The sequence below is a fragment of the Ammospiza nelsoni genome, chromosome 2 (assembly GCF_027579445.1).
Source record: "Ammospiza nelsoni isolate bAmmNel1 chromosome 2, bAmmNel1.pri, whole genome shotgun sequence".
Lineage (NCBI taxonomy): Eukaryota > Metazoa > Chordata > Aves > Passeriformes > Passerellidae > Ammospiza > Ammospiza nelsoni.
Window position 1 is genome coordinate 49,590,095 of NC_080634.1, and position 144,179 is coordinate 49,734,273.

A 144,179-nucleotide genomic window follows, 5' to 3' on the forward strand; every position below is an offset into this window, starting at 1 on the left:
TGAGGACAGCACCACTGGAGATCTCAATGTGGAAATACAAGTGCCCAGGAGGTCTAGACAAGAGCAGAACAGCCTAGGATAGTCTCAGAGAGCTCAGGTCAGACTAGCTCTTCTGCAACATGTGCAGAAATGGCAGCAGAGGAGGTTAGAAAAATTCTGATCCAAATGCTGCCTGTAAAAATTCATTGGCCCTCCAGCACTGGCTGAAGACAGACATTATGTAGGTGAAAAAAGGCTTCTGGGAACCTCCAGAAGAGCTCAGAGTACGATCTTTTATTCAAGTTACTTGCATAAACCTGTCTCAGTAAAACCCAGCACTTGGAGGGCTGGCTGAAGCACACACATTTCCTCTTCTCAGCTGGTTGTGTAATTCTTGGTGACAGAATAGGTTAAGCTTTGCAAATGTTGTGTTGGCCAAGCAGAAATTGCCAAATGCTGTGTGATCACTCCGGGTTTTAGGAGTTGGCAGTCAGCTGTGCTGTGCCTCAGAACTGGGCTTTGTCCTTCATACTTCATGCAGGGAATGTTGGAAATATTTTTGGGCACAGCTGGGTAAGTGCACCTCGTGCTTCTGCCCACAGCAACCTGAGGCACAGCCAGGTCACATTTATGGAGCGGAAAAGGAAGCTCTGTTCATCCCTTCCTGAAGGATACTGGCAGTGAGAGAGGACTTGGGCAGCAGGGTAGGAGACACTCGGCTAAAGACAAAAGTATGCATTGAAAGAGAAGGTAATTATGAAGCTAAACCAGTAGGAGTGATCTGGGCCTGTGTTGTGCTGTCTTGGAAAACTTTCAAAGCCTTTTAAAGCAATTGGCATAAAGCTTTCTGCTGGCTATAAAAATGCCTTTTGAGAATCATCTCCCATTTGTACTTCTGCAATTCATGCTTTTAATGTTGAAAGTGCAACTTTGCTTGACAGCCTGAGATAATGGAGTTCAGCCCAGGCAACATCAGTAGCATCTCAGCATTATTCCTGCCCTGCAAGTCTCAACCCTGCCTCAGAGAGAAGTGTCTTGGGGTGAAAAGCAGGTCTGTTGGTCAGGCTGCTCCCATCCTTTGTGTGGCTGCCGAGCAGGTATGAACTGAATCTGGGTTGTCATAGCAGCTCTGATTGTGATATCTGTTGAGATGGAGCTGCCCACAGCCAATAGGTGAATTTCACACTGACACAGTAGGGCTAGATAACTCTCCTTCTTGGCTGGGTTGGAGCCAGCAGGCACAGCCATGAGGCAGGAAGCCATGTCACTGGGAAAGCATTGGGTGTATGGTGCACTTTACACAAGTTTCTGCTCCACTGAAGCGGAAGGGAGTTCGGCGTGTAAATGAGAGCTCCTCTGAATAAAGATGGATTTTAGTGCCTAGTTCAATACTCCTGAAACTGGAAATGTAGCTATGCAAGACTACAGACTTCAACCTCTATTTCTTTCTTGATGATCTGCATCACTTAGAATTCAGAAAGTTGTCTTTATGAGTCATCACTAGAACTCTCTCTATCCTGGAGCTGAGGAAAGGAGTCAGCACCCTCCATGCTGGCACCACAGCATGAGCACAAGGCTTCCCTGTGCTACAGCAGCCCCAGGGTGTTAATTTGACTCCCAAGACAGCTGAAAATACATCAGAGTAGGCCTGAGGCTCTGCTCAACTTCAACCATCTTTTCAGGAGGTGAGGCTTCTGTACTCAGCAGAGAAAGAGCAGAACAGTAAAGTGAGCCCCTGCTCTGGCTCAGTCAGAGGAGATCCCGGTGTTTCTCCATTCGCAATAGCAGGACTCTAATCAGACATGCCAACTGATTGAGTTCCCTAAAACTGTGGTGTCAGCATCCCTCCTGTGCACCCAGATGTGCTCTTGTGCCAAGCCCAGCTTGAATAATCTGGACCTCTATATTCCATTAACAATCCTTTAAATTCGCCAATCTTCTCTTTTGAATGTAATGCATTTTTAATATTGCAAACATGAGTGTGTAATTCAGTGCATATGTTTTGGGAGTGGGGAGTCTATGAGAATGCCAAGCAAATCAATAAAGGTTTAGCACATCATTATTCATTGTTGCGATGCCATGAGGCATTTTGTACGCCCTTTAGTAGGGAGGGGGAAAAAAGAGGAAAGCTGTTACACGAGTAGTAAAATTTGATTTGAGAGGAAGAGTTTGCATCTGAATTGCATGAAGTCTATTAAAATTTTGGTCTTCTTCAGACTAATAGGATTATGCCATTCCCAAACTGATTGTTTCTAAGCAACGATGCAGATCCTAGTAGGTGTTGGCTTATCTCTTTAGTTTGCTGCTAAACCAGAGAAGCTTCCAAAGATAGCTGCAAAACTGATGATATCAGGTGTAATACATAATTTTGAAGACATTGTTTCAAAAAGATGGTCCATTTATCTTCTATTTGGAAGCTGTAAGAGTGCATTGTTACTTGTGTAAGGCAGCTGGAAAGTGATTTTTATTTCATTTTCTTTAACAAAGGAAATGACCTGCACTGTCACCAGCATGGAGTGCTCCAGTATGCCATTTCCACTTGTATACAAACACCTTACTGCATTCAGGGGGAGCTGCTCTCTCTGAGGAACAAATCCTAAATTGTAGCTATGAATACCACTGCAAGGCTTCAGAAACTGCTGTTCCACAAGGCTTTCCAAATACTCTCCAGCATGGCTGCCTAAAGGGTCAAATCTTCACTACTTTACTAATTAAAAGCTTCCTTCATGTATTATAAAGGAATGCATAGCTATATAGACTGTATACTAAATAATAAATAGCCAGTTGGAAACGAAGTTGCCATTTTATATTCAGAACTGTCCAAGTTGTGTGGAGATTTTGAAAGGTGCATTAGGAGGAGATTAGAGTATTTTCTCTCTTTTCTGGATGTTTTTGGATTTGATGACATAATGGGATAAATATCATTTAGGAATCTATGCTTACTCTTCTGGCATTTAAAAAGGCTGCTTGAAGAACTCCGTTGCTTAACATCATTCATACATTTTCTTTATAGTAAAAATTTGTGCATTTATACATAATTTAATATGAAGAAATGGCTTTTTAGAGTTCTCTGACAGCTGCATAAAGAACACACTGCAGCTTTGCAGACATCTGAATTTCCATAGGAAGCAATTGATCTTCTCATAAGAGAAATACATACGCTATTTAGTGGTATAAAGCAACAAAGAACAAAGTTTAGGATGGTAAGTGAAAAATACTACTATTGATAGAAATTTTAAAAGGAATTTATTGTGGCAGAATGTAATTACCCAACTGGATGGAGTGCTGTGATTTATGTTTATGCCCGTGTAAAGTGCTTTGAGATGATTAATAACTGGCTCAATCCTTTATATTCATAACAACACTTTTGGCACAATAGCACTGTAGTGATCTGTCACTCCAGCTATAGTGTTAGTGGATATATAAGACCCCTGCATTAGGCAAGCATGGAGTCTTGGGGCTGGTGAGCAGGCAGATGCAGTCCCTTTGCTATTTGCATTGCAGCCTTGCCAGGGATCTAATAAGGGCTCAGAGCCCTGCTGGGCCAGATGCTGAGCAGTACTTGAAATGAAAGATGGCTTTCCCTTTCAGAGTTCACAATTTAATTATGTGATGGGAATCAATAGAGAGAGCAGAAAAGGAGGGCTGTATCATCGGAGTTGTTGAACTTCATATAGTAAACACCAGCCAGAGTCCATCATCTGTTTTCATCTCTTACAAGACACACTATTTGATGAGAAATGAAATTCTCTTGTGTACAAATTGAAGGCAGATAATTTATTCTCATTTGTACTTCAGCAGTAGCCAAAGATAACTGAGATTGTACTGTTCAGAGTTTGACTGCCCCATGATTTGCAGTCAAATAAAGTAAAATATAAGAGAGAGACCCTGAAAACATCCTATATGATATGATGGTATCCCCCTTAATTTGGCTTCCTGGTTCTTTGAAGGAAGTAGAGCCCTGAGGAAAAGGCAGTGAGGCTAGAACATTTTCTCTTCCTTGGCTGGTTTAATGGTGGTTTAATGACTAAAAAGATAAACAGAGTGAGCAAGATGATGCACAGAAGTGAGAATATAGTGGAGGAGAGGCAGAAATGAGAATATAGTGGAAGAGAGGGAGAAGCGAGAATGTAGTGGAGGAGAGGGAGGCAGGGATTGTTGTAAAGAGAGTGAGGCTTTGATTGTTGTGAAGAGAGTAAGGCTGAGATGAAGATTTTGCAGGGGATTGTGAGGAACCTATGAGCAGAGATTGAGTGTCCCAAGGGAAATTAGCAGTGTAATGATACCTAGTGTCTGATAGCCTTTGAAGACTGTTTCATGCAGTTGTTTAAGCCAGCCTGGCTGCCTTGGCTCTGAAGCTGGCACTTCCCATACTGAACAACAGGACTTGACATTTGCAAGCAAAATTACCTGGTTCCTGAAAGAAGTGATAATGTGCTCAGGGTTTCCACCATGCCAGTGAAAGAAAATAATATTTGTCAGATAAAGAAACAATACAGAGGGAGAAGCAGATTTTTTATTTTTTTTTCTTTAAAATGTATATTTTTTTTAATAAAATCACCAAGGTCAAATTTGTGCTCTCTGGCACTGTAAAGAGAAAACAGTTATACTGGAAGAGTATACCTGGATTTACACTAGTGGCAATGAGGAACATTTGGTTGATGTTCTCTCCCTGAGGAAGGCCACGGTTATGAGTAGCTGTGTGGTTAGAACGGTCTAGAACTGATTTTATTTTGCACATGATTTTGGCGGATGCTTCCTCTCTTGGCTGAAGTGCACACTGCTCTATTTCTCTTCCTTATTTTTGTGCTTTGCTTGCATCAAGGTCTCCTCCCCCCCCCCCCCCTCCTCCTTTTCAAAATTAGCAAAAAAAAAAAAAAAAAAAAAAAGAGAAAAAAATAACAGTAACAGAAAGGAAACTGACAACCAATTTCACATTGCCCTTTTCAAAGGACATGACAAGTTACAGAAAATACAGCGGAGCGCTGGCAATAAAGGCATGCAGAGCAAAGAAAGCGAGCCAGCCAGCTCCCTTCCCGCGGGGATGGGGCGGCGGTCTCGGGGGTCCATGGGGTGGGCAGCCCCTCTCCCGGCCTGCCCGTCCCCTCCCTGCCATCCCTCCGTGTCCCCGTCCCGCCCGGCGCTCCCTGTCCATGGTGCTGAGCGGCGGCTCCAGCCTCGCTCCTCGCCCCCGCCGGCAGCACGGGAAGCATTTTCCCTTCAGGTTCTGTAAGCTTCTACCTTGAGCTGCTGCTGCCTCCGCAGTGCAACAGATGTTTTCCAGCGTGGATTTTCCTCTTTTAGCCACCCTAAGAAGGTAGGGAGATTAATTAAAGCCAGAGTCTGCATAGGTGAATTGGCTCCCCACACGCTCGGGGGGCTCTCTCACTTTCCCTGGCTGTATCTTCATCAGTTGCTTGCATAGGAGAGAGGATTAGATGAACACTGAAAACGCCTTCTGCCTTGATTTTTTTGTGTGTTTACTTTTAATTTTTAGGATATCTGCAGAAATAATGAGAAACAGCAGGGAACGAGAAACTGATTGAGATTGATCGTTTTGTGTATTTGGCTTGTGATGACCTTTGGGGAAAGTGGGTATTTAATTTTTACTGATGCTGTAAAGGCACAGACAAAGTCCTGACCTTTCTGATACGGGGTGACCACTATGAGCATCCCACTGAGAATTAATTACAATTGCCTGGAGCGGCTCCAAGCAGCATTTATTAGAGCACTATAAATGTGGTAAAAGCGATCAGTATGCCTGGGAGAAGCCATTCCACGTGCCTGCTGTGATACCAAAGAGAAGCTCAGACTTGTCGGTTTGTTGTATTGTTTTGCTGTTCATTAACAAGACTGAAATAGGAGAGACAGCATTAGAACTCGAGGGCAAGCATTTCCCATCATTCTGCTCTCCACACAGATACTTTTGTATTAGATTAAGGCACAATAGATAGAACTAGGCAGAACAAAAATCAAACGCCTCCCCAAGAGACAGGACATGGTGCAATTCTCTGATTGTACAAAGCACAGTGCAACAGCTTCTTCTAGCAACCTCCTAGAAATGTAAAGTGGAAGCGAACAGAATGCTCCACACAAGAACTCTGTACAAGGAAGTATTTAACACTCAAGGTATGCTATGATGCCATTATACTTTAGCATCTAGCACAAAGCTGGGACTATTAATCCCCTGGGATCTTAAGTCCTTTTCCCCAGAGACTGCCTAAAAATGGAAGATCAGTTACATGTTCGAAGTTTAGGCAGAACTATTTTCTATGATGATTTTGTCTGATACTCTGAAAAAAGAACTGGAATTGAATAAGAAAGTTTGAATACAAATTGTAAAACCATCATTTTTGAGAAATATTTAATTGGGAATGAAGATGAAAAAGCTAGAAATGTGGATTAACCTAAAATTGAAAGGACAGCCAAGTTACAGCAGATGGCTTTTTCTTGTTCTTTGAGTGCCTTATAATGAGGAAAATATGCTATATAATGACAGTTGTTTCTAAGCGGACTTTTTTTTTTTCAGCTGGGGGAGCCTGTGTGAGATGTGGTTTCCCATGCTGCACTGGTTGAAAAAGGAGAATAAAAAAGACATGGCTGCAGACAGTCTGTATTGAACTGTTTTTGTTGCAGAGTTCTGGAGCTCAGTTTGATGTATGATAGGAAAGACAGCCATCTCCCACTCCAGCTAAAACTGAACGAGAAAATAGCCTCTATTTCTCGTTCTCTATGCCTCGCCTCCCTGAGCATCTACATTGCATAAAGGCTCTGCTATTCTCTTTCTGCAACAGAGCCTCCCAATAGCCTTCTCTGTGGGTTGACCAAGGTTTCTTTATTCTGACAGGTTTTTGTTCTCTCTTGCTGTGGTTGCTGTTATTTCCTTCCAGTGTCAGTTAAGAATTCCTCCTGTAATGCTGTTATCCAAACAACATATTTCCCTACAGCTGAAAAACTGCTGTTAAGAATTACTTAAAATCTCCTCCTCATTCCATTTTTTTTATTCCTTCCTATCCAAAATGGGGTTGAGAGGGGGAGGCAGTGAAAGAAAACAGAAGAGGCAGCCTATTCTACATGACATACGCTTGATTTCCCAGCAAGGCTTAATTACCATTGGGAGTAAGGACTCCTGTTCCTTTTGACACAGCGAGCATGCAGAGAGCAGCCAGAGCCTCTTGCCTACTCCAGTCTGCATGCGCTCGGATGAGATTTGATCGTGCACTGGGGCACGTGTGAACACAATATGAATTGTATATGAGAAAGGAGAGCCTAGGCATGTCCCCTGAAGGCCCCAAGCGCCCATGCAGCTTTCAGGCAGATGTAAGAGCCACAGAAAGTGATGCTTTTCGTGCTCTTTTCATATCAGGTTTCATCTTGCAAAGAAATGAGCATACTGATGCAGAAAGTGTAGGTGGAACTTCGAAAGTCCCATGTAGCTCAGGCAGTAGGGCCTATGATAACACAAGGGCAAGGGAGCCTTGCAGGACTGAGCTCATGACTGATATCTGAAGGGACTCGTGCTTCATGCTTCATGAGTACTCAAGTCTAATTGGAGACAACAGGAGGCTTAGGACATAATGTGCAAGATGGAAACCCATCACGGTGATTGCTCTTCAACTTTGCATAAAGACATGCATTGTGCTTTGAGGAGGAGCATGATTTCCCTTGCTTTTGACTCTAAAATGTAGCCAAATTCTATTAGCTCTAGCCAAAAAGAATAAAAGCTAGAGAATTCACATGCTGAAGCTATGTTGTTAAGGACAATAAAGAATAAGCTTCAAAAAAAGGAAACTAATAAATACAAAATTCTAAAACTTCATTTAAAAGAAAACTGTCATTTTCAAGATCAATCATAGTGATGTGGATCCTCAGTTATGTGAGCAAACACTCACATACAAATTACTTACTGGTGCTCAAAATCTAAGGACTATCTTTGAGTGAAAATCCAACTTTTCCCTGCCTGGTATCCAAAATGCCCAGCTTTCACTGTCTCTTCTGAAATATGGTTTTGCCTCTCTCACAAAAATACTAAATGTTCCATAACAGAAATAAGCAATCAAATTAAATATACTCATGAATTTAAAGGAAATTCTTAACTTCAGCTCCCTTTAAAACATTGGTATAGAAGAGAGATTTTTAAAATTGCTAGATGTTCTTTTAAGAAGCTATAGAAAATTATTTGGAAAGCAGTGATCAGGTAATAGTTAGCAAAGGTTCACTACTGCAGTGGAAAACTGCTGCCTGATATTCTCCAGGGATATGTTCTGAGTTTGGTAATGTTTTGTATTTACTTCAGGGACCTGGATGATGAAGTAGGAAGTATGTTTAGCACATTTGCAGATGTCACAAAGCTGATGGAGTAGCAATCAAAGTGATCCTGACAAATGGGACAGCTGGCCAAAAAAACTAGGATGAACTTACTTCAAAGAGGAGAACGCAAGGTCTGCACTTAATCTGGAAAAATCAAGTGCATTAACACAGAATGAGAAACAGCTGACTAGGCAGCAACTTTGCTGAAAAAGATGTTGAGGTTGCAGTGACTCACAAGTGGGATATGTATCAGCAGTGTCATACTATTACAGTAAAAGGAAACATGAGGCTTTGCTGTTGAGAGCTGCATGGTTAGTTCTGGGCAGTGAACTTCACCATATGTGGAGGCAATTCAAAAGACAGAAGGGAAAGTGACCAGAGAATTAGAAAATATGTCCAATGAGGCAAGAAAGAAAGAGCTAGGGCTTTAGTTTATGGAATTAATAACTGGAGAGACTGAGAAGCTTTCAAATAATCACAGACTGTCATCTGTTCTCTGTATCCATTGTGGATATCAAGAGAAAAGAATGTGCTAAAATTACATCATGGAAGAGTTACATTAGATATTAGCAAAAAGTTTTTGACAAAAGAAACTAGGCAAGAATGCATGGGGACATGGAGAAATTCTCTGCTTTAGATTAAATACCTTAAAATAATAAAGCAGACATCAGTCCATAACCATATCTCTCTCATTTATGCAGGCTTGGCACAGGAAGGTGGTTTAAGATAACTCTTTCTGCCATTTTGGCCCCATTTTCCATGTCTCTATCACTACTCTCATGATTTAATTCTAGGGTAACTTTTCTATTTGCAGTTAATTTACATACATTTTTGAAAGGTGGTCTCAGTAAAACTCCATCTCACCTCTATGATTCATATGTTTAATTTTCTTCTGGTGGTCTCCAATTTTTACCTCTACCTTCCCACCTTAATCCTTTACATCTCAGCTTCTTCCCATCTGGGACACCAGATGCCAAGTCCACTGGGCAAACCTAACTGGTGATCCAACTCTGTCTAGAAGCTGGGGACAGGGAGTTGGAGAGTCATGTCTCAATTGGAAAATAAACTCCTTGGTCAAGCTGCTGGAAGGAGAGAGTCTCACTGGCCTTGTGTCACTCCCCTGTCACATAAGAGGATATAACAGCTCACTTGTCACAGCACTCCTAAGAGGAAGCTGTGTACAATGGGCCAAGGAAAGTTCAGAAACATTTTGTATTCCCTGTTGTGCATCCTTGTACACATGGTCATTTGATCCCTGCCACCTACATGGCTGTGCATAAATAAAAAGAAGCCGATACTTGTGAAGCAGACACTGAGATCAGTAATCAGGGTGCTTCCATGACAGCTTTATTCCCATGAGGTATGTATGGTTGAAAGGGATGGATTTTATATTTTTTCTATTTTTATCCATTTTTTTACTGTACTCCTCATGTTTGTTCGCTATGCAATATTCCTCCTAACAATTCCAGGATATGAAAGGAGCATATTTTTTGGCATAGTTATTGGCACCTACTATGATTTTTAAAATTGAATTAAAAAAAAAAGGAAAAATAATTGAACATAACCCATCCTTTCGTCACAGCCATCTCCTTCATTATTCCTCCCTCACCTTACCTCACATACTAGACTGCAGCTGATGTCTGTCTAAAGAAGTGGGATGCTGCTGGGACATTCCAAGGTTTTGAACAAGCTTGGGTTTGACTCTGCAGTTTTGGGCATCCATGTGTCATTCAAAGCACTTTCATATCTAAGGCAAATCACTCTGTCCCCTTGACTTTCCCAGAGTCAGAGATGGAAATGGAGTACAGCATTGAAGCACTCACTCTTTTCAATGGATGAGAAGAGAGATTTCTAAGGGGCCCTAAGGGACCTAGATGATAACCTCTTGCTGAAAGTCAGTGGGAAATGGATGGTTGCAAACTCTGTTGGTAAACTTTACCCTTGAGAGAGACAAGAGGCACGGACAAATCAGATGGAGTGAGGCTACCAGTAACTATTGGACATCAGGCTGGGAGCAACCCAACACAGTTATCATGAATCTTTCAATATCCATGTCTGTTTATGGGCTTAGTAGAGTGAGAAAGCAGCTAGGGACTTCCCAGAATACTGCATAAATCCTTTAACACTGAACAATATGCCTTACCCTTTTATTTTTCTCCAAGAAAGCCCCTTTTTACCTTTTTAAGAGATTTCTTCTGACATTACACCCTTGTTATGATTGGTGGCAATAACACAAGGAAACACAGAAGTTTAGGAAAGGACTGCTGGGTTTGCAAAAAGCTATAGTGAATAGGAGAAAAAAAAATGAGCTCATCTTTAACTGATGGGAAGGTGTTTGTTACAGTACTTCTTGAAACATTTCACACTGTCCTGTTTGCAGAAACCAAACTTTCCTTGTGCCCTTCCCTTCCCTTCCCTTCCCTTCCCTTCCCTTCCCTTCCCTTCCCTTCCCTTCCCTTCCCTTCCCTTCCCTTCCCTTCCCTTCCCTTCCCTTCCCTTCCCTTCCCTTCCCTTCCCTTCCCTTCCCCTTCCCCTTCCCCTTCCCCTTCCCCTTCCCCCTGGTTCCCAGTTTTTAGTTTCATCCCATTAGTCCTAGCTGTGCCACACTAAATCAACAGTGCACTACTAAATACAGCTTTCTGCAGATAATTTTTTAATCTCTCAGGGAACTTGGCATCATGTCTTTCCTGTGTTTATTTTTATAAAGGGAGCTTGTTCAACTGGCAATGCTGTAAAACCATTGAGAGAGTCTGTGCACTCCTGCTATAGATCACCAGTCCTTGCTTCATAGGATATCCTGCTACACTGCCCTCCAAAAATGTCAGGGCCAGCAAAGAAAAACGAGTGCTTTGCATAGCAAATAGTTTTTATGGCTTACAGTTAATGGGCCTTACTATTAATTGGCAGAATTACAACTCCTGTTTAGTTGATGAAAGTAGCTGTCTTGAAAAGTTATTAGGCTTCCTTTTGTTCTTGTTTCCCTGCATTTTTTTTTCTCAAGATTGATTACACAGTGACTCTTTGAACTTATGTTGAATGTTTCCTTTGAGGATCTACTTGCATCTTGGTTTCATATTCTTTGTTAGTCTTTCAGTATTCCAGCAATCCAGGGATAGTAAAAGGAAAACAATAAAGAAAAAGCAAAACAAATAATAGTGTCAAGAAAGTATTCCTGAAAAATGTGAGTCACTTGGTAGTATCAGTAACACTGAAAATAAGAATAGTATGAGAAATACATATGCAGCCTTATCAAGGCTAAAGAGTTTTGTGATAAAGGAAAATAAACTCCCTTTACAGAGATGTAGTAATTCAGAGAGCATCTTAGGTTGTGCAGTGTCTGTATCTGCTGGCTATCCTAAATCAATTACTTCAGTCAAGACATGGTTCCCCTTTCTCTGGGGTGCGGCTGTGGATGGAGGGAAAGCAATTTATTTCAAAAGCTGATTCAGCAAGAAACTGCAGGGGCCTATCAATGTACCATTAATAATCAGAGATGCTATAATGATTATCAGAGGTGTTGTAAATCATTTGCACAACACTATTTATTTTAACATTATTCAGCAATTTTGTGTTTCCTGAAAGAGAAAAAAGGTTTTCATATCATGAAATATGCTCTCCAGCAGGAAGCAACAAGCTGTATAACAGGCTGTCAAAATATTGTTTCTTCTTATGCTGTATCTTTTTTTTGTGTGTGGGAAATTAACTATTCAAGAAGATGAGGTCCTTATAAATTTGATCTACACCAGTGATATTATATGCAGACATTAAGAAAATGTCATGCTCACTTCCACTAACTCATCTTGGTTTCAGTCCCCAATAACCCTCCCTTTTCATTACCCTCTGAAGTCTGGTTCTTCCTTCAAGTGAAATTAATAGAAGATCAATCCTGGATATCTCTTGGTGTGCCAGTCCAAACCTCTATTTACTGCATTCAGAGGGCTTATCTGAAGCACAATTTAACTTAAAAATAATATTGGTTCATACAAATGCTGATTCAATTATTCCTTGCATTTCATTTAACCACCTTTCTTTTTCTCTTAATGAAAACTCAATACCAATTCAACACGACTTGTTTGGCAGATTTGCCTTATTTGCAAATTGAAAAGCAAGGTCAAAGCAGCAGTAATAAAGCTGTGCCTGAGCTCCTTTCTTACAAGGAAAGATGTTACTAGAAATGGCATTAAGAATGTCATGAGTACAGAGGAGAAAAATGAAAGCTAAGAAATAATCCAGGAGACTGGGAAGCAGCCAGAATGAAATAAATGTTAATTAATACCTTGCATCACACAGGCTACTTACTTGTATTGATGGAGCAGAAAAAAACTACTGGTAGACATAGATCATGACATTTTGAAATTAATATTTTTAAAACCTCAAGATCGCATTTTCAGCATGAAAAAAGGACCACTGAATGAATATAAGTGCAGCTGTATTTTAACAATAGCAAGTAATTTTCCTTCTGTTTTGTTTTACAGTCTTTGAAGAGTTTCCATTTGCTGCATATGTATTTCAGGAAAAATACTCTTCTTTTGGATAGAGAACATTTTTTTCTGAAAACCTTGACACTATTTTGCTCTTAGGAGTTTTGTCCCACAAAGCCCTAATACTGAGTAAAAAGCCTACTGCTTCCTTCTTTTAGGGTTATGTTACTTAAAGACTTCTTTTCTGTTTACTTTGCTAGTGATCATAAAACTGTCACCCTCAGCAGTTCAAAGCTGGTGCTTTTTGCTGTGTAATCTGGAGTGAATACAGCAGTGGTTCTCGGCTGTTGCTTCTTACCACAACCTACACAAGTACCTCAAATACAAATAATCTTTTCTGAGAATTATAGGAATCTCACATACTGAGTTTTTGTGTTTTTTTTTTTTTTTTGGTGAAAAGGAGGTACTTTTGAGCCAGCAACTTTGCTGTAAGGCAAGATGTGGTTAACTGGAGTGGTTCATCTGGGTTGAGCTCAGTAAACTTTTGGTCGCCAATTGACTGGAGATGGTGTTTAAAAAAACTCTACGTTCAGCTGTGATTATTTTTATTGACTAAATAGTATTTATTCAATACGACTCCAGAGAGAGTGGCTGCCCCTTCAGCTTTCCACAGCCTGAGACACCACTGCCTCACGGCTCCTTGGGGTCCAAGTGTCTGCCGCGGAGCAGCCCGAGCCCCCATGGATGGGGCAGGCAGCTGAGCTGGTTAGATCGCCTGCTGCCCATCAGTGCCTGCTCCCCTTCTGTAGAGCATTATTCCATGATCATGGCAGTCTTCCTGACCTCTTTGTTCCATGTAAAGAGACTCTATCGATCTGGGCAGCCTGCTGAACGGGGCAGAGCAGCTGGTCATCACCTTCATGAGCTCGCTGGTTTTGGGTGTCCTGTGTTAGTTGTCATGAGTTATTGAAGTGAAACCGCCCGGGCCATCAAAATAAATTTAGCAGTTGTTCTACACACCCTGCCCCTCCAAATCGGATTCACGTGATACACTCCCACCTACTTTTTTTCTAAAGGCTTTGCGGCGCGCAACAAAAGCCCCCGCCGCAGGGCCAGCCACAAAGGCCGGCAGCTCAGACACAGCTGGAAGGGGCACAGCGCTGGGGCTCGGCCGGCAGCTGCAGCCCCGCAATGCACCTGCCCAGCGGGGAGAGAGCCCGTCTGGATAAACAGGGATCTCTTGGGGGCCCACATGCCCAGGAGCTGGATTCAGCAGGAATTGGGTCGCCAGGGCAAGAAAAGGGCAGCGGGGGTGGGTGTGCTTGTGGCAGTCGGGAATGAGGGCAGAAGCGCCGCAGAGGCCTCTTGCGGGCAGAAAAGGGGCCGGGGCGGTGGGTGGGTGACAGCACCGACCCCGCGGGCTACGTGAGGGAGGCTCCAGATGGCCACGGGGACTGCGAGGCACTGGGTACCGCTGTCCCGCAGCCGGGGCCGGCCGGGGAAGGGGTGGCTCGGGCACTGAGGGAGAGGCGGCTGCTCCCGAGGGACGCGTCAGGGAGCCCGAGGGCAGCCGCCACACCCTGGGCGCTTGGGCGGTCTCATGGGGTCAGGCGGGACGGCGGGACCCAGGTCAGGGCGGGCAGGGGTCGAAGCGCCGGGTATGGGCCCGCCAGCTGGGAGAGAGATGAAAGGATGAAGGGAGGGAGGGAGGAGGGACGGAATCGCCATCCCTCGCTCCCAGCCGCTTGCCAGCCCCAGGTAGGGGCCGATGATTGACAGTTGACACCGCCCCCCCGGCGCTCTCATTGGCCGTTCCCCATGCCGATCAGCGCTCAGTACCGCCGGCGCCTGCTTCCCATTGGTGGGCTGTGCCCCGCCCCTCGCGCAGGAACCATAAGAGCGGTGAGGGGGCGGGGCCTGCGGCTGAGGGGGCGGGGCGGCGGCGGCTTAGCCCGCGAAGGCGGCGGCGGCTGGAGCGCTGGAACGGCGGCGGCCGGAGCGGGATGGGACGGAGCGCTGCGTCAGGTGGGTGCGGGGCTCCGCTCCAGCCCCTCGTAGCCACGGTGCAGGGAAGGCAGGAGGGCGGGCGGTCGCGCTCAAAGGGTCCTTTCCCGTCCTGCGAGGAGCGCGGAGGGCGAGCAGTCGCTTTTTAGCGGTCTCCAGCCCGCGGGGATAATCTCGGCGCTGCCCTGCGGGAGCCCCCTTTCTCCTCCCGGCCGCGGCGGGAGCTGCTGGCCGTGCTCCGCTGGCCCGGGCTGAGCTGCCCGTCCTCGGGCCCTCTCGCCTCAGCTTTGTTCTGAGTCCTCCGCCGCCCTCGGCCCCTCGCCCGTCCCCGGAGCCGCGGGGCGCGCTCCCCTTCCCCCCCCGCGCTCTCGCGGGGAGGCTCCGGAGCCCTCCGTGCTGGGGTCGGGGACGGGCCCCCGGCCTGTTCCCCGCGGCGCTCCGATGGGGCAGCGGGAGTACGGCGCCCGTGCCCGGGAGCCGCCCGGGGGGAGCTCGTTCCCCGCTCGTGTTCGCCCCCCGAGAGCGGCCCCCGGCACCGCCGAGGCTTTCTGATGTCCGGCGCTCTTCAAGTATTTAAGAAATAATCGTCTTTGGCTTTGAAGGGCGCTGGGAGTCCTTGACAGCTCGGGAACTTTTAAACCCTTCCCCGCCCCACCACTTTTTTTTTTCCCCCTTCTTTTAATTGTTTTTTTTTTCTACTTGACTCTTTAGTAAATGTGTCGCTGAGAAGAAGTCTGGAGTCTGAGTGCAGGCGTGTGAAGACAGGGATTTATCTCAACTGCTCAATGTCTAACACTGAACTAAAAGCAGTTAAAAAATGCTTTGTTGATTCTCTTTCTTTCCAATATAGTTCAGTATTCGCTGCAGATAACAGGAGAAGGGCTGATAGTTTTAGGTTGAGCAGTAATCAGTGAAGTGGGGCCAGTACTTGAGTGATTGGATACAGTTGTGAGATTCCTTGATAGAAGACACTTCAAAGCACAAATGGTGTAGTGTGTGTGATGTTTGTGCAGGAATAGGAAAAAGCTGTAGTTCTTTGTGCCTCTTTTGTAAACTGCAGCGAATGAGGGGACAGTGTTCCTATTAGAAAAAGATGGGGCAAATTATGAAAGCAGCCAGGAACTTTATGAAACTTTAAATCTGGGGATGAGGAGGTTGTTTTTTCTTGCCTATCATGCAAGACTGGCCTTCTTTTTAAAACTTGACATAGGGAATCAAAAAACATTACATTTAGAGGAGACAGACTGTTGTTTTGACTTTGGCTGATACAGTATTTTCCATAAACTAATAGCGAGTGTACTTGTGGAGAGGAATGAAGTAATGGAATAAGGCTGCAGTTCTTATCCTCCAGCAGGCTGTCCCACACTGCAGCGCTCTGTAGTTCAGATGTGAAGTTATGTGGCCTCTAATATACAGAGGCTGACATGATGCAAAATAATTATGCTGCACTAAAGTGCTCAAGCTGGAAATCTGTGCAAGTTACTGGTTACAGTGCTTGCAAACTTCATGATTGAAGATTAAACTGTATGTTTGAGCAGTGGAACTGAGCTTTGACAGTTGTTATGCTACAGCTTTTTGCCTTTTAAGTTCTCATCAGAAGAAAATATGCTAAGATGGAAGGACAGTTATCTGCCCACGGGCCCCAAGTCATTCTTAGTAAGAATTAGGATGTTTTATCTGTAGCTATTCATTTGAGACTAGGACCATACTATGTTTCCCTTAAGTGATGTGGAAACTTGATTTGTTTCCAGCTGAATTCTGGGGATGAGTTGTGCAAAGCAAACTTTTTCTGTCCCTTGCTGGAAGATTAGTTTTGTGTTTATATAGCTAGAGGCAGTATGAATGGAGTTATTAGGCAGTGAACACAGAGGTTTTGTTGTACATGAAATAATGTATAATTGAGCCAGTCCTCTTCTCGTTTTCCATGGCTGTTTTCCTCAAATAAAGAGAAAATAGAAAACATTTTTTTATCAGATACTGAAACAATAGTCTTGATTATACTCAATAGTTACAGAAATTGAATAGTCTTTGTTAATCTTCTTATTTGTCGATGGAAGTATTAAAAATTACTTTACACGCCAGAAATAGAATTGCGTGTGTTTTAAAAAGGTATTTTCATAGCAGAAATAAGTTACTGTGGCTTCATGTTTGATTTATAGGGTATAACACATGTGACATTTCATAGTTAATAACAGCATAAACCTGTTTTGTTCCTCAGTATATGCTTTATCTGTAAAACATGCCTCAAGGGATCATGATTTTACGAGAAGCAATATAAACTCCTTGTATGTCAGCTACTCTTTAGTGTGCCTACTTTAGCTCAGGTTTATTTACTTTATTCTTCAGTGAGAAGGTACATGCCATTTACTTGTCTGAAACAAGAATAGCAGTGTCTGTGGGCAGTATTGCTGTATGGAGGAAAGAGAAAGAAAAGCCATCATATGACAGATGATAGAGTGTTTTGAAGTGTCTTATACAGTGATGAGAAAGACAGGGTTTCTGGAAAGCTAACCAAACCAGAGAGGATACTTTGGTGAAGAATTCCAGAAGAATTTTCCATCACTGTATCAGTGTGACCTGGACATGAATTAGCTTTCATGCCTTTGCAAGTCTTTGTTTTTTGATTAAACTTCCTGCATGAACAGTCACATATTAGTGTACTCTTTGTTCTTTTGAGCAGTCTCAGAGCACTCTCTTCCAGAGTTCTCTTGACTGCTTTGTGTGAGGAAGAAGCAAAAAATACTGCTGCAGGTAATTTCAGTCTGCTCTTGCAGGCCTGTCTTTAGCTGATGTGTACTTCATGTTGTCTTGTAACTGCACTGCAATCTTGTATAATACAACTCTTCTTGGACTTTTCAATTCAAATGGGATGTGTTATGACTTCTGGTTCATGTGTGGCTCCAGTTAAAATTATTAGACAAGCTGTGGTCATTACTTTTGACTTGTTTTTCTTTTATTTTTTCTTGCATGGGATCCTGAGCACAGACAGTGTATCACATGAATTACACTGCTGGTGTAAGTTACTGACCAGGCTGTGTGTGCCCAGTGGGTTATGATACGAAGTTTTGTTAATTATCTCCATAGAAGTACATTAGCATACAGTGCTGATGGGGAGCAATTGGTCTTGTCTTCTCTAATCTTAATGGCATGCAGTAGATGGAGATCATTGATAGGATCAGATTACAAATGTCTTCCAGTGTAGGATGTAGCTGTACTTTGCCTTTGGAAGCTTCCCTGTACAAGGAGTATGATGAATTGCAGGCTGTCACTGCTTATTCTCTTAAAAGGAAAGGTGGAGGTAGAGGGTGACTATTAACTTTTCCATATGGAAGGCTCACATACAGAATACCTGTAATCTAAGAAAAATTAGTGTCTTGACTGAGAATTAAATCAAAGCATCTCGAGCCTTAGCTCTAGCAGAGCTGCCATAGCACTTACATTCTCTCCTGAGAACTTAGTCTGCCTTTAGAGGTAAAAATTACAATAATCTCAAGTTACACTAGAATTATTTATTACAGTTTAACCAAATGTTTTCCTTCACATTTAACTATTATTTAGATCCAAGTCAGCCTTTGATAAAAGTTGTTGAAATGTTGCATTGGGTTCTTTTCCTAACTGGTAAAGCACAGTTGTTTTTTCCCCCTCTTTTGAAAATTCAGATAACTGAAATATTTTTAGCTACTGATGGATGTAATTTCTTCTGCCACAAGAAGAATCAAAATGTTTGGGCAGAAATTAAGAAATTTGTACAAACAGCTGGAGATCAAAATGGCAGCCTTTATGCTGATTTAAGCTGCGAATTTAGAGCTTATCTTTGATTTCTTAATTTTTGGCAGGGGAGGTAGCTGGAGAATTATTTTGAAGGCTTCTAAGTATGGTAAATATTTGTTGGATTTGCTGGTTTTTATTTGTGTTAAGGATTTATAGGTGTCTGGAATTTCAACATGTTGTGAATTAGTTTTTCCTTTCACATACTAAAATATTCTGCTATGGAACTGATGGTGTTTTCTGCATCTAGCAATGACCCAGAATGTATGGGGATTTTTTTTTTTGTGGACCTCTCAATTCAGCAGAATTTTAGTTAATCGTCCTTCAAAATTCTTGGAGCCCCTTCCTATCTAAAAAACATAATCTCTTTATTCTAACAGAGATTGGGTAGCCAAATTCAATGGTAGGGGAGAGCATGTGTTTCTACTGAGTGTAAAGCATAGTATGCCTTATTTATTAAATATATTGGTTTTGAGTATTCATTGTACTTGTGCCACTTGCATGCTTGAACTGATTTACATTTTCAAGTGTATGTTTTAGAAGCAGAGAAATTGAAATTGTTATTCAGTACTTCAGCTGATGGATCCCAGATTTCTTGGGCATATTCACAGTGGCAAACTACTTTGCTCATAACAAATAATAGTTGGAGAGCTTGTGTATGTAATGGGTGATGCATAACACATCAAAACATGTTAGTAGTATCCCGTCAACGTTGGAATTGATTTCTTGATGTTGGTTTTGAAATCCTATATTTGAAAAGGTCAGTATCAAGCGATGCTGAGTGAGGAAAGCCATTCATTTACTATGGACTTGGTGGTGTTGTAACAGAGCAACAGGCAGCTGTGGAGACTAATGTGCTGGAAGACAAGGCCTGCAAAGCTTGTTTTATTTTGAGACTTCAAACAGCCTTTGGAAACACTTCTTTGCGAAGTTCTTCTGCCTCATTACATGTGAATGGATAAATGAAGTTTGAACTTGTGAATTAAAAGGCGGGCTTTAGTGGCAATGTGGCTTTTTAGTTTGTTTTTCTGCAGCAGTTAGGTCTTGCTGATCAGTTTTCTATAGAATGTTGAAATTCTCTGGAACTTATATCAGCACTGATTTACTGCAGAGTTATTTCCTGGGAAAGTAGTGTTTTTCTTTATAAAGCTTGGCTGCTGCTTTGAATGCTTAAACAGCTGCAAACATGGACAAGAATACATCACTTCAAGTGAAGCCTTTGATTTCATGCTGAATTTGAAGACGCTCTTGTATCACTGTTTTTTGCATATGGAATATTGAAGTTTCTTCTCACCTCTGCATGCCAGCTTGAGCTGGAGCAGAGCTGCAGTTAAATCTTAAGTCATATTTAAAGAAGATGTCTTGGTACAATTATACTAGTGGTTTGGTTACAGTATCAGATTATTTAACTGAATAGTAGGAGAAGAGTATTTGCATTGCTAGACAAGCAGCTGTGCAAGCCATGTGCTTTCTATCCAGTCTCCTTTTGGCAGAAGGAACCAGGAACTAGCGTTTCAGCAGCTTCTTTTTTTTCCTCCTAGATGGAGGAGATCTTGTCTCCCTCTGCTCAGCCAGCTTGCTTCTCTTGAAGCTTTTCCTTCCAATCCTACAGGTCTTGTACATGTTCACTGTAGCAGGCATCAAGCACTGCTCATGCTCTTGTAGACCATGCTGAAATTTCAGGTATCCTTTGATACAGGGTGGGTAGCTCCACACCAGCACATAGTGAACATTAGGAGCTACACATAGTTATAGCTCAAGCTATTCTTGCTGTAAAGACAGACATTCATGTCTAGTTGCTGAATTTCTGTACTGGATTTGCACTGATAATGACAAGAGAAGCTTCCATGTTGTTGGACTAATAAGTGGTAGCCTTAAGGATTTTTATTGTCCCAAAATAGCTTCATTTGAAATACTAATGTAACATCATTGGGATTCTGATTTTTTTTCTAGAATACTTTCTGCCTTATCGGAGAAGGTGTGTGCTTTGTAAAGTGTTGTTCTGGTTGCTGTACTAACAACTCTGAGGGCCTTGGATCTGCAGCTTGCTGTCATGCTTGGTCACACAGCTGGCTGAAGCACTGTCTGTCTAGTTGGCTTGATGCTGGAGCAGGCTTAGCAATCTTCTGTAATCTCTCTGTCTTGGAGGGTGATGGCAAGATTCTGTTCAATGGGATTTAGAATTCTACTTGCAAAAACTGGAGAGAGGGAGGTGATATTTCACAGCTGGGGAAGATTTCAGAACTTCTGTTGTCTTAGCTGCTTGGAATGGACTAAATATTTTACATTATTTAGTAAATTGGTCCAGTTACTATTTCTGTGCATTATTAATGAAGGACAGAGTCAAATATTGTAGCAGACTGAACCCTCATCTTAAATCTCTGACTTTCTGCAATATGCAGAAATAAATCTTATGTAGTATATAGCCCAATCTGCATTTTTCTGTTAGCTATTTTGTCTCTTAATGTGGGACTATTGAGGCAGCAGTATTTCTGAAATAATCACCTTAACTGGATATGTAGTATGTATTACTGCTGCCTGTGACAGTGACTGCTGAAACCCCAAATTCATTGCCTTCTCTCCCTGTTTCATGCTTTAAAATGAAGCTGTTAAATGCTTTGTGTGCCACTTCCTCATTTGCATTTTCTGTTCCACTTCCTCTTGCTGCAAACTCTCGCTGATGCATTTTTTCTGAAGTCTTTTACTTCCCTTCGAAAGTCACTCCTATATCCTAGTAATCCCTGTAAAAGACAGACGTTATGATGAACTTCTGCTTTGTGTCATTTCTAGTAAAACCCACTCATGCCTTCTTTTTGAGAGTGAAATACTTGGAGATGTAAAAAAACCAAACCCCAGCAAAAACCACAACAAAAACCCTTCCCAGCTGCCACGTGCATCCCTGAAAAAATTTAAAATGGAGGGAAGTAGATGCAAGACATGAAGTGTAAATCCTTGCCAAATGTAAATCCGTCTTCTCTTAGCTGAGTGAACTGCTTACTATCAAATTTCTTTAAGCCACAGAATGTTGGTTTTGGCAGGAACATCAGAAAGAGTATTCTTTCTTTTAAACAGTTGTTGTTTGGAAAACAAGCATATGTTTGGCATCATCATAGACTTCTAAAAGAGGAAAAAGTGGTTTTATTTTCAAAACATATAGTAGAACTGTATTTTCAGCAGAATCAAATGTTAAATGCTTCTGGAAGCTTAAATGTAATAGTGTGTCCATACAGTTGGTTTTCAAGGTTGAAACAACAAGCATAGTTAGCCCCGAAGCTGCTAAATGCTAATCCAAGCTTGGCAAGTATTTTTCTCAGCCAATTGAACTGAGGAAGTTAGAGAAGCACATAGACAGCCTGTAATCAAGTTTTTAAAAGCAAACTTAAATGTTGAGGTTCAGTTATAAAAAATGCAGCCTTATTTTATAACTTTGGTGATGTTGACTGTAAGACTTGTGACTCTAAATCTGTAGTTTGACTATCCCCACTCTTATTCATCCTGGTGGAATTGTTGCTGTTAATGCTTTTGAATATGAGGCATTAGAAAGTATACTGATTAGATTTTGTGAACCTAAGGGATGATAGTCTAAATAGTGACCAGCTTTGATTTGTTGGTCAAAGGTAAGATAACTTGCTTCATGCCTCATCACAGAACAATGAATGCAGCACAGAGCAGTCTGGGTTACTCAAAGAAATTTGTGTAGGTTCACTGAGTTACGGGGATAGGCTAAGAAATGAGAAGAATTGTGTGTTTTAGCACTGGGTGGGAAACATCAGGGAGATTGAACTGTGAGGGTGAGAAGTATGGATGTTGAATCTAGAGGAATAAAACTAGTGAATTTAATTGAGGGTTACTGAGAGTTGTTATAATCTCTTGAAGATGTTTAACCTGATATTTTAGAGCTAAAATAGAGAGGAAACCTTCAAACAAAAGCTTGTCTGAAATACAAAGCTTGAAGGACAAGTGTTCTTTTGTCAGAAGTGTATTTTTGAGGCTTCTAAATCCACTTTGAACAGAATACTAAAGTAAATGTAATTCTAGGAAGATAAGACTATAGGAATAATTGAATTCTGCTGTGGATTAGTTAATTTGCATTATATTAGTAGTGTTCTCTAAAATATGCCTTCCATACTTTTTTTTTGCTCATTTCTGCACGTGTATAATGAAGTGTTCATCCTCTTTTCTTGTTCAAAGCACACAGGACTTGATGATTTAAATCAGATTCTTATTGGGTGCTATAAGAAGAACAAACTTGGCTGAAGTAGGAACCTTAAGCAGTATGGTTTTTTTTTGTAGGCTTGAAACAACTTTTGGTGATTCTGCATATAAGAGAACATGACCTATGGAACAGCTGGCCCATAAGAAGTAGTTTTGTTGCAGAACAGACTTATTTACATGTTAACTTCATAATAGGCTACTCCTAAATAAATGCCTTTCTCAAGGGCAAAATACCCCTATACTGTTGTTGTACTTGAAAATGAGGTAGTTGTGAAAACATTAGGTCTTAAAAGTGTTGGGGGCACTTACCTTTTGAAAAAAAAGTGTGATTCCTATGATAATTTGCAGCATGGTTTTCTAAAATAACAAAGTCAGTATTCATCTGCACTGTGTAGAAGGAAACACTGTATTATTTGGGATCAGATGATAGTTTTAAGTGGTACTTCATAAAGGAGGCTTTGGAAAAAAAAAACAACAAACCCCAAACATCAACAAAAACCTCCAAACAAACAAGGTTCCCTGTCTTCTTGATGATCCATTTTAGTTCATTGTGCTTGGTGCAGAATTTGCCAGAGTTTTATAACCTGTAACAACATGAATGGTCTGCTCAAATGATCGTGGTGCTTACACCTCCTGGGCACTTGTTGGTCATAGAGGTGATGTCTGAAGAGCTACTTGAGCATTTAAAACTGAGGTCAGGTGTGGTAGGAGAGGAAAGGCATCAGGTTCTGCATCTGCTGTGGCTTTGCTTGCAGCCTTGCACCCATCTGCAGTGCATGTGCTGGTGCTCTTTGAACAAAGCTTTGTGCATGGCATATCATTAGTTTTAACTAAGCCTCCCTGTTTGGCTGTATTTTATTCCTCTACTGCTCTCTGGCCAGCACCAAGCAGCTGTTAAATAAAGAGGGAAAGAGGAAACCACGTGTCACAGCTGTGCAGCTGTGGTCCTGCCCTCTGGGAAGTGGAGTTGTTACTCTTCAAAGCACTGTGTGGTTTCTGCATTTTATATGGAGATGGGAAGAGGTGGATTTGAAGCTGTGCTGGGTTTCCTGCTGTCTTTTATCTCTTCCTATCCTAGAATGAAGTGGTCAATTATATCCAGAATGTCATTGCTTCCATTTCCAGATGTAAGCTGCACATTGCTCTGGAGCTGTCAACTGCTGCCTGGGCAGGCATGGCATTGCCCTGGGACATGGCATCCCTTCTTTCCTGTGACATCCTCTGCCTCCACTCCTGCCTACATAGGGTTAAACAGAATAGCTGCTCTTCAAATGAAAAAAAATTCTTGCATGTTTACTGGCAGCCCCTGTCTTTCAGAAACCAGTTGCCACATTAATTTTTTTTTTCCCCAAAGTCAAGATATTTTACATCTTACATGATGTGAATCTGTATTTAATTACTGGAAATCTAAATTATTTATGTTTTTCAAAATGTAAATAGAGGAAGGCAAAATTGAAATGGATATTTTTTGGTTGTTGGAAGACTGAGGAAGGGATGCAGACAAGAAACCAATCCAGAATAGGATAATTTACCTGCAATCACATTATTATGGAGATGTCTGAGATGTATATATTGTACGTATTAAGTAATTTAGGTTTTCTTTGTGGTCACATCATATCTTAGTTATTGTTTCTAAATCTCTTAATGGAAATTACTTTGTGAGATGCTGCATTTGTGGCAGCTGACTGCCTCTTCTTCCTCCTCCCTAGTAGAAAGTACTAAACATGGCTGCAAATGTCATAGTGAAGTAATCTGAAGGATTGAATTTATGGGAATATTTAGTGGGAACAGGTAAAATTAGTCTCTTTATTTAGTATCAACTGTGTGGTGTTGAATCTGATGGTAAGGCAGATGACCTGGATGGTTTATGTGATTAGGATAATGAAGTCGATATTTTTCATTACCTATATTAAAAAAGTATTTTGAATTCCTTTTTATGAAAAGAGGACTTAATTAAAACCATAAAAATCCCATGGTAACAGCAGGCATGATTGCTTTAAGCCACTTCAGCCTTCTTTTCAAAAGAAAAAGTGGACTTTATTTCACATACTTCTGGATTTTTGGTGATTTGTTTGATCTTCCTAAACTGCTAAGCTCTTCTACATTGAGTGAGATTTGAGGTCACAGATCCATGCAAAACTGCTTTAGTTTAACTGGCTTATAAATAAAAATGTTTATAACAAAAAAGACCCAGAAGAAACAAACAAAACTGTTGCATCTGGCCCTTTAAAAACAGGAGGAGGAAGGGAAAAAAACCCCGTAGAGAAACTGCAATAGACCTGAACCATGTAACTAATGCTAAAGTATGCCAGTCTCTTTCAAGAACAGCTTTCCAGCTGGGATGAAATAAGAAATAATTCAATACATAAGTTTCACCTGTTAAAAAGCTTTCATTTCTGTCCCTCCCTTTTCGCCCACCTTATTTCTTTACATAATAATGTCCTTGATTGAACCCCATAGGTCAGCTGTAAGGAGTCATTAACTGTTGAATTGCACTGAGCTTTAATTTTCTAAATGGTGGCTCTTTAATGATTAATCTGTATAATACCTCTTGTTTGAAAACAATTTATATGGTTTTTGAGACTTTAAAATTGGGGGAAAACGCCACACATTTCACAAATATCTTCATAGTGATAAAACATACTGGTTTTATGTATGTAGAGAGATCTGTATCTGTAGGTGCACAAGGCTTTATAAATGAAATAATTAGAGCATTAGCTACATGCACACATGAGTATGTGCATATAAGAGAGATGTTTACAGGAACAGAGTATTTCAGTATTTCAGGAAGCATTGTCCAGTCCAGCTGCCCAACTGCTTCATGCTTCAAAGTTAAAGCATGTCCTTAGGGATGTTGTTCAAATGCCTCTTAAACACTGTCAGGAGTTGAGGCATCAAGCACCTCTCTGGAAAGCCTGTTTGAGTGTGTGACCCCTCCTTTGGTGATGAAACACTTCCTGCTGTCCAGCCTGAACCTCGCCTGGAGCAGCTTTGAACCATTCCCACGTATCCTGTCACTGGGGCCCAAGGAGCAGAGCTCAATCCTTCTCTTTTCACATCCCTTCCTTGGGGAGCTGTGGAGAGCAGTAAGGTCACCACTCAGCCTCTGCTTGTCCAAACTAGACAAACCCCAAGTCCTCAGCCACTCATTACAGGACTTTTCCTCACAGGCCCTTCTTCAGCTTTGTTGAGCCTCTCTGGACACATTCAAGCACCTTCACAGCCTTCGTAAATTGTGCACCTGAGAACAGTAGACAGTCCTTGAGGTGAGGCCACATCAACACTGAATGCAGCAGGACAATCTCCTCTTTTGCCTGGCTGGTGATGCTGTTTGATTCATCCTGGGATGGGGTTTGCCCTCTTGTCTGCCAGGGCTCACTGCTGACTCAGACTGAGCTTCTGCCCACCATGTACTCCAGATCCCTCTCCTAGTTTATATTTGTGTCTGGCATTACTTTGTCCCAGGTGCACAATTTATGAAGCTTTGGACTTGTTGAATTTCATGCTATAAATCATAGCCCAGTGTTCCAATCCATGTCGATCCCCCTACACAAAGCCCCCTGTTCCTCAGGAAAGCCAAAAGCAGCTCCCAGTTTGGTATCACCAGGAAGCTCAGTACAGGTGCACTGCCCTCCTGCATCCAGATTGTTGGGAAGTACAGGAACAGGAGTGGCCCTGGAACTGATCCCTGAGGAGCACTGCTGGGGACCAGTCACCAGCTGTACCCCCTTCACTTCACAACCCTTTGAGCTCTGCCCTTCAGCCAGTCCTTCACCCAGCACACCATGAACCCACTTGTGCTGCAGCTGGACAACTTGTCCAGAAGGATGCTGTGACAGTATCAAAAGCTTTCCTAAAAAATCCAGAAAAAGACATTTACTGCCTTGCCTTCTTTAGATCTGTGACCTTATCAGAAAAGGTTACCAAATTAGCTTATTAGTTATGACTTTCCTTTTGTGAACCCATATTTACTGTGCCTGATAATTGCATTATTCTCTAAATTCCTTTCAGTATTACCCAGTATAATCTTTTCTTCTATGATTTTTCTAAGAGCTGAGACCACTTTAATAGGGCTGTCGTTTCTTGGATCTTCCTTCATACCCTCCTTGTAAATTGGAGTAAAACTAGGTCTGGATCAGCAGGGACCTCTCTCGACTCTGAAGACTTTTGGTAGATGATAGACAGGGGTGCTGCTGAAGCATCCGCTGGCTCCTTCAGAACTCTGGGATGACTCCCATTGTTCCCCATGGAATTGGAAATATTCAGCTGATCCCTTAGAATTTCATTGTCCGTAAATGGAAACTTGCTGTTCCCACACTCACTGTCTTCCATCTTGGGAGTGGGCAGCCCCAGGTCCATCAGTATTGTGACTGAAGCCACCTGGCCAGCAGCTTGGGGGAGGTGATTTTCAACTTCTGCTTCGCTCTTGTGAGATCCCACCTGCAGTGCTGCATCCAGCTCTGAGGCCCCCAAGCTAAGAAGGATGTGGACATGTTGGAGCAAGTCCAGAGGAAGGCTGTGAAAATAATCAGAGGGCTGTACCACATCTCCTGTGAACACAGGCTCAGAGAGCTGGGGCTGTTCAGCCTGGGGAAGAGAAGGCCTTTTGTAACAGGACAAGAGGCAATGGCTCTATACTGAAAGAGAGTGGATAGGAAGGAGTTCTTCACTCTGAGGGTGGTGAGGCACCAGAACAAGTTGCCTAGAGGTGTTGTGGATTCCCCATCTGTGGAAGTGTTCAAAGCCAAGTGGCTCTGAGCAGCCAGGGATAGTGGATGGTGTCTCTGCCCATGGCAGGGGGTTTGGAACAAGATGATCATTAAAGTTACTTCCAACCTAAACCATTCTGTAATGGAAAAAACCACTGAATTACATTGTTTTTAATTCACCCCCAGCAGTCACTTAATCATCTCCCACAAGTCCAATGTTTTGTTTTAGACCCCTTGCTATTTATATACTTTAAAAAGCCATTTTAAGGGATCATAAAGCAGTTCTCAATGTAAGCAAGCTTCATATCTCAGTTCTGGTTTTTTAACAAAGGATGTGGCCTTTTAGGAGGACATAAAAACAGGGAAGGTGAATTTTTTCCATATGTCTACCCACTCTAGATCACAAAGCATTATTCTGTCTGCTAAGGTGAAGGATGTGCCTTCTGTTCTCCAAACATTAAATCTGAGTGCTCTTATGTTTTTTCATTTCTCTTTCACCACCTTGCTGTAGGGAAATTAGCCATGGAGTGATGCGAGTTCCTGCTTTCAGCTAGATCTAGATGTAACAATATGTTTTGGCCCTGAATGGGGTGTGCTAGAGAGAGCAGCTGCTTGCTTGATCCAGGCTGTGACCATCTGCATAATTGTGATTCCATGGAATTGAAGTTGGCTGTCAGCTACAGCAGTGCTGAGTTGTTTAGTAGGACCTTGGTGCTGCCTCCTTCCCTGTTGCACTTCTTTATTGGTGTGGTGTTTTTTCCGCTTTTTAAAAACCACATCAGTTCTGTTTAGTTTTTCTTCTGTTCCTGGACATTCTGAAACCTACTAGATTTTATTTCTCAATCTTGAGGTGTCTCATTTGTGGTTTGTGTGTGTATATGGTATTTTTGGCTAATGCTTTTCAGCAGGGTTCTGTGGCCTGTGCTGATTCATGCTTCCCTTACTCTCCCGCTTCTCTCTAACATTATGAAACTGTAGAGTACAACCTGCATGAGCCTCTGCTATTTCTGGAGATGTATGAGTGAAGAAAATATTAAGTCTTGTTCAACACAAGGTGAAATCTGTTATTTGATTTGAATGTTGGCTGTTCATAACCTGACAATACTTTTTGATTGATTTTTGTCACCAAATGCAGGTACTTTAATGAAGCATTTAACTTGAAAGTCACATCACCTAGCCTTGAACTAATCCCCTTAATGAACCCACAGATTTTCTGTCTGGAGTACTACTTACATAAAGCACCTGTCTTAGATGTTCATGCTTTTTAGCAGTGCCTGCTAACAACAAGAAGTGAGGTTGAATGCTCCAGAAAGCACAATGTAAGGGACTTTTCGATTTCAAGAAACATATTCTTAAATATTAGTAATTGAAAAACTGTGCTATGTAATGCTGGGTGGGTAACAACTGAAATTAGAGGTGCTGTCTGCTGAGGATGACCCATTTTTAGTGTTGTTACATGACAGTGGGCATCCACTTAAATGAAGGCATCAGAATTCCTTTTGTGAAGGATTAGGGAGACATCTCTGCAGGCTAGGAGTGGAGCTAGGAGGGAGCTCTTTGCTATTCTGTAGAGAAGTGTACTCTGACCTTCTGGAGAAGAGTGCAGGGCTGTACTGGGGGGAAGAGCAGGCTGATAGTACAGAAGACTTGTACTATGATATGAGGGTTGTTATCTGTGAAGAATTTAGGGATGGTGAATTCTGCCAGCAAACCTTTTCGAGTGTTTGAAAACATTTTGATATTGATATCCCATCTGAAATCTGCTCCTTGTCAGAGGTATTGGCCTTTTGTCTTTCCTGGTGGTGGAAGAACCCTCTCTTTTTGGATCAAAGACAAGAGAGCTGTTTCCTGTCTCTTGTGGTTGCTACTAGTAATTTGTGGTACAATCTTTGGCTTCATTTGCAGTGAAGAGTCAGTGCTGACCATAAGAAGAGAGTGTAGTCCTGGGCAGTCCTCTTGTTGAGACACCAGAGAGGTGATAGATGTAGGGATGGTCCTGCTTCCTACCAGCCAAGAATGTCTGACAAGCCATTGCTGTTACTGGCTGGTTTGTAGGCTTGATGGGCTGGCTTTTGTGGATTGCAAAATCTCTGAAGATCAAGTGTTTAACCTCAGATAAATTCCACAGGATGTTTAGGATTTTGCAAGCCTGCTGTTTAGATGGGTTTCCTCTGTCCAGTACTGAAGGACTGCTATACTCAGTCAAGTAGTGAATATTTGTACCATAATCCAGCGAGTGAAATGGAATAAAAGAGACACCAGCACTCCACACAGGTTGGATTTTTTTATTTTATCTGCCTGTGCTCTGAAGAAAAATTTCCAGAACTTGAACTTGTTTTGCTTGGACAGAATTGGTGGCAAAGGGCACACTGGGTGTGGTGACTAAGTCTGACTGTCAGAGTGGTTCTCAAGAAGATGCAGAGTGGGAAAGTATCCCTTGAGGGCTTGTCAAAGGGCAGGTTGCTCTCTGCAGTCCAAGTACAGTGTCTATCCCAAGTAATTTTGCATTTCTGGATGCTGCAGAGGCTCATGGATTAGACAACAGTGAGTGAATCTTTAATTAAAGACCACCTGGAAAACATGAGTTGCCATGTGTTTATGCTGCTCCTGTTCTGTGCTCAAACTTAAGACTGGAATCTGGAGCAATCTAGTTTAAAGATAGTCTAGTTTAAAATAAGAAACTTTTGAGTTGTCTTGATCAATCTTAGAAAAGCTGCCTAAGATGTGCTCCTAAGAGGCCCCTCAGTTTTAAGTAACTGACTGTATGGCTCTTTTACAGAAAAGCCCCCATGCCACTGTAAAAGAACATAAGATCAAGGGGGACCTAACCACTGATTGATGTGTGGTTCTACTCTTTGAAGGCTTCAGAACACGTCTGGGTTTTCCAAATGTGTGTTGCAGAGTTACAGTAGTTTCTAAGATTGAATTTCATATTTTAAGATTAAATACATGCAGAAATTTAACAAGGCAACACAGTACTGAAGTTTTAAACCACTTCCTTTTTTGTCTCTATGCATTGGTAATGCAGTTACTTGAATTCAAACTATAGTGGTAAACTTTGGGTCTCCATATATGGAAATATATTTTAAAAACCATTCCCCTACCCCAGAAAGCAGACTTCAAAATAAAATCCTTTTTTCACCATTTTCATGATGACCTGCCATTTGGATACTTTTAATCCTCAATCTGTGTAAAAGTTATGTCTTGCATTAAATCCTTTATGTTTTTTTCCTGTGGATTTCTGAAGTAATCCTCTGTGTGCCATATAGCTTGTTCTTCAAATTGCTTGCCTATAATATTCTCATTTCTCGGAGTTTGTTTAGAAAGCTTTAAAACATTGATTTTAAACAAAATTCAGCTGGATGTAAATTTCTTACCGGAAGTCAGTGTTACACATTCTGCATGTCTAAATTCTTATCCTGTTGAAACTGTTTAGTACTTTCTGTAATTTAGTCAATGAATGTGTCAAATGGGGCACTTGGCAGAGGAGTCAGTGATGTTCTTGATAATGAGTAAGAATCTTTTTATAGTGCTTTTGTTTTTTTCCCTCTTGGGGATTTCATGGGAAAGAAAGAATCCATTCAAAAGGGAACGTATGTGTTTTCACAGTTGGGCAGTAGATAGGTATTGCTGAACTGTTAGCGGTGTACCAAAACATATTTTCCTTCCTGTATCTTGTGTTTTCATCATAGCTGTGTATCTTAAATGTGGAACTCGGAGAGAGTCTAACACTTTGTCTCTGGCTTATCCTGGGCCTTTTTCAATATTCTACTTTAAAAAATATAAAAAATCTGATTGCAAAAAAAAAAAAAAATCTAGAACTGCTTGACATTGACCACATCTTCATGTTTTTATTTGGCCAGGTAAGGATTTATACTGAAATACACGTCAAGATAGTTGATTTGATTTCACTGTGAAAGCTGAGATTTGTCTTCATGGCGTGGTAGTTCTCAGCTTTCTTTCCATCCCTTTATAGGTTCTGTATTGTTGATCTGAGTGAGGAGTTCTTTCATCACAAAATGGCTTCAGGAATCCTAGTTATGTAGTGCAGCACTGCAGACAGTGTGTAAATGTAAATGATGGAAGTAAACTGCAGCATGTGGACAAAAATGTGTCACTCATGTGGGGAACTGAGAACTTCCCAAAGTGCCTTTGCTGCTGAGGGTATTGGAATGTGTAAAGACATTCTCAGACACCTTGGTAGTACTGAGGGTTTAAGATCTGTATGAAGTTCCAGTCGCCTTGCACCACAAGTGCTCTATGATGTCTGTTCCATAGTGTTGTTAATGTAGTGCTGTTTGCTCTAAAGCACATTTACTGTTTCCTGAGCCACAGGCATACTTAAGTCACTGCTGGTTGAAGTCACTTAAAGGATCACAGAAAGGCTTGGGTTGAAGGGAATCAGGAAGAATATCTAGTTCCAATGCCATTGCCATGGGCAGAGCACTTTCCAGTAGGCCAGGCTGCTCAAAGCCCTATCCAAGATGCCCTTGAACACTTCCATAATTTCTCTGGGCAACCCATTCCAGTCTCACTACCCTCACAGTGAAGAACTTCTTTCCAATATATAGCCTAAACTTACCCTCTTTCAGTTTAAAGCCGTTCCCTCTTGTCTTTTCATTCCAAGTCCTTGTGAAAAGTCCATCTCTAGCTCTCTTGTTGGTCTCCTCTTGGTACTGGAAGTTGCTGTAAGATCTCCCTGGAGCCTCCTCTTGTCCAGGATCCTGTCTTCCTAGGGCAAGGTGCTCTAGCCCCTCTAATAATCATTGTGGCCCTCCTGGAATCCCCACAGCAGGTCCACATGCTTCTTATGTTAACTTAGGCAAATAGTTTTCCCCATATTGTACATCTGTCCTGGGAATGAGAACATGAATGAATTGTATGTATGGGAGCCTTTGTAATGTGTCTCTTTAATTTTTCTCTAAGCATATAAACCCTTAAGTGAGGACCAAGACCTTGGCCAACTGGTAGATTTTGTGAGCAAGTTAACTAGAGGACAATATTTTATTTGGAATAGGTGGTTACTGCACCAGTGGTTACTGGAATCAAGGTCTGCACACCTTAAAGCTGTGGTATTTGGAGGGAGAATGAAGGAATGTGAGCAAGGCAGGTAGTGACAGTGACTGAGCAGGACGCTGCTGTCTTGCCTTTGAGAAATCTGTGTGTGACTTGAACAGTGTTTTGCTCTTCTAGATGCTTTTTCTTTCTTACGCATCATGGTTTATAATTGTGTCCTTGAGATAAAGAAGATTTTTTCCTCTTGTAAATTTTAATTGTCTAAAATATTTAGGCAAAAAAATGCATAGAGGCATTCTGGTAAAATTCTGGTAATAGTATCAGCCTCCTCTAAGCAAGTGATCTGTTTTAGAGATCATTTTTATATAGTTCTTGCCGAAAGGGCATTTATATCTTAACTGCAAAGCCCCTTAATTTATAAAAATTTCGTGTATGACTAAATGCTAATCTAAAAGTCATAGTGTTCTCTTGATGCTAGGAACTGTAATATTTTCATGAAAACATCTCATTACTTCATTTTTGCAGGAGATTCTCATTGTATTTTTTTAGTCTGTTTTAGTGGGTTTCTGTTCAGTAATATTTAATTTGATGTGAAGGATCTCAGAGGGATTTAAGACTGCTGTTTTATTGTGCATTTCTGTAGGCTGTTACATCATTTTTCCATCCCCGCAGTCTTCAAGTGAGTAAATGTTACTTTCTCTGCTGATATTTATATTTAAAAATTGATTATAAAATAACACAAGCTATTTTGTTACCTTGACAAAAATTAAGCTGTATCATGAAATATTTAGCACAAAATGGTTAAAACTGTCTGGATTCTACTCATGCATATTTTACTAAGGTTTTTTTTAGCTGATTACTGAACCGAGCCCCACTTTTAATGCATATTTTTAATTATTCTCTTACTGAAAGACTAAGTTAGATTTGTCTTTGTTTGCAGAAAAAGCCACCTGAGTGTGCCAGGAAGTTAGAGAACAGCTGTCTTCTCCAAGGCATAAACAGTACGGATATTCCACGCTCCTTTTTAAATGGTAAGTTGTTCAAGAGAGCTCTTGTTGAAATTCCTTGTCACTTACTTTGCATTTGTGTGAGTCTATTACAAATAGCTTGGGCGACTGTGATAAGTCCCTCAAACTGAACACCAGTGTTGAATTTTAGAAACTTTTCCAGAAGGTTTTGAGTTAGCCTTGGGAAGGTGGTTTATATTTTTGTGATATTGAAGATGTGCTGTATTAGGCCCTGAAACAAATGTCAAAAGCATTGCTCACCCAGGAGACTGGTAGCATTTAAATACTAATTTTATTGTGTAGAAACCGAAATAAATTTACTTTATTCATGGTTGTTCATGAGCTACTGGATTTATAAATTTGCATCTGTTAATTACTTTTACCCTGTATAATCTGTACTTTGTTGATGTATTGTCTAAGAGATTTAAACTAAATCTGCTGAAGTTGAATGTTTGCTGGCATCAAAGTGCAACGGATAATAAAAGATTTGTATTTATTGATATTAAACTAGCTGTGTGGGGAAATATTTCCCTGCCTCCAGTCTGTCTCACTGCCACACTCAACACCAGGGAAATTTAGATAAGGATTATCTGTTGGCATTGCTGGAAGAGTAGCACTTCCCTCATGTGTGACATAAGAGGTGGGACACACCTGGGGGTGCTAATGGTGGACTGCTGGCAAGGTGCAGACAATTTTGTTACGATAAGTAAAGCTGATAAATGTATGCATGTGTGTATTTACAGGGAGCTGCAGCCTGTTGGCATTTGCAGTGGGAGAGAGAAAGTTTTTGAGCAGGGGAAGAAGCTGAAGAGCAGATTTGTTGTTCTTCCTTCTGAGAGGATGAGGTTAAAAGTAGTATTAGCTACCTGTAGGAGAGGCTGTTTTCTTCCAGCATTGCACAACACAGTGCTCCTTTGGCAGAAACCACGGCCAGCCTTGCTTCAGGGTCTCTGAGAAACAGTAAAGTATGCTGCAGTGATTTAGGAGACTGTTCAGGATACTCTTCTCCTGTGTCCTAGAACTGTGTCCTATAGACTCTGTCTATAACCCTGACTATGATCCTTTGCCAAACTTTCCCCCTCAGCTGAAATTCACTTATGCTTAATTTCTGTGTTCTGAGAATATGCTTGATGATACTCGAGATGCTTTTCAGCATGCATGTTCTGAAAGAGATTGTACTTTAAGTTAGGAAAAAGAATTCTGGAAAATGTGTGCATTCACAATTTCAAGTAGGAAACTGTCTTGAGGAATGAAGGAATAAGGAAGCAATAAGGAGTGGGAGGGTTATGGTAACAGCTTTTGAAGGAGAAGGGTGAAAGAAAACCCACTCTTTCCTCCTTTTCCCCTCTTGCATTGCCCATTAAATGGAAAGGTAAATCAATGGTTATATACTGAAATTGTTTGGAAAAAAGATGTCTTGCTGTAAATGTCAAAAGTGGAGGAAGTGTGTCAAGCAAAGTAAGTAGTCTGTAAGAAAAAAAAAGGGTAAACTAAATATACATATTGAAAATTTTGTCAATTCACTACTAGATTATTAGATTAGCATATTGCTTATTATTTAATGAAGCAGTGAATGTTACAGCACTGTTATATTTCAGTTGCTTTTCATGTGCATGGAAACATCATTGCTTTTATTTATGGGGAGCTATAGAAATTAGTTACTACTAAGAACCTTGGTTTTGGAATATTTTACCTCAGTTATATTTATTAATAAGGCTTCAAAAATTATTTTGAGCTATTTGCTGTTCATTCTTAATGTAGTTTTATAAAGTATTTTGTGTTTCTTTGTGCAGTTTAAGCCCAGCTTTCATGTAGAGTTTAATTGAAGTGTCAAGTGTTTAACTAGTCTGGAATTTAATGTAACTGATGCGTGTCTAAGCACAATGCTGAACATACTTGGAAATATCAACATTTAAGTTTTTTTAAAAAATATTAAAACCTAATTCTAGTGAACAAATTCTAATTTTTGGTCGAACATTGATCATTCATGTATCACAAACATTTGGATTGGACATACAATTTGGAAACTACCTGATCAATAAAATGAGAAACTTGTATTTAAAATAATGATTGATTTCTACAGAAATGTAATACACTTTCTTTTTAAATTTCTATTCAAAGAATTTCACTTTCAAGTCAATAAAAAATTTCAACAGCTTAATTCACCTGTATGTATGTGTAGTAAGGCATTTGAATTTGAAATTGTCACTTATTTTGTCACTTGGATTATAGTTGTGCCTTGTCTTGCTTCTCTGGATTTCCTACTGTGTTTTGCCAATGTAAATGCCCCCAAAAGCTGTCAGATTGATAAAAACACTAGATTAAATATTATATTAAACCTGCAACACTACAGTACAAAAGTGTCTTCCACAAAGAAAGTTAGAGAACGTGCAGTGAGGAGTGAAATACCAGATGCAGGGCTTGAAAACAGCCTCTGATGCTTACTAGCCCCAGCTGTCAATTCAGTAGACTACCAGAGGAATTCTTTTGTCATCACATAAAGCAATTCTAAGAAATAGACCTTTACACTTATTTTGGCAGATAAAAATACAGTTTATTCAGTTATATGTTTTGAAAAAAGATGTTAGATTTGTGATTGCTATGTGGATAATACTTCAGTCTTTAGAAGTACTTCTGTTGGGAAAGCAGCTTGGATATTTTCAGTCAGGGTTAAACCAAATTTATGTGCCAAGACTTTTGCCTGTACTGTCTGACTTTTCAGTCATGTGATCTGTATCCTTTCACCTTCATGGCTGCTAATTATACAGTTATTTAGTAACTTAAATGTTTTATTTAAAACAAACTGTTAAGAATATTCCCCTGAAAGAAAGAAGCTTTTCAGAATGGGGCAGACTGAATGTGAAAAGTAGGTTGGGCAGGAGAGAAATAGTCTCTGGAGAATGGTGGAGGGTTTTTGGACTACTTGACCAGCCAAAAACTGTGGATCACCAATTGTGTAGTGTTTTCCCAGTGGTCTCCCGGGGTGGAAAAAGACCTATGAGAAAGGCAGAAGTCTTGCAGAATTCTTGCATTGCAAACAGTAAAGCAAAAATGAGGTGGAACTGGTTTTGGGAGAGACTAACTTAAAACATGGTAGAGAGGTGATCACAGCTTTCCATCTTCAGGTACTCACATTTTTGATGAGCCTTTTCTTGTTTCCTATCTGATTTTGTTGTTAGGAGAGGCTGAGTATTTGGGCTTAGCTCTTGCTTGCCTGGGGTTAAACTCTTTTCAGTATGCACTTATTTATATTTTGGACTTAACTGCATGGATTAAATTGCAGCCTGGCAAAATGGGTTTGATGTTAGCAAATTTCTTCTCTTTGTGTATTCAAACTGGTGTCTGCACTGTGAGAGCCTTAGCATGCTCATCACATATAGAAATATTCTTTATCACTGTCTGAGACTGGGAAATGTTCATTTCTGCAAATAAATGTAGTCATTGGCCTCTTCTCTGAACTTTTCTGTGATTGGCATCATAATAACTTCCCTCTGAATTATGCAGCTAGTGCACAGGGATCTGCTTGAAGATGAGGTTTAAATCTTGGTTGCCTGTGCAATGATTAAATAAATCAGCTTCTAAATTTAACTGATGTAGTTAAATTACTTCTTGAACTGTGTGTAGATTAGTCCCTAATGGCTTGATTTTTTTCTGTATGTGCTTGTAGTCTATGTAGATTACACTGATTATTTTAAAGTGTAGTTAAGAGTAATGTAAGTATTGATAGGTTTGTTGCATAATTTGGTGAGGTGTATGGAAGATCCATATAATCACAGATAACTTTAAATTACAGTCTTTGAGAGCTGGAGTCAATGTGTTTGTGCCTACAGTCACCCTGTTAGTCCATAAAAACAAACTGGTCTCCAGTCACAAAGGGTTTTGCTTGGTTTGATGTGATTCTCAACCTCAGGAAGGGTGCCAGCAACCACAGCATTGCCCCTGGAGCCTCATCACAGAGATGGCAATAGCAGTCCTTTTTCTGTTTAGCAGCCAGCTGGTCACAGCTGTAGTTAAGAAATCTATTCCTCTTGGGTTGGGGATCTCATCAGCTCAATGGGTTTTAAACTAATAATTGCATTTCACAGGAGAAGATTTTATCACCAATAGAACAGCAACTGCACTGCTGTGAGGAAGGCAAGTTTAGAGTAGGTTCACTTCAGAATTCAGCATATTTCTTTGCTTCTGTTGTATATTTAAAGAAAAACAAAAGCTTCCTGAGTATTTACATGCCAGGATTTAATTCTCCCTCCCCCCCATTGTTTTCACTTCAACATGATTAGGTTCAAAATCTACTTACTAATGTTAAGAATTAATGTCTAGGAAATCTTCTTGTTCAAAGTAATTTAATGATAGGAAATATTGAAAGTGTTTTGATCCACTATGTAAAATATTTTGAGGCAAACTCATGGCAAAGTTCATACTAACCACTGTGGAACTGGAGGGATGAAAAGCATCATTTGGGTTTTTCTTTCATTGGAAATAGGTGCCCTAATTGATTTCCAACTGCTTTCTTTAAGTTTACAAGAGACTGCTGTGATCATCAGGATCTAGATGGATGCCCTTTCTTTTTTAGATTCAGGAATAAAATTAAAGCATATTTCATCAGTACTCATTGCAGTGTTATACTTGTAAATAAAACACTAACATTAAAGCTTCATTTATTATTTGGTTTGTGCATTTCATGGAATGGGTCAGGTTGGATGGGACCACAGTGGGCATCTGGTCCAACCTCCCTTGCTCAAGCATGGTCATCCCAGATCACACGGCACAGGGTTGTGTCCAGATGGTTCTTGAACATCTCCAGTGAGGGACACTCCGCACCCTCCCTGGGCAGCCTGTTCCAGTGTGCAGTCACTGCACACTACAGAAGTTCTTCCTCGTGTTCAGGTGGAACTCCCTGTGCATCACTTTCTGCCCATTGCCTCTTGCCTTGTTGTTTGGCACCACTGAGTAGAGCCTTCAAGATAAAACAAACTGCCCTGAAATTATCTGGTTGCAACTCCAACGTAGCCTCAGCTATGCAGTAAAACAGTTGAAAATGTTAAAAAGTCTCCTTATACTTAAAAAATAGAGCACTGAACCTTTGCAGGTAGCTACCTGGTCTGTAATCTGTCATCATTTAGTAAGCCAGGTGCATTTTCCTTATTGTGTGGGAAGAAGCAGCATTTACTTCTGAGGGTTTGTGGAAAGAATTGACGTGCTATGGCGTGTGTTGGAAGAGTTTTCATGTTCAAATAAGAACACAGCCTTTGAATAGAACTGACAGTGGGAGGGGAGTTTGGAATGTCTCTGGGGAGTGGATAGCAAAGGGGGAGGAGCAGCTACCCATCTCCTTATTTTAGTTACTGGACTCTTTCTTCTGAGAATAAGAAACAGTCTTTACAATCTATCTCTGAATAGTAAACAGTTTCAATATTTAAAAAAATTAAATGTTTTGTAACAAATAGGGCAAACACTGGATTGTAAACCTGCAGGGGGGAAAGGGTAGTCAAAAGGATTAGTTTATATCTCTCCTCTTAGCTACCAATGCCTCCAACTCTTGTTGGAGCAGCTGGCAACTTCCAAAGAAACAGCGAGACATGGCATTGCAGAAGAGAGGTGTGGAGAGCACAGTCCAGGTGAGGAGAGCCAAGTGGCTGTAGGGCATGTGAAGGACACAAATCTTGGTTGCTGTGTTGGCAGCTGGAGTGGTGAATATGCACTAAGCAGCAATGCTGGATGTGAAGAGGAGATAAAGCACTAGCAGTAGGACTCCTGTAAAGGAGGAGAAAGTTGGACTGTAGCTCTAAAATATGGGCTGAGCATCTTATCAGGATAAAACTGAGTAGCTTCAGGTGTTTGGCTGTGTAATGCTGGTAGATGCAATTGGGAAATATGAGTGTGATCAGTTCAACATGCAGTCTGCCTGTTTGCATTTTATGACTAGTGATTAATGGTAAACAGCTAAAGAAATATTCTGTTCTCTATGAGTTACAATATCAATTTGGATTAAATTTGGATTTTAGATTGAAAACAGGGGCAATGGTTCCTTAATTTAATGGTTTGTCCTTGATTCTACCTCAGTCTCTTGGAAAGAAAAAAGGGACCTTCACAATTTACCAGGAGCTAAGGGCAACTACTTTTCTTGACATGTGATGGTACCTTTCATCAGATGAGTGACTTCTTGTTCCTGAGAAGAGGATACTAATTTTTGTCTTGAGTTATCCACGCTTCTGGATAACAACTGTGTACTGTGTATTTATTTTAAAAAGTATGTATTTAATATTTCATTCTTTAAAAATAAATTTGGTCTTAAATATTTATAAGTATATGCTGCTTGTTTCTTTTTATAAACAAACCACAGAAATCAATGCATACCAGGTTAGCATTCACTAAAAGCATGTTTTCCAGAAAGAGGTGGAAAGGATACAGACATAAACGACTTGTGGCTAACTTGATTAGCAGAATTTGTAATACACACATGGCATATCTGTTTTTCTTCTGTTCAGTAAATTTTTTGTTGACCTACTCAGAGTTTGCTGGGATGCCTATGTGATTTTTGGGAAATGTGTCAGTGGAAAGTTCCTGAAAATTGCAAGAGTTCCGAGCTCTTTAGTGTCATTGGTTTTTGTTCCTACTAGTAAGAGGAACTGGCACTGGAGAGAATCACTTCTGAGGAGCAGCTGAGGGTACTGTGTGTAATCTTTGGGAAGAGGGTGCCTTCTGTCTACAACTTCCTTGTGAGGGGGTGGAAAGGGAGGTGCTGATCCAGCCTGTGTCAGGTGTCCAGTGACAAGATGCAAGGGAATGACGTAAAGCTGCATCAGAAAAATTTAGACTGGATATTAGGGAAAAGTTGTTCACTGGGAGCTGTGGCACTGGAACCAGCTCTGCAGGAAAGTGGTTGTGACCCCAAACCTGTCAAGAGTTCAAGAAGCATTTGGACAACTCTTCTAAGTACCTGGATTAACTTTGGGGCTGCCCTGTATGGTCAGGAGCTGGACTGGACTATCGTCACGGGTCCTTTCCAACTCACCATATTCTATGACTCAAGTCAAATACTTTTAATGTGACAATATTGTTGCCATTTCTTGTAGGAAGCAGTTGCTAGTCTTTCAGTCTTGTTGTCTAGCCACTTGTGCTTAGCTTGCTGTTCACTTACACAACTAAACACTGTAACTGGGTATGAAATGGGAGTTCAGCTTGAATTGTGGTTTCTGGGGTTTTTTTTGTTTGTTGGTTTTTTTGTTTGTTTGTTTTTTGTTTTTTGGTTTTTTTTTGTCCTGAAGCAGATTGAGTGCTTTCACTATCACTTCCATGCTCTCAGATATAAGGGTAGTAATTCCATAAACTGCTTTGACTTCTTTCCTCTGGATTAGATTTTTGCTGACTTCCAACCTGATTCCAGCATGAGAAGCAGCTCAGCCAGGAGCAGCAGTTATAATAGCACAAATGTTGAAACAGGAATGGGAAAAGGAATCCATTTAATTAAATCAAGGAGCAGTTGGCTTACAGCTGTCTTAAAAAGCACAACTTTAAATGGAGCAGATCTTAAGGCAATGACAGGGTTTTGCTTCTGAGAAGGAACCATAACTCATCTTGTGGTTGAAACATTTGTTGCTAAGTATTGATGTGGTCTAGGTCCAATTTCTGATCCTTCTACAGGCCTTGATGATGCTGACCAGCACACAAGTAGCTGTAGTGCCTCTCAGCAGTATAAATGAGATGCTGCTTCTTGCCTTTCTCATGTTTGGAGAGTAAATTTATTGTCAGGGTGTACAGATACTGTAGGAGTGCAGGTATTGGGTAACCTTACTGTAATAGGCTTGGGGATGCTTCTTGACAGTTGCAGCCTTGCTAGATTTAGGCAGTCTGCTCCTCTTTCAGTGGGTTTTAGTTGGCTCTATTGCCAGGATTTTGCTGCATGTTTGACTGACAATAAGGAAAATGAAGTCCTTCCCAAAGGATTGGGAGGCAGAGTGCATTAATAGGGAGTGAGAGGATTGACATAACTGTGACTGCTGTACATATTTTTTTCTTATTCCTCCCTTTTCCAGGGAATATTCATTTGTAAGCATTGGAGGGAAGCATAATTAAAACATACTGTGATTTATTTTCAGCCCTAAGATGATTCTTTTTCTTTCTAACCTGTGTTTGCCTCTCTTCTTACATCTTGTCTTGACAAAATTAAAACAAAATAAAACGAGTCTTTTCCAGCCTTTATATAGCAAATTAAAGCATGCTGAAACAACATTGTAGGATGTATTATGCTGTAGGTTTGGTTTGGATCCATATTATATTTATGATGGAAATTCCCCAGATGTGAGCTATATGAACTCTTTCAGATGAGTGTAAAACCAAAACTTTGTCTGCAGGGGCATATGGGACAGTGTCAGCATCTGTTGGTCCAAGGACTGGGAGACCACTAGCTTGGAACAAATATTCCTGTTTCCCTACAAAAAAGAGTGTTTGCAGGCTGGACTCAGGATCATCACTAGCAGCTATGCAGCTCTGAAGGTGCTTATGCTCCTATTGTACCACACAACTTGCTAATGCAGTCTCTGAAGTCTTTGAACATCCCCAGAGGCTCACACGTGAAAAACCTGATGGCTCATGCTGTTCTCTATTGTGGACTCCATGTATTTTCATGGAGTATTTTTGTATTTTGTGCTTTTATTATTCTATGTAAGACTGTTTTCCTCCAAGCTCACACTTAGCATTCATCCACACTTGGCATTGACTAAAAGAAGAGAATTACAGACATAGCTATAAATCAGTGTGATGCTTTCAAGTACTCAGTGTTAGGCTCTGAAATTTCATAGTTCCTTATAAAGCTAAGTTTACATTTTCATGTCATATATATATATATATATATATATATATATATGCCTTGAAGAAAGACAGACAAAAGGTTCCACAAGGGATATTTTAATGCACTGATTTGAAATGTAGGAATAAAAGGAATGAAGTAGATTTAAAGAATTTAGTGTTGTCATTGATAACCTGTGCGTCCCCAGTAATCTTAGCTGTGATTTGATGATTTTTAGCTAGGAGAAAAAGTTGCTTAAGCCTCCTCTTAGTGATTATTTGTATGTAGTAAGAATGCTTTTTTTCATTGAAGCTGGTTTCTGGAGCACTTCTGTCCTGCCAGCTCCATGGAGATGTGTTGATACAATGCCAGATTTCATGGAACACAACTTTCTTTCCAGCCTTCAAGTGTTGAAAGGGGATTTTTACAGAAGACTAACTGCTGAATTCTGTCTGAGACTCACTATGGTTTTACAGTAGCTTGTCTCACAATGGGAGTTACTGTATGTGTAAGGAGGAAATCTCTTTAATGCAGAGAATGAGGTTTTGTCAGTGTTACTGTATCAAAGCATGTTACTTGTAGTACTGCCTGACACTGATTTTAGCTTTAACCACCCCCCCCAAGAAAATTCCAACAAAAAAAAAAAACCCCAAAACTAAAAAACCCACAAAACTCCAACACAAAATGCTACTAAAACCTCAAAACAGCAGAAAAAGAAAAAATCTGAGGCCAACGTTATAAGTTGAATTATTAAGAAGGTAATGGTGGGCAGAACCTTGACATCTAAATTTGTGATCCTAGAAGGAGAGATCTGTCACAAAAGAGCCAGAAAAACCAAGAGAGGATGTGATGCTTTGTACCTGCTTACAATCTCAGTGTGCCGTACATATCAGTAACAAATATATCAAGAGTGTTTAGATTTAAGTTTTTTACTGTGGTTTTATTTCTCTTACTATTCTGTTTCTGGTGAGAGGTACAAATGGGCATTTGCCTGTGTAAATTAGGTTTGAAAAAATGTCTTCAGTATTGATAAGGTCAGGAAAAAGGAGTACAGTCTGTCTTGGTTTCTGCTGGACCCCATGTTACTCACTTGTGATTCAGTTGTTGGGGTACAGAGAGCTCCTGTACTTCTGATAACTGGATGTTCTGCTGCCATCTGTAACTGTTACTGTTCATTTTATGAACTGAAAAATTACACATTGCTTATTTCTCATGTGTCAAGTGGGAATGGTTTCTGGGATTAATTTGAAGATGTTAACTGTGTGGAGGAGAGTGAGGAAGATTAGCTGAGAGAGGGGAGTAGCATCCTTAGTGCTCAGGTTACTGTGCACAGGCAGATCACATAGGAATGATCATATAGGAAAGACATAAAATGTGTCCCCACCCTGGGAAAGTCTCTGACCAGAGCTCAGCCTTCTTTAGGCCCCAGAGTGAAATAACCACAACACAAAAAGCTGTATTAACAGGGGACCTTGATAAAGCTGCTTGAGCTTTGTGGTGATTTTTTGGGGGGTGGTGAGTTGTTTTTTTGTGTTGTTTTTTCTTTGTTTTTTATTTTTTATTTTTACTACTGTCTTGAGTGTTGCTTTCTGTCACTCATAGTATCTTTCTTGATTTATACACCAGTCCTCGATCACATGGCACTTTGTGATAATGCTGTAGTACAGTAGCTACCAGAAGATGGACTTTGTGGGAACAGATGGCACACTTGGCTCAGGATAAAAATAGTTGGGAATTTTCAATTCACTTAGACTCAGCTGTTGGATCCAGACACAAAATATTTAGTTCAGTTTTTCCATGAAAGCACCCAAAATAAATCTGGTTTTCCCTCACATAGGTTAGTTGCCATTTCCAGGTTTCTAGTATATAGGTAAAGTCAAGAACCATTATCCTATAATTTCTTTACACTGCTTCTTGGGCTGACCGTGTGTTTCCTGACATACACGAGGAAATTGCTGCTGCTGTAGTATGGCTGTTCAGATGGATATTGAAGTTGCTTTGACTGCAAAGTATTTTAAGGATTGTGATACATAGTGTGGTAGCCTGAAAAAGCATCATTGCAGGTGTTTCCCAGTGGTAGTCTTTCCTGCCTGGTGAAAACTAGGAGTGAAGGAGGTTTGTTGGGAGGAGAGGTAGAGAAAGTATCATGGCAGTTCAACATTAATGTGAAGTGTTTTTTCTTTTGCTGTTTGACTTACATTATTGGTCTCTTCCATCATCTCTGTGTGTCATATTTATAATAAATGTGTATAAATTGTGTGTGTATATATAGAACATGAATGTACACAAAGTGTACTTGTGTGTATATACATATATGACGTCCAGAGGGTTTCTTGTACATAAAAGAACTATAAGAAAACTTGACACTTTACTGTCACATTTTAAATTTTGGATTAACTGAATTATGTGAAAATTTAACACTTCCATGTGACATTTTAGATCAACTGCTGCGTGTAAAAACAGTTTAAAAACAGATTTTTTATTTCCAGAAAAATCCTGTTTTAAAAGGTTTTTCATGGTGAATATTAGATATGGGAAATGGGGAACATTGTGTATTGCCATAAAATGGATATTATTTGACAAAAAATTCAATCCTTGATCCCTTTTTTTACTTTCCCTTCCAATTTAAGGTTAATTGGAGTTCTGAGAAACAAATTACTGAATTTGCTTCTGGTTTAGCTTGAAGTCATTGGAGGATCTGAAAGGCATGTTGTCGCTGCAGGAGGGCTCCTGAGGCCTCACCAGGTGGCCTTTATCACATGGGCTGTGACCCAGACAGTTATTTCGAGCACTTTAAATCCAGTAAGGCTCTGTTAAATGGGATCAGTGTAAGTCAGCAAGCCTAGCTGCAACTTAGGTTTTCTTTATATAATCAAGGCATTTGCTTCTGGTAACCCTTGCTATTTGTGAAGGAGGAAGGCTGGGACAAATGTACTTTAAATGGTCTGCAGGAGTTATTTGTACATTATTGTAGTCTGAAACACTAAGAAAAGGCTTGTTTACAGTTGTTTCAATATTCTATCATGAGTTCTTCCAGCATCAAATTGTCTGAAGCAGTGTAAAGAAATTATAGGACAATGGCTCTTGTCACAGAGTTTTTCCATTTCTGTAGGGTAGATAGAATGCGACTGTATATAACTAAACTCTTAAAAGAAGATGCATCAGATAACCAAAATAGGCTTAAAGTAAGCACTGCAAGGTGTTTAATGCCATCATTCAAGAGAGTATTGAAAGAGTCATACTGTAGCTTCTCAGTGGTGTATTCTAAACTGGGACATGAAAAGCTGTGCTTTGTCTTATTTTGATTGTCAGATAGCTGAAGAAGGAATCAACTTGTAATGATGCTTTTTGGACTGCAGTAGGTGGGTAGAGAACAAAGAAATTTCCTTCAGTTGGGAAATATCCTGGTATGGCTAATTGTTAATTAAGTACTAATGTTTATTCAATAGCAGTTCTCTTGGTTTTGTCATATTTAATTTTTAAAAAATTATTATCGTTGCTTTGTAGTATTACTATGCTAGAAAAATTAATGGGTACTAGACAGGTGGGAATGACTAGTGTTGCAGTACACAGCAAGTTACTTGAACCATGATTTACTTTTAAGGCTTAATTAATCTTAGCCAGTTTCATGGGAATACTTCTAAGTTTTGAGATAGTGGCCTGTAGACATTTTCTCAGCTGTCTGGGCTGCTGAGTTTTGCTGTGGAAAGTGAGAACTGTGTGGCTCTGTCTGCATAGCAAACTCTGCTCACATCTGATTAAGATCCAAGCCTGTTTCCAGATGACATCTGGAAGCATTTTGACCTGCTAGTGGAGGGCTGTTCCTGACCTAATTAGCTTGGTGGCATAACCAGCTCTCTGCTGCTTTGTGATTTTGTTCCTTTTGACTTCATCTGGTTTACACTTCTCACTGAATGTTACCGTGTAGGGTACTAAAGGTCAAAACAAAATTAGATTTTACAATCTGCTGCTCTTCCAGTCAGTGTTTCAGTGCTTCTAAATTTTCATACATGTAATCATTAGGTATTCCAAGTACAAAGAGCTGAATAATTCAGCAGCCGTATGGCTCGCACATGTCAAGATGATACAAAAGGGGAGGATGATCAATCTAAGTCTTCTTTGCTGTGCTGTAGGACAAAGCACTGCTTCCTCCTCTTTCTGTTCCGAGTTTCTCCTAGCTCTGCCTGGGTGCTTATTTTCAAGAAAAAGGTGGTATTTTAAAGGGTCAATGCCACTTGAGAGGTAGACAATATAGTGTAGTAAGGTATTTATATTTTCATTTCTTTCAGCCATGCTTAGAAAACAAAAGGCTACCACTATTTGTTTATATGCACAAGCAAAGTATTTTTTAGCTGCTGTACCAAACTGGATGAATGAAATTTAAACAAGCTCCAACAAATGCATAGTGTGCATCTTTGCTGTAAAGACAAATAATAAAACCAAAGGGAAACAAATGGTGACTCAGTTCAATTCTGTTTGCTTGAGTAGGAGAAGGAATGATAATAAATTCTTGGGGTATAATACAGAAAGGTCATATGAAAGAAAACTGTGTTTTCAGTGCAGCATAAGTACTTTGTGATTGAAACAAGTCCATTCTTAAGATAGCAAAAGCAAAACAAATGCTCTTACATGATTTGAAAAGATGTTTTTTCCTTTCTCAAGTACAATGCATAACATTTACACTGTTAGGTGTTAGTCTAGCAGTGTTAGGTTGAAATTGTAAAATTGATAGTGGCAGTAAGGTTTTTATTGGTTTTTTTAGATGTATGAATGCAGTGGAACAGATGTTCAGAGCAGCATGGAATATTCCTTGTTCCCCATCCCACCATCTCTTTCACACGGAGCCATCTGGAAGGGACTAGGAGCAGGATGAGCAGCCCTCACGCTAAGAACAAGATTAACGTGTCGGCATCTTTTGTTGAGACTTTAAACTGGTCACTGTTTGTTCAGCAGAAGGAAACAATGGGATGTCTCATGACTCCCTGTGTGCTAAGATCATTTATGTGGCTATGGAAAGAAGGCAGAATAGAAAATGTGATTTATATAGAACAATTAATAAATTTAATGGCAGTCAGGCTGGACTTAGACCCATACAGGCAGAAACCGTCTTTTTCCCCATTCAGGTGTGTTGATGTGGCTGGCCTACTTTCACCATTAAGCACAGTGTCAGGGAATAGCATTCTGTTAAAACAGATTCAAATTCACTGATTTGGGAAGAAGCTTCTGTGCATGTTTTTATCAGTTCATGCTCTTAATGAACTTTATTTTTTTTATCCTGAATTTTTCTTTTTTACAGAAACAAGTATACCATTTGTAGATGTCTTTCAGCTTACTCAGCTGAATTTCTTTAGTACCCTTTAGCCTTACATCTTTTGAGACAGAGCATGTGTGTTCTGGCTTAATGAACAAAATTTTGGTTGGAGAAAGGACAGCTTGTGGTTTAGAAGCGAGGGACTTTGCTCATGTGTGAAGGTGCCCTGGATCATCTGCATTCTGAAACAGAATGAGTGGAAAAGGGTGGGTGGATCTGATGCTGGCAGAGTGATTGGATTCAGTGCAGCGAGCTATTGTATTGTGCACTCTTTGAACTTCTGTTAGATTTCAGGTAAGCAAATCTGTTTCTGAATAGATATTTGAGTAACGCTGGGTGTCAAGGAAGACTTAAATGTGTTAGTAAAGGAGAAATTGGATTTCAAAGCTTAACACAAAGGTTCAGTGGTACCACAGTGTATTTTTTGCATAGTTTTGTGTTTCCTTCAAAGAAGGGAATTTTAAGGAATGGAAATTTGAAATCAGATTCAGGAAGGTTATTTGAAAATTTGGTGCTTAAAGTCTGGAACTACTACTGCAGTACCCATAAGCTGTTCTAAAGGGAGAAGATAATCAGAAGACAGTGACACAATCCAAGATATCAGGTTTCATATCTCCATTTTCAGGGTAAAGATAAGCATGAGAAAATAAGAGCGCGTAAAACTAGTTAAGGGATATGCATAGATGTTCTGGGGAAAGCTTATTCTGTGAAGAAATAGGGTGATGGAATTAAGTAAATGTTAGTGTTTAAAAACATACTTCAGCATGACAAATATACTATGTATATGCTTTTCCTGTATTTTTATGAAAATGATTAGACATGTTTAAAAAGTATAAAGATGTAAGTAACAGGAGTTTAAAAATCTAATGCAATTTACTGGCAAAGAGTTTTGCATATTGGACAGTGGAAAAAATGCTGTGAGTATAAACGACAAAGTCTATTAATTTGAACAGTGAGAACTTAATACAGGAGAGACATTCTGTATTCCTGTATAGGTATGTTACAGTTGGGCTTGAAAAGTTGCCTACTTGGAAATTGAGATAAACCAGTGTTAACCTTTAGCTAAGTGGCTTCATTAGCAGAGAGTGAGAAATACCTTTATTTCTTCCTTGAATAATGATGAAGCCATTTAATTGGTTGAGATGTATGTGATCCCTTATTTTTGAGCAGGAGATGAAACTTCATCATAATCTGTCTGTACTTCCTGATGATAAGCTTTTTATTTTCTTAGAAACTGCTGTGAAAAGTATTGTGAATGGGAAAAATTATTCTTGGGATTGTGGCTTTGAAATATTACTGTTCTATTGAGAGGAAAAAGTTACTGCAATAACTTTGAAGTGGTCCCTCAGTCTTCTTTTCTTCACTGGGGGACTCTTACTTGGCAGTAAACTGTAGACACAAGTATTTAAGCATAAGTTGATGAGACTTTTGACACTATCAAAGAATGGCAGGTGCCCAGAGATCATCTTGAGCTACAGTGGGCAGGTAATGCAAACATGGGGCTGTAGAACAAAGGGGAGAAGACCCCAAAATACTCATCCCGAAAGCTGTAGAGAAAATAAGTCAATTTCTGGCATCATAGTTGTTGATACTATTTTAAAGCTTTTTATATTACAGTCTATAGTGTCAAGGAAAGAACAGCTACTTAATTTTAGGGTGAATCATCCTCAGGGCCTCTTCTCCTGCATTTGTGAATGTTATCTTTTCTATGCATGTTTATAGTCAGTCTGAAATATTGAGAACTAAATGTAAAGTACCATAAATGTTCACTACTGTGAAGATCTGTTCACTTTTTTCTCTCCCAACTTTTTAATTAATGGAAATTCTTGAATTAATGCATTCACCTATTAATGGTTCTGCAAACTTTTGTGTTCCAGGCCCACTCTCTTAATTGTTGTGGTTCTTACAAGTCTTTTGGAGATATGAAGGGATGACTAGGAAAATGTACATCCATATAATTTTAGATTGCAGATAAGCAAAACTAATTACCATCCCTTCTCCTGCTGTCTTTTCTCTTGTCATTACTTAATGCCTTGATTTCCTTCATAATATCACTGGACCATAAAATCTGCCCTGAAGATCTCAGCACAGATAAAAACTCTGCCAAATAAAGAAAAGAAAACAAAACAACCGTCCAAGTTGGTGAACCTTCAGAAACAGCTCATTGCAACAGACATTGAAGAGCTCTATTAAGGAAACAAAATAGCTTTAGGAATTCCTGTGCCCTTTTCATCATTGCTAGTACTTAGATTGGTATGATGCGAGAGGAGGATGAGACGTGGTGGTCTGATACTGAGAGGAAAAACCTGCTTTCATTCCAGCCTTGACTCTCATCCCTTTCACTCAGACCTGGCAATCAGAGGGAAGATCTGTGGAAACAATGGTGGTAGAATTGGCTATATATTAACTTCTAGTGAGGAGGACATTTTCTAGGCATTTCACTTTATTGTTGAAAGATGTGGTTTGTTGTGGATAAGAAACGTTCTTGATTTTTAATTATCCCTAGGAAATAGAATTCTATTAGATTTTGTGTGTAGTTATATCAGAAGTCTGCCCTTGCATCTCCAAACTCCTATCAAAATCAAGAGAGTTGCATTAAAAATTATGTGAAATGTGAAAAAAAAAAGTATATTAACTAAAAAATACAATGTCCTTTAGATTGGGTTAGCTGTAATAAAAGTAAAGTACTTGGTACTTGAAGCATGATTGTGGTTTAGTAAAAGAATATTTTGTTTTGATACTAATTACATAGTAATGCGGCTGAGAGAGGAATTGCATACTTGATAGAATTCGAATAGCTAGAAGAGACTATTAAAAATTAGTCTTGTTTGGATACCTTTTGATAAAAAATAATTCTGTGGTATTAGAGAGCACTGTGTGACAATAACTGATGGCTAAATAATCTGTATTGTTTTGCAGTATACAAAATGTGGATTCACATTCTTGTTAGAATGAAGCCAGTTTAAAAAAAAAAGGAAAAAAGCACAAAACTTTTAACTGTACAGAAGAATGACATTAGATGAATCTTGAATTCAATAATTTCCAGAATATATGCTAGTTTTGGTTTGTTTTTAACTTGTCATTACTGTTCAAGTAGTAAATGACATTCAGACATGACAAGTAGGAAAGGTTCACAAACATCAGGTTCTCGGTCACTAAGGAAAAAGCAGAAAGGAGCATGCATTTAAGGCATATTTATTCCTTTCCTTCCATTAGGATAGGAGGAATAGCTGTGTTTATTCTTCATGTAGCCATTTTCTTTCATCTCATGAAGGATGAAGAGCCTTTGGAGGACATGGAGATCTGTGATAATTACACTTCCATGGGGGAAAAAAATGGGCATGGGAGAGCATCTCGAAAGCTGGTGCTTGGGGTCTTTCACCTTTCTGCTTTCTCTTCTATTCCACTTTAGCACATACATGAATCTTGAAGGTGGGTGATGGCAGGCAATGTAGAATTACAAACTTGAACAGGAAAATGAACAGTATTACCAAATTGGGTGTCATTTAGAGATGGAAATTGTGTGTTAATTGACTGTTAGGACATCAGATATATGGGAAAACTTAACTGTCTGTAAAGGTTTTAAATGTTGAAATGCCCTAGACATGGAGACTGTGATTAGGAGGTGGTGTAACTTGATTGTGTGGCTTGATGTGAACAATCCAACAGTATTTCTCTGGTTTTGATGAGGTGAAATGCAATTGCTGATTCAGACACTGAAATTTAGGTGAGTGCCTGTCAGAGCTTGCACATGAGGTGTTTGAGCACACCATGTCATTCTTGTATCTGTTAAGAGATGCAGGGATTTGGTTGCTCTCTGGGCTTCTGCTGAGCTCATATATATGTAGCCATACAAATTTAGGTGCTTAATTCTGAATGGAATCCCATCTGGTACATTACTCATGGCAAGCTGTGTATTCAGTCTGTCTCATTTTTCTTCTCCATAGAAAGAGAATTATGGTATGTATAGAGAGCTGGGAGATTCATCAATGGAAAGCTCCAAAGCTCTCTGGAAAGAATAGGCTATATTCAGAGAGAATTTGGAATTGATGTATAGTAAGCTCTTTTTCATGTAAAATGTTCAGCTTTGTCATATTTTACTAGAGGATATAAGAAGAAATCTCTGAAGAGTTTAAGAAATGGATTGAACAGTGTCTTTGAGAAAATGTAATAAGTAAACATTCACAAGTAGGGAGGCTGTTTAATGAATTGGAATTTGTTTTGTGGCATTAGTGAATATGTAAAGAACTTGAAATAAAGAACTATGGAATTGAGGTACATTATTCTTAGCACTCATGTAAATTGCAGTGCTTTTTGGGGATGTGAAAGGACAAAAGGCAGGTTTGGGGAACAGCTGGTACTTCAAGTTTTTGCCAGTAGCTCAAATATTTGAAAAATTCATCTTGTCTCTTGTAATAGCTGTGCTCTGCTGTTGTTTGGAAAGATTGCACATGGTGTTTGTCATCTTTCAAGTTTGTTACTGTACATCTGCTCTCTACATGATTTTTTAAGAATCTGGCTTGCCAAGGCAGTGTCAGACTTCTTGCAAGCAGTTTAGCAGCTGCTGTCCAGGGGAAGGCAGTCTGAGGTGACCTGGAGTGGTACTTCTGTGGCTGCGGGGGAAGCATGCAAAGAAAAGCAAAAATGCTTTGATTAAGTCTTTCCATAGCACACTTGCCTCTGCAGCAATGAATACTGGGATAAGTGCTTTTTAATTTTAAGACAAAAGGCAAGTTGTTATGGAGTTGTTATGCAAGTTTTTATGGGAGGGGAGGTGAGAATATGGAGGAAGCATACAAAATCTGAATTTTAAAGGGTTGATCTAAGCTAATTGAAGCTTTTGCTGTCCTGTCCTTTCAGAATGTGTGTGGAAATCGAGTTGCTGATGCCTGGAGGGTTTGCAGAGCAGTGTCCGTTTGTACTGCAGTCAGAGTTCAGTCCAGCCAGATGTCGAATCTGATCCATGTCCAGTGAGGCACGCATGGGTTTAGTGAGATGTTAAGCGACATCTCACCCTCTTAGTTTTCCTCTCTCCCCTTTTGACTCCTCTGGTTTTCCTGGTCTGACACTAATGTGTCATACATTTCCACTTCAGCCAGTTGTACATGTGCAATAGAGCATCTTTCTAGAGTCTTCCTCTCTTCTGCTTGATGCAGCTGATGGCTTAAAGGCAGCTGTCAGGCATAGGTGACCTCACAGTGGAGGTGAACCACTTTATCCAAATTATAAGTCTTTGGTTTCATTGTGTACTTACCTGGGGTAAAATGAGTAAAAAAATTACCAATTTAGGATTGGGGCCAATCTACTGCACTGACACAATTTTTGAAAATATTAGTTTATTTGCATTAGATTTTTCAGTTATTTGTGGATGGAAGGTGTTCTGTTTTTGGCTAGGGTAGAGTTATTTTTTTTCACAGGGGCTAGTAGGGAGCTGTGTTTCAGATTTGTGCTCAACCCAGGGTTGATGAATTAGAGGTGCTATTGCTGAGCAGGGCTTACACAGAGCCACAGCCTTTTCTACTTATTGTACTTTGACATTGTCAAGGAGAATACTGGGGTGCCTGGGAGATTTGGGAAGAGACACAGCTAAGACAGGCGACCCAAAATGATCGTGGGAGTATTCCAGACCATGTGACATCATGCTCAGGGTATAAAGTGAGGGGAAGAAGGAGGAAGAAGGGGGAATGTTTGGAGTGATGGTGCAGTACTTTGACTTCCCACATCACCATTATGTGTGATGGAGCCCTTCTGGAGATGGCTGAACACCTGCCTGCCTGTGGGAAGCAGTGAATTAATTCCTTGGTGTGCTTTTCTTGCGTGGGCAGCTTTTGCTTTCCCTGTTAAACTGTTTTTATCTCAACCTATGAGTTTTCCATCTTTTACTCTCTTGATTCTCTCCCTAATCCAGCTGGTGGGGAACAGAGAGCAACTCTCTGGGAGGCTTGCCTCTTGGCTAGGGTTTAAACTGCGGCAGAAGGGAAGTTATTAAACCTCTCTACTGCAAAATTAAATATGATTTCTAAATGCCGGTGTATTTAATATAGTGACATCACAGTGTATTTCTTGTCTAGGAAGAACCTGGGACTGAGTGTGACTCAAAACAGGGGGAAGATGAATATGGAAGGCAATGGAATTACCATTGCAAATTTTTGGTTTCTGCTCCTGGTAACACATTCCCTTCAGTTTGGTTGTGTCTCATGAAGACCCTGTAATTCAGAGGCCTGTTTTGTCTTGATTCCTCGTCTAACTTCTTGCTACGTAGATTTTGAAACTAATTTAGCCTCACTTCTCATGCATTTTCTTTAAAAAGGATTAAGTTCATCTGAGTTGTGTGTGGTGAGGAAAAAGGTGGTTGTGCTTTAGTAGTAAGGACACAAGCTTTTTACTTAGTAATGGGTTAATATCTAAATAGGTCTGTAGTGTTTAATTCAGTTAGGTAAAGGGTTTAAATTAGAAGAAATTTATTGCAATTGTAGAGTTCTTTTTTTTTTTCCTCTGATTAAGAGCAGGTAGTGGATTGCTTAATTTGTTGCATATATTTACTCATTGGTGTTCAGTTTATCTTTTGAAATTAAACTTCAAACTGAAATGAGATTGCTACATAATAATTTAAATCATGCATTCAAATATGAAAGTTGTTTATTTTCCCCTACCCTCAGCCCTGGTGTGTGCTTTAGCCTGCTCTTTAGAGAAATGGGAGTTCTTGTGTTGGTCTGTCACTACCCTGGTAGCTCTTGAACACACTGGACCATTTCGTCAGTAAGTGACAAGAAAACAAAAAGCTCAAACTGCAGTTGCATGTTTTCTTCAAATTAGCTTTTACAGGCAAAAAGGAACATTATGTGGAGAAGAGACTTTAATAAGAGCTCCTGGTGGAAGGCATTCTGATTGTACTCAGTGTGGTAGGTGTTTCAAGAGGTAGAGATGATTAGCTGGGCAGTGCTCAGCCAGCTTCCAGCTGTGTGGGCTCGTGAGGGAGGTGGGTGAGCTGCAAAAGGCAAGGGCAGGGGGCAGCTCTGAGAGTGCTGGACAGAAAGCCATGGGAAAAACAGGCCTCATATAATTAATTTAGCACTAATTTGTGTTCCTTTTGATTTATTTCTTACAAATTATGTTTAAATGAAATGCATTTTCACTGTAGCGTTTACATTAGAGTGGAATAATTCCTCATAATTATTCCTATTTTGTAGCTCCAATGCACTAGCCTGTTTGCAGAGTGTTGGTGCTAGATGTTGCTCTTCAGTAATAGTGAATTTCCAGTTTTGACTTATTTTTGATCAAGTTCAGAAAAATATCTGCAATGGGTATGAAGTAGTATTTTGAAATATATATGTTTGTAGAGGGATACAAAAACGTAGAACAGAAACAGGAAGGTTTTTTTAATCAAATACAGAAATTGTTCCTCTGTTACCTCTGATGTGCTGTGTAAAATTTAGCAAACTCAGCTAACCTTAAATTCTGACATATTCAAATTGTCTCATATTAAGAAAGACGTACAATATAATTCAAGACTGCTGCTTAGAAGTCATGAGTTTGTTCCTTCCTGACTTGTTATGAAATAGTCTTTCGGTTAAATAGTTTCTTTTTGTTCATTAAGGCTTTTAAGCTTTTAGAAATGTTCTCGAGAATAAAATATTTTAAATTTTCAGGCGGAAGTAATTACAAAAATTACTGTGCAACATTTGAAAGGCAAAAGGATTTTTTTAATTTTAATGTGATTTTAATTAGAGAAATTGAAAGGCTACTTTAATTGCTTTAGTACAGTAAAAAAGAAATTTTCAGCTAAGTCTTTCCCAAATGAACTGTGTCCTTGGTAATAATGTAACTTCTTATTCCAGAAAATTTCCATGCCACATGGTTTTAAACAGAATATTATTCATGAGTAGTACATGGACATTGAATTGACTATAGTTTTAAAGAAAACTGCTTTAGATGTTTTTGTTTTATATTGCTTCCCTCTTGGGTGAATTCTGTCTCACTTGGGCATCCTTGCTCTCCAAGCTGCTCTCTGCAGGACAGTGTTTTCTATGCCATTGTGCCTTTTTGTGATGCTTTCAGATCTCTTTTTGTGGTTTTTTTTCCCCATCTGTTGTGGTTTAGGAATGGTACTCCACACTTTAGTTCTCCCCCCGAGACTTTCCAAACCACACTCACCCACTTGCTCCCCTTCTCCCCCTCTTCTGCCCCTCAGCCCCCAGGGTGGCCAGACAGGAGAACTGGATGCACAAAAGGCAAAGATCACAGCCTGAGATAAGAACAATTTACTGGAAACAGCAATGAGATATGAAAACAAACTAGCAGCAACAATATTAATAAGCATATAAAAAGAGAGAATTATTCACGTGCAAAAATGCTCAAAAAATGCAGAGCCTGACTTGATAGAAGCCAGGTTGTTCCTGACTGTAGAGGAATGCACTGCTTCTTGGAAATGAGAGAGGAATCCCTTTTCCCTGCCCCTGACAATGATGTGAGATGGTATCAAATAACACAATGTGCTGGACCCTCCCCTTGGTCTGGGCTGGAACCAAGATGCCGTCCTCATTTATTTCATTTTTCCAAGAAAACCAGTTCTGACAACTTTAGTTTTCTCAGATAAATGTCTTCCTGCATCTGGCATGTTCCCAAAAGCTGTCTAGTGAATGCCCTTATCCCATTCAGAATGCCATATAGCTCCCTCTGTGGAAAACCATCTTCTTCCTCATGCAGCCTAATTCTGAGAGGCACTTGCCCTTATGTGCCAGATGAATTTATCAATTTTGCTGGAAACTGTCAGGGCTGGGGTAGGTCGGTGTCTGACGTCACTGGGGGCTGTGGTGCTTGCTCGGTCTGTTGGTGGCCAGCTTGCCAAGACAGGATGCCAGCCTGCTCCAGACAGTGACCTTTCCTGCCACTCCTGTGGGGACTGCCAGTTTTTTCTAAATGCAAATGTGCACTCAAGTCCAGTGATTCTGGAACTGCAGCACAAGTCTGTGCATACAGTAAATCTTACACCAAATCTGAGGCAAAAAGCTTACATTACCTATATTGCCTTTGCTCTCTGCTGCTCTGCATGCTCCTGTCATATTCTGGCAGGAGTGGACAACTCCAGTGCCCTGGTCCGAATTTTACAGTATCTTACAGTGGGAAGGCTGAAGCAAGGCTTTTAAAGAAGAAAGGTGAAGTACTTTTTGGAGAAAAAAAAAGCCTGATGTGTGCTACACTGATTCAGAGCTCTTAATTTCACTTTTGTAAATGTCTTATGTATTTGTTTGTAAATTCCAGATTGTGAGCCATGCCTTTGGTGAAAAGGAACATTGAACCACGGCATCTCTGCCGAGGAGCTCTGCCAGAGGGAATTACAAGTGAACTGGAATGTGTAACAAATAGCACCCTTGCTGCTATCATACGCCAGCTAAGCAGCTTAAGTAAGTATCTGTAACTTCCTGCAAGTATTTAATTCATGATGAAAAGCTTTGAGATGGATTGTTTTAAATTGCAAAAGTATGGTATGGGACAGTACCATTTGTGTATTGTAATAATATGCTATATAATAATTGTCTTTATGCTCTTCTATATTTTGAAGTGTATTAAAAACCCCAACCCTCCCTCCACCCCCAAACCCCACTCCAAAAACCAAATTATCAAAAAACCAAACAAGCAGGAAAAAAAAACCGCTACCAAGAAAAACCCCAACCAAAAGACCAGAGCATAGAGGACCAGAAAATTTTCTAAGGTGAGAGAAACAAGACCAGCACTTGAGTTCTACTGGATTGAGCCTGCAAACTCTTCTGCCTCTTGGCATCAAATGACACATTTGACTGAAATTTTAGTTTTTCGTAGTGTGCTAGAATTTCCTAAGCCTTCTCTTTTATATATATGTGTGCTCAATTCATATGAATGAAATTAGGCACATTGAAAGGATGCCATTTGCTAAGCAGGCTACTGTTGAGGCAGGCTAACATCAGCTCTGTACCAAGTAGCCTACATACCACACCTGTCAGGTGACACCGCCACTAGCAATTCTAGAAGCATGACTGGAGTGTTTGCAAGATGAACAATATTTTTGATGAAAGGGATAAGAGATGTTTTTCAGACAGTCTTTAACAATCAGCAGCTGTTGTTTGTGCTGATAACGCTGCTCCTAGAAAAGAAATTACTGCTTCATCAGTTGCTTCTCTTTGTAAATGGACGTGGTTTTCAAACTGAGAGTCTGTATGGAGCTCAGACTATGGGGCCCACTGGTGTTCAGTTCATGATGATAGGAAAAAGCCTTTGCTTAGAGAAAGAGGACAAGAGACACAGCATTTCCCCTTTGCAGTAGTCAGGGATTTAGGGATTTTTCTGAGCTGGAGGTCCATCTGAATCATCCTATGTAATGAACGTTTGTAAAACTATCATCTGTGGTATTGCTTAGATATGTTGAAATAGGGATTGCACCTTCTTCTTCACCAATGACTTTTGGCACAATGTCCCAGAATGAAAGTTGACCTGTTTCTTTTTTTTTGATACCTTCTCATTCTAGTGTGATCAAAGATAATGAAAGGTGCTTTCATCTTGTGCATTTCCATCATGATTTGTGATTTTAAGTCTTTATCCTCTTCTCCTGGTGATATCTTTCCCAGGTTGAAGTGTCCTGATCTGTAAGTGATCTTTTTGAACAGAAACCATTTTGTATTTCTGATCACTGTTATTTTTGCTTTGGATATGTAAGTTAGGGTATGTTGTGGTTTTTTTAAGGTGGAGTGTTGAGGACTTCAGATCATATTCAAAACAGACTTCTGTTTTATCATTATTGCCCTAGGAATTTGTAGAATTTTGATTGTTGCTAAGTGTTGAATTATCATTTTCAGATAAGCTTGCAAGTGATCCTCTGCTCTTTCTTGAACAGCAGCTGAGGATTTAGTGTCTAATGTTATTTAGAGTTACTTTGTGTTTTCATTGTCATTGAGTTTCATCTTCTGTTTTCTCAGTCAGTTGCTTAGTAGTGCCATCCTTAAGTTTCAGCAAGGTGAGAATGGGTAATATTCTAATTGTACTGAAGGAGACCTCATTGTCAATGATAAGACCTCATTTTAGTGTTGAGCTATGATTGTTCAAGTGTGGATAATGCACCTTTTACTTCTCTGACTTGCTAGGAATGTGTACAGCTTTCATTTATCCAGATTTGGTCTTGGGGCTAATCTGTTATACAATGTATTTAGATCCTCTTATGATTGTTGCTGAGGAACTGACTACTTATATTCATATCTGGCAGTTTTCCCTTAGCAAATTTCATCTGAAGTCTTTGTAGACAGCCCCTAAAGTTCTGGTAGTGTCAAGTTAAAGATCTGTGCAAATAAATGATGTGTCCTTAGTCTTAACAGATGAATATGTGGTATTTAACAAGGGAAATGTACCACCATTCTCATGCACAGTCTGAAATACGTCACGTTTGCAGAGGGTTTTTTCTGCAGACAGCATTTGCTTTGCCTGTCTTTTGAGCCAACTGGGAGCAAGGAAATGATCACAGAAAAATGCTGTGCTGGAGCTGAAGTAGTATGTCCTGCTGACTGCATCAGAGCTGGTTGGTGTTCTCACATCTTGAGGCATAGAGCAAGCAAGTTCAGGTCTATCTTGCAGTCACACTGGTTTTTTAATGTTGCACTGTGAGTTCAGTGTGGATTTTAAAAACTGGCAGATCTGTACTGTTGCATACAAACTTGGCGTGCTTCTGCCTCTGCTCTTTTTGAGAGACATGAACAAGTTCCTATCCAAAGGGAATGTGCTCTCAGGAGAGCCTTTTCTGTATTATGTTTTCAGATTTGGGTTCATTTCCAGCCAGCTGGCTCAGAGCACAGGCAGAGTGAGCAGCATTCTCTGTGAAACTGCACTTTTATGTAAGGCAGAATGTTGTCTAGGGGATTTACCTCCACTTGGGAAGAGAGAATCTTCTGGAGGGGAAGGACAGGGAGCTATTGCAGCCTGTACCTCTGAGTAGCATGGAGGAAGGGTGATCTGTGGAGACTTGGAAGACATTTTTTTCATGCAGAGAACAGCATTCACCAACTTGCCTCCTAGTATTTTCTTGGGTAGATTGGCCACTGGCTCAGTTTCACTAATTTTCATGCAGGCCTGAGCACACTGCATCTCTCTGTAGTACTGCTGAACCAGGCTGGGTTGGAAAGGTTGCTTTTTTGCCATTAAGTATCATGCTAGAGGTACTGTGAAAAAGGAGATGGGAATCAAGACCTAGTCAGTAACAACCTACCACTTTTGCACCTTTAAAAAAAGAGGAGGGTAAAGTATGATTCTAATGTTTCTACTTAATGCAGTTTCAAATGCGTGGGTAGAATCACTGTCTATTGTAGTTGGAGGGAACGTCAGTAGGAAAGACTGCGTAATTTCTTAGATGGATTTTTAAATTAATGTATAGGTTGGCCACGTGTTGGGCAACACCTATTGTTTTTAAATTATTGTCTTACAGTGCCAAAGTCAAGTCTCAAATTGAAAGACACATGCTTTTTTCCAGTTTGTTTCTGTTTTATTGAAGATCTAATTTAAACAATGGCAATGTAGAAAACACATGAAATATTATTTTATTTCTAAAACTTAATGCATCATGTTAATCACACCAGCATGTCCAGTACTGCTTTGCAATGTCACTGTTTTCACAGACAGGAGATTGACAATCTGTCTTTCACATGTTCTGGGCTAGCAAGTGTTGAAAAAAAATCAAGTATTAAAAGAAGTATGCTCCCACTTTGCCTTCTGAAAGATAACTGACAAATATCCATCTCCTTGACTTCTCTAGGGGTAATATGTTTAATCCTAGGATGTGGCAGTCCTCTCTCAGCAGGCTGATTTCAATATATTAACATAAACTAACGTGTTAAAATTGATTGAGCTCTTAATACTGGTGGCTGAAGAATGTAATAATTGCTTTATTTAACTGAAGAGTTGAAAAGCTTATTTTATTTTTTCCATAGCTTGGAATAACATCTTCATTTGGAGCAACTTAATCAAGTGGGGATTACAAGTAAATTTCAACTAGATGCTGGGAACACTTAGAGAACACTTTTAGTGTGCAGGCAGTTGAAACACTGGCACGGGTGGCGCGGAGGAGTTGTGGAGCCTCCATCCTTGCAAGTGTTCAAAACCCAGCTGGTCAGAGTCCTGTCTCATTGTACTCTGAGCTGGGAATTGGAGCAGATGATTGTGAACTTCTGCTGTTCTGTGGTTGTGTGTGACTTCTGTTTTGGAGGGAGAGGAGATTAGGAGCAGGTAGATAGCATACCTTTCTTATCCACCTTCCTTTATATATATAAAGCAGAGCTTGCATACACTGACATATCTTAACATTTTGGGTTAGTTATTGGTTGATGTTACACACTGTAATGAAAACTATTACTGGTAAAGTCCTTCATTCAGTGGCAATCACTTTTTTTCTTGTGATTCACAGTGTTTTCAGATAATGTTTTGGTCTACTTGTTGTTTCCTCTCCCCTCCCAGGTAAGTGACCAAGAAGAGGCCAGATTGTCCTGTTGACTACCTAAGTGTGACTATTTTTTTTACACTGAGTGTAATATATATTATCTCCAGATGTTCACAGAATGGGATCTTAGCTGAAATTTTCATTGTATTTTTACTTTTCTTTGTGAAGTATTAAGGTTGGTTATTGGACCAACTTAAAATGTCAATAATGGCTGCTTTGGAAGTCCCTGTCATTTAGGTGGTTAATTCATATTCCATATTCTTCCAACTAATTAGTTTTACTTTGCCCCCTTCCATTTCTGCTCTTCAGACTCTTCTTGATGCAGGTCGTATCAAGATGAACTTAATTCAGAAGTAGGGTTTTAAAGTTTGTTTTTGTTTGAAAAGCATGGTTAAGTGCAGGAGGCAGGACTTTTCTTTCTTCAAGGATTTCTTGAGGAGGTTGGGCTGCAGAAATTGTAGAGGGAGACATCTTAAATGAAATATCAGCATCTGGGTAGGCAGACCATCAGTTCAGTGAGTGGGAGCCATGAGTTTGGGTGGAATCTGAAATTTTTAGGGGAAGTTCTGGGGCAGGCCAGCTATTAAACTGGGGATCCGGAACCACTGATCTGGAGTGGATGAGAGTTGTGGAGTGGGGCACAAAGAGAGTCAAACTGTGGATGACTGTGCCTAGTTCTATGGGAGGACTGGGAGAGGAATGGCCATGCACAATGATCTGTGCATCAGGGAGGGATTTGGTTTATCATGTGGCACCTTGTGTCCACTGTAGCACTTTCAGGGAAGGGCCTGAGGCTGCAAAACTGTACTAGGCACTGGTGATGCCACACTTTGAGTATGGTGTCCAGTTCTGGGCCCCTCAGTTCAGGAAGGACATTGAGGTGCTGGAGTGGATTCAGGGAGGAGCAACAAAGCTTGTTAAGGGTCTGGAGCACAAGTCTGAGGAGCAGCTGAGGGAGGTGGGGGTGTTTTGCCTGGAGAAAAAGAAGCTGGGGGGACCTTATTGCTCTCTACAAGTGCCTGAAAGGAGGGTGTAGGCAGGTGGGGGTTGCCCTCTTCTCCCAGGTGACAGGATGAGAGGACAAAGTCTTAAGCTGCTTCAGGAGAGGTTTAGGTTGGACATGAGGAGGAATTTCTTCACAGAAAGTGTGATTAGAAATTGGAATGGGCTGCCCAGGAGATTATGGAGTCACCATCCCTTGGAGGTGTTAAAGGAAAGACTGGATGTTGCACTTGGTGTCATGGTCTAGTTGACGTGATAGTGTTTGAACATTGGTTGGACTCAGTGATCTCAGAGGTCTTTTCCAACCATATTGATTCTGTGATTCAGTGATCTGCACTGCGCTGTCCACTGTCACAGTGACTGAGAACATAGAGCGGGTGAAAGGGAAGCTGAAAAGGTTGTGCACCAAGTCCAGTGTGGCCGTGGCTAAATGTGGTCAGTGGCCTCTGACCCTCTCTCAAATGACTCCAGGGACAGCAATGTTTGCAGTTGGCATTTGGAGAGGTAAGTGGGCTGCTGTTTTTATTTTGATGTTGGCCTGTGCTACTAGCAATTGCAGGATTTCAAGATTTACTTCAGAAGCTTTTATTGACTGCAGTAACTTCAGGCCTTTTCATCACAGAGACAGGTTTTAATGCTCAGTTGTCTGTCAGTTGGCACTAGCTCAGCTACATAAGGATTAGAATTTGTAAGTCTCCCTGTGTTTTTAAGAAGACTGCTAACCAGGATGTCCAGAAGAATAGACTTCAGGCAGAATTTATGGTATATTTTGACTTTTTTATGCAAATCTGTTACCCTGAATTTTGCTGAATGACAAACTGCACTGTTCTAATCCTACAGCTACTGTGTTTGATTATACTTCATGATCTTGAAGCCATTTGTCTTGTGTTTTGTAAGTCACTAGCAAAGGGATTTCCTTGTCTATTTTCTTACATAGGCAAACATGCTGAAGACATATTTGGTGAATTGTTTAATGAGGCCAACAGCTTCTACATCAGAGCAAATTCCCTCCAAGACAGAATTGATCGCCTTGCTGTCAAAGTCACCCAGCTGGATTCAACAGTGGAAGAGGGTAGGTAATTGCCTGAAAGCATTGAGCCAGAAGTGATGTTGACAAGAGCACAGTATTTAATTGCACAATAACCTCTGTCTTTTCAAAGTAATCCTGTAACGATATTTCATCTTGTTGTCTCAGTAAGGCAAGCTGGGAATAATCACTTTAGCAGAGCAAGTGAAAGTATTCTTGAGTCAAGAAGCCCCTGTAGTAATGGAGCCATTAAGCTGCCTTTTTCATGAGGAAAACTTTGAGTTTGTGAGTGTAATAAATCATAAATTAATAAATATAGACCTTACTGGGGGTAAGTCAGAAAACATTTGGACTGGGTGTCCCTATCAATTTCAGAGTAGGATAATTACAAACTACATTAGTACCTTAGTCTGTTCTGTGATCATCAAAGATCTTGAAATACTCTGTATTTAAACAAGGCACTGTGTTTGGATCAACCAGGTGAAAATCTTCAGGGAGTTCTACTCACTATAAACTGTATTTCCTTTAAAAATATTTCATGCATATGAGCTTGGTCATTCACTTCATAAATATACAGTAAAAACAAAGGATTTAAGTAACATCATTACATTGTTTGAAAGCACTTTTTTGGGTAGATAAAGCATTTCTCTGTCTAGCTTTAAAGGCTATTAATGTGCATCTTGGCCTCCATGCTACATGTCTGAGCCAGCTCATGCCTGTACTTCCTGTTTAGATGATTCCTGACATTTACGAAAATGTAAAAAGCTTTTTATATCAGTACAGTAGTGTAATATTGACTCAGCAGTAGTTAATGCTACTTGTGATGCATTTCAGTGTTATTTATGTGGCTTATATATTTCATGTGCCATTCAGATTTTTGTAGCCTACATATTTATAGTGCCAATTATTAGTGCCAATATTAAATTTTAGTGTTGATATCTAATTGTATAATGGTGTAATATTTAACTTTCCTTTTTTAGCTGGTTACTGTCTGGAAATCATTATGCGTTGTTGTTTTATGGTTTTGGAACATATGAACTGTTAGGGCATCTACAGCTTCTCTGGGCAGCTGTGATAGTCTGTCTCCAAAGAGACCTGGTTAAGTGAAAGGTGTCCTTGTCCATGGTAGGGGGATTGGAATGAGATAATCTGTAAGATCCTCTCCAAACCAATCCACTCTGATTTTTTGGTACAAGCACCTGCATTTTGCTGTCTTAGGAGTCAAGAGCTATGTGGGAACATAAACTAACCTCCTATGGGATCACTATTCAGCTTAGTTTTTGAGGCATATTGTGTTGGTACTATGAGCAAACTAGATGATATTAATATATTGTTCTTTTGGAAATGGCAGTTCTCATCTTGGTTTTGCTGGTTTTGTTTTCCCCCCCCCCTTTTTTTTTTTAATGCCTCATTAATGTCTCATTAGTGCTGTGCAGTAGCACCCAGCTAGTTTTCAGAGTTTGGAGGATAATTAAAAGCAATCTTTTGGAAGGGGAAACTATAGTGTATGGACTGAGAATTTAATCAGTGTTTATTTTAAATTGACAGCAGTTGTTACTCTTGCATTGCTAATCATGCTTCATATTAATAAGCTGTATATACAAACTGCTGTCGCCTTAGTGTCAGTAGTAAATTTTATTAGCTGTTTCACTGTAGGAGTTGAAGTCTTTATAATAATTCATTGTACTGTCAGAAATAGTATGTTTCTGGATAGCTTTGGCATTTAAGCAAAATGTCAATTGCAAGGTTGTTTAAAAAAGCCCTTCAGATTTGATTGCGTCAGTGATTTCTAATATTCTTAGATATAGCTAATACAATGTATATAAAAATATTTTATATATAAAAAACTACAGTTGAAAAAACATTTAAAAATAATTGTGGTAAAGTTTTAAAAATAGATATAAATAACTTATTCCAAAAATCTCCAGAAAAATGGTGGGGCTTTTTTGATTCTTTGAATGTCTCCCATCAAACAAGAATGAAACAATTCAGATATATACATCTAAAAAATCTGTCTGAAATACCTTTTCCTTACAGGCAGATTTAAATAGAAAGTACATTTAGAAATTACATTTTGATTCAGATGATGTGAATGGGAGAACGAGTATTAGACATAAAATATTCTATTTTTAATTTTTTGCTATTTGCAAATGTTATACATTTGCACTGTATACATTTTTAATTTTTTGTTATTGTAGAAGTTCCAGAAGAAACTAAGTAATTCTTGGAGTGAGAAGCAAGACCTCAGCACAGATAACAAAAATAGTTGGGCAGAGAAGTCTGAGTGGGATTTGTTGTCCATCATGACAGACAATAACAGTGTAAAATTTCATCCCTTTGTCTTCTTTCAGGTCATCAGTATACTGCATTTTTGGCCATTACTGTTCGTTTGCCTTGTGAATTTTCTCACAGTTTGTCCTTGAGACTCAATAAATTGGATGAATGGGCAAGAAGTATTAGATGAAATATCAATGGGAATAAAAGGAGACTAAGCCAGTGTATTTTGTTTGCACAAGTCCTACAGCTTACCCTCTTATAAAACACTTGGATTGAATCCAGAAGTGGTCAGTGTCGTTGTAGACAACCTAGTGAAGACTTCAGCATCCTCTTCAACTTCATTCTAAAACCTGTATTTCAGGGTGCTGAGGGGTGGAAGATGATAGCAAGAGCTTACTGTCACTTTTAAATTGTGATTGGCCTTTAACTGGATCTTCTTTAACAATGATTGCTGCATTTCATGAAAACTTGTATTAAGAGTGAAAGAAAGCCTTGATAAGAGTGACAGGAGCAATTAAAACCAACTTCAGCCTTTCATTTGAAAAGAAAGAATGAAAAGCCTGGTGTCATTTTCCCCAGAGCTGTGTATGTGAAAAGATAAAATGAAAGTACGAGAGTGCAAGTATTTCTCTCTGTAGAGACATAAGCAAAACATAAGAGCAAGGAGTGTTTAGTTATATGGGAAGACATAGGAGTTGAAAGAGAGTAAAATAAGAGGAACTCTGTCTCTCACAGGAGGTTGTTGCAGCTATAATTTAATTATACTTAGAATGGGCTGGAATATGTGTATAGATAGCATGTACAATTATAAAACACTGTGTCAGAGGAATACCATACCTTGTTTCACTCTTGAAGCCAGTCTTTCTGCTGTTAGAACTCCAGGATAAAGCTTATAAAAAGGGGAAATGGTTGGGCATCTGCATTTGACAGCATTCTTGCATCATCTTCCAAGATACAGTCCATGGTCCCATTATTTTAAGTGAGGTTCTGGACCAAGTGAGACTTACATCTGTTTTATTATGGGAATTCTTACATGCCTTTGTGCCTAGTTATCAGGATTATCCACTGAGGAAAAACCTGTCTTTGTGTTAACATGCTGAAAATATTTCAAATCATTAGTGAAAAAAGAATGTTGTGTATCCACTTTAATTCCTTTCAGACTTGTAGTAAATGTGTTTCTGTTTCTAACAGTATCCTTACAGGACATCAACATGAAAAAAGCATTCAAGAGCTCAACAGTTCAAGACCAGCAGGTAGTTTCAAAGAACAGCATTCCTAACCCAGTGGCTGATATTTATAATCAAAGTGACAAACCACCACCTCTGAATATTCTTTCACCTTATAGGTAAGGAAATATTGATTGTTGACCCTTTATTTCCTAATTGTATGCAGAGAATAATTACAGCAGAGGGGAAAAGCTATATTGATTATTGAGATTTGATTTTTCAAGATTGACAAAACTCAATCTGCAATAAATAATTTATTTCTTTTTTGAGAATGGTATAGCACAGCATTTGCGGTGTATTTTATTTTTAAGAATAAGAAGTTTTAACTGGAATGTGAATGTGTAGGATTTATGACCAAGGGGTGTGTTTTTGCTGCTGCTGCAGACAGTGCTGGTATTTGTTCATGGACCTCCAGTTAGGAAGGGTTGTTATTGATCAGCTGGAGGCTCGGATGATCATCAAAGGTAAATTTTTTTGATTTAAAGCACACTAGTTCATGTATTTTTATCTTTTCTTCTGCTGCTTTTCCAGGGATGATAAGAAAGATGGATTGAAGTTCTATACCGATCCTTCCTATTTTTTTGATCTTTGGAAAGAAAAAATGTTACAGGATACTGAAGATAAGCGAAAAGAAAAGAGGAGACAAAAGGTAAAAACAGAAACATAATAGCACAAACAATTTGTGCATTACAATCTTATGTGCAGTTGTCCAGGCATAAAAATTCCCAGGTCATACTTAGTTTGTGTGCATGGAAAGATTGTTCCTCTTGTGTGGCTTAGATTCAGTACATTCCATTTGTATAGCTTATCCTGTCTATTTTAAGAAGGCAGCAAATTGAATTTTAGGAGTGCTGTGGTTATCTTCCAAGATGCTGTTTTGAATCCTTTGCCAATATCTGCTTATTGGTAACCAGAAAAATGGCCCTGTTATGCTCCAGAAAAAGACCCTGTAATAGGAGAGAGGAAAGGAGTTGGAATTAGAGTTTTTTCCGTTCTAGTGTCCCATTCTTTCCATTCTGATTTTAAAGGAAAAAATACAGGTGTCTTTATAAGAATTTTAAAAAATCACTTGAGCATTTCTTTATTCCTGTAGAACAATTTCTACAAAACTACTTTATATATTTATAAGTTACTTTTAGACTTCAATTTAGGCAACACATCCTGCTTATTTCCATCCATGGTATATTTTCTGTAGATTTTAATTGTCTTATTACATTCTACAAATGCAAATATGCTCAATTCCAGTCATGTAGTATTATAGCCATACATCACAGAAATACCCCTTGATAAATTCTAGCTGAAGTACTATTTGATTTGATTAAATATATGCCAAGTCCAACTAAGAAGAAAGCAGCATAGACTTGAGTTTCCATGGATAAAGTTCAGTTTTTGAAGGGAAGAAATCTCAGGTTTAGCTTTCTATAAGATGATTTTCATGCATTTCATCATCTGTGTCCTTTGGAGAGCAGGATGATTTGGGTGAGATGTGTCCCAGGCACACTTTGTTCCACAGGTTGCTGAACCAAATGTCCTTTCTCTTTTATTCTTGTCCTTATGTTAGCAGTAACCAGGAATGAATCCAGAGCATTTATTGACAATTTTATAGCGGAACTTAAATTTTCAATCTACGAAATGATAGTTCTTTGCTCAATTTGTGCTCTAAAGAAGCACAAAACTTGATAGTTGTTGAGAAACTGTGCAGGTGAAATAAATGTTTATTGTTTAACAAAGTACAAGCTAGACACCTAAATGCCATCCTACTCAGCTGACCAAATACAGCTAATTTTTAGCCTCAATTTTTTAGGTGCTCAGTGAAATCTGAGAGTAGTCCCTGCACTAGAGAATCAGTTTTTCAGTATTATTTTGATAATTTGCCCGAAGTGCTCATGCTGTTGCAGCAGGAGGTTTATGAACTGTTTAATTTTCTTCCCTCAAATATCATGCTTTTTGTTTCTGTATACAGTTTAATTGAAAATATCTGACATGCTTCCTCTGATTTGACTCTTTCAGGCAAACTTTTTCTAAAGAAAAATGTAATTTTAATTTTTTAAGTTTAAAATCTGTGTAGTCTATTTTTTTTTACTTTCTGTAGATCAGTGTCTGAGAGTTCAGTGTAGTTTTGACTTGGTACTTACCAGTAGTATTCTAAATTGAATGGCTGTAGGTAGGGCAGTTGTGATTAAACAAAGGATAAACTGTTAGAATTTCCTCTTTATTGTGCTGGCTTTTTATCTGGGAATAATTAGCTATTCAAGCAAGTAAAAATTTCTAAATTTGGAAAGCTTATATTTCAGAAATCATTCTTGATGACTTGTGTTTTGATAGGATTTTATAAATTTGTGGTGAGGAAAATACTCTAGGCTTGTGCTTCCAGTTTTTTGAAAGTATTGCAAATACTTGCTGAAGCTGCTTTTTATCACTAGCTCTTAATTCTTTATTCAGATGCTTGAAATATCATTTGCTAATTCTTGAGGCAAATATCAAACTTACAATTAACTCAACCCTGTTTGAAGGCTCTAATATGTTTTGTCTTTGCTAAAATAATTTGCTGCCAACATGAATGACTTGTTTTCTGGCCTAATCTACAGCACCCACTTGTCTACCACAGCTTCTATTACAGCTAGCTAAAGAAAAAGTAACTCCTCTTAATATTGCTTTAATTTTCTGAGAAATATTTCCAGCTGTAATTATTTAGAGAGGCTTTAGCTCCCCTACAACTCTGTCATCTTTGCCCTGGGTTGTAAAGCTAGAGCTGTCTCCATTGTCAAGGGAATGAAACTGCTACTGAAACAACTTAAAACTACTCTTAGAGGTACATGTAGCTTTGTCAGCTGCTAGTAATAGGGCTGGCTGCCCCACTGTTTTGGAAGACATTTAATGTTTTAGAGATGTATTGATATAATATTTAATAAAAATATTGCTGCCAGTAGGGTTTAGTACTGCTTGAGTAAAAAGGATTCAAGTGTATTTATTCATTAGCATGCTTACAGATGCTGATCTGGAACAACCTGGCCAGCTGAAATCTGATCCAATTAAAACCAGCTAAGCTTTGTGCTTATTTTTTGGTTTTTTATACATCCACATGTATAAACATTTTTTAAACTTTTTAAACTTTTAAAAACTTTTTATAAACTTTTGTTTTTCATTAAAAAAAAAAGCTGATCTCTTTAAATAATAAGCAGTAACTGTAAGCAGTCATGATTGTGCAGGAATTGTATCAAAATTATTGTCTTCCTAGTAGCATCAATATTGGTCAAAAGGTGAATATTTATTTTACTTAGAATCTTGCAAGAAATATATAGTTGTGACCCCTAGATGACAAATTGTTGTTCTGAAAGAAGACAAAACAAAGTATTTTCAGTGAAAATGCTTACTTGATCTTTCTTCTGAAATATAACATGACTCAGGAACGAGGATAAAAGTCAAAAATTAAAAAAACCCCAAATATTTGCAGCAAATAATTAAAAAAAAGATTAAAAGCTTTTAATAAGCATATATTCAGCCATGGTAATTAGCAAAACTATGTATATTTAAAATAATGCTTGACTAAATATGTGCCCTTTCTGCTCCAAATCCTCTGTTGGCAGAATTTGATGTGAAAAAGTGGTTATCAGACATAAAAAGGGTGTGATTTGAAAAAGTTTGTGGAGGAAAAATATTTTGGGAGAACTGATTAAGAACCAAAATGATCGTTGTTATTAAACGTAAATCAGACCAAAAATCTGTTTACTGTAGAAATAGGCAGGAGTTGTCAAAACATTTGGGTGTTGAACTTCAAGAAGTCTTTTCTGACATTCGGAATGGTAGGAGGGTCAGCAGGTCCCTCATGCAAATATGCATAAATGAGCAAGAGATCCAAAACAAGGACAAGGAAGCCATTTGTTAGGTTTTTGTTAGTTATGTAATGCCAAACACATTATTTCAGAATTATTTACTCAGTGCTGTTTGACAGTTGGAGTAAAAAACCTGTGTTCATCTGTGATGAACTTTTTGTTAAATTTGCTTTCCAACTATTATCCCTTATTTTATGGGTCTAGATTCCCCAGCAGAAGGCTTGCCTACCAGAATTTGACCAAGCTCTTCTCTTGGTATAACTCACTCACTGCATTCTCAGTATAGCAACATAATTATTTTCTGAGAAACTGTTTTTCTAGCAGCCAAAAGCCTAACACCATGTATTCGAAGATGTAGGATCTAGAGCTGATTGAAAAAAAGACCCCTATGCTCTCATAAATACTGAGAAAAGGAGTAGCAGACCCTTCTCTGTCTGAGTTGAGCGATCATATTCATATTTTGTGCAGAAGCACCAGCATTAGTTTTATATTCATACTGAGTAGTCAGAAGTAGGTGAGTACAACATTTCCAAGGTGTGAAAGCATTAGGTCCCAATATTAGGAAATCTTGCTGTCAGTGAGGTAAAGATAAATAGGTATGATAAACACTGACATTGGTTGAGCTTGATGTTTTATTTATTGAAAGATAAAAGCACCCAAGTTTGTCATGGACGTATCAAGCTGTAATATACTGCTGGCCTGAGTGTTGCTGACTCACTGCAGAGAGAATTAGTGTAATTCATTTTTATATCAATGGTGAGAAGAAACTAGGAGGAATTTTGGTAGTTAATTAGATCTAAGAAGGGAGAGGAAGTTAAAACAAACAAAAATAATTTCACATAGCCTATGGAATAGGAAAGTGTGTCCAGTTTCTCCATACTTCCCCTAGCCCAGTTCATTGTGACCATAATGAATAACCAGAATAGCCCTGAGCTTATTTTACATTCTCAGACGTTTGATTTTCAGGAGATGAAAATTACAAGTCCCTCAGGATGGTGTAAGTAAAAGACCAGAAGCGATGTCAGAACTTCTACTTTCTGGCTTTTAAAATTGGTCCCAGTTCTGTATTAGGAAAACCAGGAGATTGGCATCACAGTAGCGCATGCATCCTTACAGATCAAAAGTCCTGCTACTAATGAGGTTATTTTAGTGCAGAGAAATTTTATGAAGACTTGGCTTCATCTGTAAATCTGGTCTTATTTTCATGCACTCTAACTGCATTTTAACCAGCTTTTTTCCTTTCCTTTTTTCTCTCTCTTTGCATGCTTTATTTCTTTTATTTGGACATTAGGAGCAAAAGCGTATAGATGGCACCACCCGTGAGGTGAAAAAGGTTAGAAAAGCCAGGAACAGACGCCAGGAGTGGAATATGATGGCATATGACAAAGAGCTTAGACCTGACAACAGGTTGTCTCAAAGTGTGTACCATGGAGCATCTTCCGAGGGATCACTGTCCCCAGATACTAGGTCTGTTTACAGCAAAGCTGTTTGTTCTACCACAGTTGTATGTTCAGCAATACTGAGTAGAATTAGGTGTTTTTACAGGATGGGAATAGTTAGACAAAACATACAATGCATGTTTAAAACATTCTTTTCAAATTTACTTTTAAAGGTAAATGACATAACAGATTCTGTAATGATTTTTTTCTTCCTCAGCTTCACATGAGCACTTAATGTTATGTACTGCAGAGAAAGAAGTGTTTGCTGTATGCTTTGTATTTCATCTTCAGTAGCTGTAGTTACAAAGCATTTAAGCCTCTACTAGATAATGTCAGTAGCTCTTCCTTAGTGTCTAGTCTGTTGTTTGGTGCCCTGCTGGTAGCTTAATAAATATTTTTCTGTGATCTACTCAGTCAAGAATACTTTTGCCTTTAAGGAATACTTCGATGGGGGAAAGAGTTCAGCTTTTTGATATTGTATTAGTCAAAAAACCAAGCTACAAAACCAGATGAGATGTTACTGCTTGAAATAACAAAATATCTCTGCTTAGAGATAATACAGCAGAATTCATCTTCATTGAGACTGAGATTCCCTTTGAGCTCAGTGGGAGCTACCTGATGTGCAATGAAGTCTTAGTTTTTGCACTAAGCTGGTCTCACCAGAGGATTTTCCCACTTACTTTATTTCCTTTGTCTGTTGTGATTAAGTACAAGCAATAAGCATTGAAATAAATGGGGTCCACTGGAAAAAGTGTTTAAATTGGTGAATGGCTAGGTTGAGAAAGCAGCTACCACTGCAAGAGTGTGGAATGACACTCTTGTACCTTTAGTCCACTGTACAGTGGAGATTAATTTAAAAGAAAAAAATCTGCTCAGAACTTTGCAATGTTGTGGTCTTTGTGAAAAGTAATGAACTTGTAATTGAAACGTAGTATTTGATATTGCTATTGGTCTTTCAGTTATGTATTCAGACTCCGTCACTGCCTAAAAACTGTTGTTTGTTTAGTTTTATTTTACAGTTTCTAATGCAAAACTTTGTCTCCTGTTAGTCTTAATAAAACACTGCAGACTGACAAAGCTTTACATAGGTTGATCTAGCTAAAGCTGTGGATTTTTTCATCAGAACTTCTGTTTCACACCTTTTGAGTATTTTTTTTCAGATTTAACACCTTGCTTCCAGGATTCCTGAGTTTAAATTATCACGTTGAAGTTACTTGTTTTTTATCTCCCAGCAATGTCAACATGTATTTGGTTGTTTGCAGATATGTGGTATTTGTAATCTGTGGGATTTTTTAAAGCAGAAATTGTAGGATGCTTCTGTTTTGATGTTGTTTGTGTGACAGATACCTTGTACTTACATATGCCTTTTATATTTTATAAATTATGGACTATTTTACATTTCAGTGAATCAAATAGCTGAGATTGAATCCTGAAATCTGTTTTACATCCATGAAGCATTAATTCTGAGAATGTGAGGTGGAGAGAGGGCTTTCTATTTTTTCACCTTGGAGTAGTCTTAAGCTATAAAAAAATCCATACATATAGAAATATGTACTGGTTTGAGAGACCTTTTCATACTGCCAGCTACTGCATGAGCAGTGTCCTGTAAGTCAGATCCCAAATAAATGTATTTGGTTATACTGTCTTTTTTTTCCTAGTGATAAAGTAAAAAAAAAATTGTTACATACCTTCACATTTGGTACTTGTAAGACTTAAGCATTAAATGTTGACATCCTGGTGTTTGGTCTGTGGCAATTTACAATGTATTTGTTATACTTATTGTACTTTAGAGAGAGAAACACAAGCTGAATCCAAACAGAAACCAGCAAATTAATGTGAGAAAAGTAAGAACAAGAAAAGAAGAGTGGGAGAGAAGGAAAATGGGCATTGAGTTCATGAGTGACGCAAAGAAAATGGAACAGGCAGGAAGCATGAAAGAGGACAAAATGCCCAAAGGGTTTGTTATTTTGTTTTGCTCAAAGCCCTGGCTTTTTGTTGCTTACCTTGCTTCCAGTCTCACAGATAAGTGCATCAGTTCACTGTGTTCACTAAAAGCCAGGCTGCACCATTGTTCATTACTAAAACAAGTCTTCACAGGAATGGGATGAAAAGATCCTTTTGCTCCCTCTCTTGGGCTTATTTGACAGAACATCCTAGACTTTGTATCTTTATGAACTCTCTGCTCAACTAATACTTACATTTCCCAGTTTCTTTAAGCCTTTCCAACAAAATTAATTGTGCAAACAAAATAAAAAGCATTTTCTAACTTTCAAAATTGGTTTTCTCTGCATTGGTAAAGTATATTCTTCTGCATAATTGCAAGTGCTTGTAGTATTGCTTTTCTTTTTCTGCTGCCACTGTTAATCTGAGGCAGGCTGGTAAGTATTGCCATTTCAAACAATGGACTGTCAAAATCATTGACAAAAACCATAAGCTTCATTATGGCTACTAAAATTCTTGTGCTTTCTGTGGACTTAAAAGGGAGTGATAACTGATAAATCGGGGAATCCTCTTGCAAGACAAATAATGCTGATTGTATTCTTTTTTGCTTGTTTTGTCAGTAATTTAGGTAATGCCCTGTTGCACTCACATAATCTGTTCTTCTGCATCAATTTACTTTAATTTTAGGTCCCATGCATCCGATGTTACAGATTATTCTTATCCTGCTACTCCGAATCATTCCCTCCATCAGCAGATAGCAATGCCTTCCTATGGAGCAGGAGATGGTCCACAGTACATGGCAGCGTCCCAAAGCCACGAGCATGAGTACAGACCGCCCTCCACCACTGTAAGACATGCCACTTTAAACAGACCTCAGCAACCACCTCCACCTCCACCCCAGCCTTCAGATGGCCAGCACAGCTCAGTACCTGTGGTACCAGCAGAATATGGGTAAGTCTGATTTATTCTAGTGGATTCTTGGCAAAACCAGAGGAATGCATGTTTTCCGTAACCATCGTAACGTGTAACGTTAAAGAAAGAGACCCCAAATACATTAGTTACCTCCTTGGGGAGGACAGAAGAAAATTGGTATAATTTCTATGTACGAACTGAATTTAAGTGAAGAAATAGTGAGAGCAGAAATAACCACGTTTGTATTAAATGAAGTGTGTATTTGTGAAGTCATATGATTGTAAAATATTAAGGGTGTCTAATATAATATTGAAGAAAGGATAATTTTCCTCTGAAGTGGAAAGTAGTTACAGGATAATTTGGATAAGATTTTAAACTTCAGGAAATGTGCAGAAAGAGTATTGTTGATTGTGATTAATCTGGCAGTGTTTGTTGCATCCCTGAAATCCCTGAAAGGCCTTTTCAGAGAAGCTTGTAATGGAATTGGGAGGGGTCTCCTCAGACACAAATTCCATACTGTCACAGGAGGAATGCCACTTTTTAATTCAAGACAGAGATCTATCAAATGCCTGTGTAGATATTTTGTCTGAATGCATTCTGAAGGAAGGCTTGCTACAGAGTTCTGGTTCTCCTGTAGCAAGAAAACATCTGTTTTCTAATACATCTGTCTCTGTGTCTGTTCTTTTGTGTAAATAGCTTAAACTTTCAAGTTGTAACCCCAGGAAGTTGTAGTCATTCTTGCCTGTGTTGCCTTTTTACTATGCAAGCCAAGGTTTGTCATCCTTGCTTGATGCAGCCTGGGGTAGCCTTTGCCTGATTCATGGCTATCGTGCTGCAGATGACTCAGTTAGGAGGGACTGCTCCAGCCTGCCCTTTCTCTGTTGTTTCCAGTGTATAAGACATCACTGTGCTTCGCCCTCAGGTCCATGACCATTGTTGGGATGTCGCAGTTGTCACACACTGGCATGTGTCACTCAATGTCATCAGTCTCTTTGCTTCAGCTCCTGTCTCCTGTATCTAGTTCTTTACCTACTTCACAACTCTTATAAATTCTCTATTTTTTTCTGATCAAGATTTCTTTCAATGACATTTTAACGAAGAAATGAGCTCTTCCCTGTACTTCTTATTTAAAAAATTGATCAAATGTATCAATTTAATTAAATGGTATTTAAACTGATAAATTTGACTGAAGAAGCACATGACATACATTTACCTTTGGGTAAATCTTTCCTTCTTTCCATTGTTCTCCATGTCTGTGTCCTCTGTTACCTCTTGGCCTTCTATGGAATTGAAGGGTGTAGTCTGCAGTTTTCTTGGTCCCTTCTTCTTCAATGACTTTGCACTTTGCAGTCCCACAGAGTAGATGTTTAATAAGAAATGCAGCTTCATACTTAAATGAGCAGGAGAACTAAGATAAAGAAGCTCAATTTGTAGAGTGCTGAAAGGACATTGCTTTTAACTTCAGTATTTGTCTTAAATCTCAATATATCAGCAATATTTGACAATTCTTACATGTATAATCACTTGCATAATTAAGTCACCAGTTTAAATTGCTTTTGATTTTTGTTTTATCTGAGGTTGGATAAGTGCACTTGAAGGGGCGATAATTTTAGAAGTTCCAACTTTGAATGCATTAAATGTTTTTGTTCTGTTTTATATAGGATGCTCCCAGCTCAGATGGTGGATTATTACAACCCCACAGGTCCGCCCCCACCTCCTCCCCCTCCTATGATTCCTTCAGCACAAACTGCATTTGTTAGTCCTCTTCAGCTTCCCGTGCCACCTTCCCATTCCGGACTGGTGACTGGCTCTACATATGTAGCTGCTCATCCTCCTCCTGCTGGTGGGCTTGTTGTCACTGCTCCTCCTCCTCCCGGCCCACCTCCTCCCCCTCCAGGCCCTCCTGCTGCAGGTGCATCCCTCTCTTCCTCCCCCATGCATGCCCCTCCGGCGTCAGAGGCGAAGCAGGCCCCGATGAGCGATGCGCGGAGCGATCTGCTGGCTGCCATCAGGATGGGTAAGTGCACACTGGGTTTTAGGTATTCCTTTTTTTCAGTGGGAGCACAGGGTTTTCCACTGCAATGAGTTTATAGCTTCTTTTCCCAGCTGGGAAGATTTCATTAAGCACAGGTACCACACACCCGTTCCAACATTTGTCAGCCATGAGGTTGGATCATTTTCTAGCACTCAAAGCTGCACAGCTTTGTCAGGCATGTCCTAGTGTTGCTGTGTGGACATAATTTAATGAACACAGCACTTGTGTTCATTATGTGAAGTGCCAGTACTGTACATGGATTTTTGCTTCTGTTCCGAAGAACTGACTTACCCAACACCAGGCTTTGGCCCACTGATTTTTTTAACCAGTGACTTACAGCTCTTCCTGACCTCACTTACAATATGGAGCTGTAGGTCTAACAGTATTTCCAAATACAGATCAAAATTACCTGTACAGTCTTGAATATTTAGCTTCAGCATATTGTTGACAGTTTTAGAAGTCCAGAAGTATTCAGTCTCTGAGAATTATTTCCCAGCTGCCTTTTTGTCTTTCCCTCTTCCTTGCTCAAGGAGGCTCTCTTTTCTCAATGCTTGCTTTCTTTTTTTCCTGAGTGTTTTCTAAGACACGACAAACTCACCAACAGCAGTGTCAAATAGGAAATCTCTTGCCTGGAAAGCTTTGCCTGAGGGTGATTGTCTCTGCAGGAATTCAGCTGAAGAAGGTGCAGGAGCAGCGTGAGCAGGAGGCGAAGCGCGAGCCCGTTGGCAACGACGTGGCCACCATCCTGTCGCGGCGCATCGCCGTGGAGTACAGCGACTCCGATGACGACTCCGAGTTTGACGAGAACGACTGGTCAGACTGAACGTGGCCGCAGCCTGCTGGCAACTGCATTAAATACTTGGCTTCAGTGATTGCTTTCCTAGCAAGGTGTAAAGCAGGACGTTGACATGTATTAAGGCTAGTGAGGGAAATGCTGAAATTGAATTGGTATTATTCAGAATGCTGTAGCTTAGCAACTCTGGTAATAATGATGTGATTATGCTTATGCAGATCAGAAACTTGTCTTACTTTCAGTATTTACAGCATAATACTTAAGTGCCACTAAATGTAGCAACTCTTGTGCTGCGTGCAAAATATGATGCAGTTGTTGCACTGTTACAGAACCAGCATTTTATTTTACTTTCCTGTTCTTGAAGGGATAAAATATATTTTTTTGACTTTACATCTTATTCTTTTAATTATGTAAGCAACTTAGATACTTGTGAATTGGTCTGGTTGTTAGTCTTTGAGGGCAGCTAACTGTATGGCTGAGTGAAGTGTTGAGTTCCATAAACATGACTTTTAGCTTTTTTATTAGGTACTAATTATGCCCACCTTAGTCTATTTTTAACCACTTCTGGGCTTAAGTTTTTATGCATACAGAATTGATTTTGTACTATCTTCCTTTTTATCTTAAAAATGTAGCAGATGTTGAAATGTATACTTTGAAGAATGACCCCACATGATCCAGAAAGAACATTTGGCGAGCAGACAGATATGTCTGTAATGGTACCAGCTCTAAGTTGCTGGCTCCTTGTTGGGAAGAGTGTTGGGAGGGTCTCTACTGGGTAGCAGATGCATGTCTGTGTTATAAATGGAAATGAAAATACCTGTAGAGCTTTTCAGTCTTAATATAAGATCAACTGGATGCAGGATAGTCCTTATGGAAACCCTGTGGCTGTTGCAGTGCAGAAATGCTATTGTTATTGCTGGAGTTTGGAAGAGTCTGGATCTAGCAATCAGATACATTTCACAAGTATTAAACTTGGTCTTTATGCCTGTAGGTATAAATGTGTGTAAATAAGTTCTGTTGTTGTTGATTTGTACACGTGTAGTTGTGTAGCACATTGACTCAGAACTCTTACTTTGAATGTATTTCTTTCCCAGTACATCCCATGGATAAAACAAGGGCAGTTAGAGCAGTTTTGATGGCTGTTGAGGTACTGTGCCATATATACATATACACTCACTTTCTTGGTCCTTTCCTAGGCATAGTTGCTGCCATAAAGCCTGCTTTGACTGTCTCTGTTTTCCTTGTTTTCCATTTTTTATCAGCTGTACGGTATTAAAATGGTTTGTTTTGTTTTTGGTTTTTTTTTTTTTTCTTTCTGGACCAAGAGTCAGGCTGCTGCTCTGCCTAATGAGGCTTTTAAATTTTATTCATAGCAGGGGAAGATTTCTTTCCTTACCAGATTACAGTTTTAACCTTTGTAACACAAGTCTCTGTAATTCCAGGTCTAACATTTGGTAAACCTCCTTTGTTCTGTGAGGCACCCCCATCTGTTAAAAGAAGTATGTAAAATAAAAAGAGAAATGGAAGGTGATTATCTAACCTGTGTTTACACCATTAACAGTTTTAGTCCTAAGAATGTAACAGTCTAACATGATGTTTGCATGCAAACTGTTGGCTACTGCATTGCTGTTTAATCTGCATATGATTTTGCAATCTGTGGTGGCTGCCTTTATGGTAGAGGGATAATAGGCTGCCTCAGGGCTGGTGTTTAAATTTATCACACAAAGTATGACAAAGTATGACCAATCTCTGCGTAGGGGTGAGCAACCACAGCTCTTGTCAACCAGGGGCAGCTGAAGGTACTTGGTGATCTCTGTCCCAGTTGGAGCTGGTTTTGTCTTTGCCTTAAAATGCAGAGCTGAAGTGTGCTTTATTTTGTATCCTGGAGTCTGAGGTCTGTGTGTCCACCAGGGAGGACAGAATTTAGGCTGTAGCCTGATGGTGGCTTTCATCACCGTGTGGGACATGGCTTGTCCTTACCATCATGGTGTGCTTGCACAGTGGCCTGCAAAATGGTTCTTTGGAGAGGTAGCTGAAGGTGCAGCTGGGACCTGTGTTACATCACTGCATAGGTGGTGAGAGCACTCTCGATGTTCTTTTGATACATGCTGAAATTAAATGTCTCAGCAGAAAATTCTTTCCAATCTATTGAAATTTGATATGACAGAAGATATATTTTATGAGCACAGAAGTTGGGTGTGTTGGAAATTTTGTAATTTGAGCTTATTTTAAATAATAAGCATTAAACAAGCAATCAGTTGTGACCAGTGAAGATAGTGTAGATTTTTCAGTCATAGTAGCCAACCTGTTTTTCTGAACCTGCAATGTTGTCAGTTTTCCTTTTGGTATTTTATGGACGAAATGTGAATTGAATTTAGTGATGTAAACACTATTCTAGGCTGTTTTTATCAGTTTTATCATACTTCGGGTTGTGCATAAGTAACAAATATGAATAAAATCTCACTTTTGAGCCTGTGTTTCTTTCCTTAGATGAGTAAGATTTTGTTGCTAATCTTTATTTTAACTTGCCAATAGCAGAAGGGAAAACGTAAGATTTCTATATGCCACCTCTGATCCCAAGGCATGGTGTTCCTGGGATGAAGGATGGAGTCTACAAAACCAGATTCCCTTGAGGTACTGTTGCTCCTGCTAACATCCCTACTTGGTTCTTTTGCAGCCTTGATTCAAGCTCCAAGTTCCTGGCTGGTCTAAGCAGGTCTGAATTTCCCTACAGGTAGCTTTAGGGATTTTTTTTTCCAGTGAAATGTGTTAAATGCCGGCTTTGCTTCCAGAAGGAACAAGGCAGAAATACAAGTTATATCAGCAAATCTTCTTGCACACATTTTTAATAAGAAGTTGTCTTTGTAGGTTTGTGACACCCAGCACAATAGTTTAAAATACAAACCCAAGTAGGCCTACTAGAAAAATACTTAAAATTTAATCTTTTAATTGTAATCAGATTAAAGACAGGAGAGGCTTTTCATCCTACTGGGAAGAACTTACATAAACCAATTGTATAATTTAGTAGGTTAATTGTAAATTAAACGGATTTGTTTATGCATCTTAGACTCAATTGTTTCTTGGGAAAATAAATTAATCTTTATTCTGTTCAACTGAAAACCCCGGTCCCTTTGGCTCTCAGTTCTTACTTCTCTCAAATTTTCCACTTTTAGATTTGAACTTAATTCAAATAATTTAGACCAGAATTCTTAGACACCAATTCTACATTGAAACTGAATATGCAAGCTTGAAATTTTTTGGTTCAAAGGTTCTCTTAGTAAAGCATTTATAACTGTACAACTTCTGTTATAGCTCGGTTGGAGTTAGGACTGATGGTCACTCAGCATGCTGCTTCTACAGCTTTTGTGGTTGCCCTTTGAATTTTAAAGCATTTTCATGGAACTAAACCAAACTGGATTTTTGGGTATTTGAGATTTCTCTTTACTAAGATGAATGTAGAAGAAAAACACCTTTATTACAATAGGGGGTGCATGGTGTTGAGAACAAGCTCCAAATTGAACTCATTTGCAGTATGCAGATGGAGTTGGGAGGAAGGGAAATGTCTCCTTAGGACATTGGTACTTGATGTATTTTTCAGCTATGTTCTCTCTCTTGTGCTGGGCACTGTTTTAATAATGGAGTGTTAACATACCTAAGGGTACAGCAAAGATGTAATTTCTAAAAATGCTTAAAATCTCACTGTGAACTGAACTGAGTGTAAACCTGATAATAATGAAAACTTCATTAGAATCCTGTGGCTGGAAGCTGAAGTTGTACAAATTAAATTTTGAGCTGAGGTATTAGTTCCTAGCCAAGAAGTAAAATAAATATTAGAACAGCTTATCCAGAGACTGTTTTTACAGTGAATTTTCTTTAAGGTGATATTATATGTTTTTTCCTTCTGAAAAACCACACAGAAATTCAACCTGCTGTAGTCTGCTTTGGGGAAAAGTGCTTGCCCTGTGTGGGTGTGGATTTTTACTTCTGAGTCTGAAGCATTCCTGCTAAGAGTGAGTCCATACATACATGAACTCAAGTCCAAGGATTTTAGCATATTGAGGCAGATCTGCATTCAGGTACTTAAACACTGAGGGTGATACAAAGGGAATAAAAATAAATTACGGTCCTTGCTAGAATCCCTCAGGCCCAGGTGTCCACTCCAGAACAGTCATGAGAGATTTGAGCTTATCACTGAACATCCTTCCCAGTCTCCTTGGACTTTAAAAGAAGTTAGGCTACTCCAGAAGGACTGTGGGTTCCCAATTGCCCATCTTTGGTTAAAAACATGAAGAGAAAGAACAAGAACCCTGAGAAAAAGAAATCCTTTAGGTATAAAGCAGGGAGATGGAATTTCAAATCCTGCTTTATTTACTAACAGGCAAACAATCTCTTTTCATGTGCTGTCAAGTCTGTGTAGGTTTCTCTGGAGCAATATGTGTTCTCATCTCTGGGTGACATAGATGTGCACTCCTACAAGAGGAAAGTACTCTCAGGTTTGTGCTGGGCTGAGCTTTGCAGCTACCTAAGAAGACAAGTTGCCCCTAAGAATCTTAGCTAAATATAGTAGTCTCTTGGAGATTACTCCTACTGCTGCAGATAAATAGAGAACTTATCTGATTAGCCAAAGTAGGGTGGAGTTCTGTGCTTTTCTCTTGTCAAGGGGTTATGTGCAGAGTGATTTGGAGATTAGAGCTGAGGGCCACTGTTCTGAGATGTCTCAGCAGCTTGTCTTAAGCCGTTGCCTTTCTGAGTCACTCGCATTTCAATGGCTCTGTGCTGTGGCACCACGTGAAAACTGCTCTGTTCAGCAGTCACTTGTTGCAGTCGAGTGTAGAGGAGGGAAAAGGGGCCTGGGAATCTGCCTGAGTTAACCTAATGCCAGTTAATAGTGGACAGCCTGTCCTCTCTGTCTGGGGCAGCAACTCTAAACAGAAGCCCTATGAACTGCACTGAGGGGGGTTGCTGGACTCATCTCTTTCCTCTCTTCCTGGAAATCAGGTGCTCTTTTGCTAGCTGCCAGTGCTGATAAAATTTTTAGTCAAGTTTTCCTAAGTCATCCTGCTGTTAATTTTTGTTTGATTTCTCTACTGAGTTTAACTTTCTAGTCCCTTACCAGTCACCTTCTCTACTTTCTGAAGGGCCCATGCCCACCATGGCCTGCCACCTTCACAAACTGGATGCAGTCACCAGCCATGGTGGCAGTGCCCTTGCTCTGCTGAACTCCACAACTCAGCACAGGCTGTCGCCTGCAGCCTATCCCTCTGCCTCCTCTTCTCCTGAGTCTTGTCCTCCTGGTTTTCAGTAGATGGTTTGCACATTACCAGCCAAGGATATTCCCATTCCCTGTTTCAGCAGGACCAGGGGTTTGGTTGGTTGGCCATGGTGTCTTTCCCTTGGGTGGGTCCTTGTTGTGTGAGTGTGCTGGTACCAGTGGGTGTTAAAGGGGTGCTGCTTCAGGGCACAAGCTTTTCCTCTCCACAGAGGAGGATGATGGTAGTAGGATTGTTTATCATAGAGCCACACTTTATCACTAAGCTAAGCCTTTCTAAAGTTGCTGCTTATCCCAACCATGTGAGGCCTCACCTTAGCCTCACTTGAGACACTCTTTCATGCTTGCTTGTATTGATTTTCTCTGGTCTGGTTTTGAGGTGTTTTCAGCTGTACCTGTGGTGCCTTAGGTTTTAGCTTTTATATTTTTCAGATTCTGTACTGCTTCAGTGTGTAGTTACGAGCTTCATATTAGGGGATGGTAAGCTTTCTTCACAGAGTAGGTAGACAAAACAATTTCCTTTCCTGACTTGGGACCAAGGACAACTGATCCAAATCTCAGGCCCAAAAGCATAAACAATGTGGACTGAAGCAAGAAAAACAAGAAGGCTGGGACTTCATAACCTAAACCCAAATTTGGACAGTTTGATCATGGACCAGAACTTACAAAAGTGAGAGATCCCATGACGGGTTGTCCATTTTGTGACTGTTTTGGGTTCATCTTGGATGTAACCCTGGCTGGGCTGTTGTACTGCCCATGGTGTTTGCATTGAAGCCTTTTAATAAATACCCACTTTATTCTTTAGCTCCATCTAGCCTCAGTTCTAGGTCAGCCTTCTCGAGGCATTACCTGCAGTGCTTTGTTTTTCTGTTCTGTTTGTGTTTAATTCCAAATTTAGTATGCTTCCTAGAACTCTTCTGAGGTTGACTTCACACAGCTGGGTACACTGCTTATGGTTGCCATTATGTTGTAATCATTATTTCTGTCTTTGAGGAAGAAGGATTTTTGTTTGCTTCATATGCTCAGAATGACAACCAAAGTAATGCTTTCAAGGATGGCTGTTAAATTTCCCCACAAATTTATTTCTACATAATTTGTATTTATAGCACATTTTGCTGTAACAAAGGTTTAGAAGCTTTGCTTACAGCTGATGGTAAACTTTTTGTATTGCTGTGAAGAACTTTTGTATAGGTTCATCAGAATATTTAATCTGTGTTGAGATAGTTAAGATGAATAACCTGTGCAGTGCTGTGCTGCAATGTGAGCTTGATTAGTTATAAATGTTTGCAGTTCTTGGGACATGTGGGGTGTACCTTAAAATACCTGGATCCTGCTGGCTCACTGCTCCTCCCAGTACCAGTCACTGATTTGGCATAAGTGATGCAAAGCACCACTGTGACATTCCACAAGTGTATACAGAAAGATAAGCAAGATTGCTGCCTTGTACTGATCCCTTGGGAGGCTGACATGGAACAGAGGCTAGACAGCGTTAAAGGAATAAAGCAGGTATTTACTGAAAGGCCTTCAAAGGATTCACCTTGGGCACTACAAGAGCCTGGCCGTGGCTACAGCCACAATGGACCCAAGATGGATGACCAGTCACGAATCTTCACACTTTTGTAAGTTTTGGTCCATTTACATATTGGGGTTCGTTGTCCAATTACAGCTTCAGGCTATGAAGTCCCATCCTCTCAGACTGCTCTTCTCAATTTGCTGTTGTTTATACCTTTTGGGCCTGAAGCTGCAATGGTGTCCTTGGTTCTTGGGCTGGAAAAGGATTGTTTTGTCTAACTAAACTGTGAGGAGAACTTGCTAACATTTTATATAAGTTCAGAGTTATATACTAATGCAGGACAGAATCTGGATAGTATGAAAGCTAAAACCTGAGGCATCAGTACACAACCAACTGCCATCAGCCAAATGCTTACCTGAAAGTGTATCCCATTTTTTATCATCTGTGCTCTCTTCAAAACCCCCAGTGACTGTCATGACAACCAATGCTTTTAAAGTTTTTTAAGAAACATCTTTACAAGTTGACATGGTCTGCTTAGAAAACTGAATTTAGGTCTACCACAGGTTTTTGAGTAAAGGATGCTCCATCCCCTTCCTGTAGTGCCCCTCCTGTCCTATATAATTTGCTATGCTTCTAGAATTTATGTGAATAATTTATATGGCTTGATAGATTTACTTCATACTTTACCAAAAGACATAATAAATCCTTACTTTAGGGATTTTCAAACCTAGTTAAAATACACCAAATGGTGAGGCAGCTGCCAACAGCTAGAATTATTTGAGAAGAGATGTGGGAGTTATCTATAACATTGCTGCTTATTTACTATTTTAGCCAAGTAAAAAAGCATTTAAGCATGGATGCCTCACTTACATAGGGAGGATAACAGCACAGATCAGTGGCATTCTTCTGTCTCTTAGATGGGAGGTAGAAAATAAAGATTTTTACGACAAAGATGGGGAAGAAGAAAAAGGTCTGGAATTTTTTTCTGTTCTAAACAATAGGAGAAAGTGCTTTGGTGAAATTGATGATACTTCTCTTTGTGTTTGTTTTATCTCCATACAGAAGCCTCCAAATGGTGAGGCTACGTTTTAACCTTTTCCCTGAAGATCACCTTCCCTATTTTATTCTCTTCACCTTATCAGCTGCAGTACGCAATGACCTTTCTCTTTGATTCAGCCATCTGCCTGCCTCAGCTTTTATTTCCTTCACTGATCAGATGAGACATGAGGATACAAATGGCACTGGCAGCGCTGCTGGCCTCAGTACCTGATTAGGATGAATAGACTTAAGCTGACATTTTAAACAGTAAATGGGTCTTTTTTAAAATTCATGAATACAAAAATTTCTTAAGTAGTCTAGTGAGCTGGTAATGTGTTCTGCTCAAAAAGCAAAACATACTATACTCAGGGTGAATGTGTGGATAAAGCACAGCTCTATCCACAATAAAAAGAATGTGTGGATAAAGCACAACTCTAAAGCGCTGCTCTGTTTTAAGGCTTCCAGATGTGAGCTTTGCACAATTGTTGCAATTACCAGCCTGCTGCAGGTATTGCTTCTTTCAGGGTTTGGGCTGCAACCATTTATTATCACCCAGCTGCTTGAATGCTAACAGGGGTATCAGTGCTGTAGAAAGGATGCAGAAAAATGTTGTTGCCTTAGGAAGCATGTATGGAATGAAATGGATAGCTAGTGGGATAGAACAAAACTTCCCTCTGAGAACATCAGCGATCTTGGCAGGACAGAACTGAGGATACAGCAGACATCATTAATTTCTTAGCATGGCATTAAAGAAAATAAAGTAGAGCTTGAAAGTTCCAGGTCTCGCAAACCACAGCATAGAGACTGTCTCATCGTTTCAGTCTTAATGCCTGAAACTGCAGCCCAGACAGCCGTGATGTCAGCTGGCCAGTGAGATCGTGTCCAGGTGCCCCAGAGTGGGGCTCGCAGGGAGCCAGCCTATAGACCAGGGCACTGCAGGTGGTGGGCTTCAGTTCTGCCTCATGCAAACGAAATGCCTGGAGCTGTAGTGAGAGCAGGTCTTGTGCCTGCCTGCATCTGACAGGAATGGAATTCACATGCTGTTCCATAGTGGGAATTACAGCATAGAGAGATGGAGTGAGCAGATTTGCTTCCAAAGTGCTTCTGATCCAAGCTAAAGCGCTGGCATGGACCCAGTGCCTGTGCTCTGTGTGTGACTGCCAAACAGCCCCGTTCTCATGGCTGCTCACCCTTCCTTGCCACGCTCCCTGGCTCCTGCTCGCTGCTGTTGCCATCCTTCAACATCATCTGTTGCTCAGGCTGGGAGAGGCAAACACCCCTGTCTTTGTGCAGAATGTCTGGCAAAGTGTTGGCAGTAGCTGAGGAAGGCTTGCTAATGAGCGGGTGTTGCTGAAAGCAGCGTGGTGCAGCACCTCTCCCACGCAGCCTGAGCAGCAGCCGAAACAGCCGCCTTCTCTGGAGCTCATCCTGGCACACGAGCCAGGGAGGATTTACTAGATAGTAAAAATCTGTTGGCTGGTAATTACACTTTAGGGTTTGATTTATATACAAAGCCAGGTAATGCAGAACGCGTTGAAATGTTTCAAAATGCTCATTCATCAGTTACAAATTCCCTGCCCAACGAGATGCTTTTTTACCCAAGGGAGGAGTCTGACACTTGGCTCCTGCAAACGCTGCAGTTGTGGCGGGGGAGCTGCAGGAGGGCACTTGCAGCTTTTGGATTGAACCTACTCAATAGCAGGGAAAACACTGCGTTTGAGCTTCCTGCAATTCTTTGTGTCACTTTAAATGCGAAAGGCCATGCCAGGAGCAACCTTCCATTATGGACTGCACTAGGCTTCTCTCCTCATCTTGTACCCAAAGCCTTAAAATCCAGTGACAGGAAAATGAGGTGCTGCTGTGAGATTTCTGTGCCCTGCAGACCCACCAGGTAAGAGGGACAGTCTTTCCGTAGCAAGAGACTGACCTCCAGTGGACAAACGGGGCAACATGAGAGCTTGTTCTAGTTAAAACTTAGCTGTATGAAGACAGAGAGAAGATGAATTTCGAGTTAAGAGAGAGAGAGAGGGAGAGATGTTTCTCTCCCAGTTATCGAGTGGTAGTGTGGTAGAAGTGGATGTACAGCAAAATCTCTGTACATGTGCAACTGTGCTGACTGCTAGAGACGCAGAGTCTCAGTCATTGACAAACTTGGAACAAAGGGCTCTGAAATGTAAAACTGCCATGAAGCAAAAAACACTGAAGCGACAAGGTCTGACAGCTGAGGAACTTACTGCACCTTGGCTGAGCTCCCACCTGTAAATGTCCTGACACGTCCCCTGAGCCTGCCCTGGTTGTGAGATGATGAAGAAGAGGCCTCCAAGGAAGTTGTGAGAGGGATATAAATTGCTTAATGTTTGGTATTTTAAACTTTTCATTCCCAGAATCACAGGGGGCTTGAGATGAGGAGGAATCCCTGGAGGTCATGTGCTCCAGCCCCTTGCTGAAGCAGGGTGACCTAGAGCTGTTTGCCCAGGACCATGTCCAGATGGCTTTTGATTGTCTCTGAGGAGTAAGACTCCACAGCATCTCTGGGTAAGCTGTGCTATTGCCCAGTCAGGGTCACAGTGAAAGAGCATTTCCTGATGTTCAGAGGGAGCCTCTTGTGTGTCATTTTGTGCCCATTGCTTTCAGCTGTGTGCTTGAGCTCTACAGATGCTGCCCTCAATGCTTAATAACTGTGTTGCTGTAAATGCAATGCTTGAATTAAAAATCATGAGTCTCTCTTTTTATGAAAAAATGGAAAATTATGTGTGATTAGAAATGGATGTGCTGTTCAGCTTCTGAGTGACAAGGTACTAGAAATCACTAAAGAAAAAGTTAGTTGCACCGCAAGTTTCATCATCAATGGCTGGAGCTGAGCCTAATACAAAACTAGAAAACCTTGATTATTTTCCAGCCTTGCTTGAGTAATGTGCTCTGAATTTCACCACCCAGCAAGGTTTTCTAAAACCTATCAGCAGCCTAATGAGAAGTAATCTGAGGGCCTTGCTGGTTTTGGTAAGGTTATTTTTCAAGGAGGTGAGAGTTTTTTGGCTGTCTTTTAGAAAAGGACTGGAGGGTCAGAATGAGGTTTTGGCAGACTTAGGTTTCCCCCCATTCTGTTGTGTGCAAGCGCAGGTTTGGATGGAGAGGTGATTTGAAACCCATCCCCTAGTCAGGAAGAGAAGTATGTTCAGCAACAAGAGCTGCTGCTGTTTCCTTAAACTCCAGTGCTGCTCCTTTGTGTGGTGGAAGCCACCCTTAGTAGAAAGCCTTTCCAGTGCTCTTTCATGGGATCACAGGGTAGTCCAGGCAGGAGGATGCCTCAGGAGCTCTCCTGTGCAGCGTCCTGCCTGCAACAGGGTCAAACCAAGCTGCTCCATGCTTGATGTGGGTCCCAATGCCTACAATAACATTTGTTTTTTCCCCCCAGTGTGTGACAAGGACGTTCATGGTGGGGTTATCTTTCCCCTGATAAATGATTGAGACCACAGTCTCAATTGCTGTGAGGAGGAGAAAAGAAATCCTTCCTGCTCACTAAGGGACAGGCACATAGGAAACACCTTGCTGTGGTACACAGGGAGCTTTTGGCAGTGCTCACGTTCCCTGCTCCCCATGAGTGTGTTAGGGGAGAGGCTGGCTGGGGTGCTGGGTGGGAGACCTTACCATGTGGATGCTGCTGCTTTACTTTCCCTCTTCTGGAAGTTCTCCAAATATCTGAAGGATTTGAGTAGTTGGTAGTTGGAAGACATTGCTGTCTTCCCCTCTCCTCCTCAGGTGAATAGAAAGGGGGAAATTATTCCCTCGGGACAATGATGGTGAGTGATGCTTGTTGCAGCACTGCTGTGTATACCACTCCTCTCACAAGGAATACATCCCAAATTTTCTTTGTGATGTTTGATGATGTGCCTGTAGATGTGAGTGTTAATGGGCAAAGACCTAACCAGATTTCCCTGGGTGTTAGAAAGAAGAAAGAATTGGGTCTTCACTGGTTATTGCCTGGAACTTGCCTGTTGGTATGAGAACTGATCAACCCTTGAATGACATATTGTGAAATATATGATAGAATCTTTAATTTACATAGAGATGAAGTCTGCTTACAGGGAGTAGAAATCAATAATGGCTTTTATATCATCCTCTGGGTAGAATGTTAAGTCTGAAATTCCATAATATCTAAACTGCATCAAGAGATTACAAGTCAATAGTAATAATAGCATAAAAGGTTTTATCATTTTATCCTCTCTTAATAAATTTTATATATCTGCTGTTTCCAGATGGGGCTTTTGTTCTTTCAGAATGAGAAATGTGTTGCAGGCTTCATCATTTTATTACTGTTTGAGGTTATGGCCAGAAGCTTGCAATGCAGGTGGTGCATAACCACAGAAAGAAAAGGTGGTCCCTGCAGTCTAAACTGAAATTGAAGGGTAGTTGGTGGGCAGCCACATTATCTGAACAGGAACCTTGACTTTTTCCTGATTCAAAGCCTGCCCATTTGCTGTGGACCAAGCGGTACTCAATTTAACACTGTATTGATACCAAGCAGGGAGTGGATTCAGATTAAACCCTGAATTATTTAGATTAAGCCTTCTCCGCAAAGAACCTGTGGCCAGTGCAACATCCCTGCAGCAATGGTGTGATTGCCAGTCCAGCATCCATCTCTGCTGTGCCTTGGAAAGGCATTGCTGCCACTTGATTTTTTTGTTCTTTCCTTTGAGCTGACTGGAGCCATATAACAATCTGCTTCAGCCATTCTGAAGGCTCTATTTGCTATAATTTGCTTTGACTCTGAATAGATGGGAGAAGTGAGAGTGAAAGAAAACATTTCAGTCAGAACAATGTCTCTTTTCAAAAGCATGTCACAACAGGAAATACAATTTAAATTGACTGAATGGCCATGGTTGGTACATAAAACCTTGTGCTGTGATTCACAGTAGCAGGGCACAGTGAACATGATGTGCTGGAGTATTGATATTCCCTGTCTGTTTCTCTGCAGCTTCTCCAAGCTGTGCTAGTTTTCTTTCACCCCCTTTGCCGCCCCTGCAAATGCTCTCTCTTCTTCTGTATGATAATTACAGCCATTAGTCCAAGATTAACTTTATTCAGGTTCTTTACATCACCTCTTCTCCTCTGGTTTTAATCAGCTTGCACAACCAAGTTAGGTCTGTCTTAATTTTTCTGTGCTTACAAAGGTGCAAGGAGAACCAGCAGGTGCACAAGGACTGAAATAGAGGAGGAGGATGACAAAATTGTGGGAGTGGGAGGAAAATAGGTGGCTTTTCTGATGGGCTGATTTAATAGCTTGAAAAATTACCTTTTCCAGAGAACATGTAATGACTTCCAAGCAGTTTACTTAAAACTGTGACTTCTTTAGACGGAGGTTTTCTCAGAATTTCTTGGGGATTAGAAATTAGAGTGCTGAGCCTATTTGATTAATAACCTTCTCTAATGCAGTGCTTTTGTGTGTACAGCAAAGCCATGTACAGACAGACAATTTTTTTTCTGTAAAACTGCATCTCTATTGCAGCATTTGAAGCCTGTATCTACTATGCATTCCTTATTTCCCATGCTGTCATGAGGGATTAATTTGATTTCTTTGGTTGTGCCCTATCTAGGCAAAAAAAAAAAAATATGGAAGAAAACTTTAGATACTGCAAATTTTATTAAACATATTGATGTTTTCTAGGAAAGAGAGCAGAGAGAGCAGATTCTGAATTATTTCTTTCAAGGTAATTAACGTGGCTTATTGATAATTCTATTGAAATGCCTAGAGTTTGTGAATTGTACAGTTATCATATTTTCCTATCTCTGTAGATCTCTAGCCAAAACGAATTCCAGGGCTGGCATTTTGATTTGTGTTTGAATTTCAGCTCTGCCAGATGATTGCTGTTTCTTTAAGTGAACCAGACTAAAAAAGCCTCATGTGAACAGGTGGCAAGAAATAGAGCAGACAGGATTCTTCTCATCATTCTGTTCCTAGATTGCCTCCTCAGCAGTGAATCTCTTTTAGGATTTGATGTAGAAACATACATATTTTTTCTGGCCCACAAATATTTTTAATAATTCCAGGCCGGTTTAAGAGTGGACCTGAGGAAAAGCTTATGCACATCCAAAGTTTCAAATTTCACTTGTAAGTATTGAAGGCTGGAAGCTTCAGCCATGGAAGCACATCTGGGACAAAAACAAAGTCAAGAGCAATCTGAAATGATTCAGTGTAATCTGTACTGTTATAGCAGAGATCTGAAAAGCTCTTAGCATCCACTGAGAAGGTGACTGTTCCTGAAAGATCGGATTTATTTCATACATTATGGAAGTGTTTGTGATTATCTTCATCCGGGCAGCCATGAGAGTTGCTGTATTACTAACTTATGGTATGGGGCATGGTGTTGCAAAGATGTCTGGTCTCTGAAAGCAGATGGTTTGTTATGATACTGCTGATGCAAACTATGCAAGGAAGCCAAAAAAGTGACTCAGCACTGGATCTGAGTTGCTGCTCTTGGTAGCAGCTCTGGCACAGCTTGACAACAAAGGGGCCTGGAAACAGAACTGCTGCCTCCCTGTGGAGCCATTCCAAGAGGAGATGGGCATTCCAGAGCTATATTTGCTGTCCAGATATTCCAGGCACATGCAGAGGGCACAGATCATACAACTGCTATGAATTTCTTATCACTCTGTGTTGGAGAGGTGCTTAGGGTTCAATTTGCTCTCTGTGTGCCACCTAGTTGTGATGCTCTCTGTGTCTGCACTGACCTTAGACAGCCCAGGCCTACTGCATGTTCAGCATTTTTCCCTTTTCATTAATTTTTAACCAGTCCTGTAGGCTTCCCAGGTGCTCTTTCAGCTGTTGGCTCTGGCTGTGCCACAGCTGCTGCTGCTCAGCCTCTCAGTGTGACCCTCTGTGCTGCTCACTTCAGGCACAGGAAGAACAAGACTCAAGAATGGCCTGTGAAATGCAAATTACTCTGCCAGGTAGGAGGGCAAAAGCAAAGCAAATGAGGGTATCTTCTAATTAAATGTAATGACAAGGAGGCCAAAGAGCATCCCCTGCTAATTCCTGAACTACTTTGGCAGGAGGCAAAGAGGAGGCAGAAGGGGAGAAGAGAACATCTGCTAGAATGGGGCAGGGAAAAAAAAAACAAACCAGGACAAAAAGGGAGGTGGCACTGCAGCCTGTCCTGCACATCCCCCTGGGCTTTGGCCAGGGCCCCTCTGGCCTGCTGCTCACCCCAGGGCTGCCCTGCAGCAGCTTTGGGATCCTTCAGCTCCTGGGGCTTGGCTTCTCCTCGGCAGAGCATTACACAAGCAGTCTCTCATTGGTAGGCAAATCTTCTGCATGAGATAGCACTCTTACTAGCTGCTCTGGTTTTAACCTGCTCCTAATGCTTGCAGGAATATGCATGGGCCTAAGAAAATTTCAGTAATGTGGTTTCTGTAATTCCTTTTTATTGGTTATATAGAGCTGAGGGAAAGCCCTGCTATCCTGGGAGTTGTACTCATAAAGACAAAACTTCTTCCTTTGTTTATTTCAGTTTCTTTGTCTTTCAAGTGAGAATGTGCTCTGGTGCACCTCAGACCAGCTTTTTGGCAGGGCTCAGGCACGATTTTATGCTGTAGCAGAGGTAGGGGGCAGGTACCCTGCCTCTGCTGGGCTGTGTGAGCTCCACTCACTTCATTTTGTTGCTCAGACCCCACTTGGGAAAACACCAACGCCAAACAGGTTCCCCCAGGAACTCTCCTCAGTTGCCTCTTCTCCTGTCAGGGAGCAGAGTGGTGATGGCAAGCCTTACCTTATGGATGGGTGTAAATGTGTGACACTGTTATTTTTGGTACATCTGGAGCTTCATGATCTCTCTGTTGTTAATCTCCATTGTGGAATGCACTCCATGTGGAAGGGATTCTCCACACGCCTTCCTTTCCACAAGTGTTCAAGGAATGATGTGAGCATACGTCCCCCAAGCCTCACTTTCTTCTACACCTTCCTGAGAACTTCCCTCCTACCCAAAGCAAGGAGGTTCAGTGGCCTTTGGTGGTCAGTAGAGTAAGCCAGGCCAGAGAGCCCAGGTTTCAATGGCAAGGAGGGACATTTTTTTTTTTACCTTGTTCTGTGTGGGTATGTTTTTTTCCCCCCTATATGAAAAGTTAGGAAATAATGTTTTTCTTTTAAGGTGAAACCTGGCACAGTTTATAACTCACAATCTCCTAAAGATAAGCCTTCCCCTATCCTCCCTCATCCTCAGGCTAAGTGATGACTCTCCCTAGCAGCCTCACACCCTCCAAGGCTGAGCTGCTGAGGATTTGTAGGGCACCTTCTGCTGTTTCAGGGTGGGCTCCCTGAATGCCACTCAGGAGTTAGTACTTGGGGTTTTTAGTGACAAACTGCAAATGAACTGGGGACATGTTTCTCTCTGTGGCTGATGGAGATGGAAGCTGCCAGGTGAGCAAGTTTTGGCTGGGCAGGATGGTGGTGGGCCCATTGTAACTGCTCCAGATGGCTGATATGGAGACTTCCATCAGATATTTTTTGAGTGTGAATGTTTTCTTAAACATTCATGCAGTATAAGTCAGGAAAAAGTTCCTGTTGCAGATTCCAGACTTTCAATGAATCTTTTCAACAGGACCAAAGCCTAAAAGCATCTTGACCAGGATTCCTAGCAAGGGGTTTTTGCAGGTGGCTGGGACACTGACAAATGAGCTGTTACTTCACTTACTCAGGTGGTTTGGTCCACTGTAAAGACAGAGCAGGGAACAGATATTTCTATAAACCGTGGATGTGTAGTACTGTATTCTGTTAGAGCAGCAAGATTGTATTATATCTAGAGGATAATGCCAGACATAATCATATGGAAAATAGTATTAAGGACTAGATATTAATTTAGCAATGCACCAGCTGCCATAGAAAATGTTCATGTCATAACCATTAGTACTTGATTAGTAATGCTGGCAGAGGCAGGAGTTTTTTCCTTCCTTTTTTTTCCCCTTGTGACTTCAGCACTGGTAGTCCTGGCGACTGGAAGGCTCACTCAATCCAGAAATGGTGCAAGCTTTTCCTTGTACCTCAGCCCTATGGAGGACAGGACATCTTTAAGTTACTTTTGTGCTCTTGGATTTTTTTCCAGGCTATGAATAAGAGTCAAACATCAAAGGAATAATGGATCAGTCACCACCAACTAGACTGGCACCCTCAAATTATTTCTAGTAGATAAATAAATAATGATGAACTCATAATTGTGATTGATAGTCATATTTTTTTATTCGCATTAAACAGAGGTTATCCATGATTCTAAGGTGAGGACCAAGGTATGTTTTGCGAGGTACTCTGCAGACACAAGGTTCTGCTTTAACTCTTGCAGATGATATGACCCTGCAGACTTGAATTGTGCCTGCAACTTGGGCTGGAGTTGAGTGACTGTGAGCTGTTTGGTTTGACAAAGAACATGCTTTTAATGGTATAAGGAAATTTTTCCCACTCAGAATCCAAATGCTAATGCTACCTCATGCTGTATCTCTGATCTTTCTGTTGTTCTGGTTTATCTGTTGAGTAGACTGACACACAAGTGTTAACTTTTTCTTTTAAATACTGCCTCTGATATGACACAAACTCACTGTGGGCCAATGAAGATCTTGGTATAATTCTAATTAATTTTATTTCCAATGCTCATGCCCCAAGGCAGATTTTTGTAATGTCTGAAATTTTAAAATGTGTTACCTGCTGTGAGCACCCAATGTTATGAATAATAGGGGAAATCTTTAAAATTATGAAGGGCACAGTGTAAAAAGTGAAAAGAAAAAAAAAGGCTGGAGCCCCATTCTTTCTCTGCCCATCCCTTTTGGAAGGCACCAAAGATGTTTGTTACTGTTCAAGGCAGCAGAGGTAGAGGAGGAAGTACCAAGAGGTAGAGGAGGAAGATCCAATATGTAACTTGTGGAGGCTGTGTCAATGCCCCTGCTGTGACCACCGTCATTGATTCCTATAGTTAACTCCAGAAATGTCAACTAGATCTTTGAGCCAGACCACCAGTATTTTGTAGTCTCTTTTAATTTGTCAGTCATTTATTCTTATACTAAATCCAGTAGTTTGTGCTTGGCTCAAGCCATTTCAGTAGCTGACCTGCATGGCAGGAGATGGAGATCCCCCATTTCCTTAGGAGTATCTTCCAAGGCTTGATCTCTATCTACTTCCTTGTTATTACCTAAAAATAAGACAAGGAGTAACAGATACAAATTGAAAGATGGGAAATTTAGGCTAGATATTAGGGAGAAATTTTTCACTGTGGGGGTGGTGAGACACTGGGACAGGTTGCCCAGAGAAGCTGTGAATGTCCCAACACTGGCACTGTTCAAGGCCAGGTTGGATAAGGCCTTGAGTGACCTGGTCTGGTGGGAGGTGTCCCTGCCCATGGCAAGGGCTTGGGACGGGATCATCTTTAACGCCCATTCCAACCCTTAACATTCTACAATTCTATGATAATGCTCTGTCAAGGTCCAAGCCTTCCAGATCATGGTATGGACACTCACAGTCCTCGAGAATCACAGGATAGTTCAGGTTGGCAGGAACTTCAGGAGGTCTCTGGTACAACCTCTGTCTCAAAGCAGGGTCAGACCAGGTTGCAAAAGGTTTTATCCAGTGGAGTCTTGAAAACCTCTAAGAGATATTGCACCACCTCTCTGGCCAATCTGTTCCACTGCCTCCTGTTGGGATGGGGAAATAGTTTTTCCTTATGTCCAGTCTCGTCTTCACTGTTTCACTTGGGCCTGCAGGCTCTCAGCATGCACCATGTGAAGATCCTGGATCTGTGGCCCTGATAACATCCCCACAAGCTTTGTTGGGTGCTTGTGAAGCCAGATCTTCTCCAGGCTGAACAAGCCAGCTCCCCCAGCATCTCCTCACAGGCTTTTGTGCAACCTCTGACTTACCTTTAGGGATGTGTGTTTATAAAACAAACCTCTTAACACCCAAATGCAGCACAAGATGATTTGTTGAGAAGTCAATTTGTTGGGCAGAAGTCAATTTGTTGAGCAGTCTGACTTCTGTTATCTTGATGACAATTTAGGTATTATAAAGCCCTGTAGGTTAAAGGACAGATGTCTGTATGTTTTACATAAATGTCAGAGCTTCCCATCAGGTGATTTCATCTGCTAAATTTGATTTTATATCAAAACTCAGTCATCAACATTAAAATCCTTTCCTCCAGACTGGTCCAAGCCGCGTCCCTCTCAGCTGCCCTGCTGGCTTCCAACCTTTTTTTGTCTTGCAGTCATCTGAAATACCATTTCGCTACCTCACCAGCTACCCAGACCTATTCCTCCTGATGCTGAAACAGGGAAAGCAGAGCTATCAAAAAGTTTCTGCATTGCTTCCTGAATTCTTTTCCAATGCTCACTGTAGATAAGATGAGCTCTCACATAACACCAGCTCATTACCCCACTTATTTCTGGAACACTGTATCCCAGCTGTGATGCTGTGCACTCAGAAGCAACATCCTGCTCTTCCACTCACACATTTGCTCTGCTTTTACCATCAGTAACAAACCCATAATCTCTCCTGGGCAGGATTTTGTTTCGAGTTCTGGTTCTCACAGTCAGCTGCTACAACACAGGGGCAATTACAGTGCTTGACAACTGCTGCCAGGTGGTTTTTAGATGGAGTTTTAAGGAGTGCTTTTGACTCGGAAAGCTGCAAATGGCCTGTGACCTTTCTGCAGGAAATTGTACCTCTGCTGCAGCTGAACCAGTTGCTGGATGCTGGTTGCAAAATATCTCTAGGGCTCCAGCTTCACCAGGAAAGAAAAGCATCTGGTAAAACCCTCTTGGAAGCGAGGCTTTTAGTAACTTTTAATGGGTCAAATAAACCTTAGGCCTCATGGGTTCTAACCTGATGCACTGCCCAGAAACTCTCAGTTGCTGTCTCTCCCCTTGGGTTTTCCCTGGCTCAGACTGGAGGCATGTCTGCAGCGTGCAAGGGAGGCACAGTGCCCAAAGCTCTACAGAATCTGTGAAGCATCCCTATCTCTCCCCTGACCCATTACTGCAAGCCTTTCAAATTGCCATCTCATTTTTTACACTGCTACTTGCTTCTGCATCAGCAGAAGGCTGCTGCCAGCCTGTTTTACAGTCTAAGCCTGAAACAAGGCAATATTACATTAAGCTTTACAACTGCTGTGTGGTGGTGCACTCTTTTAGATGATATAAGCTACTGAGAGGGAGAGATACAGGTGATGTAATGTGATGTAGCCTAGTTGAGGAGTGGAAATTGCTCAGAACTTTTAAGTAAATGTTAAATTCACAGTAATAATTTCATTTATACGTTAATCCCACAAATGCACAGTGACAGAGAGCACTAGTCTTATCTGCCACATTCTCACAGCAAACACTTAGGGAAGCAAGAAGGAAGAGCAGCAGATATTTGTGTTTGCCACATGCTTGATATGACCTCTGTGCTCAAGTTGCCATCTGTTGTGAAGTACTTTGTGGGTGTTTGTCAAGCCTTCTGTATCTTTCAAAACAATATTGCTACTTTATCATAAAAGGTCTGAATTATTCTATACACGGCCACACCTTTCCAGGAACAGGGACGTCTTTACACCATACTTAGGTGCTGCTCAGGATTTTTGCTGCTGATTTCTACTATGGGGGCTGGAGCCCTGCTGACTTTTGTCTCTGAACAGCTTTCCAACAGGAAGCACTCTCCACAGTGATGTAATATTATGCAAGCTATTCACATGGGAAACTTTACCTACGGCTGCAATGCAGCTGTGTCTGATGTTAAATATGGAATCCACTGATGTTTTGACACAAGGGGAAGACCTGTGCTCAGGGAAGTCCTTTTATCATATGATTAAGCTGTCATTTAAATGGTATAAAAAATAACTTCTAAGCAGAGGAAGAAGGAACAGCATTTTTGCAAATGACTGCTGAAGGTGAGGTGATTGAAAGGGACACAGAGCAGCATTTTGTTCTGTTTTTAACTTGTCTTTAATGAAACACTGTATCATTTTGTGAAGCACAGGAAATTATGGAGATTGTGATGTTTAGATCTCTGGAGACAGATGTGTGTGATCAACGACTGCTCCCTAAAACAGCCCCTAACAGAATCAAGGAGAAGCAGAAAAACACTGAAGGGAAAGTACCGAGCTCTGAGGAATGTGTTAGCTCATCTCTGAAGAAGAATACAACATTCCTTGGTAAGGCAAGGAAATACACTGAATTGATATGGAAGCCAGCAAGCTGCTGTGGGTCTGCAGCGCACACACTCCTACAGCACAGCCTCAGTGCACGTCCACAGCGCAGGGCTGGTGCTATCAGCACCCAGCCAGCCATCTGAATCTTAGAGGGAAGGTGTACCACAGATGGCTGAGCAGCAAACATATCCTGGGCCGGTAAATGTCTGTTCCTACAGCTGCTCACAACCTGGGATCACCAGGGAAGGAAATCAGCCTCCCTGAGCACTGCCTGTTGCTCTCTGTCCCTCACACCCACCCTCCCCAGGCCCCAGGGATGTGGTGGCCACAGCAGCAGCAAACAGCACACCAAGGAACATTCTCTGGCTGCCCCTTCTGCCAGCACAAACACCTGATTTTAGCAGAGGCCAGTGGCTGCTGCTGCTGCTCCTGGGGAAGGGGGCGGCTTCTGAGCGCGATTCCACAGCTGACACGCAGCTGCTGAAGGGGAGCCAGCCTGAAGGACCCTGTGATGGCAGACACAGGGCTCTGCAGATCTAACACCAGACTCATCTATTGGTAAGGCTGACTGTGTTTTTGTACAGGCTCTGCACAAGCTCTGGCTGGATGGAAGGCAAACAAACACTTCCCAGAAGAAGTGTGATGAACAAAACGGATTGAACATTAAGAAACCCCACAATTTTTCTGTGACATCTTCCTAGGAGAGGGTAAAAACCCAAACCAAAACCAACCTCAGCACAGAGAGCTCCAGGGACACTAATATAGGCTGGTTAATTAAACAACAAAAACCAGATCTCTTTTATTACTTCCCACAAAAAGCTGAGGAGGGATTGGGAATACAGCATTGACAATAAATCCTGGAGCCCATCTGAGAAAGAAACAAAGCTGCAGAAAGATCCAAAGCATCAAGGGAGCTGCTGCCATGTGGCCCTGGCTCAGTGTAGCATATCCTACCTTGGCAGGCAGGAAATCTGCACAGCAATAGAGCCAAGGGAGTGTCTGCAGGCTGGGCAGGGACCAGCCCCTCCACCCCAACAGGCCCTGCCTCCAGGCCAGGGCCAGTGGGAAAAGCACTGAAAGCACTGGGGCTATCCGACCTGCTTGGATGTCAGGGAGTGTTTTTTTGGTTGGGCTAAACTGGCAAATAGCAAATACTTCCTTCTCCAGCCTCGTGCCCTCGCAGATTCATGGTTTGCCATGTTAACAGTAATTTACATGTAAGTCTTTGCACTGCATCACCAGGGGCACCACCGAGGAATTCCAGCCCTTGGAAAAAACAAAAGTGGAACTGGAGACTGCAGCAACTGATGCTGTGTGAAGGGGGTTAGGGGGAACAAGAACCAGTCCCCTCTTTGTCATCCCTCATGCAAAGGGGAAAGAGTAGGAATAGCCTGGAGAGTGAAGGAAATCTTGAGGTTAGTTTGAGATTTTGGAATCTTCTGCCCCATTTAGACCTGTCTAATGCCTGAAACTGGAGTTCTGAGGGCTCTCTCCCACTTCAGTTTGCCATATCCTCTGTATTCCCCTTGTAAGCTGAATGATTTGGAATGTTGTTCTGGAAATCGTGTGTTTTTGAGCTTGACAGCTCAAAATAATGATGATGGCAAACTCAATGTATCTTAGAAAATGTGTTTATATAGGCTTTCAGTCAATCACCATTTAAATGCCATACATCATGATAAAAATGAAGGTGAAAACAACTCTGCTAGGCCACTGGTGGGAAGGCAGTGTCCTGGTTACATTAAAATATCTTTTGTTGTCAGATAAAGAATGTCTGCATTGAAGGGCCACCAGCTTCACAATTAGTGCAAAATATGGGGATGAAAGGCTTTTGCAGATATGAAAGAAAATCCCAATAAAACTCACAAGCAGATTGTGCTCAGGTAACAGCTGATCTGCATGCAGCAACCAAGTGTTGCCTGTAACGTTCTGTACAGCAGTGGGGTTGCTCAGCTCACATCCACATTAGAGGAATGCAAAGTAGTACCAACCCTATGGAGCATTATTATGAGGATGACATTTCAATTAAAAAAAAAAGACTAAAAATAAAAATTAGATTTGATCTGCTAATTTTAAAAGCAATTTTAGAGAAAAAAATACTTGGATGTGTATGATTATAGATAATTTCAAAATAACTTTAAAATGGAGGATTTTTAAAATATCTGAAAATGGAGTTTTCTTTGTCATACATGCCAGACTGATGATTTCTCCTATTAGGTTTTCAGCAATAATTCATGGTAGAGGACAGTGGTGAGGCAGTAGACACTCTCTGACATCCTGCTGTAACTAAGACAATTCATAAGAATTAGTAAGAAAGTAAGATGTGTCCAAAAGTCTGTCCAACTCAGCAGCTCATCTCTGGTGTGACTTACAGACTCTTAAATGAGTCTAAGAACAGGCATGCACACCTGGAAGGATCCTTCAAGTGAAGGACACTGAAACTACACTTTTTAATTTCCACTTGTGGGCCTCATGCAATGAAACTGTTTTGCTTACTGTAACATGGAAATTATTCCATGTCCTGCCAGCTTTCAACTGTTTCATCCTTATAAGTACAGTGACCATTTATTACTAGCCACATAAGTTGCATACACATTATTCATAATGCTGTTACCTTTATCAAATATATCCTGGTCACCACTGTGCTGCAGTCCTTTGGGATATATTTTAACCTCAGAGAAACAAACTGGGTCTACTCCTGCACCATGATAGCAGTTTCTTCTTCTCTAGACAAAACAGGTGCTGCCTAATGCTGATGTAAGAGGTGGAGAAGACAGCTCTATCTGGTGGAAGTAAACACCCCCAAGATGTCCTCCTGGATATCTGTCAGTCGCTGTCCCATTTCCTTCAGAAGCCACATTTCAATGGCTATGGTGTACAACAGTCACTCCTATGGTTAGAGATGTAACTCATTCCATCAATTTATGTGCCTGGAAAATAAGATGGGTGTGCAAGAAAACCATTCAGAGGAATTAAGTTGTACATTTTATATAAAATTTAATTTGGAAAATGAAACAATCCACTTTTTTCTTTTAGCCTGTCTAAAACAGTCAAATGGGAAATACAGAACTGTGATCATGCATCTGATTTTTCAGTTACTTAATTCAAGGATCAGGACCAAACTTCTAAAAAAAAATCTAGGTTAACACAGTTTCTTACTTCCATAGTAACTTTTACCTCTCCTCTCCAGTTAATGACTGCTAACACAAATATTTAGACCCATTTAGCATGACCAAATGCAGACCCTCTTATAATCCATAGTGCATTTTGTTCCCCAAAACTGAGTGTGTACAACGACAATAAAAGGCAGCGTGTCAGAAGGGAGTGCAGTATAGACAAACTAACTTGAATAAGAAAAGTAGCCTTGGAAGGCTACTCTGGCTTCTTGGAACTCTGTGTTCAAGAACTCCTTTCAGCTCTTCTTTCTGAGTTTTTGCCTGGTATTTCCTTCTGCAGTGTTGTAAATGCAGGAGATCTACAGAAATTCAGCTCAAGTTTGCACATCTGAATTGAATCCCCCAAGTTTAGTCAGTGTCATCTGTTATCCCTTTGCACTGGAACACACTTAAATCTTCCATTTGTAGAAGGACATAATTTTGTTATTTGAAACAGAATGAGGAATTCAAAGAAATGAAACAAACAACCATTCTTTTTTTAAAAAGGAAAATTTATTTATGGCTACACACACCACATATAAAATTAACATTTAACCGAAACATGTAATTGTTTCAATCATTTATGACTAAACACAATGTTGACTACAAAACTGTACAGTTTATATTTAATAACCAATTCGTACAGCATAGTGCAATTGTAACATTTTATAAAGAAAATAATTTGTGCCTTTTTTAAATAAAGTGCATTAAATAACTATCTTGTATACAACAAGAAGCTCTGTAGTTGCAATTCAAAGCTTTAAGCTTAAGGGAAACTGAGGCAAAGATGTTTTACTTCCTTTAAAAATCACTTCATACACTGTCAAGTCATGGTTCAAACGTCAACCACAGTTAAATTAAAAAAAAAAAAACAAACAAAAAAACCAACAAAATCCTAAATTAGTATCAAAATTACCACAGGCCTTTACGTATGAAACCAGTAACTGGTTCTCATATGAAAAGCACAACATGCAGGATTTCAATCCACCTGGCTCCTAGTGGGATGTACAGCATGAGAATTATCCTCCATGCAGAGGCTTTTGCTAAAGCTTTTAGAATTCAGAATGGAACTACACTGCAGTCAGTAGTATCAGGTGTCTACCTGAAATGTACAGTGTTTCCTAGGAAAAGATCTTTCTGAGAATTTGATGATATGAACATGGTAAACTACAAGTTATTTTTAATCGCATTTGGCAACAAAAAATGAGGGGGTCTAGTTAGTAAATCTAGAAAATTACAAGTGGTTCTACTAGCCCAGGAATTCCAAATTTCATGGCCTGAAATTAAAGACAGAGTTTACAGCTTTACTTCAGAGGCACACTTATAGCACTTATCCTATGAAATTCCATTTGTAAACACATTTACAATCAACTTTTGTAGATTTTGGCTGTGACAGTAAAGCTCAGACCAAACAAAGGAGGGCTTTAGCCCTAGAGAGTAAAAAGCTATAGACATCAAAATGCACAGAGGTGTAATGTGTCTCTCTCCAGAAACAATGACAAAACCAAGAATGCCCATTTCCTTTGGTTGCCTCTGGCTGAGGCCCAACAGGAAAGTCCATATTCTTCTTCTCCATACATATATGGGACTGCTATCAGCTTCAACAAAAAATACATTTGAGCACATGCAAGTAACCCCAGAGACTGCCTGACTATTTTGCTTATGTGTAATCCAGGCAATTTACCTGCCTCTTCAGCTGCAATACTCATTCCACACTTTTGGCACAAATCACACACGCTGTTCCTGCATTCTGGAAAAGTGCATTTTCCTCCTAGAGGGACCAGCCTGAGTTCAGCACCAGATTACTGCACCTTCAGCTGCTCAGCTCTGGGAGAGCTGCTGTGTAATAAGCTGTGTGCTGGAGCGTGCTAACTCCCAGCAACCACTCTCCCTCCTCCTCCTGGACCAGGGAAAGTCTCTGCTTACACTGAGAGGGCTATACTAAAGGAAAGATTTGGCTGGAATGTGATTGAAGAAGGCTCACTGTTTTCTACCACGTCTGCAGAAAGCTCTGTGCTGAGAGCAGAGCTCCCTTCCAAACCCATCAGAAAAGCCTCAGCTCTGTGCTCTTTTCTCCTGGGCCCTCTGGGGCAGAGGCACCACAAGGTGGACTGAGTGTTGATCATATATTGAGGGACTACATGGTCAGAGGGCAACCAAAGAGTGGCAACACAAAACCCCACGGATGGGGCATAAATGCCCACACTCCATGGGGACACAACCCTTCTGTCCTTTTCTGGATGTGGGTATTTCAATTTTCGAAAGGCCAGGTCATGCTGCTTTTATTTGCATACTATAAAAATCTCTCCCCTGAAAGCAGGGGAAGCCAAATTCCTCATTATTTTGATGGGTTTAATCTTAGTGAACACTGAAGTAAGAGGAAAATTCTATGCTGACCATAAGCAGTCAATGCATTAGAATTCTATACCTTGGCTCTAAATCTTAGAGGTCCTAGGCCTTTTCCCAGAAAACCTCTGAAGCATATATGTATTTTATGTGCCCTTTAAAAATGAATGCATAAATTCTTTTAGATATTATAACATTCCCTAGGTTAACATCAGACAGTGCAAAATGTCCACCTGCGTCCCACGACTGTGTGGAACCACGATCTGTGCAGTCCTGTTACCAAAGCACCTACAGAAGACAGAAAAAGAGCAAGAGAGAAAAGGAAACAGTGTGTGGAAAAAGTTATAACTGCTTTATAGGCCCATGCAAGTACCCTTCCTGCATTCTGTACCGTCTGTGATCAGGGAAAACATTCCTGTAATCTCAAGGATGGCAGTGGGATTTGTCCAAATTAAAGACATGAGAATTTGCTTCCCTTCCAAAACCTCTTGCCTGTCTTTGTTTGCTGAAATATCAATTACTGCTGCACCTTTCAGTATTTGCAAGACTCATACAAGTTGGGCAATATTTTTCTTTGATTATAAGAAACTGCTGAGCAAAGAAGTTACACTTTAACCACATCCACAGTGAAGGTATAGAGCATGATACATGGCATGTCATACATATAGAATCTAAATTAAATAATTGTAATTATTATGTATATATATATATATATATATATATATATATATATATAAAATATTTAGGTATGAAATTATGCTATTTAAAAATGATAGCTTATCACACTTAATCAAGTTAATGGCACACTGAAATACTCTAAGAAACCATTTCTCTATTCAGCATGTAATATAAGTAGTATGTTAAATCTCAACATAGGTATTTCCTATGAGTTTACACTTAAAAGAAAAAATTAAAAAATCTATTTTGTTGGTATCTATTTCTTAAAAGGGAAAGCCCCCTCCATTTTCTAATGTAAATTGTTGCAGGATGCAGTCTTCAGCATGTGCAGTTGGTATTGGCTTATTTTTTCCTTGAGAAACTGGGACTAGGCCTGTGCTTGGGCATCATGGTAGATCATATGGTTGGGATCAAGTGGTTAGAGGAAAAAGAATATTACCAATAGCAGTACACTTGCTTTCCCTCTTCACAGGTGATTCAGACGTTTCCTATGTAAGGGAAATACTCATTGAAGTGGTTCAATGAAAAAGGGCTGCTGATATATTTGAAATGGTTATAATAAACTATTAAAAACTTCGTAAATCAGCTTTTACCTAGGAATGCACCACTGTACTTATGAGAGGCAGGTATTTAGAATCATTTAGGTTGAACAAAACCTTTAGGATCATTGAGTCCAACTGCAAACCAATGTTTGCCTTGAAGCAAAAAGACCTGTACCAGACATCTTGGGGGCTGGAGTGGTGGGGAGGTGAAGGAGAAAAAGAAAAATAACCCAACCTGTAATCCTATGGCCATCAGTTAAAATAGTAAAAAAAAATAAATCTCCCCCATCCTTTCCAAGGGGCACTGAATTAGTCTGCATCACAGCAGTGACACACTAATTAACTGCAATATGGTTTCATCTAACCTACATTCAGGTTTGGATTTTTCCCTTCTCTTCTATAAGAAGTTTGTATAACAGTGAAATGTGCAACTCTTTCTTCTTGTGGGGCTTACAAGATCACAACAATTTTGTGAATAAACCACAGCATGGACTTTTTTAGAGCAAAGGCATGCTGTTTTCAAAGAAACGTTTACTACAAAGTTACAGGCTTAGCTGCTCCTCAAAAGGAACAGAAATACATAATGACTTACTGTAAAATAATCTTCTGGTGGTCCTACTTTGAATTTTCAATATTTTTCCACAAAAACCCTCTTCTGATTTAAAGTAGGGCCACCCAAGACTGTGCCAACAAGACAAGTAATAATCAGAATAAAATATGGGGCAACATTTTCAAGGCAGGGATACCTCACTTCTGATCATATCTCCTCCTCTCTGCTCTCTGAACAGCACTCACGAGGTGCAGGCACACTGCCAGCCCCAGGGACAGGGAACTGCTGCACCACAGTCCCAGGGCCCGCCTGGGAGCTCTGTGCTCCTGGGGTAAAGCTCCAAATGGGCAGTTCAGAACAGTTCTAACCACCCTTCCTACAGGGGGTGCATTTATTCAAGCACCCTTCCCGGCCAAGCTCAAGCGCCGAGTGATTGAATCTGGCTGATTCACCAAGCTATAAAGACTTCCATCCCTCATCTTTCATCATCCACTTAATATGAAAGTAGACATCCCTGCAGCTCATTCAAATTTCTGATCCATTATAAGGAACTGCATTTTCTTGAACTGAAGAAGACAGCAGCACCCACTTTTAAGGGGTAATTTCCTCTTGTACCAAAGAAGTATTCCCAGTCATGAGACCTTTCAAGTTTATTGGGAGTACCATCATTCTCCTCCTGACAGATGAGGGAGATACATGTGCCTAATTTATCTTTCCTGACCTATTGCTTATTCATGAGATATAAATTATACCACTCCCTTACAGTTCCTTCCTTTTAGCTCTCTATAAGCAGAGATTGAGAGATCTTATTTTTTTTCCACGGAACATCTCTGGGCTATCACTAAGCCAATCTAGAACCATTCAGTACCTCAGATAAAGTGACAGGATTGCTGCTGGGTTTTTAAATAGCAACTGCTCTGTCCAATTCTTATTTTTATTTATTTATTGTACATAGCAAAAACAGACCCTACATAGAAAAAAACAGATGCTAGTTTCTCATCATAAAAGTCAGGGCCAACATTTTGGAAACATTGTTCTGAATGTTAAAGAATCACTTTTTTCTTTTCAAGTAATGAGTGTGTAGTTATGCTTCATGGGCTTGATTTGTAGCAATGCTATTTTATCCCAACTTCCAGTCACACTTGCTTTATAAGGTTGCTTATCACCTTGGGGAAATGAAGTCACATCTATTTTATTTTTAAAAGCTAAAAAATCCCTAAGAAAACAAGGCAAGAGAATAATAGCTCTTTGGGGACAGCATGAGCACTGGTCTCTGCCAAAGTTCACTGCTGTCCATGGAGGAGTTTTAGCAACTCCAAGATGCCTCAAGGCTGGTCCCTGAACACTAAAGGATGGATGCAACTGCTTATTTCACTGAGTGTCCATGGCAGGGAGATACAGAAGCAGTATCAGTCCTTAGAGCTTGCTTCCAAAGAGCCTGGCTATCGGCAGGGGTGTTCCTCACTGGTATCATAATCAAGCTGCCTTCAGAACAGGCTTGCACCACTTCTCAGTCACCCTGATGAGCATGACCAATTCAGGTATTCTCGGGATCAAGTTATAACTGGAAATCTTGAACACTATTCATTTATCCACAGAATGCTGTACAACTAAATGCCAAACAATGAAAAGAATAAAACTCCCCAATGCAGTACATAATTCTTCCAGCAAACAGCACAAATTCAGGATCCAAGAATTTAGGTAAAATGTTATTGCTCTGTAATTCTATTCAGGAATTCAACGATTATAAAACAAATCAATCAGAAATAATGTCTTACATTGGTCTGATAGTATCTGCTTAACAAAGGAAGACTTATGCTTACTAAAAGTCCTTATGCAAGTTAAATTTTTTTGTCTAAAATATATATTGCTTCCTCTCTATTGCTCTGAATTTACTCAGGAGTTTATAGTATCCACATCATGGAGGATTTTATTGCTCTTGTGCTAAAACCATATTTCTCCTTATTGCTGAAATACTACTATTGGGGGAAATGGTTAGGAAAAAAAGAAAAAAAAAAAGAAGACGATATAGAAAAATCTTCTCCTAAGCTTTGAGGATGAATGTATGAAAAAAAACTGACCTCAATACACTTTTCCCATCAGGATACAACCTGTTACTAACTTTGGGTCAAGTGTGTTAATAAATAAACATGAACTTCAATTCTTTAAACTAAATTATGTCTTAAGGAAAAACCACCTTTTGTCATTACAATGGAGCTGTGAAAGGTCCTTCACTGTACACAGAATGGTGACTCTAACCCCTCATGTCTTATGCACTGCTGTTGTTTGATGGGACAACAAAATATGAGAAACTGCAATTTGGCTGGATTTCTGCCAGTTCCAGGAGAACCTTGGATGGATACTGGCACCTCCCCACACAGCACAGGGGCCACTGTCGTTCTGAGGGGACAGCAGAGAGTTGCTTAGCTCTGCAGGGTCTGAAAGGTGGCTGCCGGTCAAGCAATTCTGTGTGAGTGAGGTAGGCAGCTGTGCACCCACAGCTCTGCCCCCAGATTTCTGATCTCACACCCAGAGCTCGTTCAGAGGTGTGTTATGCAGCACCCATCCTGGTGCTGTAGACTACAGGAAAGTTTGGCCTGACAGCTGCAGGCAAACCTATGCTCAGTAGGATTTTCCAGCCTATGCTGCAAAGCCTCAGTTTTGGAACATATTTATGGAAGAGATAAAATCCTTACTGGAGGTCACAGCAGTATCTTTGGAGGCAGAATCATGTTCCTCATCTGTTTGTGGTGGAAGGTAACCATGCACAACTCCTCAAACAAGGGCAAATCACATCCCTATGAGGCAGCTTTGTGGGATTGCTATAATTAATCCTTCTTTCCTCCGTTTGACTTGCTCTGCTCCTCAGGAGAGAAGCTTCCAATTACAAATCTCTCTGCTCTGGCACATGGAAGAGGTCAGCTCCCCCGGCACACTGGAGAGCCTCTGCAGAATTGAGCAGTCTGTGGAGTGAGGAAGATGACAAGGACACGAGGTGAAACCACATGACAAGAAGGAATGACATTATCTCCCCTGTGCTGTTTTTCTCTGGCTTCCCTACCACACAGGTGTTGCCTAGATAAAAGCAATAATGCCTATGAGCTTATCCAAGAGCATGAGAACACATCTGCATAAGGAAAACAACAGTTGCCCTCAGGATTGAATTTTGGTCACAGTTGTAGCTGCTCATCTTCATCACACTTTCAGCAATTTGATACAGAAGAACAAACATGGGAAAAAGCAGGGGGAGCAAAGTTTGTATGACTTTAACTTTTTTTTTTAAAGTGCCATCCTACATATTCAGCCTGTCTACATTATTAATCTCATGACTTTTACTGCCATTATTTCCCAATAGTTTGCATACTTGCAAAACTGCACACATATGTATCATGGATATTTATGAAGTGAGTATTTCTTATACAAAAAATTGTAAGAAAATTCAATGACTAGAGTTTCAGTAACATTCATAAGTAGGTAAAGAACACTGATACCCTACACTGAGCAGAGGTCATAGTCTAACTTGCTGAGCATCTGTAAATCACAGGGAAGCCAGGGGAGCTTCAAATTCACAGCTCTACTGGGTCATGCCATGCAATTATTATTAAACTAATCAGATTACCAAGTAAGAACCAAGTATCATGAAGATTGAACCAAATAAATAATGGAATTTAAACCCAGCATTGCAACTAAAATTAATTATTGCTCATAAAAATCTCTACAGAGCCTTGTTTACAGACAACTCACATTTGAGATTCAGCTTTGTGTATAGCATATGATTCTTAACATCACAGAAACTTTGCCACAAAAAGCTACAGTCATCCAAACGTCCACGTGGAAAGGACAGGTTCCATTTGGGAAAGTCCAGACCAGCAGCGCAGTTGTCTCTACTATCTCTACTACACAGGTATACTTTTTTATTGAACTGTAAATATTGCTATTTTTACACTTGAGTTTTGGAATTTTTTTTTTTAATGGAAGGTACTGAAGCAACAATACAATATGCTGACTTTGACATTCGAGGGAGCATAACCTCCTGCTGATGCCAGGGCATGAACACTTTGAGCTCCCATCAACACTAATGGAAGCAGTACTCTAAATCCCATGCGCTGACATGGGGGTACACTGTAAGTTTCATGAAGACAAGTGCCAGGAAGATTTTCTCTCTGACAATCAAGTAGTCTTCAAATCAGAAAACAATGCTTTATTTCTAGTGCATTTTAATGTGGCTTCAGTGGAAGGTTAGAAGCAGTTTGAAGTTTAACCATTCATGAGAGGAAGCTCTGCTTTCTAGACCAGAACTATAATGAAGTTCTATAATGAAGTGAACTGACACGTGTACAGTGCAAAGAATGAAACTGCCAGAAAAGGAGAAAGCACTGTTTCATCTTGCAGTCCTGGTTGCATACAATTATGAACCAGATATGCTTTGAGAATTTATAAATGTCAGTATTTAAAATTGCATCGGAGAACAGCGAAAACAAATGGTAATAGTATTGACTTATTAAAAATGTAGGGGAACCATTTGATGTAGTGCTAAATATGTGCTGTGAGCAGTCTATAGATTGTTTTATGAAACATTTCTCATACTGTTCTGAAAAGATAAACTTGTTTGAGAAACCTAGTTTTCAATCTATTACAAATGCATAGCTGAAAGAGGCCATATTGTTTCATCAATTTCAAAGACACCCCTGTCAGTTTTGAAATCAACAGCACAGCTCCAATGTCCCACATTCAAGTGAAAACGTATGTCTGATTTTTGAAAAGGAAATAAACGCATATCTCTTGCTTTAACATCCAGCCAGAACACGTGAGAGAACAGGTAACTCTTGAACACAATTGTCAACCTCATTCATGCTGAGATGTAAAATAAAAAGCTGCACAAGTACTTTCTCACTTCGAGCAGATTTGTTGCACTGATATTATTACAATAAATTCCATATAAATCAGTACAATTGGCCATTATTTTGAAGAGTATTCTGATGATATACAGGGGGGTAACAGGACTTGGTTTGGGGTTATTTTTTCTGTTTAAAAAAAAATTAAAGAGGAAAAAAATATCCAAACAACTGATTGTAACATGCAGTATGACTAAACTCAATCACATAAACAATTTTAAAGAAGTATGTTGTTTCAATCTAATTTTAATTAGAAAACTTAATGCAAAATCATGGCAAACATGGCAAAGTCTGGGTAATATGACAAAAAGACCCTGAGCAACATTATAAATCTGTTAAGAACACTGATTATTTTGATTTTGGAAATCTTCCTTAAACCACTCGATTGATTTCGGTCGCTGGGGTTTCCTGTTTACAAAAAGGTCAGTCCATCCTGCGGTTTTTATGTGAACCCATCACACACCATTTAATGAATGCATCTAAACCAAAGACAGAATGTCTGGAAAGTAACATGTTAAGGAGCGTCCTCGTGGCTGCCAATCAGACATCACTGGGTGATCTTGCCCTCTGAGACAGGTTAGAAGGAATACAGCCACAACAGACGAGCCAAAGTGCTTTCTGTATCTCCTGGTTTCTAAAAGCATATATTACGGGATTGATGATGGAATTGTAGGTGGCTGGCAGGAGGGTGGCATAGGTGTATATAGAAGGATAGGTGTAATCTGCTATTAAAGAATAGAGAGTAAAAGGCATCCAGCAAGCTGCAAAGGTCCCCAAAATAATGGCCAAAGTAGACACTCCTTTTCGGGTGGTCACATAGTGGGAAGTGGCCAGGAAATGGTGTTGCAAGGCAATCTGATGGGCATGGCGCATCACGATTTTACAGATCTGAATGTAGAGCTGCAGCATGAGGGCAAACATAAGCAAGAAAGAGACCGAAAGGACAGCTGCATTATTTTTAGTGAGTGGTCTGATAACACTGCAGGTGGATTCATCTCTGAGGCAGTTCCAGCCCATCACAGGCAGCAGTCCAATACAGATAGATGCTCCCCAGAGCAATATGAGCATGACATAGGTAAAAGTGACAGTCCTCTCTGAATTGTAAGTCAGAGCATAATACAGGGAGAGGTAACGATCAACAGTGATAGCCAGCAAGCTGCCAACAGATGCTGAGAAAGAGGCAACAATCAGTCCAATCGTAACCAGTTTCGTAGCTTCTGACTGCAGAAGGTAGGCAAAAACAAAATTGATGATCAATCCAATGCCTGCTAAGAGATCTGCCAGCGCCAGGCTGCCTATCAGGAGGAACATGGGGGCACGAAGACTGGGATTATGGAAAATGATCAGAACCACAATGGCATTTTCGCAGGAGATAAGGGTCCCTGAAGTACACAAGACAATGTCCCAGGGGTTTACCAAAAGCTCTGGTTCAGGGTCTACGGCAGGAACCAGGGAGGAGCCTGCAGCTGAGGCATTCTCTGTAGAGCTGGCTTCTACATGATCCTGAGGCAGCCAGCTCAAATTAACCTTCAGATCTTCATTCATTTTAACCCCTGTCTTCTTCAACAGAAAGACATTGTTTTTAATGTTCAGCCACAGCACTGGACACATCGCCCCCCCGGAGCATGCAACGCCCTAGACAGCAACACCAGCCTGATGTGCGGGTAGGCACTTGTTACATAAATGTGACAATAGAAAATAAAAACAAAAAAGCGGGGGAGGGGGGAAGCTATTTAAAACTGCCCGAGATTATCCTCCAAGGGACCGATGCACGGAGGCTGAGTGCTCCTGAGGGTAACCTGCCCAGGGAGGGCGGCACGGGAGGCAGCCCACAGAGCAGCCAAAGCCGCTCCAAGCGCCGCAATTCGGGGTGGGGGCGGCTGCGGGAGGTGCAAACCCCGCCAGCCTGCAGCCGCTGGTGCTTCCAGCGCGGGCTCTATCGGGCACGGAGGGAGCGGACAGCACGGGGAAGGAGCAGGGCAGGCGGAATACCTTTCACCGACTCCCAGTGAGGAAACCCCGCCCGGGCTGGGGGTAGAGCAGGGCGGTATCCGCCGAGAACTTACAAACTCGACGCGGACACCACACACACACACACAGAGACACACAGACAGACAGATCCCCACGCACCCCCAGCGGCGGATCACCTGTGCTGTCCCCCGGCGGCTCGGAGGAAGGATGGATGAAGGAAGGAGGAGGAGGCTCGGAGGGGTCGCCGCGGTCCCTTCCAGGCGCCAGCGGGGCCGGCGCCGCGCGCGCGGTGGGGGGGGCGGGGGGGGAGCTGAGGGCGCAGCGCAGGTGCGCGCCCCCCGCGCGCGCGCGCGCAGGGCGTGTGCGTGCGCCTGGCTGCGAGTGAGGGAGTGAGGGGGCGGGGGCGCGCCTCGTGCCCGCGCGCCTGCGCAGGTGCGCGCGTGGGAGGCGGTGAGGGGGAAAAGGGGGCGGACGCCCCCGGCCCGCTCCTCCTCCGCCTCCGAGGGACCGCCGCGCCCGGCCCTGCGGCCCCTGGCCACCCCCGGCTTTTCCCTTGCCGCAGGAGCCGCCTGAAATGATTAAAATGAAAATTATCCCCGTACTGTGGGGCTGGTCAAGTGCCGGCGGCACGCCCGGAGAGATTGTGGTGTCCCCGCCTCTGGAGGTAACTCGAAAGCTGATGACATCGCCATCCCTGGTACTGTTCGAGGCTGGGTAGGGTCCTGAGTGACTTGATCCAGTGGGTGCCATCTCTTCTCATGGCAGGACATTTGAAACTAGATGGTCTTTAAAGTTCCCACCCAAACCATTTTCGAGTTCTGTGATTCTGCGATCCTGAATGAGCTGTTCTAATCGGCAGCGCTTTGAGCAGTGGGGCTGGAGCAGACCATCACCAGAGGCACCCTGGAGCCTAACCTTGCTGTGATCTGCTCTGCAACCATATGAAAATGAATCATGGAATGCTAGAATCAATTAGGTTGGAAAAACCTCTGAGATCCTTGAGTTCAAGCCATGACCGAACACCGCCGTGTCAACCAGACCATGGCACTGAGTGCCGCAGCCAGTCTTTCCTTAAATAGCTCCAGGCAATGCCACCACCTCCCTGGGCAGCCCATTCTAATGTTAAATCACTCTTTCTCTGAAGAAATTCCTTTTCATGTCCAACCTAAGCCTCCCCTGGCACAGCTTAAGACTATGTCCTCTCATCCTTGTCACCTGGGAGAAGAGGCTGACCCCCGCCTGGCTACAACGCCCTTTCCGATATGTCCTGAATGACCTCCTCTAACTGACCCTACTTTGGGAAGTGGGGCTGGACCAGACCACCCCCAGAGGCACCCTGGGGCCTCAACCATTCTTTGATTCTGTGGTCTACAACCACATGAAAATGAAAGTATGGTTTAAAAGATTTAAAAGAGTGATGCCCAGTGTCTGGTGTAAAGCAGGAGCTTCTGCTTGTACAGGGAGCCTGTTGGGGTAGCATGGGCATGGGGATGCCTGCCATCTCTGGATGGTGACATTAGGGATACATGGGCATATTTACAAAGGTGTTAGATACTGAGAAGTGCAGGCAGGCCAGTGGGACTTGGAGTGAGTTGGAACTAAACTCGGATATAGGCCACTAGGTCAGAGGAGCCACACCAAACAGCTTTAAATGCCAGATACAGATGGTTTTGCACAGAAAATAGTCTCCCAAGGTCCTCTGCGCAGCCAGTGGAGAGAAGTGTGTCCTCCAGGGCATGTCAAAACAGTGGGATAAGTTGGTCTACAAAGGAGCCTGGGAAATTTTAGGAAAACATACTTTGTCCTCATTTACAACACTGTACACCTAAAACCCTCTGGAAAATCAGGCCCTGGGGAATCATTGGAATCTGGATGGATGATTTCCTTCTCCCTTGTTGAGTTATGGACTCAGCAAGTCTGCATGGTGCCATCATTCAGATCAACTTCAGTCACTGTGCTAAGCCTTGTGAAACTTTGCTGGATGACTCAAGATGATTCATTCATATTTCTGGTGCCCCTCCTGCTTTATAACAAGGACTAAAAATGGATATCACCTTGCTGCTGATCATTGTCTTCTAGTTTTATGCAGTGATTTCTTACGTGACAGTGTGACAAATACTTTCCTGTGATCTGGACTGAATATGTTTGGTGTGTTTCATCATCTGTCACTCTTCCATTTAGAGCAGTTGCAATAAAAATGCAAAAGCTTTTCTTCAAACGTTTTAACATTTGTTTCACAAATGGCAAAGACAAGCGTTTCAATTGAGTATTTTAATTTAGGACTTTGGAGAGCTGTGTTTATTCACTTATTTAATTTGTGAATGATTTCCATCCCAATTATAACACATTATAAACTAGCTAATGTTTGTATCCTGTATTGCAGGATATTGCCAGTTTGTCACTTTTTCCTGAGATGGTGGACTGTTGTCATTAGGGCAAATGGCATTGGCATGGATTTCACCCAGTGAAACAGAACACTTGTCACTTAGAGGAAAATCTCTCTTTAGGCAATATGAAGATTACCAGATGCAAAAATTAGTGATAGGTCATAGCTAAAGAGCTTTTGTACCACTACCTTGTTGTTTATTTCTGTCTCTCATGAAGCTGCTGATAGGGATGTTTGCTGACCCTCAAGCTGGCACAGAACAGCCTAGTGCTGGAACTGGAAGCAGAGGTCGGGCTGTGCTGGCTTTGGGCCCAGGATCCTGGGATCTGTGTCTGACGCTGTGACTGCCATGGTGACGTACAAAGGTACTCTGGCCCAGCTCAGGTAACACAACATGACTTTGCATAATAATGGCATTTTCTGAGGAATATATGTGCCTGTGTGGAATAGTGTACCTGTGGAGTCTAGTGCTCTTATCTGTCTTGGTCACAGTCTGCAAGTTTCTCACTCTTCAGGCAGGCTGTCACCTGCTGTGTCCAGGAGGTTTGGGTGTGAATTCAGGGACATGCCCTTCTTTCCTTTGGGTATCTGTGACTGGCAATGATGGCAATCTCCTCTCCAGCCATGCCCCAGCCGTGTCCTGAGGGACCAGTCTGCTTCCAGGACCCCATGTGCCATGGATGGGGAGCCTCGTCGTACAGCTGAGGGATGAAAAATGCCATCTGCTCCATGGCCTCCCCGGTCTGAACAGTAGGAGCATCAGGCTTTGGGATGCATCCTGAGTTACCAGCCAATAAATTATTGAGCTATCCACAGAAAACAAACAGTACTATTCAAATAGAAAAATCATCCCAAAATAACACATTGGCATATTTTTCATCTGGGTCTCTACCATCTAGCAGGCCTCCCTTCAGGAAATCCAACAGGGTCCCATGCCTCCCTTATTCCTTCCTAAGCATCCTCTCTCTATTTTTAATCTCTGTGTTTTGACTCCTAGTTTTTCATCCATATAATCAAAACCACCCTGAAGGAGCACCTACTCAAGTGTGAGTCCTCATTACCTGGAATTATTTTTCCTTTGGATTTTATTTTTCCCCATTTGTAGTCTTACGGTAATTTAAATAAAATTAAGAAAACGAAGTTTATATTCTGGTAACAACTCTTGCAGCTCTTGCAGATAGTGATGGTTTGCTGTACAAAAGAAGTGTGAAAACCCAAAATATATGACAGCAGCCTGTGTGCATTGTAGAAATGGCTTTTGTTAGAATTTCTTTTCAGGGGATTTCATCTTCACATTGATTTAATCTTTAGTGTTACATGAACGTCATTTGGACACTCAGACCATGTAATGAACCAAATTCTTCCCATGTGCTGAACTGTGCAGTTATTACTGATTTTTCACAATCTTTGAACCAGCATACCCTGGGCACCACATAACCCATTTAACCTTTGGTTTTTTTTATTTTAACTTTCTCCTTTTTTTCCCCTCCCAAGTGAATCAAGTGTTGAAATCTTCACTTATTTTTCTGAATTGCTAGGCAAGTTGGGGATAATTAAGAGCATAACTACAGCAGGGGTTATATAGAGAATATTTTAAGTTTATTCTAAATCAGTCTTTGCCCATTTCCAAAGGAAAGAAAGAGAATGGAGCATAAAAAAATACTTGCCAATTTATATCAATTTAAAAGAAAATAAGTCTTGTCACACAGATATTATTACAATGGGAAGACATATTTTATTCCTCCACAGATGCAACAGATTTTTGAAAGGCACTTGTCTTATCATATGCCATTATAACAGAAGTGCCAATTTTCATTAAAATTCTTGTGAAGGATATTAATACCTGTTTTCTTACAACCTCTTAAAACACCAGCTTCCAACAGAGCCTGTGCCAGACTTGCACTTACTCCATAACCCCCAGAACAGGCAAAGAATGGACATGTTATAAAGACAGGTGGGCATCATGGTAAACAAAGAAGACAGCAGAGGATTCGGGATGAGGGGAGAGCTTTTGTCACACAGCTTGTTCAGGCAATTTATTTTTTAATATATACAGCTATAAGCATAACTGTGTATCTAAAAAAAATGATTTAGTCATTCCTACTTTATTGGGTCCAAGCACGGGACAGCATTGACTGTGAAAGGAAAGTAGCTGGTTGTAGATAAGTTCCCAAAGCAGAGCTGTGACAGAGGGCTGCTGTGATAAAAGGAGAATCATGATCAGAAGCAGGAAAATAATTATTTCTTCTGGACAGGGAACTGATGAAATCAATCTTTGAAAACTTTGTACAGCCTAGGCCAGTGTGTTTTGAAAAGTACTGAGAAATGAGAGTGAATTAGTAGTAATTTCATATTTTTCCTTTTCGTGGGCCATTATAGCAAGGAGAAATTTCTTATAACTCACTGTTTGTTCTCTTCAGATGAAAGAACACAGTCCTCTGATGGTCTGAGATGTTTGCAAACAAACCCTTTTCCCTTGGGTTCTCAGTAGCCTGGGCTGCTCTGAGAACTGCTCTGAGGAGTTGTCCTATCCTGATGGGTTCTTTGCCCATGTCTGATAAATGGCTGAGTATTTACGGTCCTAAAAATTGTCTGTCTTGGGGGTATGTTTCCCTGCAAATCTATCTCATGTTTTTCTTGGTATCTAATGTCTCTTTCCTGCTCCCTTTAACACAACAAACTGTTTTTCTCCTTCTCTTATGTACTTTAAATAACTTCCTTCTCTCTTTTTTTTGGAGGGCGTGGGGGGAGGTGTGGTGATTTATCATGGGTGGATTATTCTGGAACTGAAGAAAGTGCATTTTATAAGCAGATTTTTGCTAGTTTTTTATTACAAAACCTGTTTTCATTACAGTCTTTACTCATCGAGCATAAAGAATGGGGTGAATGAGTGAGAAGCACTGAGCTTTTTTATAGCCCCACAAAGTACTTGGAGTTCTTCAAAAGACCAGAGGACATCAGGGAAGAGAAAATAAGGCAGCTTATTAAAGATATTGAAAGGTGTATGTTGTCCTGGAAAAAGTTAATGCTAAAAACCCCTATATTGACCATGCTTATGTAGAAGGGCTGGCTTGCAGCTATATTTGGTTGCTCTGTTGGCCAGCAAAGTAGTATCCCAAAGTGGAAATTTATTTGAGGCACGTTGATTATTCTGCTTATTTTATAAGGAGATAATGGGCATCATGGCTCTTAAAAGCATGGAGCGTATTTCTGGGAGTAATCTGAAAAGCATTTCCAGTTATACTAGATAGTTCTCTGAAGGGTAAGTGATTATTTGAATGTTCATGCTTGCACCTTGGTGGAAATTGTGGTAATAAGGCTTAAAGATATGTTACCAAGTTTACAAATGTCATTAAAAATTATTGAAGTCAGATGTGTTTCTGTGCATGACATGGGAAATGTTAGCTGTGTGAGGAGGCTGGATGTAGACCCCTACATGTCCAGCAACATGCACTCCTCCTGCAGAAACATTAGCTTCATTGTCCGATTGTTGCTTTGTATTACATGGGATGTTCAGTGAGACGGGCTTAGCTGTGAGCTTGGCTGGTGGCAAAATCCACTGAATGGAAGAGTTTGACTTCCTCTTCTGTGTCAAAGCAGAAAATGTCAGTAATTCTTTGTGGATCCAACATGTCTTTCATAGAATTATCACCTCCATAGACGTGATGGTTCACTCCAATCTGTGTAATCAATTAAAGTTAGAGGTTTTTTCCCCCTAGGAAAAATCCACCAAAAGAAAAGTCTTCCAGTTCCACTCTGAATAACAGCACCTTTCTGAATAGTTTATTTGTAAATACCAGTGTCAGAAATCTGAAGAATCCAAGTGTGTAGTAACGCAAGTGCAATTTAGGACAGGTCAGAGAGAAGTTTCATTATCTGTGATCATAGTTAATGATGTGGAAAAGTGGGGAGCTGGAAACCATCACTGTTAGTTTTTTACTTGAAAATAATATTCTTTTACTTACTATCAGCTTCTTAGCCAGACCTCTCAAATCTTAAATACTAACAATGAGTACCACATATGACCATGTCTATAAAGCAGCAGTAGCAGAACCGCTTCTAAGTTTTCTATCAAGACATCACAACAAAGACAAGCTAAAAATTGCTTTTTTTTTCAGCCAGTCATCTTCAGAAAAAAGAAAGTGTGTGTGTGTGTGTGTGTGTGTGTGTGTGTGTGTGCGTATTCCGTAGGGAATGCATGAGTGAAAGAAAGCATTCCAGCAGGAGCAGAAGCTATTCACCCCACTTTATTAAAAGGGAACACATCTAGTTATGTTATGATACTTCCCTAGAGTGGCATGGCTTGTCTCACCTCTTTACCTGACTTTCCTAGTGATTTCCTGCCTTGGTTAGTGGTCACCACCCTACTTATTTTCCATAGGTTATTCCCCAACTCAGCCCTGTCTCTTTGCATTCAGACTCAAGCTGTGTCTTTCAGATTATGACACTGCCTTTCTTGACCCCCTGCATGGTGATAAGTCTTGCCCAGTCCCTCATCACTGAAGCATGATTCTATCCAACCTCAACAAATGGAGCCTTCTCCAGCTGATATCCATCCAAAGTTCTCCTTGCAGAGGTCACTTACCTAGAGCAGTGCTTTTAACAATTTAATGCTCTTTTAACAATTTAATGCTCTTTTAACAACCTTCCATTGAGTGTGGCCTCTCAAACTTCAAATATTAAGTTATATTCAAATATGAAGTATGTACTTCCAATACCCTTCAGGAAACGTTAAATTTAGTATTAAGATGTGTTCACTACCTGTAATGAGCTTCTGGAGCCATCCTCTGCTACCTATTGATCACCTCCTTTGACACTTGGCATGTGTGTCCTGTAAAGCATCTTTGTCACCACCTCATTACCCCCCTTCAAACGGCTGTTTAAGCTGTTGACTGATTAATTCAAATGTAAGAATTATTAGATGTGCTCTTACAGAGGTCAGACTTATTGATTCAAAGATACACTTTGGTTCTCAGTGTTAGGAATCTCAATGATTTCTGAGTTTTATTTGATCTTTGTGCTGTGTGTGCTCTGTGTCATGTAAGTAGCTGGGTATACTTGTTACATTTTACTTCTGTGTATCATATTTCTAAAAGTGTTCTTATTTTGTATAAAACAGGTATTTAACGAGCCCTTTCTGTATTTTTCAATTAATTTATGTGCTATCTAAAGAAATAGCCTCTTCAGAATTCTTCTGCTCCTTTGACTGCTTTTGCTACTGATCTGACTATGCAGCGTCTTTCCATTTGGCTAATACAGACCAAATTTATACACAGAAAAAAAATAATATTACTGTTATTGCTGGTGCTGGGTATTAGACAGCAGACCATGATCCCAGTGACAGATAACGAAACATCAACACATGGGCTTCTTTTTGATTGCTTTCAGAATTCCCTTTTGAAACAAAGCTGTGGTAAAAATTTGAGCCTGTGTTTGCTATTGACTCATCTTACATTCACTCCCACTCTTCTGTTAAACAAATAGTGATAGAATAAAGTTACTATTGTACTTTTTAGACAATACAGCAATACTGAAATTTTCAGAGTTAGGTTTGTTTTCTTTTGGGATGCCCATCTGAAATACGAATAAACAATTTCTTCAAAAATTTTGTGATTTACAGACACATATTAACAAAATCATTGAACAGGGTGTTTAAACTATGAAAGCTGCAGAGGTCTCTAGAGCAATTTCTGTTTCAGGAGAAGAAAGGGTTTTTTAATATCTGTAGGCCTAACTATAGCCTATCAGGAATTATAAACTAGATCACAGGCTTCTAATATTTTACTATCTGGACAGTGACCCAGAACAACCTCTTTCTGTGGCCATAAAAGTGATTGATTTTCTTGGATCATTCATCCATAGAAGTACTTCCACCTAAGATGACTAGTTTCTGTAATGAGAATAATTCTGAGTTACAGATTTCTGAAGTTCACAAAGAACATATCTATTCACAAATCAATTATTTGTAACCAGTATCAGTTCCTACTATGGCATTTATATGCTGGCATGCTAATTGTAACTCACTCCTATTTTTGGTTCAGTGATCATGCTTATAATTAATTTTTTTATATTAGCAATTGTTCTAATTTAAATTTTAAAATTGGTGATTTTAAAATATGCACACTAGGGTTGAAATTAAGTCTTGGAAACTACATGCTTACTAGCATGTATTGTCTGAAAATTAGCATATAGTCATATTTGTTATAATGCTGGTGTTTCCCTAAATGTCAAATATTTTATACCTCTGACATTTAGAAACTGTGAAGGAAGGAGGAATGGTAAAATAAGTGACCACAGAGCTGATAATTGAAATGTGGCATTATAAATCCAGGTCTATAGAACTGCCACCCTGGTCATAGATGCCGGAGGTGTGTGATTAAGTATCTGAACCTGTGAAGATTTATAAGAGCAATCATTTTTCACAGCAGTCGTATGAAATAAAAAATGGTACTTGAAAGACACATTGAGGACCAGGAGGAAAAGTGTGATGGACAGAGCTGGTGGTTCATCATGATTTCATTTACATGATTGCAAATCTGTAACTGCTTGATGTCACCTGTACATATTTGGGGTCAGTGCCTGACTGGTATTTAATAATCCCACAGTCCAGGTTGGGAACCCAGGGCTGGTGCAGCGATGGTGCAAACAGTGCAGCTGTACAGCTGCTGTCCACTGGGAACACTGGGCTGCCTTGGATTGCCCTCCTGGAACAGCAAATACAGTCCCTGTAAATACAGCCACTGTTTCTGTTGCAATAAAATATAGGAGGAACTCCTGACTACAGCATCTATTCAGACATCTCTGTCCCCTTGCCTTTAAGAGGGATGAATATGCAAGGAATTCCTGAGATGAAACGGTTGCTAGAATTATGCCTGATTATGATGAAAATTCTATCCTTCAGTCTGATGGTTTGCAGTGTAATTTTATCTGCTCATTCTGCTAAAAATTGCTCACTGGGGAAATTACAACCACTAAAAGCATTTGGGGATTTCAAGCCTGGTAGAATGATTTTTCTCTCATTTTTCTCTCTCTGTCAAGGGTGGAAATACAGCATTTCTTCACAGGGTTGAGAGGAAAGGGGGGTGGGACAAAAACCATTGGAAATTATTCTCCTGGGAGCCTTCCCCGAGTAAAACACCACTTCTGAATCTAAAGTAATGCTGTTCCAGTGCCTTTGTGTAAAATTAGTGCATACTCATAGCTTAACACTGTAGCAAACTCATTCCCAGCACTGAAGAATCTAGCCTTGCTATTTGTATCTTTATTGCTTTGTTTAGCTCTGTTTTTAACAGTCTTGCCACAAAGGCTGCTGCAATCCTGCAGGTTTCAGCTGTTTCCAGGAGAACTGCTGTATGTGCCAATAACCACTGCAGAAATGGCCTGACCAGAAGCTATAACAATACTCTGTCCTCATTTATGGGTGCAGTTACTGGTACATTTCTTCTTTCCATCTTTCTTCCTAAAGCTCTGTGACACAGGGATGGTTTATAGCACATGGAACAGGACAGAAGCTAGCTAAGTGGCCAGAAGAAGGAGTAAAATGCTGACCAACTGTAACATGAGAAGTTTCTGAACTCCTGTGTGGTGGCTATTGTATGGAAAAAGTAAATATACCTGTGCTTACATCCTTGCAGCTGGAAAGTTCCTGTGGCAGAAATGCTCCAAGCCATGAACTGTAAGCATTCTAGCTTAAATATTTCTTCTTCTTCTTAGATGTTTTTGATTAATTCTATGGCTATTCATTGTCAGCTTGATATTAGCTTGTCGTTGCATTATTACTTGTGTGCTGAGCAGGACAAGCTGTGAGTACAAAAGCTGTGATACTCTGAGCTGCAGATGTGTTAGATCCTGAGTGCTGCATCCAATGACAGGACCTTGAAATTGTTATTGCCCTTAATTGTCACAGCACTCTTAAAATTCAGGCAAGGTGCAGAAGATTACACCTTCTGGGGGTTAGAATCTTTGTAATATTTTGTTAAAAGTCTTTTAGTATCAGAGCATCTCTTGAGGAAATTCAGTATGAAACAGGTTAAGCAGAACTACCTTCTATAGATGTAGGCCAAGTCAGTTTTCAGTGACATACTGATGCAACATTGGATCTAAAACAGGTTTCCAAAATGTTGGGCTGTGGTTATATCTGTTTGCTGAGTACACACAAGACAGGGAGATCTGGATCCACCATCTGGCAAACACGAGGCATGTAGGCTGGTCTGAAAGTGCCCCAATTATGACTGTAATTAGCTGCTTGAAATGGGTGCTTGGAAATGTGACAAGTGTAGTAAGTGAGACAAGAAGATATAGCAAGTGCATTATTAAGCAAAGCAGTGAGTTAGAGAGCACATGGTCATCCCTGATAGTAGCTGGTGGATAATGAATACGAAAATGTGTGATGTGATGTAAAGAAAAAATAAATACATATTATAATAGAAGCTGGAATGCACAGTTGTTGGTCTCAGGAGGGTTTCATGTCTCTGTCTGTATTTTGATTTCTAATTTGCCATGATTTTGTGTACCCTTCTATAAATGATTAATCTTATAGTCCTAATTTTAGTCTATATTTCAGAATTCAAACCTGTGCAAATGAAAGAGGAAAATTCTGGACTACTCAGTAGCTAGACAATAGCAGGTAAGAGACTTATTTATGAGAGAAAATTATCTAGCAACCAGTAACTGACTCAGTATATTTTCATTTATGCCTGGAATGTGTTTCCTTGATTTTTATTTTCCTGTTTGTTTTTTTATTTTTTTCTCTTTTTGTTTCCTTTGGCTTTTTTTGGTTGATTGTTTTTGTTGTATGTTTGGTTATTGTTTTGTTTGTTTTTTTTTGCTAGGTGCATCCTTCTGGATATGGATATAAAAAAAAAAAAAAAAAAAAGAGTAACACTGTATAAATCACTAAATCACCAGGGCTCTTGTGTTATTGTTTAACCCCAGCTGGCAACTAAGCGCCACACAGCTGGTCTCTCAATCCCCACCCTTGCCAGAAGGATGGTGGGGAGGAGACTTGAAAAGTGAGAAAACGACTAGACTGAGATAAGAATGGTTTAATAATTGAAATGAAATAAAATAATAATATTAATATTGATAACTTGTAATGAAAAGGAAGATAATAAAAAAAGAGATTAATAAAACCCTAGAGAGATAAGTGATGCAAATAAAAAACAATGACCAGTGCCCAGTCAGTCCCTGAGCAGCAGCCTCCAGCTCACTTTCCCTCTAGTGTCTGGGATATCCCCTTGGTCAGCTGGGGTCAGCTGTCCCTGCTGTGTCCCCTCCCAGCTTCATGTGCATCCCCAGCCCAGTCACTGGTGGGGTGGGGTGAGAGGCAGAAAGGGCCTCGACCCTGTGTAAGCCCTGCTCAGCAGCAACCAAAACATCCCCATGTTATTACAGCACAAATCCAAAACACAGCCCAGCACCAGCTACTGTGCTGGTGAAGAAAATTACCTCTACCCCAGCCAAAACCAGCACATCTTGATACAAAAGGTCAAAGTACACTTGCATCCGTTTTCAAGATACAAATGTTGTCCACTAAACTGAAACCTCCAAGGACACACCCACTGCTTTGTACTATTTCTGAGATATGTATTATTTATTTGACCTAAATATTCATGTGTGCCTTTCCATCACGTAGAAAGAGTGCAAGAGATATTACAGCCAGTATATTGACAAGCTGCCTGGAACAACTTGTCTAAACCATAGGAACACTCTGCAATGCCTTTTTTTTTTTTGATTCTGTAGCTGCTATGGTGTAGTTGTGTATCCGTTCTACAGACTGACTTCTTTGGTCTTTTATTTCAGTGCTTTGACATTTCCTTGCCTGTGCACTATATAAACCCTGGTTACCAGAGTAAGGAAGGTTTGGAATACATTTATTTTAAAGAATTTTGGTTCCTCTTTAAAACTGTAGACATAGGAACAGGCTCATTAGAAGTGAGTCGATCTGAATTGATTTCAGAATAAATACAAATGTTGAAAACCAGCCAGGTTTGGTAAAGAAAAAGACGGAGTATTCCTCATTGTGTTTCTCAGCTGTACCACAGCATACAAAAACAAGTCCAGCAGAAACCAGAACTTTGCCTGAAATTCATAATTGATTACCTTGGTTATTGTCAAATCATTGTAGAAGTGAAATAAATAGAATCACTCACTATGTAAAAACCAAAACACTTTGGCTGTGGCTCAGCTTCCAAAATGTGGAATACATTTAATACTAGTTTGAATAGACCTATGGTTTGGCCACCCTTCTTCTGTCTCCTCTAAACACCTGTTTTCATTTAGCTATACAAGATGGACCACAATTCTGCACTTAGCTTTAGACTCTGAACAGCTCTGCTGAAATCAGTGATAGCAGTTGACTTTGAACACAACCCACAGTATCACACTTCATTTCTTCTGGAAAAGAAATCTTGGGGAAAAACTACAGTGCAACTAGCCAAACTGATGAGTATTTTATAAGGTGACTGTAACACACTTAAAACTCAACTATGCTCTTGTGGCTTCATTCTCCTTTCTCTTTCAATGCTAGCTCATTTCTCCTGCCCTTGTATTACTTGAAAGCTGACATATTTCAATGCTGAAGTTCCAGGAAAAATTTGTGACAGGGGAATATTTCAAGGAAATAGAAACAAAGTAAAGAAAAACAAATAAAATCATGTTTGACAAATGAACAACATGGTTCCTTAAATCCACATTTTTAGTTGATTTGTTGGTACATTTTAGTCCAGAAATCCAGACTGGTTTTTGACTTCACTGCTTAATTTCCTGTTCTAGTGGATTCAAAAGAAAAAACAACTGCGTGATCCATCTATGTGTTTGATGACTTGCTGCATGCAATTTTGAGTGGTTTGTGGTATTCAGCCCTGTCACTAGATTACCATTCTCATATGTAATAATATTTTCATACATCATTGTACCTATAAAGCATTTTCAAACAAGCTACTTTGGTCTGCATCTGTAATAGCTGTGCTATGTAATTATTGTTAGGTTAAACTAATCTTGTAATTTCCTTATTGCATCAAATCCATCAAAGAAGAATTTTAGCAAATGCTTATTTTATTGTCTTGCCCACTATTTTATGTTACTCAATAGTTAAGATGTGGGCTTGACTTTTGAGAAATATGAAGTCAAAATAATGTTTTGTTGCATAATTTCTTTGTTAACAAAGGCCCTATGCACAGGAACAAAATTAGTGTCTTATATCCTTTAGCCCTCCAGTTTCTCCATGTATCTAGTTGAGGGTGAGAAAATGTCTGAGTGTAATTTCAATTGGCTTACTTTAGGAAGGACCAGTCACTCTGAAAGTGATTGCTCTCTTTTGCTTTGTGATGAGAGGAACTCAGGTTAATAACTGAGATTAAGAAACTCAAAGTTCTCTGAGATGAACCTCAGTGTTTCAGCTCCTACTCTCTGAAACAGACATGGCAGCATTACTGTGCCTTAGGAAGCTGCCACAAGGATGCAAAAAAATCTGAGATGTTTATGAATCATAATAGAAGCTTATATGAATATAAATATTTATCTCATGCAAAAAGGAGAGCTTCTGTCTCCATCTAATTGAGACATCCTTGTAATTTTGCATTTACCAAATATATTTTTGCTACCATTTGATATTAGAAAGACTTTGCATATAAAATGTGGGAAATCTGAATTTTTGCATATTTTTACAGCTTATTTAAAAGCAAAAATGTAATGGTATGTATATTACCAAGACTTCTAAAGAATGGACAGATTCTTAAACTGTCTTATTGCACCTTCAAAAATAAGCAGCAATCCATTTTGCAATCCATTTTGCCTGGGAAAAGTTCCTCTATGAAGGGCCACAGCAAAGAGGGATTTGAGACTTGCTAAATATGGTGCAGAAGTTTTTTCTTTGACTGTGGAATTTGAAGGGCATCTGCATTCTGGAGTGCCATTTCCAGCAGTAAATGTAGTGAAACATGGACAACTTGAATGAATCATGATGATCTCATGTCACCTCACAGAAACAATAGGAAGCCACATAATCAAAAAGCGTGTTAAGTTGGAGAGAGGCACTTCAGAAAACTTTCCCAAGTTAGTCTGACTTTTCTTTTTTTTTTTTTTTTTTTGTGGTAACAGGCTGCATGGAAGGTGACTCAATGAAATGTCCCAGTGTGAGTCATTATAGGCAAAGAAAGAAAATAAGGCATGAAGTGACACATTGGATGGTGACCTCCCAAGTCTCTCTGATGGGCTGTGTTGCTGGTCCACGTAACTATCTCTCTGTGTATGTAGGACTGGATCTCTGGTGGAACTGGTTCCTTCTCCAAGTGGATAGTACAGGCTGTGTGTAGGGGCTGAATATTGGTGTGGTGTGCTTCATGGGTAAGTACACTCCTGCATTTGCTACAGCATTTCTGGTGCTATGCCACTTAGTGTTATGTCACTCATCACTCTTTTTTTTTGTTCTTACTGCAGCTCAGCAACTGGTAAGTTCAGAATTAATGTGCAGCATAACTCCCCACAGAGCAGATATTTAAGGCCAGTATTTCAATATCAGAATCCCATAGGCACAAATTAAAACCACTCTCCTTGCAAGATTTACAGCTCTCCTTCTGATTAGCAAGAGCCAGACATTGTTTCCCGAAATGTCAGTTTTGCTGCAGCTCAGTAATGGATGTGACGCTAATTAAAGAAAGCAGAGGAGACAAAAGCATTGCTGTTGTGACTCTGGCAAAGCTGCAGGCTGATATGTGTTTGACTCTAGTGTTGCACTTTGGATACCTGCACAGAGTAATACTTGCATCTGTGCCAGCAGTTTGTAGAGTAGGTTACTTCTCTTTTGCATACTTTGCTTTGTATTAGGCACCTATTGGCAGTGTAGAGACATTTAGCTTTTTTTCCCATGAAGCAGGCTGTGTGCTTCAGGGAAAGCACATTTTATTTTTCACATGCATTTTCCTACGGAGAAATCTGCTCTTCTGTCTTTACACTGAGAATTAAAGAAGTCTGAAAAGCTTGAGTGAGAGCCCTGTGAAAAGTAACAGAAATCTCTGATACAAACAGGATGGAATATACGAGAAAGAAAGCGTCAAAAGTCTGTATGTCGTCACTAATTAAGAGAAAATGATCTGTACTGCTGTACTTCATGAAGGGAGCATTCTATTTCTGTATAACTGGCTACAGACTTTTTGAAACAACCAAGACTTGGAGAGAAGGCCCTGACCCTCTCAAATTCTCTTGGTCTGTAGCACCGACCTGACAGCTGGAGCTGTCAAGATATAAACTGAACTTCCAAAAGTGCCAGTAGCTCTGTATGAAAAATGTAAACATGGATCACAAATTTGCTGTAAGGGAGAATTCAACCAGTCTTTGGAGTCTGGAGGCCCTTTGTTTTATTCCCTCTGTTTATATAATTTTGAGCAGGCTCCTGATGAAGAAGCCTTAGACATCAAACCCAGAAATCAAGAAGTAGTTTTTTAACTTTAAGGTTCTTGGGATTCAGTGCCTTGGATAAGTATGTACAAAGTGTATGTATGGGGAGATTAAACATAGCAGTTTGTTATTTTCCTGATTATACATCTTTTGTAGGATACATTCTTGAGCTGGTAAGGGAGTAGGTAACTGGGATTTACTTGGCTGTGGCAACGGCCAGTGCTGAGTGAAATGTTTGGATGGACACAGGTTCTAGAAAGCTCCTGTGTTTTCCTTGTTAGCCTTTTTGAACCCCTGTTCAAACAGTCAGATTTCTTTAGAATTAAGGTCAAAGTTAAGAGAAATTGTTAGTTCCTTCATAAATCAAGATGTCCAGACACAGGGAAGGAGAAATTCCTCCCTGCAAATGTAGCATAGAAATAAAACAAAGAAAATATGCATAGCTTAAGCATTTTTAGGTAAAAGAGGAGGGTTACAAATACTCCACTTGCTTACTTGGCACCTTGGCTGTGTGATGAACACACATTCTCCATCTCTCTTGACTGGGAGAGATGGAGAAAGGCAGGTTTCTTTATGCATACATATTTTAATACATACCTGTGCAAGCATACATCATGTGTGGCATGCAAGGGACAGTCTTCTGCTTTCTAGGTGGAACCAAAACCTCCAGTCTTTACACACAATGCTTTGCACACCAAGTGGTCACTGTCCAAATCCAGCCCTTTGCTGCTGCACAGGCTCCTGCCCTCAGCAAGCAGCTGATCTGGGTTCAATGCCAGGTTTTCTGTAAAGAAATTGCAGAGTTAAATATTTTGTTCACTTCAACAATACTGCAGTATGTTTCAGATGTCTTCTGGCTGGTGTCATTACTGGTTGTCACAGCATACTTATTGCAGCATTGCAGGGAGCTGTTGCCACTACAGAGCAAAAGCAAGCCTGTCTGCTGTTCCCTACCAAGATGTCAGTGCTTTACTGCTCAGTGCAAGAAAAACAGACTGCTGTTGAAATAAAACTGTCCAGCACTGTCTGTTATGGTAGAAATGGTTAATTGTGCTGTGAATAAAAATTGTCAATACATAAAATGCTGGAAGAGAGGCCTTTGTTTCCTTTAGGTAAACGTGTTCAGCTGGTTCAGGTGAAAATTGTACTGAGCCAGGGTCATGTTATTATCCCACTACTGCTAACTTAATTAATAGCTCAGTGCTGGCAAGTATGATTTTGTGCTGCTTACTATACAATGATGCTGCACAGGGCTTACCAGTGAAGACAGTGGAAGGCATAACAGATGGATGGGGGAAAAAACACTCCAAACCAGATGAGCTGGAGAACAGGTGGTACGTGTGAGAAGGGAGGAGATGACAGTGCAGCAGGTTTTTATAAACCTGATCATTAGTTTGGCTCATGTATCTGTTTACTAGGTATGCTCAGCTACAATACATAATAGAGCTCAGTCTGGAGGCATTTAAGGCCACAGTGGCTTGGTGAGGGAGGAACTAGTTCACATATGAAAGGCAGAATCTGAGAAAGTTCTGACAGGAGGGGGAATTAAGCTTTTGAGCAGATTTTATCCTGCAAATTCTTGAGATGCATTAGGGTAGCAGTGAAAGTTATCTCTGGTTTAGCTGAACAGAGAAGCTGCCCTCAATCACTGAGTTGGTGAGTTGCCCTCTTGAATCTTTTTTTATTGTTTTATTGGTTTTTTATTGTTACTCGATGACCCAGCTGGCAGCTTTTAGTCTTCTCTTTCAATGTTTAATTAATTACATATGTTTCCCATGGAGATTCATTACACAGCTTGACTCTGAGTTGCTTTTCTTCAGTCCTCTCTTCCACACAGTTAGTGTTTATGTGGCTTTTCCTCATAGTAATGTATTCTGCAGCAAAGTATATCTGTCATCTCTTATCTAAATAGCAGCCCACAAGACAGAGTGGTACATAGCAAAGGTAAAAAGAGAAAAGTGATGAGAAAAGGGGTTTATGAAAAAATATAATATTCTTCTCCTATATCCAGAAGAATTTTCCTCTTTTGTTTAAGCAACCAAGTGAAACTTCCTGAGGGGTAAAAAACAAACGATTCCCTCCATAAATAAACTGTGAATTATTTTTCCAAATAATTTTTTTATCTAAGCCCTCTCTGATTCTCTGGCTGGTGGGAGCAGAATGTAAGAGCCTGTAAACCAGAAACCAACCAGTTCAATTGAGTGTTTATAGTTTGTTTTTTTTTTTTTGGATTACACTTGTGGTTTGTTTAGCCATTCTCTAACAGTAAAAGTAAAAGGTGAGAATTTTGCTGATTCATACTTCCAAATCTGCAGATTTTAAGAATACAGCTCTTGACATATTGCAGAATAACATAAAGCTGTGCTACTGATGAGACTGCTACTCTACTCACAGGCAGCAGTAAAAAATGCTGGGGCAAAGCCTGCAACCTCAATTATTTGAAATCATGACTTGTACATCTAAAGTTTGTGAGAAAAGCCTTTATAGTACAAGATACTTTCTAGTTTTATTTAGGAATAAATGGTGATTGTCTTGTTTTTCCACTTTCAGCCTTTAGGATTCCCACAAACATGCAGCCCACATTTGTAACTAGTGCTCTGTGTTTTCCACATACAACAGAGAAGCTAGAAGTGCTGAAATTATGTCTGCATTGAAGTCTGTATAAGTGTCTAGCTGCTTAAATATTTCACTATCACTTTTTTCCATGGTAGACACATGACCAAGAATTCCGAGCACAAATGCCATTCTTTTAAAGGTGATGAACACCAAAGGCTGAGAGATTGAGACCATGCTGCTCTTCCTTTTTCTTATTAACTACTGTTGTCTCTGTAAGCTGTGTGATGCAGAGGACTGTCTTCATCTATACTGCACTGTGTATAGTACAATGCCACTGGGATATAAATAGTAAACAATGATGATAAACAAATTCAGATGACTAAATAGCTGCCTCTACCTTTGTTGCTTTGAGAATTTGAGATCTTGTCTTTAGTAGGGGAATAAGGCAAATGTGTACAAATTGAAGCCTTTTTTCTTCTTTTTTTGAAATTAAGCTTTGTACCTTATGTTTGAAAGATATTGTGGTTATTAAGACCCCAAGAGAAATTAAATAGTGCATGGTTTAATTTGAAAAGTTGCTTCCTTATGGATCCAGAATGCTAGTGCCAATTCCAGAAATTTTGTTGGTGTTTGGGGAGGGAATGCAAACAAGCAGAAATATCCAATTTATATTTTAAGAAACCCAGGAGATAAAATGAGGGAAAAAAAAGGTAACAACATGGATCTCAGGTATACAGAGGACCCATGAGCTGCTACAGAAACCACCTATTAAAAGTCATCATAATTTATAAATAATCCAGCAAATTCTGGAGTGTGTGTTTCCCTGTCTATTGTTCCCATGGGACTTTGCTTGGTTTGATCTATGCTGTTTTGAATAATCAGCTTGAGCAAGAAAAGAGTGCCAGTTTTTCTGTTGAAATACATGTGACCTGCCAGCAATCAAACCCCAGCATTTTTAAGAAAAAAGGGACATTTTAATTTGTGAAAGGCATGTCTCAATCACTGAAAAGGTGACAGTGAAAAGACTCCAACACTTTAATCACAAAAGCTAAATAATAAAGGCAAAATGCTGGACCTTGAGCTGGATGTCATTTGGTGCAGATTTGTTGAACCCTTATGCTGGTTGCCAGGATAGAGATGTGATGCATGTTTCTGTTTATGTCTCTGGTTTTATTTGGATCTCTTGATTTTTTTCCTCTGGGGAAGTTGTTCTTTGACCCAATCATTTTTACAATGCAAGCAAATATCTGCAGTAGCTATTTTCTCGCTGAAACAATTTATTTTCTTATTATTGCAAACATTAACTAGGCTCAAATGGGAGCTGTAACAAGGTAATACTGTAAGCTATGAAATAAGCTGATTTGAAATGCTGAGTAGTTGTAGGATGCCTTTGGTGTAAAAAAGGTATAGCAGTAAAATAGTTTTGAACTTCAGTCTTGAAGTTAATTCACAGGTTGCTCTCAGAGAAGGCATTTTGCTGAAATCTTTTTTCAGTGTACTTCTAAATTTCCTATTGTACTGTACCAGCCTTCAGAGAAAAAGAAGAAAACAGAACAGAACAAGCAGGTTTTGTTTCTCTCTTCCCAATATCTTTATGCTTTTGTAGGGAGTGAGGCAAGGGTCTTGCTTGACATGATACCTTTTTCCTTTGTTTTGAGTCAATGCCCTCAGAACCACAATCACACTGTCAGCTATTATCTTCCATCCTCTATGAACCCTCGTTGTCCTCACTCCATGGAGAAATATCTGCATAATTTTTCTCTCTATGCCTTCTTCCCTACCTCTGCCCAACCACTAGTTCATAGCCAATGTTTTCTTCCCACTCCATGGGTGCTTCCCTGGGCCCTCTGCCAGACCCACGCCTGTGTATACACCCTGCCAGGCTGTCCTTCAAACAGGAGCAAAGTGGGAAATTATAGAAACAAGCTTCCAGCCATCCGCAGCCTGTGTCTGCACAGGCCTGTCAAATCAGCCAGCAAAATACTACAGGCAGCACAGGCAGGATGAAAGTGGAAAAGAAGTGACCTCCTATCAGCTGATGTGCTGCAACTGTGCACAGTCTGTGGCAGAAGCAAATCACAGCCACAAGTCTTTCCTTGCAGACATTGAACAGCATCAGTGCAGATAGCCACTGCAGGGTAGCTGACACACAGCGACTTGTCACTGCCTGGTAACTTGTCTGTATGCCTGAGGCTTCTCATTTTTGGCCATGTTGCTAAGGTACATTTGAGTTAACCATGTAGGAGACAAATGTTTGTATCTAAAAACATGTCCTGAAAACACAGTGTCTCAGAGAACTGCAGCTAGAAACCCACTGCATAAATGTGCTGGTCTGATCCTGCTGCACAGGGAATATGTAGGGTATTGGTCCTGGTACAGGAAACTGTACAGGACAAGGCAGACAAGAGGGACTGATGTGATATTGCTCTGTGTGTAACCTGCTCTGTCTTTTTTACTCTATGTGCCACCTGTTTGGACATGGACTAGTCTTTGCTAAGCCAGGAAAATAATTCTTAGAGGCAACCAAATGACAAAACCCCAAAACGTTTATAACTCTCTTTGTGTCTAGATTGTACCTGCACAAAACAACCATTCGGGCAGTTGGAATGCTTCAGTGCCAAAACAGAAACAGCAAAACAGCAGGAAACAGATGAGGACCAAGAAGATTGTAGGGCCTACTGTTACTAGAGAAGATTCTGTTCTGTATTGCCGATTTCACTTTTGGAATTCAAAGTTCAAACCAGGTCACTCATGGTTTTTTGCACCTTTGGTCTTCACTGTGTTTGTATCCTTCGGCCAAAGATTTCAGTCCTTCAAGTTCTGCTGCATTTTGTAGTGAGAAAGTGAGCCCTTGCAGTGGTTTCCTCAGTTTTCCTAATATTTTGTGTGCCTGTGTACTTCAATCTCACACTCTTGTCTCCATCCTCATTTTTTGAAATTTTTCACCTGAGATAATTTATGAGACTTTCAGTCTCTGTACAAAACTTGAAGGGGATTGATTTCTTTTTCTAGTTTCAAAGATATTGCTGAAATCTTCTGTGCCTACCTTGGCACTCAGAACTCAACAGCAGCTCGCTACAGTAAAACACCTGAAGCCCTAATCTTTCCCTCTGAGTATTGAACTTACATTAGAAATTCCAAAGAGCCTTAGTAAACCTGTTTTCAAGTCCTGCCAGAAGCATTAACTTGCTGCTCAGCTTCTGAACCCAGCAGAGCAGGCTGGTGCCCGCAGGCAATATGCCAGTGATATTTTAGTGCAAAGTAAGTGTGCATTAGCAGCAATTGCCCCCTTAGCATGCTTTGGTTCACATCAAAAATTGGTCTTGGAGCACACAGATTGAATTCCCTTCAAATTTAACCAAACCAAAGATGCCTTTCAGGAGCACCCTGTGCACTGCTGCTGCTTGTGGGGTGTAGGTGGCTTGTGCAGATGGGCATGGAGCTGTTTCACTCAGTGAAGGCATTCCTTTTGCTCCTCAGTATGCCAACTGTAGGTATCACTTTATTGTCTCATAGCCACTAAAAAACCTTTCTAGACATTTGGAACATAATTTCCTTTCAAGTTACAACCACAAAAACAAAGGTTTAGGGAAGTACCTTAGCTGATAAAGTCTTAACTGAGAATTCTACTTCATAATTTTTAGTGCAAGTATCCCATTCACTGCCACCTTAGGAGATGAGGAAATACAAATAGCTCTATTAGTTTTGGAGGAGCTTTGTCATTGGTACTGCTAAGGTACCATAGTTTTTTTTCAGGCTCTGCTCTGAGTGCAGCTCTTTAGAGGCTTAAGTAGTTGATTCAGAGCTCATGATAAAAGAATCTGTAGCATCAGAGGTGGGGACCTGTGGAAAAAAATCAAGGAAATAAAGGATGTTCTTTAAGATATAGAGTAGATAATGGTCTACCTGAAGATATCCCAAAATCAGCTCTGTTGTATAGATTCTATGAAGTACACCTTCAAGCTGTATTATTCAGTCTTGTTAGTTTTAGTTAGTTCCCTTACTCATACTTAGTGAGCTAATTTGTTCTTTTCCTAGTATCCCAATTAATTTTTTTCAGTCACCTGGATACTCTGCAGTTATTTCCAAAAGCTGGCAATAATGTTTGTTGCATTTAATCTTTCACCTTCTTAGTGCCTATATTGATATTACTTTGACATCTTTCTTGTTGTACAACTTACTTTGATGTGCTTTGACAAAATTTTGTGTTTTCCTGAAAGTATCAGGTGCTTCCCATGGATTCCAATTATTGTTGTTTTGAAGTTGAGTTTATGACATTACACAGCTGTTGTGACAATACTGGCTTCTCAAAAGGCAGGTAAAGGAAGGTGGCTTCAGCTAAACAAACATCCACAGCTGCTGTAGTCTCCATTTAAAAGCCAGTCTTTGTTCAGTATGTACCACAGACAGCAACTATTTCTTGATATATGCTGCAGAAATGAGCATCATTTTGTGATTACTGATAGCAAAATCCAAGATTTTCAAGCCTGAGTGTCACGTACCAGGTTTGATTTTTTAAAATGGGATATCACCATGCTCACAGAGAAGTTGAAATCAGCTGGGTGTGATATATAGACACCATAATGTTTTCAGACCTGCCTTGAAGACATTTTGCTGCAGTGCAGCTATTCGAGTCTGGAGTCTTAGTTCACACTGAAGCTCACCTGGTGCTGTTTTATAGATGTATTCAGTCAGCTTTTGCAAGATTTATTCTAGCAAGCTCTTGCATGCAGGTTCTGTTGCAAGCCCAGGAGTGATCCCACAGACACCTACAAGGCAATTCACGGGTTTAAAGCTATTCAGTCTTAAGTGCCTTTGTGGAATGAAGCCTGAAATCACTTTGATAACATCTAACATCTATCATTTATTATAAATGTAATCTGCCTATAACTACTGGTGATTTATATACCAAGGAAATATCATTTTAGAAATCATTTTTAAGGGCAAAAGATTATCTCATTCATAGTTTTCTCCTCAGAGATCCCCAACTGCACTAAGTTTGGGAGAATAACTTCTTCTTTGCTAGGAGTCACTGGATAAAATGATACACCTAATACATGCAGTGGTTATGCAAGAGTTAATACAGGCTAGATGATGCCAGAAGTCCCTTCGGGCTCTAAAATCTATTAACCTATAGGATAATTTACAAGTGGAACAATTTATGGAGTGAGAATCTGTCTACTGTGCTTGAGGAATGAAACTGCATCATTCATTCTGATAGAGCTCCTGTTTACACAGTGTCTGCATGCGTATTACAAGGGAGCAAGAATAAATTAGTGAAGACTGATGAGTGTTAATGTAGTATTACAGGCTATCTGTAATCAAAAGTCTTCTCTAAATTTCATGTTGTTTTTTAATAAATTCCTTCTGCAACAAATGCAGCATTGTGGAATATTCAAATACAAAGGCAATGATAACAACATATCGTGGATTGGAGAGGATGGGCCATTGACAAACAGGAGTAATTTGCGCCAGCAGTAAAGATTTAGGCAACTGCAGTAGCACTGCAGGTTGGGTTCCTTGTAACAAGCCATTTTTGCAGCTGTTCTCAAGGCTCTGCTTACAGTGAGAGACTTTTAAATTTTAAAAAAGGAGGGCAAGACACATTATGAATAGGTATGATTTCATCCCATTAGTTTTAATGAAATCTGATAAAGCTGGAGTCCTTGAACATTGACAGCCAAGCTACTGCCAGGGTCCTGAGTGCACTAACAGGCCCTGATGGCCTTGCCTGACCTCCTCTAGGACCTCCCCCCATCCTGCCCATGGGCCAGGGCACCATTCCAGCCCCTGCCCTGGTCATGCAGCAGCAGTGCAGGTCTCCAGCTCTCCACAGCCTTGGCTATCCCAGGGCAGTTCTGATCCTGGGTGCCTCTGTGGAGCATGGTCCTGTCCTGCAGGACCTGCCCCATCATGACAAACCTGCTGGATAACCTGGGTGCTTGGTTGACCCTGCTGCCCTCCAAAGTTTTCCCTGTTTCCCTGCATGAGCAACTGCCCACATCAACTATTTCCAACACCACAGAACTAGATGATTAAAAGGAAAAATGATCCTATTGGTTTCATCTGCTCAGTCTCGTGTTACCTGATCAGCCAGTCCATTTCACAAGATCCATTTCCAGGTCTCCTCTAAACACAGGTCTGTATTAGGCAAAATTTGGTTTCCACCGTGAGGGAAGGAGGCAGGTACTTTGTGAGAAGGCTCAACCCAGTCTAGGATGCCTTTGGAGCTCTCTTTCCTTCTCCTTGGACTGTAGGTTTTCAGCCTCTTCCTTTAAGTATCGACAGCTGGATCTGGGGAATACATCTCTGGCATTAGCCTCAATGTAGATCCACCGCAGTTTCTGTGCACTGATTCACTATAAAAGGCCTCACTGGCATTTTATGCCTAGGATTTTGGTCACCTTTCTATAAAAGGGCAGTTTCTAAATTGATGCCAAATAAACAGCATTAAATACTTCCTTAAGAATTAATTTCAAAGTTGCTGCTGTGACTATAGAGACAGCTTTTGTTATCCCAAAGAGGGAGAAGGATCCACACAAATGTGAATTGGGAAGGAACTGGGAGGGAGAAAGAGACTTTTCTTTCTATTGTCTATGCTATGAAATGTGCTTGATGCATGGATCTGAACTGTATTAGTTCAGATTTAGAGGTAAAATAAGTGCCCATGTAAACTATTTGTGAATAAAAGAGATTTGCAAGGAGGGGGTTACAGAGAGAAATCCGTGAGAAGTTATCTATGTATCATCCTGTATGAATTTGGTTTATTCTACTTTACCACTGTTGACTGGTTGCTCCTTCTGTTAAAATTTTCCTCTCCTGCCAAAATATCTCCCTTCTGCTCATCAGCTCATCATTCATTGGGAATCATTTACTTGGAGTCTTCCAGTTAGATTATCTCTGTAATTGTCCCACTGTAGTGCTGATCCAGACTCCATCTGGGTCAATGGGAATGTTGCCACTAAGTTCTGGAGGTTTGAGTCAGGCCCAGGTATCTCCCTGTCAGCATGGACCACAGGCTGGCTGCTGTGCTGCTCTTGGGGCTGGTGCAGTGCTCCAGGTGTGGGCCAGAACTGTGGATTTATTCCCACCCAGAGCCTTACACACCCGCAAATGTGGTGAGAAATTAGGTTCCTAGGTGTTGCAAACCTTACCTATATCTTGACAGCCCTTTAGCAGGTGGTCAGGTCCTGATCTGAAGGATCAGGAAAGAAAAGTCAGGAAAGGTTTTTGGTGGAAAGGCAAGGACTTGCAAGGCCTCAGTTGTTCCGTGGTGGAAAATTATGAGAATGGAATAAAGAAAGATATGAGGGGTAAAAAAGTTAGCTTGATCTCTTCAAAATTGTCTCATGCCATTTTAAGTATGTTGAGAAAAATTTCATTAATTTGGCTGTTTAAATGCTAGACTAAATTTTCTTTTCTCTTCTTGCTTTCTTGCTGTTGCCCCTGGACTGTCACTGTCTCTTCCTCTGAGTGGATAGCAAGCAGCTCTAGGTGGCACCTGAGACATGGGAAGTGGCAGTGTGGGGGACTTGCCAAATGGCAGAAGCCCTCTGCAATGTGAATGCCAAAGCACATCTCAGAGCTCTCTGTGTGTGGGCCTTTATTTACTCTAGAGAACTTCCTAGACTATTTTTTCTTTCGTGAAATGAGTATCTGCCACTTTGACTTCCTTGGGTTGCGCTCAAAAGATTTTGGCATCATTCAAACTGAAATTGGAAAGTAGACAGATCCTGCTTAGCATTCAGCCCAGAAATAAATGTATGTAAGGAAATCTGACATAAGGGTTCCAGTGGCTTTCATTTGCTAATGCCTTCACCCAGTGCCTTCCATGCTAAGCTGCTTCTCTTCCATCTCCCACACTATCGTAAATTAGGTGATGCAGTCTTGATTTTGCTGTCAGATATTGCTACCACAAGCCTTTGAAGTCTGGTGGGTCTCTGGTGACTCTGGAAGTCTGCCGGCGCTGGATGCACCCAGTCCCTGGAGCAATGAGCAAACATAAAAACCTGTTCTGTAAAGTGAATGTAAATCAGCGATCCTCACTGAAGGAGCCTTTATCCCTGGTGCCATGAGGCTTTGAACAACATTTGGGAGGTTGGCAGAGGGGTGACAGGTAATCACAAGGAGCCCACACTAAGCAAATATAACTAGAAATCATCTGAATGTAGCCTCGGTGCTGAGGAAGGTGGCTCCAAACTGTGGGGCCATTCCCCTGTGCTTGGATCCATTTGCCACTTCCCTGAAGTCCCTGCAGCAACGTTAGAGTTTCTTTGCCTGTTACAGGGGACAGTGATATAAAGTATTAGAGGCACCCAGCATTGAAATTGTTCTCCTGGGCTATTATTAAGAACAATCATTTTGGAAAAGCTGCCTACCACTGAAATGGCTGCTGAGGGAAGAAAAGTGACATGAGAGCTGAAAGTTTTTGTGTGTGCCTCTCTCTCTCTTGTACCATCAGGTACTGGGAGAGACAAGGAGAGGAATTGTTCCCATGGGGACTGTTCAGATGACATGAAAAGGGGAACTCAAGAGCAGCATTATTTTTTTCTTTTCCATGACAGTCTTGGGTGAGGTGATCTGGCCTTATGAAAGTTCATACAGCATTTTTGTGGATTTTCTGGTACTGTGATTCTTTTACTGGGCAGATAATTATCTTCTGTCCCAGAGAAAGCTATTGAGGACATACCTGCCATGAGAACAAGCTATTGCTACAGGAACCCAGCCATCCCTGTGGGCTGGTGCCAGCATAGTAACAAAGCTGTGTGTTTAAATTATACAGAGGTGGTTAATGAGTTTTCACCTTGTCAGAAGAGCAGTCCAAGGTTAACAAATGATGTGTCCCAAAAATGAGAGTGAGAAAAGCTGAGTTTTGAAAATATACAACCTGCAGGGTGAGCCAGTATTTTAAAACAAAACTATGATAGTATCTTTCTTATTATGGAAGCAAGGCTCAGCATTACAAAAAGCAGTAAAGAGGCACTCTGATTCTCAGTACAGTGTGGCAGCTAGAATATGCTTAGCATGTTATTATTCTATCAGTGGAAGTGTTTAATGAGATTTACTAGATGTTCCCAAAGCTGTCCTGTCATGTTTATGTATTCAGACAGGGACTCAATGAAGTGGTCTGTGATTTATTTGGCTGGCAAGCCAGGGCAATGGGGGATTTCAATGTTTCATGCTGCATCTCGTCGGGCAAATCTGCTTTCATTTTTGCTGAGATTATAAATGTTGCATATGAAAGAAGCAGAGCACGTGCATTTTCTTTAAATTTTGAGAGGCATTTGTATCTGCCACTTGATGTTTGGATTGCAAATGTACCCTTACATTATCAAGAATATATACATTTAACAGATTAGTGTCCAGCTAATTGGTGGAAGCTAAAAAGAATCATATTTATTAAAAAAAAATAAGGAAGGGAGAAAGACTTATAAATATTTATGAGAAAAAGCTTTTAGATTTGAATACTAGGAGGTCCCACCCCTGCTGTGCCACATCCTCAAAGCGGTGCTTCCCCATCCTTTAAATGCTTGGATATGAAGTTCCATTCTCTTTTCTCACCCCATGTCCACAGACCAGAATCCCAAATCAATCCCACCATTCTAATTACTCTCTTTTCCTATTCCTGATAATCTCAGGTTGGCACTCCCTTGTGTCCACAGCCCTGACTGCTTCTGGCTCACATTTGTAAAGAGTCCCTGCAGAGCAGAGCCTGTGATGGGTGGGGGGGCTGGGAGTGCCTGCCTCACACTGACACAAACTTCTGATGTCTGTTAATTGGCACTCACTGGATGTGTAAAAGCTCTCACTCCCACCCTGTTCACACTCCTGCTCACTTTATTTTGATACATCTCAAACCCAGTCCATTCTTGTTTTGTGACAGCCATACTTAAAGACAGATTCTGCAGCACACAGCTCTGAATTGCTCATAGAAAGCAAGACATGAGTAGCATATAAGATATATTTTTGTAGCAATATTCTAAGAGCACCTGGAATTGTCTTGAATTTGTGTAAGTCTAGAAGCTTGTCATAGGAAGTCATTGCCAGATTAAAGTGTGTCTCATGAAAGTCTTCAAGGCTCCATACAAATACCAGCACTACTCAATATTTTTGGTACTGAACTCAAAGCCAGAAGAAAACTTACACAAGGACTGTAGAAAGACCTGCAGAGATAAGGAGGCAGACCTACAGAGAAGTCTGGAGTGCTGGATAAGTAGGCCTTGTTACATGAAGTTTTTATTTCAGTGTAATCAAACCAATGCTTTTCATAGAAAAACAGTGGTGCTGATTAAAGCTTAAGAATTCCAGTGAGTGTGTACCTGAATACGAAATTCTAGTTTGGTGCTACAGCAAAAAATGCTTGTAAGATATGTAGCTGAAATATTTCTGAGTCAAAAGCAAGCTAAATTCTGTACTTAGCATTGAGAGGATTAGTACTCAAAGGCTGCACCCAGTTTATACATTAAAAAAAAAATTCGCACAAGTTATGAAAAGGTCACATACTTTTTCTGAAGGTAATGCTTTAGAATGAGAAATATAAAGGGCATTTTTAGTCCTGGATGCTCACTTGATGTTGATCTTTATCACTTGTTTGTTTATGCTTTGCCTGGTCCAGGAGGTCCCAGAGCCACAACCTGAACACAACCAGGGGCATAGGCAGGGCAGGTGCTGATGGGTGCTTGCCCTGTTGTCAAACACTGGCCCTGGGCACCTGCATTTGATCCAGACAAGGAAGGGGGATGGAGTACAGGACTGGATGGACCATTGCTCTGCCATGCATGGCTGTTTTAATGTCACTGACAGTTTGTCTGGGTCCTAATATTTCTTTAAAACAAAATTAAACTTTGGGCTAATTGCAGGGGTAATCATGGGGAAAAAACCCCTAGAACTTATGATAAACAAGGTAATGCACATCTGAGTATCTAACAGTTCCTTTTGTCCTAAAATGTGCTCCTATTTGCAATATTAAAGTCTTGAGGAAAATGTTGAAGGACAATACTAAGTACCTGTTTAAAGGCATGAGTCTAGCTGCATGGTCAAGGAACAACTTGCTTTTACTCCATAAAGATCACTTCTCCTCCTAAAACATGACAATACCATCTTCAAATGACACACAAGATGACATGACTACACCACTCTTGCTTTGTTCCCAGGTTGGTGGATCTGTCAAAACATTGCTCTCTACAGCTCCCTAAAAGGCTGCCCATCTTTGCAGCTTACTGTTATGGAGATCTCTTGCTATTTCTCTTCAGTGTGTATCCATCATCACCTTCAGGGGAGCATGGGGGTGCCTCTCTGCTGCCGTAGAAGGATGGCAGGATTTGAATAGGTTGCTAGTCCTTGCCCTGTGCAGTTCCCTGCTGCCTTGGGTGCCCCCCAGCATGAAGTATCCAAGTGATCAGGCCACCAAAGGTCCATATTCCATCAGGAGAACAAGGATGCTGAAAGCTGGGCACTGCAATGGCACATAACAGTAAATTATTGTCAGTGTCCTTTCCCAGGATCTAAGCATTAGCCTCTTTGTGCTGTAATTCCTCATATGAATAATGTTCTGTGAAACAGTGGGGGTAATATGAGGTTAAACATGTTCAAATTGTTAGAAGATGTTAATTCATGAGACATTTGGATAATCCCATTTAGTGATGGGGACCTTGCCAGTGCCTTGGACAAACATATCCTCAGATTTTTGTGGTGTCTTCAGCTGTGAGTCAGTGACAAGTGGAAAAAATCCTACTAGAATCACACTGAGAACTTTGCATTTCTCTTTGGAAAACTTTCTAAAAGATTCCCTGAATCCAGTAGAATCGCAAAGGTTTGTAGAAGTGCTTGGTAGCAATAAAGCTTAGATGTAAAACTTCTGGTGGAGGGCATGGATAGTCTTGGTGTCTCCTCCCTGAATCATAATTAGTGTATCTGAGCCACTGTGAACAACATTCATGGTCAGACATGGGAGAAATCGTGTATGTCACTACTTCTTAATTATATCAGATACACGTTTACTGGCAGTGTCTTGACACTTATGTCCTCCAGAACAGTATTTACATCCAAATCAGAGGGAAAGAACAGCTGTTAAAACACAGACTTTCCTCTCTTGATTCATCTCTGAATTCAGATTCTGTATTTTAGTGTACATTCAGTTTTTCAAAATTTGTTGTTTTGCAACATCTTTAATGAATATGGTGGTGCCTTAAGAAATAGTTTTGACAGCAGAGCTGTTGTAACCATTATTTTTGTCAGTACTGTAATTGTTTAGTAAAGGCAATCATGTGTTGCTTTTAGAATTAACTTTTACTGCTCAGATCACATTTGCACTAGTTTATTTCATCACTACGCATCTTTTCCAGCAAGGCTTATGCAATTTGTCAAGTTATGCTCAGAGATATAATAATGAATGTTTACTTTAGTGTCTGAAAGGCTAGTGAGAGGCATGATTTCTTCTTAATTTCCATTAATAACATAAACATGTTGGATTTGCCAGGGAGTGCTTTTTTCCTAATGAGGAAGTTCAGAAAGATTTTTCCTATGTCTTCAGAGAAAACTGTGTGACAGAACTGCATGATTTGCCCTATGTCCATAAGTGGAGAAACACAACTGAAGCATCAGAGATTTCTGGGGTCCACTGGCATCTTGCTGCAATTTTGGCTAGAGACATGACAGTGCAAGTTAGACTACCACACATAAGAAATCTGTAAGAAATCTGATGATTCTTGAAAGTACATCCTGCAACCAGTAAAACTATTCATATTTTTAAAATAGCCATTTGAAATGCAGCAAGCACCAGCAAACCTCTTCCTATATTTTGTGCATCTTTGCCATGTTCTTTCTGTCTTGCAGATGCTGGTATCTGATTGGCACAAAAAAGTCTTTCTGTGTTGTCTGTTTGGAGGATGAGAAGCAGCCACAGGTGTACTAAGTCTCTAAACACAATGCAGTTAAGAATGACACATGAATTTTCACGGCTGCACATTTTTTAGTCTTATGTTGTGTGCATATTAGTAGGAGTGAATCTGGAGGCTGAGTTTGTATTTTGCAGTATTTCATGTTGGGTTGGAATAATAATGTTAGAGTTTTGTGTTTGCCTTGCAGATGGCTCCTCAGCAATAAGCTTACACGTGTGGCAGCCCTTCGGTTTCTAAATCTCTGGAGTCAAAAGCAATTTGTCATTTGGCATTTATTTCATATGAAAAAATCCTGGAGGTTCTCTGGTAGATAAATAGTCACAAGACTTGAACTTGACTAGTAGGTGCAAAGCAAATAACATTTCT

The 144,179-nt window shown here is 40.4% G+C and overlaps 2 protein-coding genes across 2 annotated transcripts; one reads left to right on the forward strand and one right to left on the reverse strand.

The window, feature by feature from the left end:
- The first annotated feature begins 14,649 nt into the window (after positions 1-14,649).
- WASF3 (WASP family member 3) lies at positions 14,650-79,933 on the forward strand. Its single transcript, XM_059466991.1, has 10 exons — positions 14,650-14,735; positions 33,363-33,453; positions 56,790-56,932; positions 62,918-63,052; positions 66,476-66,629; positions 67,042-67,159; positions 71,635-71,810; positions 74,411-74,674; positions 76,297-76,652; positions 77,336-79,933. The coding sequence occupies exons 3-10, from the start codon at positions 56,800-56,802 to the stop codon at positions 77,491-77,493; spliced, it is 1,494 nt and encodes a 497-aa protein (XP_059322974.1). The 5' UTR covers positions 14,650-14,735; positions 33,363-33,453; positions 56,790-56,799; the 3' UTR covers positions 77,494-79,933.
- A 30,593-nt stretch (positions 79,934-110,526) lies between these two features.
- Positions 110,527-112,151, reverse strand: GPR12 (G protein-coupled receptor 12). The gene has a single exon (XM_059466443.1). It carries the CDS (start codon positions 112,149-112,151, stop codon positions 111,147-111,149), a length of 1,005 nt encoding a protein of 334 aa, XP_059322426.1. The 3' UTR covers positions 110,527-111,146.
- Positions 112,152-144,179: the final 32,028 nt, after the last annotated feature.

What these genes read in the sequence shown, in the direction of transcription:
- WASF3 (XM_059466991.1), top strand. Translation starts at nt 56,800, where the DNA reads ATGCCTTTGGTGAAAAGGAACATTGAACCACGGCATCTCTGCCGAGGA. An exon ending in GGATTCAACAGTGGAAGAGG is followed by an intron (nt 63,053 to 66,475) that starts GTAGGTAATTGC and finishes TGTTTCTAACAG; the next exon opens with TATCCTTACAGGACATCAAC. An exon ending in AATATTCTTTCACCTTATAG is followed by an intron (nt 66,630 to 67,041) that starts GTAAGGAAATAT and finishes CTGCTTTTCCAG; the next exon opens with GGATGATAAGAAAGATGGAT.
- GPR12 (XM_059466443.1), bottom strand. Translation starts at nt 112,151, where the DNA reads ATGAATGAAGATCTGAAGGTTAATTTGAGCTGGCTGCCTCAGGATCAT.